General features: G+C 45.4%; 2 protein-coding genes across 5 annotated transcripts; one reads left to right on the top strand and one right to left on the bottom strand.

Moving 5' to 3' along the window:
* Window positions 1-24,728: 24,728 nt before the first annotated feature.
* syt14b (synaptotagmin XIVb) lies at window positions 24,729-39,168 on the top strand (the record flags this gene model as incomplete). The annotated part of the gene is made up of 8 exons (XM_084314316.1): window positions 24,729-25,616; window positions 27,736-27,781; window positions 28,671-28,799; window positions 32,426-32,679; window positions 33,306-33,743; window positions 36,337-36,517; window positions 37,464-37,523; window positions 38,852-39,168. The coding sequence occupies 8 exons, from the start codon at window positions 24,729-24,731 to the stop codon at window positions 39,166-39,168; spliced, it is 2,313 nt and encodes a 770-aa protein (XP_084170442.1).
* Window positions 39,169-44,448: 5,280 nt separating this feature from the next.
* extl3 (exostosin-like glycosyltransferase 3) lies at window positions 44,449-131,206 on the bottom strand. Of its 4 annotated transcripts, none has more exons than XM_084314948.1 (7): window positions 131,047-131,206; window positions 69,476-71,173; window positions 67,493-68,458; window positions 62,238-62,365; window positions 54,317-54,461; window positions 53,252-53,380; window positions 44,449-48,783 (listed from the first exon to the last, which is right to left on the bottom strand). In XM_084314948.1, exons 2-7 carry the CDS (start codon window positions 70,664-70,666, stop codon window positions 48,574-48,576), a joined length of 2,769 nt encoding a protein of 922 aa, XP_084171074.1. In that variant the 5' UTR covers window positions 70,667-71,173; window positions 131,047-131,206; the 3' UTR covers window positions 44,449-48,573. The 4 variants fall into 4 exon arrangements, with proteins under 4 accessions (XP_084171074.1, XP_084171075.1, XP_084171073.1 ...); XM_084314949.1 differs by having other exon boundaries at window positions 131,051-131,206; XM_084314947.1 differs by having other exon boundaries at window positions 131,059-131,206.
* Window positions 131,207-134,505: the final 3,299 nt, after the last annotated feature.

The raw sequence follows: 134,505 nt of genomic DNA, 5'->3' as shown, positions 1-134,505 counted from the left end.
CGCGCTGTCAGATCATCTATTTAACCCCTCGCAAGACCCTCCCCCCTCGCAGACCCTCCCCCTCGCAGACCCTCCCCCTCGCAGACCCTCTCCCGTCAAAAGAGCGTACGTAGCGCCAACAGTGTCGGCGTGATTATAATTAAACATTTGATCTGTCCTTTTTGCCTAGTTGATTCCAGCTAATTAGCTCGACATCTGCCATCTCTGTCTCCCTGTCTCTCTGTCTCTCTGTCTCTCTGTCTCCCTGTCTCCCTGTCTCCCTTTCTCTCTGTCTCTCTGTCTCCCTGTCTCTCTGTCTCCCTGTCTCCCTTTCTCTCTGTCTCTCTGTCTCTCTGTCTCCCTGTCTCCCTGTCTCCCTGTCTCTCTGTCTCTCTGTCTCCCTGTCTCCTCTGTCTCCCTGTCTCTCTGTCTCCCTGTCTCTCTGTCTCCCTGTCTCCCTGTAAACCCTGTCTCCCTGTCTCTTTGTCTCCCTTTCTCCTCTGTCTCTCTGTCTCCCTGTCTCCCTGTCTCCCTGTCTCCCTGTCTCTCTGTCTCCCTGTCTCTCTGTCTCCCTGTCTCCCTGTCTCCCTGTCTCCCTGTCTCTCTGTCTCCCTGTCTCTCTGTCTCCCTGTCTCTCTGTCTCCCTGTCTCCCTGTCTCTCTGTCTCCCTGTCTCTCTGTCTCCCTGTCTTCCTGTCTCTCTGTCTCCCTGTCTCTCTGTCTCCCTGTCTCTCTGTCTCCCTGTCTCTCTGTCTCCCTGTCTCTCTGTCTCTCTGTCTCCCTGTCAGCGCTGTCTCTCTGTCTCTCTGTCTCCCTGTCTCTCTGTCTCCCTGTCTCCCTGTCTCCCTGTCTCTCTGTCTCTCTGTCTCCCTGTCAGCGCTGTCTCTCTGTCTCTCTGTCTCCCTGTCTCTCTGTCTCCCTGTCTCCCTGTCTCCCTGTCTCTCTGTCTCCCTGTAAACCCTGTCTCCCTGTCTCCCTGTCTCCCTGTCTCCCTGTCTCTCTGTCTCCCTGTAAACCCTGTCTCCCTGTCTCTCTGTCTCCCTGTCTCCCTGTCTCCCTGTCTTTCTGTCTCCCTGTCTCCCTGTCTCCCTGTCTCTCTGTCTCCCTGTAAACCCTGTCTCCCTGTCTTTCTGTCTCCCTGTCTCCCTGTCTCCCTGTCTCTCTGTCTCCCTGTAAACCCTGTCTCCCTGTCTCTCTGTCTCCCTGTCTCTCTGTCTCCCTGTCTCCCTGTCTCCCTGTCTCTCTGTCTCCCTGTAAACCCTGTCTCCCTGTCTTTCTGTCTCCTTGTCTCCCTGTCTCCCTGTAAACCCTGTCTCCCTGTCTCCCTGTAAACCCTGTCTCCCTGTCTCCCTGTAAACCCTGTCTCCCTGTCTCCCTGTCTCTCTGTCTCTCAGTCTCCCTGTAAACCCTGTCTCCCTGTCTCCCTGTCACCCCCGGGACGGGGAGCATATGGCGCGCGTGGCCAGACAGAGCAATATTTTAACCTCTGACCTCAATATTTCATCTCTTCTCCTTAGGAGGGGGGAGGAGCTGTGGCGTGCATGAGCTCATCTGTGCCAGACGAGGTAAGGTCAGCGCTCTGCGTGTGTGTCTATGTGTGTGTGTGAGTGTGTGTATATGTGTGTGTGTGTGTGAGTGTGTGTATTTGTGTGTGTGTGTGTGTCACATTTCTATATCATTGTCTGCGTGACGATGATCTCCGAAGTAAAATCCGACCCCTCCGTCCTCGCGAGGACTTCGTTAAAGAAAGTGTTTCTATACTTCAAGTAATATACTTTAGACGTTTTTCAGTGTTTGTGTGTGTGTGTGTATTCGTGTGTGTGTGTGTGTGTGTGTTTGTGTGTGTGCGTCTGTCTGTGTGTCACATTTCTATATCATTGTCTGTGTGTGAACGATGACCCACGCAGCAAAATCCGACCCTCCGTCCTCACAAGGGCTTCGTTAAAGAAAGTGTTTTTTCTATTACTTCGAGTAATAGACTTTAGACATTTTTCAGTATAGATGTGCGTGTGTGTGAATTATGGATGGCATATCGAGTTTGAGCACTTCTTCGCCTCAAGAAGGCAGCTGTGTTGGTCATCACTTATTTACAGTCCAGTGTTGTGTTTCCTCTGAGTCAGAGTCCATGTGTAAGCAACGCACGGTTTTGTCTGCCTACATTTTAAATAAGCGTGCCCCAGAAACCATCGCTACACGCCGACGCAGATCAACGTGGAAAGGCTGAGAAAATGAATGGATACTATTATACGCATCTTCGGTGCCGTATGTCCACAGAGGAGAGGATTTACCACACTAACCGGCCACCACAAAACCAAGGCCAAACAAACTAAAGGCAATAGCCTTATCAAACAGAATCTAGGGGTGTATTACTTGTTATTTTATTGAATTATTGAATTGTTTCAAAATTCAAACCTGGACGAGCGCCCCAATAGGTTACGACCCTGGCTCAGAGGGAAGCAACACAAAGAGGACACAGACACCAAAGGTCAAGTTTTAACCAAAAGGATATATTTATTACAACTACTAGCACAAACACAGGGTTAATTGTGGTGGAAGGGGGTTAGACACTGCTCCCACAGCGTCTTCCAGCAGTAAGAGAGGGAGTGCGTGGGGCAAGGGAGGGCCTTTTGAGCGTGTGATCTGACAGCATCTTCAGCCCTTTCAGGCATGGGATCTATAACAGACGTAGTAGAATCTTGAGAACTGAACATTGAAATTACATTCAAGTCAAGTGTTCCTTTATTAATCCCCTTGGGGAAATTCAAGTGTCATAGCAGCATGGTGGGGCAGGTTAGGTTGTAATAACAGTAGTAGTAGTAGTAGTAGTAGTAGTAGTAGTAGTAGTAGTAGTAGTAGTAGTAGTAGTAGTAGTAGTAGTAGTAGTAGTAGTAGTAGTAGTAGTAGTAGTAGTAGTAGTAGTAGTAGTAGTAGTAGTAGTAGTAGTAGTAGTAGTAGTAGAACAGTAGTGGATGGCAGGGTTCAATCAGACAGTAATAGTGATGATGGTATACATGGTCCAAACCGTAGTAACACACTGTGCCAGAGTCCTAACAGTGTTTATTATTAAGAGTCAGACAGTCCTAACAGTGTTTATTATTAAGAGTCAGACAGTCCTAACAGTGTTTATTATTAAGAGTCAGACAGTCCTAACAGTGTTTATTATTAAGAGTCAGACAGTCCTAACAGTGTTTATTATTAAGAGTCAGATAGTCCTAACAGTGTTTATTATTAAGAGTCAGATAGTCCTAACACTGTTTATTATTAAGAGTCAGATAGTCTTAACAGTGTTTATTATTAAGAGTCAGACAGTCCTAACAGTGTTTATTATTAAGAGTCAGACAGTCCTAACAGTGTTTATTATTAAGAGTCAGACAGTCCTAACAGTGTTTATTATTAAGAGTCAGACAGTCCTAACAGTGTTTATTATTAAGAGTCAGATAGTCCTAACACTGTTTATTATTAAGAGTCAGATAGTCTTAACAGTGTTTATTATTAAGAGTCAGACAGTCCTAACAGTGTTTATTATTAAGATTCAGATAGTCCTAACAGTGTTTATTATTAAGAGTCAGACAGTCCTAACAGTGTTTATTATTAAGAGTCAGACAGTCCTAACAGTGTTTATTATTAAGATTCAGATAGTCCTAACAGTGTTTATTAGTAAGAGTCAGACAGTCAAGTTTCAAGTTCAAGTTCTGTTTTATTTGTCACGTATAAAGTACATTACAGTGAAATGCTTGGTTCTGTATGTGCTTCATACAGTAAAAAAAAGTAAAAAGAACAATAACACTATACAAATATATAAATAAAAAGCTAATTGCAAAAATGAGGTATGGATGTAGTGCAAATCTTTTTGTAATAAATAGATAAAATATGGTGTAGTGTTAAAAGTGTTTAAAGTGTCTAAAGTGAATGTTAAAGGTGTTTGTTTAAAGTGAGTGTGTGCATGTGGATGTGTGTGCATGTGGATGTAGATGGATGGGTTAATTAATGTTGCATAGAGTCATTGAGCATCCTGATGGCCTGGGGATAGAAGCTCCATTGGAGTCTCTCTGTACTGGCTCTGAGACTCCGGTATAGCGCTTGCCTGACCGCAGCAGTGCAAAGAGGCAGTTGTTTGGGTCCTAACAGTGTTTATTATTAAGAATAGAAGAACATTGAATAGAGTTCTAGAATTCTGAGAAAACATTCCCAAAAAACAGACCAAAAACAGGGTTAAAGGACGAGGATGAGGCTGGTGTCATTTTATTTTTCTCTGATTGTCAGCAGAGCCTAGTACTGAAGGATCAAAACCCACAATGCATCTCTTCTACTTGCGAGCATGGTCCCCCCCCCCCCAGCCAACAGCAGACCATAGCTCATATCCAGAAAGTCATAGAACTCCATTATTGTCCAAAATTGCCATACCGTTGACTTTAGTCAGTAATAATTCATCGTGTTAAAACAAGTCACAGAGCCGTACTGTTTGTTTTGGTCAGTAATAATTCAACACCGGCATGATTGTACCTTTTCCTGGAACTACTTCATGAAGTGACATCAATTGCTTCAGAAGTAGTTCTGGCTTAGGTATCACTGTTACCACGTAAAGTAGTTCCAGGAAAAAGTACAATGCCGGTGTTGAATTATTACTGACCAAAACAAACAGTAGCTACGGCTCCGTGACTTGTTTTAACAGTTACACAATTGACCATTTTCACACGGCGGCCATTTTGCTCTTATGTCATCCTCCGGTTCCACCCAAACGGGTGGAAAGGAACCCAACTTGAGCACATGACATAAGAGCAAAATGGCCTCCATTTGAATATGGTCAATGGAGTTCTAACACTTCTGTACTTCATTTTGTACTTTAGGTTGTACTTTCGTTTGTATATATTTTTTTGTATAGTGTTTGGACTTTATTCTTTTAACTTTTTTACTGTATGAAGCACAATCTCAGGGGGCTCATACAGAACCAAGCATTTCACTGTAATGTACATGTACTTTACACGTGACGAATAAAACAAAACTTGAAACTTGAGCTATAATCTGGTGTTGGCTAGATGGACCATACTAAGTAGAAGAGACGCATATCTTTTGATTTGTGACAAAAACGTGGAGTCATTTCAATCCGTCCGAAAACCACTTGCACCGGTGTTTTGTTTTTGTGCCATTTGTTAGCAATGCTAGTGGAAGTCAATGGTGAGCCAAACTATGTCTCTGAACACCCCCCCCCCCCTTTTTAAATACGGTAGTTTAGTTTATTGTGAAACAGAAGGCTACAAGCTCTTTCAGATATATGGTCCCTCAAGGCATTTGTTGTTATTATAAGACGGGTGCACATGAGTGACCCAACAAGGCGCGTATTAACCTTCTGTAGTGTCACAGTGAAAGGGTTAAGCCTTTGGTAGTGTGGTAGTGAAAGGGTTAAAGAACACATTGAATACCTTCTTGCCATGGAGTGATCATGTTTGTCTGTTTTCATTGAAATGTGAAGATATCTTTAAAAATATTCTTTAGTATTTGTGTTTGTTTTAATGTTCTGTATGCTGCCTCATGGCCAGAGCTCGCTTGAAAAAGAGGTGGAAATATCAATGTGATTACCCTGGTTAAATATAAATGTGATTACCCTGGTTAAATATCAATGTGATTAACCTGTTTAAATATCAATGTGATTAACCTGGTTAAATATAGATGTGATTACCCTGGTTAAATATCAATGTGATTAACCTGGTTAAATATCAATGTGATTAACCTGGTTAAATATCAATGTGATTACCCTGGTTAAATATCAATGTGATTACCCTGGTTAAATATAAATGTGATTACCCTGGTTAAATATAAATGTGATTAACCTGGTTAAATATAAATGTGATTAACCTGGTTAAATATCAATGTGATTACCCTGGTTAAATATCAATGTGATTAACCTGGTTAAATATAAATGTGATTAACCTGGTTAAATATCAATGTGATTACCCTGGTTAAATATCAATGTGATTACCCTGGTTAAATATCATGTATATACTGAACATTTTTGTCTACGTACTTGACTTCTATTTTATACTTGCTATACTTATTTTATACTTATCTTTTTTGCCTAGCACAGTCTCTGGAGCGTATAACAGAAAGAAGCATTTTGTATAAAAGTATTTTGTACTTCTGTATGACAACTAATAAAGAAACTTGAACTTGAACTGAACTCACACTCATGGTTGAAACACAAAGATAACTGTAACTGGGTTTAAACACACTATAACATAGAAAGAGACAATAAACCACACAATTATAACATTTGCAACATTTGATAAAACAACTAGAACCACACATTTAGCTGCAACCGCAAAGCATGCTGGGATGGAGGGAGTGGCCAATTGTCTGTAGTATTGCACTGTCTCTGTGCTAACCCTATGGTCAACTAATTGTCTGTAGTATTGCACTGTCTCTGTGCTAACCCTATGGTCAACTAATTGTCTGTAGTATTGCACTGTCTCTGTGCTGACCCTATGGTCAACTAATTGTCTGTAGTATTGCACTGTCTCTGTGCTAACCCTATGGTCAACTAATTGTCTATAGTATTGCACTGTCTCTGTGCTAACCCTATGGTCAACTAATTGTCTGTATGCACTGTCTCTGTGCTGACCCCCTGCAGTAGTCTCAATGGCAGCGTTTGAAGCCGTTATTGTTGCCCTCTGGTGGTAAACAGGTGTACTACACCAATGATTACATGAAAGCTGGAAATTAATTCCTCAGAAATACTTCCTGTTGCGAAACATATTCCCACACACTCATCCTTGTGCCTCTGTAACCTTCCGTGCCAAAGCACAGGCTGATTGGCCCTATAGTTTGTGAGATATTTCACGGATTCACACACACCCACACACACACTACATCACCAACAGACACTATCGAATGCATAATGTCGTTATAATGCATAATGACCTAAAAACATTAGATACAACATTAACCATTACATACAGAGACCTTTCAAAGGGAGACCAACCAATTTGTTCCCACTTCTTGCTTTGGTCGTCTTACTGGACCCCAGGAAGAATAGCACTGCTGTGGCTAATGGGGATCCATTCCAAATAAACTTAAACTTAAACCTCAGGAGACTAGAGTGGGCACAGGTTCCATCCTCCTACAGACCTTTGGGGACAGAGCCTTCAGCGTAAATAAATCCAAGTTAATATTATTATTATTATTATTATTATTATTATTATTTATTATTATTATTATTATTATTATTATTATTATTATTATTATTATTATTATTATTATTATTATTATTATTATTATTATTATTATTATTATTATTATTATTATTATTAATACTATTATTAATAATAATAACCTCTATGAGAGATGTAGAGGTGTTGACTGAATATGGCTATTCCTTTTTATTTTATCATAGAACCTGAGGTAAATATTTGACAGTCTCTTACAATGTGAAAGTGTTGTGAACATTCTGACTCTGAATTTAAATCTGTCTGACATCATCTTCCTTATATTCAGTATCAGTATTCATAATGTAAAGTACATTTGTGCTGCTTGACTTTGGAGATACTGTAGCATACAGCATTGCTACAGTAACTGATGCGAATGATGATTTCAGCTTCCAGTTTCTCAAAAGCCAAAACATGGGTGCAGGTGCTTTTTCCAAGCACTAAAATACATCCTGCTTTGTGGGAATTAATATAGGCCTCATAAAATGGATGATGTATCCATTTAACGAATATAAATCATTGCAACGAGGAAACATGAGATTAACAGTGTTCTGTGGAAATTAATTTAAATAAGTGCCCCTGCACCAGATGGAAACAGGATTACATTTAGAAAGCAATTTACTACAACGACAAATTAGTTTGAAAAACAAATCTGATATAACCAAAAATAAAACCATAAAAATCACATTAATTTATGGTTATTACCAAGTAGCTATTTTCAGATGAGTTGGTTGAATCTTAATTGTTTATATTGTGCTGTTTTATTCAAGACTTCCTGAGCAATTGTCATTATGAGTCCCTGGCCACCAATCTCACATTTACATTTGATACTTTAGTAATTTAGCAACTCACAACAAGTACAAGACTGATATTGACTAAAATAAAATAAGATAAGATATTCCTTTATTGATATCCCCTTGGTAGCAGCATGGGGGAGGGGGAGGTACAAGGTATGGGCAGGGTAATAGTAGAAAGACATAAATATAGGCAATACAATTAGAGCTGATTATAAGAAATATGAGAAAAATAAACATTGTACACAATAGAATTAACTCTGAATATAAGAAATATGAGAAGAATCAGGCGGTCAGGTGGAGTAGCGGAGATTGCGTTCGTCACCAACCCCGGAGACGCTGGATTTGCCTGTTCGAATCCAGCTCACAGCTCCGGCGTTGTGCTTGGCTGGCCGTTCACACTAATATAACTGGCAGTATTAGAGGGTGGGAGAAGCTGGCGGGGTGGGTCCGGGTCGTTGTAAACAGCGACTCCTACAGTTCGGTCGGGGCGCCTGCTAAGCGCGGATAGGATCTAAGGGCGGTAGTGTGATCCTTCCACACGTTACACCCTCTCAGTGAGAGTCCGCGCTGCCAGGTGAAAAGAAGCGGTTGATTGGCTGGACGTGTGTCGGAGGAAGCACGTGATAGCCTCCACTCTCCCAGATGATCTGACTGTGGGGGGTAAGTGCGCAGCGACCAGGAAGGGGATTGGGAATTGGCATAACGACTAACATTGGGATGGGAGAAAAATCGGAGGAAAAAGGAGGGGGAAAAAGATTAAAAAAAAATAAGAATAAACAGTGTGTAAACAAAGGTGCAGATGAGGGTCTGTATGTCCTATTGGTTATATTATACAGTTAGAATACATATAGGCAATAAAGAATTATAATCTGAATATATACTATGAGTAAGAGTAAAAGTAAACAAGGTACAGAATCAGAATCAGAATCAGAAAGGTCTTTATTGCCAAGTATAGTTTTCACATACAAGGAATTTGCTTTGGTCGTTTCTTTCGGTGCAACATTAGCGGACAGACAGACAGATAATACAATAAAGAGGTGGAGTAAGATAAAATGAAATAATTATGAACTAAGTTAAGCACAATAGAATATAATATAATTATGAAATAAAATAAAAATATAGGCCAGGGCTGTACAACTGCAAATAAAGAGGTAGAATAATATTAAATGGGATATAAACTAAATTAAATATAGCACAATAGAATATAGTACAATAAAAACTAAAATAGGAATAGGCCTAGGGCTGTGCAATTGGGCAGTTATGTGCAAGGTACCCTATAACTCCAGACCAGCATCACAGACAGAGTGAAAACAGGAGGGTGGATCAACAGTATAGCGCAGTAGCCCGTGGCTCGGACCTATACGGCACTCCCTCCCCGTGTCCCCTAATCCCCACAGCGAGCCCCGGGTGAGCGGGACCCTGGCTCTGAAAGGCCTGGCCCCCTGCCTCACTCGATTGGGGCCGACCGTGCTCTCTGTATTGTCAGAGTAGGATCGTCTTACAGCGGCCGTCTGAATTATTCAGGCGCCTGTTGACATGTACAGACCAGTGCTACTGTACGCTGTATGAAGTGTGGGCACAGTCAGTGGGGGGGACAAGGCCGCAAGCTGTTCACCTGGACGCCGGGGGCTGGCGATGATGGGCTTTAATAACGGGGGCCAATTAGAGGAGGCCGATTCAGTCAACGGAGTTGTCACCGGTGACAATGGAGGGACGAGCGGACAAAGTGCCGGAGTGCGTTAGGTAGGGATTTATTACATGTTGGATTACCGCCGCGCGAGTCGGGACACTTTTGTTTTTTTTTGTTGTTTCTCGTCGTAACGTTTTTGTCGTCGTGTTGTTGTTGCTGTGACATACTGTACGAGTGTTTTATGGGAACGACCGCCTGTGATGGATGTAGAGAAGGTAAGCTTTTACTGTCACCTTCGTGTGTGTATTCCTCTCTCTCTCTGTCTCTCTGTCTCTCTGTCTCTCTCTCTCTCTCTCTCTCTCTCTCTCTCTCTCTCTCTCTCTCTCTCTCTCTCTCTCTCTCTCTCTCTCTCTCTCTCGCTCACCTTGTCCTTCTTGTCAGCCTGCGGTGTATGGCTTTGGTCGTCCGCTGCAGACAGCGTTCCTTGTCGGACTCTGCCTGTTGCCATGGTGAGAACAGTCGGCTCACAAGAATAAGTTCATTCTAAATTCAGCCTGGACAGAAGGTCAGAGGAAGTGTTTTTTTCCCCCTTCTCCTTTCTCTCCGGAGGCCGTGTTGTGTGAGTTCTGTACTGCTGAGACTCCATGGGTAGAGATGTCCCGATCGAGTTCTCTTTGCCCCCGATCCTGCTCCGAGTCATTTAAAGGCCCCATGAAATCAAAATATATGTTTATGTTCTTTTATCACATTATGTCTTGCACTGGTTGTCACTTATACGCCAGTATCTGTTCTGACAATGACAAAAAAGTAGTTTTGTAGGTATTCTTAATGGTAGTTTATAATTTCCTGGAAAACGCTAAGAAAATGTTGATGAGTCATCCTGCACACAGGGGCGTATACTAATTTTGCGTCCAATGAAATGCTTTCTAGAATGACATTTACAGCACATTGTAACTAAGCTAGCACTCTGCCGCTTAAACTAAATTGAACAAATGTTCAATGTTAGCTTGCTAGATAACGTTACTATTGTTGCATAATGTTGCTAATGTACGTTGCTAACATTAGCTTGCTAGCTAATGGGTTGAGCGTAATGCACATTCAGCACTATTGGCTATACTGTAACAAATCAATATCCACGACAAGTCCCTCACCAGCTTCCTGTTTTTACAGGAAATGCATAAATATGTGGAATCAAATAGTAGGGGACTTTAAAGGGGTTATGCACTGCTATTCCTAGCACTATTTGGGCAACTTTACACACTTCCTGTGAGTCTATGTAACACATCTGTAATTTTTATTCCAAAAATAATCATTGTTTTATATTTCTAATCTTGTACTCAAAACCAGCATTTTTCAGCCTCATGAAAGCAGGCTATTATTGGCTTGGCTCCAACCATACTAGCAGAATGCTTTGAGTGACAGCCACCCACCAAATAGCTCCGCCCATCTCCCCGTCAGAGATTAGGTTTCAGGTTACATACAAATATGGTATGTCATAAATATAGAGATGTAGCAGTACTGTCTATCTATATATATGTTACCACTATTTGTAAAAGCCACAACCACGTTACCATATTTGTAATAATGTAAATCATTGTGTCGTTGTACATATTGTGTATACACCGTTAGAAGCTAACATAGCTTAGCTTGGTAGCTATTGTGCTAACAACATATCCCGACGTCCGGCTCGCTGGCCGGCATGCACGCCCGACACAAAATGGTTCTCTCCTCTCTGTACACCCCCGTCCCCACGGGTACCCTGCCGGGGAGCCCATGGACGCGACAACGGCGGCAGCCGTAGGGTGCTCGAGCCCGCCGTAACGCTAGTGGTACACAATAGCTATGAGCTAACTAACGCTACGGCCGCCGCTGTTGTCGCGTCCACAAGCTCCCCGGCAGGACACCCGCGAGAACGGGGGCACACAAGGAGGAGAGAACCACCCCAAATCGAGCACTCATGCCGGCCGACAAGCCGGACACCGCGGTTGTTGTTAGCACAATAGTAGCCCACTGTGATGCACCGAGTGGGCCACCATTGATCAACATGCAGCGATGTGTAGCTTGCATGATGCGTGTGCAGTGCTTTGCCACACAGGTCTGAGAAGAGGACCTGCACATGATAGCAACCGGAAGCGTCGCGGAGCATTCAGCCTGCTGGCTACCTAGATCCACTTCAACCAGCCGAGCGTCGGGAGCTCCAGCAGCTTGTCGATGTGCTAATAGCCTGGAGCCAGCTACCGTTAGCTTGCAGAGGATCCAGCACACAGACAAGCTGTTAGCTGTGTAGCCAGCTAACGTTAGCTTGCAGAGGCTATTAGCACATCGACAAGCTGTGTAGCCAGCAGGCTGAATGCTCCGCGACGCTGGTTGAAGTGGATCTAGGTAGCCAGCAGGCTGAATGCTCAACGACGCTCCCGGTTGCTAACGCCGGCCCCGGCTGGTGCTAAGTAGCTAGCGATCGCTCCCGAGTCCCGAGAGCTAACGCCGGTCTGTCTGTCGAAGACCGAGGGAACCGCATCAGGCTTCAGCTGATTAGTGATCTTCTGGACAAGCCTTCCACCCTGCAGGTAGCAAGAATGGAGGCGGGCATTACTAAAACCACATAGCCAATCACATCACCGTGCGCTATAAACAGCGCCCTGTGACGTGCACCAGGTCGTCAAATCAACATGACCTGATTTACTAGAGGCAAAGAGGGGATGGGCTGTAGCTGAGGAATTCGCCAATATAGTATTTAGGCCCAAAAACACATTGATACGAACTCCTATTACTATAATACAATGCTAGAGACTGAAAAATGACATTTATAATGCATAGCACCTTTAAAGTAAATTATCTGCTGATATTGAGTAAAAAAGTAGCCTACGGCACAGCTTTCCCTTAATAGCACATTTGAGCGAGAGCTCCAATTTAGAACTCCTTCAGCACTTTCTTGTGTAGGCTACAGAACATTTCCTACAGTCTACTTTATGTTTTACAAGTAGCCTTTTTCAGTGAGGGGGGTTTGGTCTTTTTAAAAATGGCATTCACACTTAATTGTCGTGGAACTTTTTGCTTATAGGAACATGCCAACATTATAGTATATGGGCAATTCAGAGTCAGACAAGAAGATATATACCCATTTCCTCTCTTTCTTTTTTTTTTAATTATGTTTTTGGTCGATTTTTATTGTTTTTCTCCGGGCAGTCCGGCAGAGAGAGAGAGAGGAAGTATGGGAGATAGAAGGGGAAGACATTCGGCAAAGGTAGCCGAGTCCGGGAGTCGAACCCGGGACGGCCTTGTTGCACCGCAGCGCTGTACGTGGTGCGCCACCCTGGCGCCCACCAACTTCCTCTCTGTGCGTTCAGTAGAAAAGCCATCCGGCTGCAAACTAGCCTAGCTTAGCACAAATGAATGGAAGCGGATGAGAAGCGGCTAGCCTAGGCGTTGGCCAACCGACACCTCTCCTTGAGGCGTGTAGCTTTTTTACAACGCATCCGCGTTTCCGGCGCTCTGATTGGCCAGGTCATGTGACATGTGCGCCCAATAGCGTGTTTGCCCATTTACCGCGTCGAACAGCCTGCAAACTACCTGGCGTTCTATCGCCACGCTCTAAGACAAACTCTAACCTTAACCAACTTCGAAGAGTGCCTAAGCTTAACCGGTGTAGAAACTTGCCGTCCCACGATTGGCGCTCATGTCACATGACCTGGCCAATCAGAGCGCAAAACGGGAACCCGGAAGCGTTGTAAAAAGGCTTCAAGCCTCCTGGAGTTTTAAGCTAGCTAGCCGCTTCTCATTCAACTCCATTCATTGTTGCTAAGCTATAGGCTAACGTGCAGCTCGGTAGCTTCCTACCTAACGCACACAGAGAACACCTGTATCTATCTTCTTGTCTGACTCTGGAGAAGATGATAAGTGCATTTCCCATAATGTTGGAGTGTTTTTTTAGATTATTATTATTCTGGGCCTGATTGTAGTTCGTCCTCCTGTCTGTTTTATAAAGTATACAGTAGTCTTATTTCTCGTCTCGTTGGCTTTATTGTCCCCCTACATCTGCATTTCAATGAGACACAGGTCCTCTGAGGCAGCCATAAAAATAGCCTACTGTACTTAGTTCTCAGAAGTACTCTTGGCCTATATACTGTAAACTCCTTCTCCTTCTTCCCTCACCGCCCCACCTGTTCCCTCCGGTCCTCCTCCACTGCCTCCCTCACTGTCCCGACATCCAAACTTAAGTGATCGGGCCTTCTCTCGTACTGCCCCCCCGACTCTGGAATTCCCTCCCTCAGTCCATCAGAGACTCCCCCCCCCCACACTCGCCACCTTCAAATCCTGCCTCAAAACCCACCTGTTCTCCCTAGCCTTCAACCCCCCCCCCCCCCCTCCAACCTGATTGATGTTTGCTACTGTCGCTCCATGTTTCTGTGTTATCTCATGCCGCTTTCCCCTGTTTCCCCCGTGGTCTTATGGTCCTTTTTTGTTTCTTTGTTTTACTATGTTACTCTGCATACTGTCAGCGACTTCGGATCCTTGAGAAGCACTATATAAATAAAATGAATTATTATTATTATTATTATTATTAGGGATGCTCGATATTGGCTTTTTTACCGAAACCGATATACCGATATTGTCCAACTCTTAATTTCCGATACCGATATCAACCGATACCGATATATGCAGGGTCCCCCCCCCCCCCCCAAAAAATGGAATAATTTCAGGTAATTAACATTACATATCTCTTGTTGTGGAATTAACACAACATTATGCATACTTTTGTACTTTTGACAATAAATAAAATCTGAATTTGTTCTTACTTGCTTGCCTGGTTAAATAAAGGTTATAGAAATGTAAAAAGAAAATTGAAAACCGATACCGATATTTTCCGATATCACATTTTAATGCCGATATCGGCCGATAATATCGGTAGGCCGATAATATCGGACATCCCTAATTATTATTATTAAACTAGATTGCAGCTGTTATGTCTTTGAAGTGGAACACGTGTTTTAATATCATACATTGAGTATACAAAACATTAGCAAAGCCTACTCTTTTCACAACAAGAGAAGAGGTTATTCTGTCCTCCCTTGTGCGGGAAGGAAGCCTGGTTTCTTCAACTTTTCAACAACTCATTATTTTATCATTATCATTATTTATGTTCTCATCATGGGAACCAGGTTCATTGAAACATATCACACACATGTTACCACTGTTGTCAGAAAAGTAAGAATATTTTAAGAAACCATGATGTAAATAGTTCTTTAACCCAGAAGAAGAAAGCCTCTGACCCATTTTGGGCCAAGAGACCCATCGTCTTAATAAACCAGGATGTGAAGGATTCTTTAGCACTGAGTTTGAAACGGTATATACATTAATAAACATGTATGGTTTTCATGAAATACACTGACTAGATGAAAATGACTATCTCTTATGCATGACCCCCCCCCCCCCCCCTCCCTCCGCATAATGGGCCGCGCTGTCGGCTGCCACTCTGTGTGAGGCGGTGGTACGCATACGTTTGTCTCAAGGCTAGTCCTGCATGTATCAACAATTGCGCATGTCTGTGATTTTATGTTCTTTGCCATTATTACTATCGAAAATGTAATAATTAGGGATGCCTGATATTGGCTTTTTTACCGATACCGATATACCGATATAGTCCAACTCTTAATTTCCGATACCGATATCAACCGATATCAACCGATACCGATATTGGGTTTCCCCCCCCCAAAAAACGGAATAATTTCAGGTAATTAACATTACATATCACTTGTTGTGGAATTAACACAACATTATGCATACTTTTGACAATAAATAAAATCAGAATTTGTTCTCACTTGCTTGCCTGGGTAAATAAAGGTTATAGAAATGTAAAAAAATAAAAAAAAATAAAAAATTGAAAACCGATACCGATATTTTCCGATATCACATTTTAATGACAATATCGGCCGATAATATCGGACATCCCTAGTAATAATTGTGGAATTTACTATAATGAGCTGTATGTGTATGAACCAAGCATCCTATGATCTCACACTCTTAGGAGCAAAACAGAAAAAAGCATTTAATGTAAAAGTATTCTGTATTTTTGTATGACAACTAATAAAGAGACTTGATGTGGCCTATTAAATCCACTTCAGTCATGAAGGGGAGATGTAGAAATGTTTGTGCCTCGAGACAGATTGTGTAAAAGGGTGTGTAATCCAATTAGCGTGTGGTAGTGAAAGGGTTAAACATTAGACAATATGTTGATACGCGAGAGGTGCAGAAATGGGATGTGGAGTCAGAGGAGACGCTACAGGCTGCGCTTGAATGCACAGACTGGAGTGTATTCCGTGACACAGATAACATTAATGACTACACGGAGACAGTGCTGGACTTTGTTCGTACTTTGGTGGAAGAAACAATCCCCACTACCATAATTAAAGTTTACCCAAATCAAAAGCCCTGGGTAGACAAATCCGTCCGTGAAGCTCTGAAAGCGCCCACCACAGCATACAACGCCGGCCTGGTGGCAGGCAACATGAATGACCACAAGGTGGCACGATACAACGTAAGGAGGACAGTAATAGAGGCAAAACGGCGCTACAGGGATAAAATTGAACTTCAGTTTGAACAGGCTGACTCCAGAGCTATGTGGCAGGGCCTCAAAACGATGACAGACTACAAAGGCACCTCCCTCAAACTGAACAGTGACATCTCCTTAGCAAATGATCTCAATACCTGTGTCTGACCCTGAGGCCACGCCTCCAGTACTGTGTCTAACCCCGAGGCCACGCCTCCAGCTCTGTGTCTAACCCCCCTGAGGCCACGCCTCCAGTACTGTGTCTAACCCCGAGGCCACGCCTCCAGCTCTGTGTCTAACCCTGAGGCCACGCCTCCAGCTCTGTGTCTAACCCTGTGGCCACGCCTCCAGCTCTGTGTCTAACCCCCCTGAGGCCACGCCTCCAGCTCTGTGTCTAACCCTGAGGCCACGCCTCCAGCTCTGTGTCTAACCCTGAGGCCACGCCTCCAGCTCTGTGTCTAACCCTGAGGCCACGCCTCCAGCTCTGTGTCTAACCCTGTGCCACGCCTCCAGTACTGTGTCTAACCCTGAGGCCACGCCTCCAGCTCTGTGTCTAACCCTGAGGCCACGCCTCCAGCTCTGTGTCTATAACCCTGAGGCCACGCCTCCAGCTCTGTGTCTAACCCCGAGGCCACGCCTCCAGCTCTGTGTCTAACCCCCCTGAGGCCACGCCTCCAGTACTGTGTCTAACCCCGAGGCCACGCCTCCAGCTCTGTGTCTAACCCTGAGGCCACGCCTCCAGCTCTGTGTCTAACCCTGTGGCCACGCCTCCAGCTCTGTGTCTAGCCCCCCTGAGGCCACGCCTCCAGCTCTGTGTCTATAACCCTGAGGCCACGCCTCCAGCTCTGTGTCTATAACCCTGAGGCCACGCCTCCAGCTCTGTGTCTAACCCTGAGGCCACGCCTCCAGCTCTGTGTCTAACCCTGAGGCCACGCCTCCAGCTCTGTGTCTAACCCTGTGGCCACGCCTCCAGCTCTGTGTCTAACCCTGAGGCCACGCCTCCAGCTCTGTGTCTAACCCCCCTGAGGCCACGCCTCCAGCTCTGTGTCTAACCCTGAGGCCACGCCTCCAGCTCTGTGTCTAACCCTGAGACCACGCCTCCAGCTCTGTGTCTAACCCCCCTGAGGCCACGCCTCCAGCTCTGTGTCTAACCCTGAGGCCACGCCTCCAGCTCTGTGTCTAACCCTGAGGCCACGCCTCCAGCTCTGTGTCTAACCCTGAGGCCACGCCTCCAGCTGTGTGTCTAACCCCCCTGAGGCCACGCCTCCAGCTCTGTGTCTAACCCTGAGGCCACGCCTCCAGCTCTGTGTCTAACCCTGAGGCCACACCTCCAGCTCTGTGTCTATAACCCTGAGGCCACGCCTCCAGCTCTGTGTCTAACCCTGAGGCCACGCCTCCAGCTCTGTGTCTATAACCCTGAGACCACGCCTCCAGCTCTGTGTCTAACCCTGAGGCCACGCCTCCAGCTCTGTGTCTAACCCTGTGGCCACGCCTCCAGCTCTGTGTCTAACCCCCCTGAGGCCACGCCTCCAGCTCTGTGTCTAACCCTGAGGCCACGCCTCCAGCTCTGTGTCTAACCCTGAGGCCACGCCTCCAGCTCTGTGTCTAACCCCGAGGCCACGCCTCCAGTACTGTGTCTAACCCTGAGGCCACGCCTCCAGCTCTGTGTCTAACCCCCCTGAGGCCACGCCTCCAGCTCTGTGTCTAACCCTGAGGCCACGCCTCCAGCTCTGTGTCTAACTCTGAGGCCACGCCTCCAGCTCTGTGTCTAACCCTGAGGCCACGCCTCCAGTACTGTGTCTAACCCTGAGGCCACGCCTCCAGCTCTGTGTCTAACCCTCTGGCCACGCCTCCAGCTCTGTGTCTAACCCTGAGGCCACGCCTCCAGCTCTGTGTCTAACCCCCCTGAGGCCACGCCTCCAGCTCTGTGTCTAACCCTGAGGCCACGCCTCCAGCTCTGTGTCTAACCCTGAGGCCACGCCTCCAGTACTGTGTCTAACCCTGAGGCCACGCCTCCAGCTCTGTGTCTAACCCTGAGGCCACGCCTCCAGCTCTGTGTCTAACCCTGAGGCCACGCCTCCAGTACTGTGTCTAACCCTGAGGCCACGCCTCCAGCTCTGTGTCTAACCCTGAGGCCACGCCTCCAGCTCTGTGTCTAACCCTGAGGCCACGCCTCCAGCTCTGTGTCTAACCCCCCTGAGGCCACGCCTCCAGCTCTGTGTCTAACCCTGAGGCCACGCCTCCAGTACTGTGTCTAACCCTGAGGCCACGCCTCCAGCTCTGTATCTAACCCCGAGGCCACGCCTCCAGCTCTGTGTCTAACCCTGAGGCCACGCCTCCAGCTCTGTGTCTAACCCTGAGGCCACGCCTCCAGCTCTGTGTCTAACCCCGAGGCCACGCCTCCAGCTCTGTGTCTAACCCTGAGGCCACACCTCCAGCTCTGTGTCTAACCCCCCTGAGGCCACGCCTCCAGCTCTGTGTCTAACCCTGAGGCCACGCCTCCAGCTCTGTGTCTAACCCCGAGGCCACGCCTCCAGCTCTGTGTCTAACCCTGAGGCCACGCCTCCAGCTCTGTGTGTCTAACCCTGTGGCCACGCCTCCAGCTCTGTGTCTAACCCTGAGGCCACGCCTCCAGCTCTGTGTCTAACCCTGATGCCACGCCTCCAGCTCTGTGTCTAACCCTGAGGCCACGCCTCCAGCTCTGTGTCTAACCCTGAGGCCACGCCTCCAGCTCTGTGTCTAACCCCCCTGAGGCCACGCCTCCAGCTCTGTGTCTAACCCTGAGGCCACGCCTCCAGCTCTGTGTCTAACCCCCCTGAGGCCACGCCTCCAGCTCTGTGTCTAACCCTGAGGCCACGCCTCCAGCTCTGTGTCTAACCCTGAGACCACGCCTCCAGCTCTGTGTCTAACCCCCCTGAGGCCACGCCTCCAGCTCTGTGTCTAACCCTGAGGCCACGCCTCCAGCTCTGTGTCTAACCCTGAGGCCACGCCTCCAGCTCTGTGTCTAACCCCCCTGAGGCCACGCCTCCAGCTCTGTGTCTAACCCTGAGGCCACGCCTCCAGCTCTGTGTCTATAACACTGAGGCCACGCCTCCAGCTCTGTGTCTGACCCTGAGGCCACGCCTCCAGCTCTGTGTCTAACCCTCTGGCCACGCCTCCAGCTCTGTGTCTAACCCTGAGGCCACGCCTCCAGCTCTGTGTCTGACCCTGAGGCCACGCCTCCAGCTCTGTGTCTAACCCTGAGGCCACGCCTCCAGCTCTGTGTCTAACCCTGAGGCCACGCCTCCAGCTCTGTGTCTAACCCTGAGGCCACGCCTCCAGCTCTGTGTCTAACCCCAAGGCCACGCCTCCAGCTCTGTGTCTAACCCTGAGGCCACGCCTCCAGTACTGTGTCTAACCCCGAGGCCACGCCTCCAGCTCTGTGTCTAACCCTGAGGCCACGCCTCCAGCTCTGTGTCTAACCCTGAGGCCACGCCTCCAGCTCTGTGTCTAACCCTGAGGCCACGCCTCCAGCTCTGTGTCTAACCCTGAGGCCACGCCTCCAGCTCTGTGTCTAACCCTGAGGCCACGCCTCCAGCTCTGTGTCTAACCCTGAGGCCACGCCTCCAGCTCTGTGTCTAACCCTCTGGCCACGCCTCCAGCTTTGTGTCTAACCCTGAGGCCACGCCTCCAGTACTGTGTCTAACCCTGAGGCCACACCTCCAGCTCTGTGTCTAACCCTGAGGCCACGCCTCCAGCTCTGTGTCTAACCCTGAGGCCACGCCTCCAGCTCTGTGTCTAACCCCGAGGCCACGCCTCCAGCGCTGTGTCTAACCCTGAGGCCACGCCTCCAGTACTGTGTCTAACCCCGAGGCCACGCCTCCAGCTCTGTGTCTAACCCTGAGGCCACGCCTCCAGCTCTGTGTCTAACCCTGAGGCCACGCCTCCAGCTCTGTGTCTAACCCTGAGGCCACGCCTCCAGCTCTGTGTCTAACCCTCTGGCCACGCCTCCAGCTCTGTGTCTAACCCTGAGGCCACGCCTCCAGTACTGTGTCTAACCCTGAGGCCACGCCTCCAGCTCTGTGTCTAACCCTGAGGCCACGCCTCCAGCTCTGTGTCTAACCCTGAGGCCACGCCTCCAGCTCTGTGTCTATAACCCTGAGGCCACGCCTCCAGCTCTGTGTCTAACCCTGAGGCCACGCCTCCAGCTCTGTGTCTAACCCCGAGGCCACGCCTCCAGCTCTGTGTCTAACCCCGAGGCCACGCCTCCAGCTCTGTGTCTAACCCTGAGGCCACGCCTCCAGTACTGTGTCTAACCCCGAGGCCACGCCTCCAGCTCTGTGTCTAACCCTGAGGCCACGCCTCCAGCTCTGTGTCTAACCCCCCTGAGGCCACGCCTCCAGCTCTGTGTCTAACCCTGAGGCCACGCCTCCAGCTCTGTGTCTAACCCTGAGGCCACGCCTCCAGCTCTGTGTCTAACCTTGTGGCCACGCCTCCAGCTCTGTGTCTAACCCCCCTGAGGCCACGCCTCCACAACTACGGTATTGTTCCCTGCCTATTTGTTCAGGGACAACATATTCACTGTCTCTTCTGTTTTTGTCTCCCTCTCTCCCCCTCACCTCTCTCTCTCTCTTTCTCTCTCTCTCCACCTCACCTCTCTCACCTCTCTCTCCACTCACTTCTCCCTCTCTCCCCCTCACCTCTCTCACCTCTCTCTCCCTCTCTCCCCCTCACCTCTCTCACCTCTCTCTCTCTCTCTCCCCCTCACCTCTCTCACCTCTCTCTCTCTCTCTCCCCCCCTCACCTCTCTCTCTCTCCCCCTCACCTCTCTCTCTCTACCCCCTCACCTCTCTCTCTCTACCCCTCACCTCTCTCTCTCCCCCTCACCTCTCTCTCTACCCCCTCACCTATCTCTCTCTCCCCCTCACCTATCTCTCTCCCCCTCACCTCTCTCTCTCTACCCCCTCACCTCTCTCTCTCTCCCCCTCACCTATCTCTCTCCCCCTCACCTCTCTCTCTCTCCCCCTCACCTCTCTCTCTCCCCTCACCTCTCTCTATCTACCCCCTCACCTCTCTCTCTCTACCCCTCACCTCTCTCTCTCTCTCTACCCCCTCACCTCTCTCTCTCTCTACCCCTCACCTCTCTCTCCACTTACCTCTCTCTCTACCCCCTCACCTCTCTCTCTCTCTCTCTCTCTCTCTCTCTCTCTCTCTCTCTCCACTCACCTCTCTCTCTCTACCCCCTCACCTCTCTCTCTCCCCCTCACCTCTCTCTCTCTCCCCCTCACCTCTCTCTCTCTCCCCCTCACCTCTCTCTCTCCCCTCACCTCTCTCACCTCTCTCTCCACTCACCTCTCTCTCTCTCCCCCTCACCTCTCTCTCTACCCCCTCACCTCTCTCTCTCTCACCCTCACCTCTCTCTCTACCCCCTCACCTCTCTCTCTCCCCCTCACCTCTCTCTCTACCCCCTCACCTCTCTCTCTCTCCCCCTCACCTCTCTCTCTACCCCCTCACCTCTCTCTCTCCCCCTCACCTCTCTCTCTCCCTCCCTCACCTCTCTCTCTCTCCCCCCTCACCTCTCTCTCTCTCCCCCTCACCTCTCTCTCTCTCTACCCCCTCACCTCTCTCTCTCTCTCCCCCTCACCTCTCTCTCTCTCCCCCCTCACCTCTCTCTCTCTCCCCCTCACCTCTCTCTCTCTCTACCCCCTCACCTCTCTCTCTCTCTCCCCCTCACCTCTCTCTCTCTCTACCCCTCACCTCTCTCTCTCCACCCCCACCTCTTTGTCTCTCGCTATGTCTCTCTCTCCTCAGTGTCTCCTGAGCTGCTCGGCCTCCTCTCCTCCATCGCTGCCTTCATGGCTTTGATGACTTTCTTCTTTCTGTACATCAGCAACAAGCTGTCAGTGGAGACGACAAGCAACCTGTCGCACTTTGATGACTATACCAAGGACCAGCCAGGTGAGCACTGTGTGTGTGTGTGTGTCGCACTTTGATGACTATACCAAGGACCAGCCAGGTGAGCACTGTGTGTGTGTGTGTGTCGCACTTTGATGACTATACCAAGGACCAGCCAGGTGAGCACTGTGTGTGTGTGTGTGTCGCACTTTGATGACTATACCAAGGACCAGCCAGGTGAGCACTGTGTGTGTGTGTGTCGCACTTTGATGACTATACCAAGGACCAGCCAGGTGAGCACTGTGTGTGTGTGTGTGTGTGTGTGTGCGTGTGTGTGCGTGCGTGCGTGCGTGTGTGTGTGTGTGTGTGTGACAGTGACTACATTCACACACAGACAATAAGAAAACCTTTGTCTTTGCTCTGATCATGACAATTATTATATTAAGCTGTTTACAACATTACCCTAAAACACATCACTACTAGATTACTACCATACACTATGGTAATAACAAAGTCATACTGGCCAGCAGCATAACTAGTAAGAGTAGGTAAGGGTACAGATATAGATATAGTATATACAGATATGTAAAAATAATTATATATAGGTATGTACAGACAGATATATATACACGGTACGAATATATATATATATACGGTATATATAGCATGGTTGTACATGCTGTTATATGGATTATGTGCAGGTGTATAAGTAGGTATATACAGAATAATTATATGCAGGTATATTCAGACTATACTAGTAGTTTTCATGCAGTCTTGTATACTGATTGAATGCACCAGTGGCCTTCTGCCCAATAGGCTACAAGCACTGTTGTCACACCAGTGGCCTTCTGCCCAATAGGCTACAAGCACTGTTGTCACACCAGTGGCCTTCTGCCCAATAGGCTACAAGCACTGTTGTCACACCAGTGGCCTTCTGCCCAATAGGCTACAAGCACTGTTGTCACACCAGTGGCCTTCTGCCCAATAGGCTACAAGCACTGTTGTCACACCAGTGGCCTTCTGCCCAATAGGCTACAAGCACTGTTGTCACACCAGTGGCCTTCTGCCCAATAGGCTACAAGCACTGTTGTCACACCAGTGGCCTTCTGCCCAATAGGCTACAAGCACTGTTGTCACGCCAGTGGCCTTCTGCCCAATAGGCTACAAGCACTGTCACTCCCTTCCTTCATGTCACACTGCAGACATCATTTCTGTTCAACATGTTGAGTGTATGTTGGCCCAAGTGTTTCACCTTAAAGGAACACGCCGACATTATGGGAAATACACTTACTGTCTTCTCCAAAGTCAGACAAGAATATAGATACCAATTTCCTCTCGGTGTCTTCAACTGTGAGTTTTAAGCTATAGGCTAGTGGTCCGTATCCGCTTCCGTTAATTTGTGCTAAGCTAGGCAAGCTTGCTGGATAGCTTTCTACTGAACGCACAGAGAGGAAATCGGTATCCATCTTGTTGTCCGACACTGGAGAAGACGGTGAATGCATTTCCAATAATGTTGGCGTGTTCCTTTAAATTTTTTTTAACCAGAATCGTTCTGTTGTTGTGAACTGCAGATGCTATTTCCTCAACTCTTTTCAGCCGTATAGGCTCAACTCAAGCAAAGTAAGAGGAAATACAGTAGTTGAGGAAATGCCCCATTAATCAGGCAGAATGCCCCTTTAATCATGCAGAATGCCCCTTTAATCAAAGTAACTGATTAATGGCATAAAGCTGCTTGCGTGGCCCATAATATAATGTGAATATTCTCCTAGTCACGCTGGTAGTATAGTGTGTCGGGGAGGTCGCGACCCTCTCTGCGCCGCCACCTATCTCCCTGTCTCCGGCTGTCCCTGAGCAATGACCGGAGTGTTGAACGTCCAGTGATTAAGACGGGGAGGACGTGACCCTCTTTGCGCCGCCCCTGTGCCTCAAATAGATTCGCTATCAGCTCTATCTTCAATCTTTCAAAATGTTCAGTTGCTATCGCTATCAGCTCTATCTTTAATCTTTCAAAATGTTCAGTTGCTATTGCATGCACTCATCTGTGTTTCACTTCACACTTGAGTGCATGCTTACCAACTGTCCGTCTGCAACACTACTATCACCGACATCTAAGAAGGGAGATCCCCCCTTGAACGGCCCTTCTAAGGTTTCTCTCCTCCACACTGCCTATGGTGCATTTTTCCCTATTGTTAGGTTTTAGTGAGTTTTTCCTTACCTTCGCGTGGGGTATGTCTGGGAGTGCTGGCATTCTTTCATTTATTTGCATTTATCTTAAATTTGTTGGACCTTATGGTGTTCTTGTTCTGTTCTTGACTTATTGTTATGTTTTCTTCTTGACTTGTTTAAAGAAGACCTGTACGGCCCATGGGGACATTAACGTGTGTTGTCGGGCCTTATAAATAAATTTGATTTGATTTGATTTGTAAGATATAATCTTACTCTACGGAAACACAACGCATTATAAAGATTGTCTGAGAGTGCCTGTGGTCTCGTTACGAAACGTCAAGTAGTGTTTTTCACACGTGTCATGTATGTGTTCCTGTGTCCACACCAACCAACCAACCCCCCCCCCCACAGTGACGTTGGCAGCGCAGCGCAGCCACACCGTGACCATATGTCTCGGCCGGCCTCGGTGACTCTGAGCTAATCAGGCCGCGAGCGCCGGGCGTTCAGCCACCTTCCTCCCAGAGGGCAGAGAGAGACATGTCCTTCTTCAAGAGCTTCCAGCTGAACCTTCCCCCCGTCGACCTCTCCTCCCTCCTGGACCAGGTCAGCAGCACGGTCAGCAGCCGTGTGGACGAGCTGGCCAACGCCGTGAGCGACGTGAAATACACCGTCAGCGACCAGTTCTCGGCAGAGCAGCAGGGGGGCGGTGGCGGGGAGGGGAGCCAGGGGTCGGCGGACCAGGACGGCAAGGCCACCCGCCGCGGGGGGAAGAGGCAGTCGGAGGCGGACGGCGTCGGCCAATCGGGCGACGGTGGCGCGGAGGCGGGCGGCACTGCCGCCCAGGGCCAATTGGAGTGGGAGTGGAGGGACGGCTGCTGGCGCGTGAAGAAGACAGAGGCGGAGCTGGAGGAGGAGGAGAAGAAGAAGAAGGCGGAGTTGGAGTGGGAGGAGAAGAGGGAGAGCAGGCGGAGGGAGAGGAAAGGCAAGCAGCTGGAGAGAGAGGCGAGGAGCGCGGAGGAGGAGACGACGCGGAGCCAGGAGCACGGCGTCCAGGAGGACCGCGGCAAGAAGGAGGAGGAGGAGGAGGAGGAGGAGGAGAGCCGCTCCGCTCCCAAGGGCGGTGACGGTAAACCGGTTGGCGGGGGGGAGAAGGACGACGGCAGCTGCGGCGGCGAAGCACCCGACCGCGACGAGCCCCTGCAGTCCTCCAGTCCTAAACTCGAAAAGGGGGGATCGAAAAAGAAGAAGAAGAAAAAGACGAAGACCGGGGAGAAGGAGCAGCAGGAGGAGGAGGCGAAGGAGAAACCTGATGAGGAGCAGCAGCGGCAGGAGGAGGAGATGCCCCTCAAGAGGAAGAAGTCGGACAAGAAGAAGAGCAAAGCCGCCAAGGAGGAGGCCAAGAAAGCGGAGAAGGCGGAGAAAGCGGCGGAGAAGGAGAAGAAGAAGGAGGAGAAGAAGAAGAGCAAGAAGAAAAAGAAGAAAGGAGCAAAAGGTTAGAGGACGAGCCGCCGCCTCTCTGTCCCCTGCTGACGTCTGTCTCTGGGTCTCTGTCCCCCTGCTGACGTCTGTCTCTGGGTCTCTGTCCCCCCCTGTGGACGTCTGTCTCTGGGTCTCTGTCCCCTGCTGACGTCTGTCTCTGGGTCTCTGTCCCCTGCTGACGTCTCTCTCTGGGTCTCTGTCCCCCCCTGTGGACGTCTCTCTCTGGGTCTCTGTCCCCTGCTGACGTCTGTCTCTGGGTCTCTGTCCCCTGCTGACGTCTGTCTCTGGGTCTCTGTCCCCTGCTGACGTCTGTCTCTGGGTCTCTGTCCCCTGCTGACGTCTGTCTCTGGGTCTCTGTCCCCTGCTGACGTCTGTCTCTGGGTCTCTGTCCCTTGCTGACGTCTGTCTCTGGGTCTCTGTCCCCTGCTGATGTCTCTCTGGGTCTCTGTCCCCTGCTGACGTCTGTCTCTGGGTCTCTGTCCCCTGCTGACGTCTGTCTCTGGGTCTCTGTCCCCTGCTGACGTCTCTCTCTGGGTCTCTGTCCCCTGCTGACGTCTCTCTCTGGGTCTCTGTCCCCTGCTGACGTCTCTCTCTGGGTCTCTGTCCCCTGCTGACGTCTCTCTCTGGGTCTCTGTCCCCTGCTGACGTCTCTCTGGGTCTCTGTCCCCTGCTGACGTCTCTCTCTGGGTCTCTGTCCCCCTGCTGACGTCTGTCTCTGGGTCTCTGTCCCCTGCTGACGTCTCTCTCTGGGTCTCTGTCCCCTGCTGACGTCTCTCTCTGGGTCTCTGTCCCCTGCTGACGTCTCTCTCTGGGTCTCTGTCCCCTGCTGACGTCTGTCTCTGGGTCTCTGTCCCCTGCTGACCTCTGTCTCTGGGTCTTGTTTCCTTCGCTTTCTATCCCAGCTTCTCTCCACTGCGTGACCTTAACTCCAGCTGACCTTTTCAACCTGGAGTTCTGGAGTTTCTTTGAAGACATGTCTTTTCACCGCGGGGGAAAAGGTCATCCGTTTGGAATTTCTGTCTTCAAATCTTCAACGACTTTTCCTGTTCCTCGTCTCCTCTCCTCTTCTTTTCCTGTTCCTCGTCTCCTCCTCTTCTTTTCCTGTTCCTCCTCTCCTCTCCTCTCCTCTCCTCTCCTCTCCTCTTCTTTTCCTGTTCCTCCTCTCCTCTCCTCTTCTTTTCCTGTTCCTCCTCTCCTCTCCTCTCCTCTTCTTTTCCTGTTCCTCGTCTCCTCTCCTCTTCTTTTCCTGTTCCTCCTCTCCTCTCCTCTCCTCTTCCTGTTCCTCGTCTCCTCTCCTCTCCTCCTCTTTTCCTGTTCCTCCTCTCCTCTCCTCTCCTCTTCTTTTCCTGTTCCTCCTCTCCTCTCCTCTTCTTTTCCTGTTCCTCCTCTCCTCTCCTCTCCTCTTCTTTTCCTGTTCCTCCTCTCCTCTCCTCTCCTCTTCTTTTCCTGTTCCTCCTCTCCTCTCCTCTCCTCTTCTTTTCCTGTTCCTCCTCTCGTCTCCTCTTCTTTTCCTGTTCCTCCTCTCCTCTCCTCTCCTCGTCCTGTTCCTCCTCTCCTCTCCTCTCCTCGTCCTGTTCCTCCTCTCCTCTCCTCTTCTTTTCCTGTTCCTCCTCTCCTCTTCTTTTCCTGTTCCTCCTCTCCTCTCCTCTTCTTTTCCTGTTCCTCCTCTCCTCTCCTCTTCTTATCCTGTTCCTCCTCTCCTCTCCTCTTCTTTTCCTGTTCCTCGTCTCCTCTCCTCTCCTCTTCCTGTTCCTCGTCTCCTCTCCTCTTCTTTTCCTATTCCTCCTCTCCTCTCCTCTCCTCTTCCTGTTCCTCCTCTCCTCTCCTCTTCTTTTCCTGTTCCTCGTCTCCTCTCCTCTCCTCTTCCTGTTCCTCGTCTCCTCTCCTCTTCTTTTCCTGTTCCTCGTCTCCTCTCCTCTCCTCTTCCTGTTCCTCGTCTCCTCTCCTCTTCTTTTCCTATTCCTCGTCTCCTCTCCTCTTCCTGTTCCTCGTCTCCTCTCCTCTTCTTGAAGGGATTGGTTTGGATGTTTGGGACATCAAGTTGTATGAAATCCTTTGCCCGTAGTGTAGTGGATACAAAGCGGATCAGCTGGCTTACCTTGAGACCCGTGGTCGGAGTTCTAGGTCGGGTTCCCCAACGAGCCGGGAAGCTTTAGACCAGGCTGCAAAACGGCAGAAACGGCCGTCGCGAAACCAAAATGTTTGAATCCACACAACATGCAAAGGAAACGGGTCACCCACCTCCAAAACAAAACCACTGCTCTCCAGAATTGTGAAACAGCTGATGATTCAGGCTACAGCACTTAGTAATACACCGGCTTCTTCCAAGAAACAAAATAGTGTCAAGTGATCACAAAATCCATAGTGGTGGAGGACGATGATGTCGTGTTAGAAACAGGAAACCCTTTTGCCTGCATGCCGTGGTGTGGATTAAAACTAAAGATGTCCGATATTATCGGCCTACCGCTTACCGGAGGCTGCAACATGCATACAAGTAAATAAAATAAAAAATTACAGTAGCAATAGTATACAAGGGAAATTACAATAAATAAGGGAGAGAGAAGCAAAGAATGAGCGGGAAAAAGAGAAAGGGAGAGTGAGAGCCAGATGGAGAGAGAGAAGAAAAGGGGAGATGCACAGATAATGTTTACATTTAGAATGCCTTGTTGAATGCAGCCAGTGAAATGAACACATCAATGCGTACTTTTATTGTCAAAAGTATGTATAATGTTGTGTTAATTCCACGACAAGAGATATGCAATGTTAGTTACCTGAAATTACCCTGCATATATCGGTATCGGTTGATATCGGCATCGGAAATTAAGAGTTGGACAATATCGGTATATCGGATATCGGTAACAAAAAAAAGACAATATCGAACATCCCTAATGAAAACCCTCATACAACTTAATGTCCAAACATCCAAACGATCCCTTTAGCACAGTAGATTGTAGGACTTGTAAGGTGAACGTTAATGTGAGCCGGTGTCTATGTGTCCAGAAGGGGGGTGCTCCGACAGCGAGGAGGAGAGGGGCGCGGAGGCCCAGCAGAACTCTGCCTCTGTGTGGGACAACAGAGAGAAGAGGGCCGATCAAGAGGGCTACAGCAGTGAGGCCTCCAACCCAAAGGGTGAGAGAGAGAACCCTTAGAGAACCCTTAGAGAACCCTTAGAGAACCCTGGGAACACTGGTATTTGTTCATTTTGAAGGCCCTTTGGTAAGCTACCTCCTTACACTACATCATTATTGGTAAGCTACCTCCTTATACTGCATCATTATTGGTAAGTTACCTCCTTATACTACATCATTATTGGTAAGATACCTCCTTATACTGCATCATTATTGGTAAGCTACCTCCTTATACTACATCATTATTGGTAAGCTACCTCCTTATACTACATCATTATTGGTAAACTACCTCCTTATACTACATCATTATTGGTAAACTACCTCCTTATACTACATCATTATTGGTAAACTACCTCCTTATACTACATCATTATTGGTAAGCTACCTCCTTACACTACATCATTATTGGTAAGCTACCTCCTTACACTACATCATTATTGGTAAGCTACCTCCTTACACTACATCATTATTGGTAAGCTACCTCCTTATACTACATCATTATTGGTAAGCTACCTCCTTATACTACATCATTATTGGTAAGCTACCTCCTTACACTACATCATTATTGGTAAGCTACCTCCTTATACTACATCATTATTGGTAAGCTACCTCCTTACACTACATCATTATTGGTAAGCTACCTCCTTATACTACATCATTATTGGTAAGCTACCTCCTTACACTACATCATTATTGGTAAGCTACCTCCTTATACTACATCATTATTGGTAAGCTACCTCCTTATACTACATCATTATTGGTAAGCTACCTCCTTATACTACATCATTATTGGTAAGCTACCTCCTTATACTACATCATTATTGGAATGAGGTCCAGTTTGCTCAGAACAGGGTAAATGTGCATTTAGCTACGATGCCCCTCTAGCTCGTGGAATGAACTCCAACAGTCCTTAAAGCTTGATGTTCTCCCCTCTGCAGAGTTTAAACCCTTGATTTCCAACCGTTGTCAATCAAGTTGTACGTGTTTTAATTGATTGCTATCCTTACTTGTCTTATTGTTGTGATTTTATAGGTTTTCTTTAGCTTAATAACTCTGTATGTACACTCGGCGTGACTGTAAATGAGGGAAACCTCAGTTGCCTTTCGAGTTAAAATAAAGGTGTGAAATGAACATTCCTGCACTTATTGTACATGCTATCATACAAAGGGCACACGTGGACATGTACACACAGACAGAGGAACACACACACATGGACATGTACACACAGACAGAGGAACAGACACACATGGACATGTACACACAGACAGAGGAACAGACACACACTAGACATGTACACACAGACAGAGGAACAGACACACATGGACATGTACACACAGACAGAGGAACAGACACACATGGACATGTACACACAGACAGAGGAACACACACACTAGACATGTACACACAGACAGAGGAACAGACACACATGGACATGTACACACAGACAGAGGAACAGACACACATGGACATGTACACACAGACAGAGGAACAGACACACATGGACATGTACACACAGACAGAGGAACAGACACACATGGACATGTACACACAGACAGAGGAACAGACACACATGGACATGTACACACAGACAGAGGAACAGACACACATGGACATGTACACACAGACAGAGGAACAGACACACATGGACATGTACACACAGACAGAGGAACACACACACATGGACATGTACACACAGACAGAGGAACACACACACACAGACATGTACACACAGACAGAGGAACAACAGACACACATGGACATGTACACACAGACAGAGGAACAACAGACACACGTGGACATGTACACACAGACAGAGGAACACACACACTAGACATGTACACACAGACAGAGGAACACACACACTAGACATGTACACACAGACAGAGGAACACACACACGTGGACATGTACACACAGATAGAGGAACAACAGACACACATGGACATGTACACACAGACAGAGGAACAACAGACACACGTGGACATGTACACACAGACAGAGGAACAGACACACATGGACATGTACACACAGATAGAGGAACAACAGACACACATGGACATGTACACACAGACAGAGGAACAACAGACACACATGGACATGTACACACAGATAGAGGAACAACAGACACACGTGGACATGTACACACAGACAGAGGAACACACACACTAGACATGTACACACAGACAGAGGAACACACACACTAGACATGTACACACAGACAGAGGAACACACACACGTGGACATGTACACACAGACAGAGGAACACACACACTAGACATGTACACACAGACAGAGGAACACACACACATGGACATGTACACACAGACAGAGGAACAGACACACATGGACATGTACACACAGACAGAGGAACAGACACACATGGACATGTACACACAGACAGAGGAACACACACACATGGACATGTACACACAGATAGAGGAACAGACAGACATGGACATGTACACACAGACAGAGGAACACACACACAGACATGTACACACAGATAGAGGAACAGACACACATGTACACACAGACAGAGGAACACACACACAGACATGTACACACAGATAGAGGAACAGACACACATGTACACACAGATAGAGGAACAGACACACATGTACACACAGACAGAGGAACAGACACACATCAGGGAACACACACACATACGCATCACTGTGATTTCGTGAAAAGAATGCCACTATTAATTACGTGCTCATTTTAACTAATGATGATGTGTAACGACCACCTTTAAGTAGAAAAGCCTAATTAGCTAATTATAGCCTTGGCTAGAAATCCTACATGAAAGGCATCTGTATGTATTTATTGTTATTGTAACTTGCTATGATGTTTTCTTACGCATTGTCCCTGACAAATAAATACAATTGGAAAATGAGGGCAACCTCAATGATTTTACAAGCATAAATAAAGCTTTGATGATGATGATGATGATGATGATGATGATGATCAGAATCAGAATCAGAAAGGTCTTTATTGCCAAGTATAGTTTTCACATACAAGGAATTTGCTTTGGACGTTATCGGTGCGACATTAGCGGACAGACATTAACAGACAGATAATACAATAAAGAGGTGGAGTAAAATAAAATGAAATATGAGCTAAGTTAAGCACAATAGAATAATATTAGGGATGTCCGATATTATCGGCCTATCGATATTATCGGCCGATATTGGCATTAAAATGTGATATCGGAGAATATCGGTATCGGTTTTCAAAAAAATAAATATATATTTTACATTTATTTAACCTTTATTTACCCAGGCAAGCAAGTAAGAACAGATTCTGATTTTATTTATTGTCAAAAGTATGCATAATGTTGTGTTAATTCCACGACAAAAGATATGTAATGTTAATTACCTGAAATTATTCCGTTTTTTGGGGGGGAACCCTGCATATATCGGTATCGGTTGATATCGGTATCGGAAATTAAGAGTTGGACAATATCGGTATCGGTAAAAAAGCCAATATCGAGCATCCCTAAATAATATAATTATGAAATAAAATATAGGTGACGATGATGATGACGACGACATCACAATGCACCACATTATTATTCCCAATGCTGTCATTACATCCCTTTGAAGCCCTCTCTCTCTCTGTCGTCCTGCAGGCAAAAGTATCCAGAGGATAAGGCGGGAGTCGCCCCTGAACGAGCTCCAGCCCCCGCCGTACCAGGACGAGGACACTAGGGCGGTCAGCGCGCCCCGCGTCCGCTCGGGGCGGCGGGCCAGGAGGACCTCGTCTCAGGAGGGGAGCCGCCATGGCTCCAGCGAGGCCAGTCTGGAGCAGGACACGGAGAGCTACCTCAACAAGGGCTACGACGAGGACGTGCCGAGTGACAGCACCGCCGTGCTCGGACCGGAGGTGAGGCGGGCGACGCCTCGCTCTCCACATTCTCCTCGCTCTCCTCATTCTCTCCACTCTCCTCTCTCTCCTCCCTCTCCCCACTCTTCTCTCTCCCCTCTCTTCTCTCTCCTCATTCTCTCCACTCTCTTCTCTCTCCTCTCTCTTCTCTATCCCCTCTCTTCTCTCTCCTTGCTCTCCTCTCTCTCCCCACTCTCTTCTCTCTCCTTGCTCTCCTCTCTCTCCCCGCTCTCCTCTCTCTCCCCGCTCTCCTCTCTCTCCCTGCTCTCCTCTCTCTCCCCGCTCTCCTCTCTCTCCTCATTCTCTCCACTCTCCTCTCTCTCCTCCCTCTCCCCACTCTTCTCTCTCCTTGCTCTCCTCTCTCTCCCCGCTCTCCTCACACTCCCCGCTCTCTTCTCTCTCATCCCTCTCCTCCCTCTCCCTACTCTTCTCTATCCTCTCTCCTCATTCTCTCCTCTCCCCACTCTCCTCTCTCTCCTCATTCTCTTCTCTCTCCTCACTCTCCTCTCTCCTCCCTCTCCTTGCTCTCCTTGCTCCCCTTGCTCCCCTTGCCTCTCCTCACCAGCATCCTGACAACTGTTCTGACAATCTCTCTCTCTCTCTCTCTCTCTCTCTGTCTCTCTCAGGACGGCTCGGCCCCTCACTTCCCCTCCGCCTACGAGCCCGAGCCGCTGGCCAAGTACGGCACGCTGGACGTGGCCTTCGAGTACGACTCCGGCGAGCAGTGGCTGGCCGTCACGGTCACCGCGGCGACGGACATCCCCGCCCTGAAGCAGACGGGCAACATCTCCTGGCAGGTGCACCTGGTGCTGCTGCCCACCAAGAAGCAGCGCGCCAAGACGGGCGTCCAGAAGGGCCCGTGTCCCGTCTTCACGGAGACCTTCAAGTTCTCGCGCGTGGAGCAGGAGGCGCTGACGGAATACGCCGTGCGCTTCCGCCTCTACAGCGTCCGGCGCATGAAGAAGGAGAAGGTGTTGGGTGAGAAGGTCTTCTACCTGACCAAGCTCAACCTGCAGGGCAAGATGGCTCTGCCCGTCACCCTGGAGCCCGGCACCGAACTCACGGTGAGGAGAACGGATCTCGGATCGGCCTTCACGTTTACACCCAAATGTATACACGTTCCCCCCTCTCTCTTGTTTCGGATTTCTGTCCGGATCACATTCGCACTTGGCCTCTGATATCGGATCACAATGTGAGCCAGACGACCTCTGGTCCTGCTGATCTGATCACATTCTGATCGCAATGCGTACCATGTGGGTAACCAGGGGTTTAAAAAGTACCCAGAAATTATACTTAAGTGAAAGTATGGGTACCGTCTCAAAATCGTACTCAAGTAAAAGTCAGAGTTTCTGGCTAAAAACGCACTTGAGTGTTTTCTTTCCTCTGAAATGTAATGGAGTAAAAGTACAAGTATACAAACCTAACAATACTCGAGTAAAGTACAAATCCCCCAAAACAGTACTTAAGTATTGTAACAAAGTACAATTACTCAAGTACTTTACACCCCTGGTGGTAACTGGTAAACGGTGCATTTATGTAGCAGCTTTTATCCAAAGCGCTTTACAATTTGTTCCTCACATTTGACCCGTTCACTCACACATTCACACCGAAGGCGGAGGCGACCATGCAAGGTGCCAACCTGCTCATCGGGAGCAGTTAGGGGTTAAGTGTCTTGTTGCTCAAGGACATCCCATTGTCTGCATTCTGTCCGGATTGCATTCGCACCTGGCCGACTGCCTGCACTCCGATCACAATGTGAGCCAGACGACCTCTGGTCCTGCTGATCCGATCACATTTTGATCGCAATGCGTAACCGTGCGCATTCACACCTTGCGTTAGTTCCCAATGCATTTTTCACTCTCCAGATACAGATCACATGTCAATACCACGTGTAAACGGGATCTCAGTAAGTATTCGGAGGAGCTGAAAATGATTTGACTTTATTGTCATTATACAATGTCATATGACAAGATGAGGGACTCGAACTTAAGGTGCTGGTTCACACACAAGTAATACAAAAAATAAACATAATATCACAATACTATACAATACAGAGAATATACAACAATCACATTGTCAAACAGTAGTGGTGGTCTGTATATTGCACAGGGTGGGAGGAGGGGGAGGTGTTGTTAGTGCACATCATCAGAGGTCAGGGTGGTGATGGCGGCTCTGAGGAAACAACTTACTGTCTCTGAGTCTAGATACGGGCAACGCCTCGTTCTCCTTTCTCTCCTCGTTCTCCTTTTTCTCCTTGTTCTCCACATTCTCCTTGTTCTCCCCTCTCCTCTCTCTCCTCCCTCTCCCCACTCTTCTCTCCTCCCTCTCCTCATTCTCTTCTCTCTCTTCGCTCTCCTCTCCACTCTTCTCTCTCCTCGCTCTCCTCTCTCCCCACCCATCTCTCTCCTCATTCTCTCTCCTCTCTCCCCACTCTTCTCTCTCATCTCTCCCCACTCTTCTCTCTCCTCACTCTCCTCTCTCCCCACCCTTCTCTCTCCTCATTCTCTCTCCTCTCTCCCCACTCTTCTCTCTCCTCGCTCTCCTCTCTCCCCACTATTCTCTCTCCCCACTCTCCTCATTCTCTTCTCTCCTCTCTCTCCCCACTCATTCTCTTCTCTCTCCTCTCTCCCCACTCTTCTCTCTCCTCATTCTCTTCTCTCTCCTCCCTCTCCCCACTCTTCTCTCTCCTCATTCTCTTCTCTCTCTTCTCTCTCCCCACTCTCCTCATTCTCTTCTCTCCTTGCTCTCCTCTCTCCCCACTCTTCTCTCTCCCCACTCTCCTCATTCTCTTCTCTCCTTGCTCTCCTCTCTCTCCCCACTCTCATTCTCTTCTCTCTCCTCTCTCCCCACTCTTCTATCTCCTCATTATCTTCTCTCTCCCCGCTCTCCTCTCTCCCCACTCTTCTCTCTCCTCCCGCTCTCCCCACTCTTCTCTAGATAGATAGATGGAGATCTTTATTGATAATGATGAAACATATATACAAATATACATATAGAGGCCCACCATTATCAAAAGGATAAAAACGCAAGAAAGCTTACAGCTCGTTTCCATTGCGGTCCTTCAGATGTCTGTGAGCAATATGTACTGGTGAGTGTCTGCCTGGATGTGTGTAGGTGTATGAGTGCATGATACAATATGCCCTCGTCAGAGTCTGTGGGTAAAGCGAGGGTGTGTGTGCCCACCATGCAGGGGGGAGGAAAACATAGGGAGATAAAATACAGTAAAAAATAAAATACAATCAAATAAAATACCTTCAAAATAAATAAAAACAACTAAGATAAATAAAATATAATTAAACCCATGTTCTGCTTCTCCTGATCCAGCGCTTTACTTTAAAAGAGGAATAGGGACTTTAATGTCTGCTGGTAGCCTATTCCAATCTACCGGAATGAGTTCTGCCCAATGCATCTTTTTACATTTCACTGGGACTAGATCTGTAGGGCTCCCTCTAGTGCCGTGGCCATGTACTGCACGTCACTGACCTCGGTGAAGTAGTTTGAGGTATTTCGGAACAACATTATTTACCATCCTATGTACCGTGCCGAGTTTAATTTGGGTACCGCGCAGAGGGGAGGAAAACATACAGTACGTTTCTTTAATAATGAGCAAGGAACAACAACCACTGACTGATGTTCTTCCCCGTTCCCCCTGGGCAGGGCTGTGGCTCCCTGGTGAGTGTGTCGCGCAGCGCGGGCGCTCTATCCTACCGCTCCACCGGAGAGTCGGCCACTCCGGAGATCCTCCTGGGGCTCATCTACAACTCTGCCACCGGGCGGCTGTCGGCCGAGGTCGTACAGGGGAGCCACTTCAAGAACACGGCCTCCGACAAGCCCACCAGTGAGTACCACCACGCTCCTCCTGTCCTCCTCGCTCTTTTTTTGCGTCGTGTTATTTTAACCCCTTTCGCTACCACACTACAGAAGGTAAACCCTTTCACTACCACACTACAGAAGGTAAACCCTTTCACTACCACCACACTACAGAAGGTTCACCCTTTCGCTACCACACTACAGACGGTTAACCCTTTCACTGCAAAAATACAGAAGTTCAACTCTTTTACTGCCACACGACAACGGGGGTAACCCTTTCACAACCACACTACAGAAGGTTAGTGTGTGGTAGTGAAAGGGTTAACCTTCTGTAGTGTGGTAGCGAAAGGGGTTTAACCCTTTGTCGTGTGGCAGTGAAAGGGTTAACCTTCTGTATTGTCACAGTGTGTGGTAGTTAAAGGGTTAAATGTGCTCTGGATAACTTTCAGCCACTAGGTGTCGCGCTAGAGCACCAGTGTGTCATTTATCCAACCAGGTGCGTGGGGGAAATAGGAAGTAGGGAGGGGGGGATAACACGTAAACAACATTATTCATTTTGGACCCATGAAAACATTAATCAAACATTTTATGGAGGAAAAGCAATACTTTTATTCTGCATCTTTCTAAAAGCTCTGTGGATGGATTTATTATTTAAATGAGTATTCTACATACATTGTTACCTATATAGCACCTTTAAAGCAGTGGTTGTCAACCTTTTTAGTTTGCCTTTTCGCAAAACCTGATCAAATCTTTTCACGACTCACCAAAATGATTACGCGACCCCAGAGGGGTCCTGACCCCCCAGGTTGAGAACCACTCTTATAAAAGGAAAAGGTGGATTTATTTTTCCATTCACTGTAATTCCCTCTAGTGACACCTCTCTACACTCTCGTTGATTCTTCACCTGACTGTCTTCTCTCTGCTCCTCTTCCTTCCTACTCTGCTTGGTGTGTGGTCTCTGCTCTATGTCCTAGATGCAGGAATGTTTTGCTGTGTAAAACACTTTATAGGAGGTCAGCTATATATCATGAGGGGTGAGTTGACTTTACCTGTCCAAGTGTCTTTGACGTAACCGTCCATGATATGTCCATTGAGGACATACGATCTGAATAGTTACATGCGATACCCTTTTTTTTTTATTTTTTAAGAAACATTTCCATGCATGCGTTTCTCTTAAAGGGATATTCCAACCGTTTTAGGAAGCCTATCCGATCGGCCACAAAGTGGGAGTGGCGCTTGTACCAGTGGTGTGACACATTCTCTGCAGTTAATGATTCTAGTGGAAGTCACCTGGGTTTTCTCCCATAAATCTTATGAAATAAAATCCATCACATAGCTTCTTTAAATGAAAGGAGTATTCCTTTATTAATCATACCAGCATTATGTTAAAGGTGCTGTAAGTGGTACTTTTTTTTTGTTGGTTAAAATATCTACATGTTAAAATAATAGCTCTACATTCCGACAGCCATCACTGATATGCAGGCATGCGTTGTTCATGGGACGGGGTAGCACGGTGTGCAACCTCACTCGCTATTTGCATAGCAATAGCTCCGGTCGTCAGGTGTGTTAAATACGTTCTCAGACACATTCACACCTAACCTTGTTGTGAAGACGTGTTACATTCCATTCGTAGAGGCAATTAGGCACTGTCTTTAGTCTGTGCCCAAGCGAGGGGACATTAAATGCGCATTCGCGGGAGCGCGCGCACGCGCCGGGAGCGCGCGTGCACGTGGTGCGTGTCACCCCAGATGATTTCAATAACGCACCACTGCTGATATGTTTGGTCAGACAAAAATAATAAATACTTTTAAGCCAATGTGTCCTTGAAACAAGGCTAGCCATATCACTGAAGAAGGACATAGTTCCAAAACATGTCTGTTTCCAATTCAGGCTGCCATTACTGCTTTTGTTATATTCAATTTTATGGGATTACAGCACCCAGTGTCAGACCTTGAGAGCGCGGTCTAATTTGACAATTCCTTGAAACAAGTAAAATAATCTGACAGTGCAGTAATCAAATTTGGCTTGGCAAGATAAAAAAAAAATAGTAAATCTATCTAGGGTTCTCTCTCCTGATTGGATAAAGTGGGAAGAGATACCAGAACATGTATTTTGTGTTTACTGCAGAGTGGAGGGACTGGGAGACACGTGTTACTGACCAGACACTCTATATCAGTGACGGCTGCCAGAATGTAGAGCTATTTAACACTTTCATTTTAACAAAATACCACTTACAGCACCTATATAACAGAGTAACACACAAGATATCCATTACCAAAAGATTCCACCATCTACTGCAGTTCCCATATACCTCCACTAGATGGCAGCCTCTCACCACCCTCCTCTCTCCATCCACACACAGACACCTACGTGAAGCTGACCATGCTCGACTCCAAGGGGAAGGAGATGTCCAAGTGCAAGACGGCGGTGTGCCGCGGCCAGCCCAACCCCAGCTACAAGGAGACCTTCGTGTTCCAGGTGGCGCTCTTCCAGCTGTCCGAGGTCTCGCTGGTGGTGTCCGTGTTCAGCCGCCGGAGCAGCATGAAGCCGCGCGAGAAGCTGGGCTGGGTCTCGCTGGGCCTGGACAGCAGTGGGGAGGACCAGCAGGCCCACTGGAGCCAGATGAAGGAGGCGGAGGGCCAGCAGGTCTGCCACTGGCACACGCTCACAGACTCATAGGAGGAGGAGGGACAGCAGGTCTGCCACTGGCACACGCTCACAGACTCATAGGAGGAGGAGGGACAGCAGGTCTGCCACTGGCACACGCTCACAGACTCATAGGAGGAGGTCTGCCACTGGCACATGCTCACAGACTCATAGGAGGAGGTCTGCCACTGGCACACGCTCACAGACTCATAGGAGGAGGGTGGGGTTGGAGGAAGATGTGGACAATGTTTCTTTTTTATATACCTTTTGATAATGGTGGGTTAACCCGTTCACTGCGACGATATACAGAAGGTTGACAGTGTGACCTTCTCTCTCGGGGTCAGGGATGCTGCGAGGACCACCTATAGTTTTGCTGGTGAACTACACTGATGAAAAGCCCTGCTCCTTAACCCGTTCACTGCGACGATATACAGAAGGTCGACCATTCTCACTGCCACACGACAATGGGGGTTAACCCTTTCACAACCACACTACAGGTTAACCCTTTCACTACCACACTAAACAGACAGTTAACAGTCCGTGTTTAGTGTGGTAGTGAAAGGGTTAACCTTCTGTAGTGTGGTAGTGAAAGGGTTAAAGCCTGGAGTTCCCCGGACCCTCACGAGATGAAGGCAGGGAGTAATGAATGCTTCCGCCCCCCTGGTCCGTGTGTGTCGTGTACACGAGGGCTTGGCACATTAAGGGTCTTCGTTCAGATACGACGTGGAGTCCCTTTAAGACGGCCATTTGACCAGAGGCCGACCGACTATACTTTTCAGGGGGAGGTCAAAGGTCATCGGAGCGCTCATCGCCGACGGAGAACGAACGAGGACGCTCTTCGTTCCGGGATCTCAAAAGAACTACAAAAATGGACACGACGGGAATAATATGGGATTTTCCAATAATTCTGCCCATAATAATATTGCATGTACTTGTTTACAGAAAACTAAAAGAGACTTCCGATATCGAATATGATTGAACCCTCTATGTTTTTCTGAATCCTGGACCAAAGACTCGAGGTCCACCATGAGCGGGACCCCCCCCCCCTGTACCTTCCACGGGGAGCGGGACCCCTTCCCTGTACCTTCCATGGGGAGCGGGACCCCCCCCCCCCCCTGTACCTTCCACGGGGTGCAGGACCCCCCCCCCCCCCCCCCCTGTACCTTCCACGGGGTGCAGGACCCCCCCCCCCTGTACCTTCCACGGGGTGCAGGACCCCCCCCCCCCTGTACCTTCCACGGGGTGCAGGACCACCACCCCCCCCCTGTACCTTCCACGGGGGTCCTGTGGACTTCAACTGGCACCACCAGCATATCGGACGGCTTCGCGATTCTTCCAGGTCACAGCCGTTGGCAATGAGGGTGCAATGACTTAACTAATTACAAAGGGCCTATAACATGCTGCAACAACTATGCTTTATATACAATTTGTTTACATGCACGAGACATTATGCAATAGCGATTCATTCAAGTCTTTTTAAGTTGTTGGTTTAACCAAATTACTATTTTATTTTATTATGTCTTTGTGGCGCATTATAATTTTTAAATGTTCTTACATAACCTAAAACACTATGCATTTGTTCCATTTAAAAAAACTACAGAGAGAGAAACATGTGTTTTGTGCTCACTGGCTTCCTCAGCTCTGCGACGCACATCGCCGCTTTATCGAAAAAATCCAGCCGCTTCCTCTCTCTCTCTCGCCTGCGTGTTACAGATCAAACCGTGTGTCTCTCACCACCATCCAGCCTTTTTCCCCCCGACGACTCAGCCTCAGTTCCTTCATCATGTAGTAGAAGCGACTGCGTTCCTTCCTGCCGAGAAGCGGCGCTCCGTAGAACAAAGGCCCGGCGCGGTCCTCTCATGTTGCTCCGAGGCTACGCCGATGACAGGGTTCTAAGTACGTGCGCCGCGCTCCACCGGGAAGTCAGCTGGATATTAGTGGCAAGAGTACAACGCTGCCACACCCACGCTCCGCTGTAACGAGACCCTCACCCCCTTCTCTCTCTCGCTCTCTGTATCCTGGATAATGGTGCATTCTCTCGCTCTCTCTCTCCTCCCTGTGATGTCAGTGTTTAGAGTTGAAAGTGTGACCTACTCTCTCTCTCTCTCTCTCGGGGTCGCTGCGACCACACACCCCCCCCCCCACCTAGAGTTCTGCTGGTGAGGAACTACACTGACGAAAAGCCCTGCTCCTTAACCCTTTCACTACCAAATAGTTAACCCTTTCCCTTTCACTGCAAAAATACAGGTTAAACCTTTCACTGCCACACGACAAAGGGGTAACACTTTCACAAACACACTACAGAAGGTTAACTCTTTCACTAACCTTCTGTATGTGGTAGTGAAAGGGCTAGAATGATTTTAAACCTTTAAAAAGAGTCGTAAAAACAAGGACACGAGTCTGGAAGCCAAGATGTTTTTAAACAACATTGAGATTTTAATTCCACGTCTGGCCTTTCAAACGGGTTTGTTTTGACCCTGTCGCCGTGTCCGTTCCGACCCAAGGGGGCGGCGTCGCAGGTGGCTGGGAAGAAGCCTCGTCCCCCGGAGGGAGGCCCAGGAGCACATAGTTTCACTTAGAGGAATGACCCCCCCCCCCCCCCCCCTCTCCCAGGGGCCCGTCACCCTCTTACCCCCCCCCACCCTCCCGGGGGGCTCCATCTCCCTCCGCTCAGAGCCACGGAAAACCAGCTGTGCCACAGTCACCGGAGGCAAGAGGATAGAGAGGAGGGGGGAGGGGGGCTGAGGTTAGTTAACCCTTTCACTGCCGCACTACCAAACGGTTGACCCTTTCACTGCAACAATACACAGGTTAACCCTTTCACTGCAACAATACACAGGTTAACCCTTTCACTGCCACACAACAGCAGGTTAACCCTTTCACTGCCACACTACAGAAGGTTAACCCTTTACTATCACACTACCGACGCTGTAGCGTGTGGCAGTGAAAAGGGTTAAGTTGCTTCCAAGATACCGCGGTGCGGTGACGCTCACACAGACACCCCGCTCCTGACCCCCCCCGGGCCGGGCGTAGACGGCAGCCGGGTAATTATGACGCATCTGTGAACGGCAATAAAAGCACTGGGATGTTAAGTGTTGGCGGCAGGAGGGGGGGGGGGGGGTTTATTGCATCTTGGAATCTTAGGTGTCAATAGTCTAATGAAGGACTTTGGGAGTTAAAAAAGGAATTGCAAGTCCCGTATTAAAAGGGGCAGTTGAAGGTGCTGTAAGTGGTTTGTTTGTCAAAATAATAGCTCTACATTCCGACAGCCATCACTGATATAGAGTGTCTGGTCAGTAACATGGGTCTCCCGGTCCCTCCACTCTGCAGTAAACAGCCATCACTGATATAGATAGTGTCTGGTCAGTAACATGGGTCTCCCAGTCCCTCCGCTCTGCAGTAAACAGCCATCACTGATATAGAGTGTCTGGTCAGTAACATGGGTCTCCCAGTCCCTCCACTCTGCAGTAAACAGCCATCACTGATATAGAGTGTCTGGTCAGTAACATGGGTCTCCCAGTCCCTCCACTCTGCAGTAAACAGTCATCACTGATACAGTGTCTGGTCAGTAACATGGGTCTCCCAGTCCCTCCACTCTGCAATAAACAGCCATCACTGATAGTGTGTCTGGTCAGTAACGTGGGTCTCCCGGTCCCTCCACTCTGCAGTAAACACAAAATACATTTCCTGGTATCCCGTTCTCACTTTATCCAAGGAGAGAGAATGCCACACTGCAAAAATAGTTAAAATTTTTGCAGAAATAAAAAGTAGTTTTAATAAGCAAAGGTGTCCTTGAAACAAGTGAAATAATCTACCAGTGCAGTAAGCTAATTTGGTTTGGCAAATTGTCTTGAAATAAGTGAAAATATCTAATATTCTCTCTCCTGATTGGATAAAGTGGGAAGGAAATGTATTCTGCGTTTACTGCAGAGCGGAGGGACTGGGAGACCCATGTTACTGACCAGACACTACATCAGTGATGACTGTTTACTGCAGAGCAGAGGGACTGGGAGACCCATGTTACTGACCAGACACTCTATATCAGTGATGACTGTTTACTGCAGAGTGGAGGGACTGGGAGACCCATGTTACTGACCAGACACTCTATATCAGTGATGACTGTTTACTGCAGAGTGGAGGGACTGGGAGACCCATGTTACTGACCAGACACTCTGTATCAGTGATGTCTGTTTAGTGCAGAGCGGAGGGACTGGGAGACCCATGTTACTGACCAGACACACTATATCAGTGATGGATGTTTACTGCAGAGTGGAGGGACTGGGAGACCCATGTTACTGACCAGACACTCTATATCAGTGATGACTGTTTACTGCAGAGTGGAGGGACTGGGAGACCCATGTTACTGACCAGACACTCTATATCAGTGATGGCTGTTTACTGCAGAGTGGAGGGACTGGGAGACCCATGTTACTGACCAGACACTCTATATCAGTGATGACTGTTTACTGCAGAGCAGAGGGACTGGGAGACCCATGTTACTGACCAGACACTCTATATCAGTGATGGCTGTTTACTGCAGAGTGGAGGGACTGGGAGACCCATGTTACTGACCAGACACTCTATCTACATCAGTGATAAATGTAGAGCTACGTAATTAACAACAAAAAATACCACTAAGTAAAAAGCACCTTTAACAAAAAAAACATTGCCGATTTACTTTGCACATAATCTCACATGCATCCAAATAGCTTTGCACACATTCATTTAGTTAGACCATTATTGAGTAAATTTGTTTGAATATGGCCACCATTAATTGGATCCTTGTGTTGTGTTGTGTCAATTAAATGATAAGGTAGCAGTCACTATAAAACAAGGTATTGCCATTTTCTTTAATCTACACCATTTCACAGAGCTGCTGTAATTAACACAACACAATGACTCAATGTCCCCGATGACCTCGCTGGTGGCCATATTAAAAACTAAACGAATTAGCGTTTTTTGGACGTGTGTTATTATGTACAAAATAAATCTTGCATTGTTTTTGTTTTGGTGAAGTCAAGTCTCATCTACAAAGAGTCTGCTCTTGAGAGCCCTGGTGGAGCTCGTCTCTCTAAGTGCTGATCCCAGGTCTGATCCCAGGTCGAGTGGTTCACCTCGAGGCGTCTGGTGGCACAGGCTGCTTCCAGGGAGAGTGGACCGAGGGGGAAGTCAGGACTCCGGTGTCCTTCCAGAGACTATGAACTAACCACATCTAGTTCATCTTTATTGCATGTTTCATGTTATCCATTCACCCCCCCCCCCCTCCAGAATAAAGCCCCAGGTCCGGAAACTTTTTTTTTCTTTTATAATATATTCAATAAATATACAGAGAAACCATGTTTTCTTTTTGTTTTGCCCCATAAGTTAAGAACCTCACAGAGAAAATCATAATATTGCTGATAACAGTGTTGTACTGAATCATAAAAAAAAAAAAAGACAAAAAGTAAAGATCATATTTTTTTTAAAGTTAATCCTCTAGTCAAATTAACAGAAGTGAATGTGAGTCGGGACCAGGTCACAGGGGGGTAACGTCTGGAGCTCGGTGTGTAGCGGCGTGGGGGCTACTCTGGACCGGTGCTGTGGATAGTAGTACCGTGCCGAATGGAACCGGGTGGTACCAGACTGCTTTGATGTTCACATTGTGTTCACATTGTGTTCACGTTGTTTGCACTTTGCAAATTGTGCTGCTGAGTCTGCAGACATCGTACCTATTATTTGGCAAAGAAAACATTCATCAAGCAATGTGTAAAAAAAATTATAATAATAAGGTGAAACAAAGAGCAAACACAGTAATGAGACGTTTCGGTTTGAACTTTGAACCCTCTGGAGGAACACCGCTCGGGCTAATCTGAATACTGCAGCGTCTGCAATTTCCATCATATCGACACCTTGGAATCTGCAGCTCGTTCGCTAAAGAAACCCAACGCCCCCAACCCCCTCCCCCCCCCCCCCCCGACCACGACGACTCGGGCGAACGTACGAGTGTCAGTATTACAGATTGGAACTAGCCACGCGGCTTGCGGGGACATCTCCAGCTTTCTAAGTGGATTTCAGGGCATTACTTTGTCAAAATGACATCATCCATCCTAGGGCCATATTTAAAGAGGAAATGACAACAGCAGCGAAGCGTTGAGCCAACAACACGTCAGCCGAGCCGTTACCCGCAGGGCCGGTGATGTCATCTTGATGTAACACGTCGGGGAAATCCAGAAACCTGAAATATCCACACGCTGCCATCGCCCTTTTCCAGCCGCTCCCGTCGGTCGCCTGAGGCTTCTGCTAAATGAGGCTTGTGTCGTTTTGTGGCATGTTGTGTCTTTTCCTTTAAGATTACATAGCAGTGTTGTAGTCGAGAGCACCCTAAACAGAGACCACCCTAAACGGAGACCACCCTAATCAGAGACAAGAGACATCAAGAGACATCAAGTTAGAATCAAGACTGAGACTTTGAGGGGGGGCGGGATCAAGTCACGACCGGACCAGTCCAACTCAAGATCATGGCTGTAATTAGGGGTGACCCTGAATCGTCGCCTATTCAGTGATTCAATGAAGGAGCTTTGCTTCAACTGCGAGTCTCAGTCGAATTGTCGCAGCGATAGGGAAGAGGTTATGAAACTAAAAGGAACATTCCATTTGGGCTATGGGGGTGCTGGATGTCGATAGGAACATTCCATTTGGGCTATGGGGGTGCTGGATGTCGATAGGAACATTCCATTTGGGCTATGGGGGTGCTGGATGTCGATAGGAACATTCCATTTGGGCTATGGGGGTGCTGGATGTCGATAGGAACATTCCATTTGGGCTATGGGGGTGCTGGATGTCGATAGGAACATTCCCATTTGGGCTATGGGGGTGCTGGATGTCGATAGGAACATTCCCATTTGGGCTATGGGGGTGCTGGATGTCGATAGGAACATTCCATTTGGGCTATGGGGGTGCTGGATGTCGATAGGAACATTCCATTTGGGCTATGGGGGTGCTGGATGTCGATAGGAACATTCCCATTTGGGCTATGGGGGTGCTGGATGTCTATAGGAACATTCCATTTGGGTTACGGGGGTGCTGCTGAATGTCAGATTTGACACAGAATTGCATGTATTGCTTCTCCAACTGTATCATGATGGGCCTATAGAGCTTATTTTGGTATAAATATCAGGCGATATTAATACTTTTAATAAAAAGCTGAAAATAACTCATGTGCTTTCGATCAATCGCCTTATTGTGTGGACACATTAAAGCCGGGCTTTAAATCCATTTGACGACTTAATGCCTTAATGCAAAAGTGTAGTCGAGACGTTAAGCGGAGGAAACGTGAGCCGATTCAGGAGAATCTGCACCAGAGTTGATTAAAGAAAGAGGCAGAAAATCCTCTCCGCTCCAGAGCGACCTGGTAAAGTGCTCCTACTCCCACGGGCTGCGGTGTGCGACTGCAGCTGAATAACGAGGGCTTTATGGATATCGTTCCAGTGAAAGATCAGCGCAGGGACTTCATTTACAAGCAGACCTGCAGATACAGTGTGTAAGTGCAAGTGCATTTATTTTAATAGCTATGTTATGTCATGTTATGCAAAGGTGCCCGTCCTCCTGAGCCAGCTGTACATTATACTGAGGGTTTGATGTGCATGGTTTGATGCGTATGGATAGATCTATTTTTATAATCAGTCACGTTAGCCCTCAGGTCTTTACAGTATGTGTATTTTATAATCCGTTACATTAGCCCCCTCAAGTCTTTAGTATGTGTATTTTATAATCCCATTAGCCCTCAAGTCTTTAGTATGTGTATTTTATAATTACGTTATTTTATAATTACGTTAGCCCTCAAGTCTTTAGTACGTGTATTACACAATCCAGTGTAAGCTAAAACCTCCTTGTAATCGCAATATGCCGTTTCAGGACCAAGGACAGCGGCGGACGTCTGTGGTAGCCTTGTTTGTTTATCCTGCGGGCCGGTCCTCCTGATGTAATGAATATGACTGAAGTGTGTTATGCAGCTGTCTTTTATTGATTCTAAATGCTCGAGAGAAGAAAAAAAAACGCAGTCGTGGTCTCGATGGGTCTTGGAATTAAAGTAAAACTGCAGTCGAGTCCCGAGACGAGACCAGTACCTTCCAAAGGTGGTCTTAAGACCAGGACCGGTCTGGAGAACTACAACACTGTTACACAGGGACACTGCAAGTGGTCATTCATCGGTCAATATCATTATGGTCATAAGGATACAGGGTTCCCGCGGGGTGTTAAAAGTCTTTCATTTAATAATCAGAATTTTAGGCCTTCAAAAGTTCTTAGATGTGATTTTGATAAGTCTTATACATTTATTGAATTAAGTCTCAACTCTTAACTTGTTGAAACCGGCAGGAACCCTGAGGATAACAAAGTCGTAACCAGTGAAACGCTACTTATTGTTTTTAATCCACATCCAGCATGAAAACACTGAACACTGAATGACTTTAAGTCGGCAGTTCCCTCCGTGAGCTTAAAGAGACGACGAGAAGATGGGTTAGAGTTCACGGTACTTTGTTTGTTTGTCGGTCACCGGGGCGACCCCCTCTGTGACCTCACTGACCTCACCGTCTGACCACTTCCTGTTTCTAATGAACGCATGGTCGGCTTCTACTGGTTTCCGTTCCGTCCGTCTAGTTATTATTAGGTCTAATTCTCAGGCAGACTAACGTGTCTGGGTCAAATCTCCCCCCACCCCCCTCCTCCTCCTCCTAAACTTCTCATTCCACGTTAAGAGACGTACACATTTTTTTAAAACACCAACAATTAAAAAAGTTTGTTCAATAAAATACTTCCGACCATCAGTGCTTCTTCTCTCGCTGGTTCATATACAATGGTTAAAGTACAGTTTATAAATGTAAAAGGAACTTAAAAAAAAACAATTGGATGAGTGCAATGACAACCGTGTGTCCTTGCCCCCCCCGTCTCTCTCTCGCTCTCTCTCCCAAAGATGAAAAAAAAAAACACAAGTCAGTTCAACCAGATCCCAGGCCTGGCGCCCGCTGTGTCGGTCAAATCCGTTAACTATCGTTTCTTTCAGTCAGTTTAAGGGTTAAGCCCTAGAGATGAAGTGTCCGGTCCTCCTCGCTTAGGTCCGTTAAGTGGTGCAAATGAGATCCGTAGTGGTTTCTGAATGGTGGACATGGTGGTCGTGAAGAACATGGGAAGAAAAAATGTAAACGTCATCATGTTTGCCGACGACACTCCCGTCTCCGTCAACGAACGGTGTGGCTCCGAGCTCCGGCCGGCGTTAAGAGTCCCGCCTCTCGTTCCTCGGCTCAGTGCCGACTCTCCTTCCTTCCTTCCTCCCATCTGTTTCATCAGGGAACCGCTCCTCCCTCCCTCCCTCGCTCTACATCCTGCCGGTCCAATTCCATCCACTCTCGCCCCGTTTGGCCCCTCGCTGCGGCCCGAAGGAGGAAGCCCCGGGGCTCGAGGCTAGATGAACTTGAAGCACTTGGTCTTGTCGTGGGGCAGGCGCGTCTTGAAGAGCACAGAGTCCACGCGGAACTGCGTGTAGAGCAGCGGCATGTAGCCGTACACCTTGACGAAGAAGTTGATGCACTTGTGGCGCTCGTGGAAGTGCGAGTCGTCGTGGGACAGCGCCTGCGGGCAGCCGGGGCAGCGGAAGGTCCAACGGGACGTCACCTGTGGAGCCGAGAGGCAGAGAGAGGTGGTCTTTATTAGGGATGTCCGATATTGGCATTAAAATGTAATATCGGAAATGATCGGTATCAAATATTTTTTTTGTATATATTTTTTTTACATTTATTTAACCTTTTTTACCCAGGCAAGCAAGTAAGAACAAATTCTTATTTTATGTATTGTCAAAAGTATGCATAATGTTGTGTTAATTCCACGACAAGAGATTATGTAATGTTATTAGATGGCGTTTTAACATTCGGCGAAATGCTTGATTGTGATTGGTCAATAGCGCTCGTCAGAAGTCCGTTATTACTCGATAACGGACCTCTGCCGAGTAATAATGACCGCTGTTCGCAGCTGTAGCAATCAAGCCCACTGACACACTGCATCAGTGCAATCAGACACACCTGCCGGCGAAGCTGCCGGCGACGACAGCGGAGCGACAGAACAGAACTGCGTCTGCATTTGATCTCGTCTTGTCGATGGTGTAAAATTAATTAGGTATATTGTTAGTAAGTTAGCCATGTAATAAGCGGGATAATGTATAGCTATACTCGGTCATTGTCGCAAAATAATTGACCTTCACTGATGTTTAAAACACCTCGGCGCTGCGCCTCTGTATTCTAAACTCTGTGTCGGTCAATTATTTTGCGACAATGACCTCGTAGCTATACATTATCCCTTACTTAATTACCTGAAATTATTCCGTTTTTTTGGGGGGGAAACCCTGCATATATCGGTATCGGTTGATATCAGTATCGGAAATTAAGAGTTGGACAATATCGGTATATCGGATATCGGTAAAAAAGCCAATATCCCTAGTCTTTATTGCCGAGTACTTTACACAGTGCATTTCCCATAATGTTGGCGTGTTCCTTTAAATTTTTTTAACCTGAATGTGTTCCGTTGTTGTGAACGGCAGACGCCATATCCTCAACTCTTTATAGCCGCAGGCTCAGTAGTCGAGGACATGCCCCTTTAATCGGGCAGAATGCCCCTTTAATCAAGGTAACATTGCGTAAAGCTGCTTGCGTGGCCCACAATATAATGTGAATATTCTCACGCTGGCAGTATAGGGAGGTGTAGTCTGACGTGGCTTTGGACCGCCCGCGAGGTCCACCCGTATAGGGATTTATCATTCTATCACTTCTATCACTAACATTATTGTTTAAGCATTTCTGGTTGAAATAAAATTCGGCGATTTTCTTTTACGATTAATTGCGAATATTTTCATGTTGAGCTATAGATTGTGGATGAATACGCACAGTCCATGCAAATGTTAACGCTTTATTCGTTTTAAACGAGATGATTTAGAAATGGTCAATGGGGAATTACATTGCGTTTTCAAGATGGTGGACCGGCCGGAAACAGCAATAACGTAAGTACTACACCTCCCTATAGTGTAAGATATTATTTTACATGATTCTAAAGGACCGAATCATGAAGAAGGTCTTGTGAGTGGCCATGGTCTCGGAATCAGGAAGGTCTTTGTGGCCTTGGGTTTCATGAAAGGCGCTATAGAAATTTGATCTATTATTATTATTTATTATTTATTATTTATTATTATTATTATTATTATTATTATTATTATTATTATTATTATTATTATTATTATTATTATTATTATTATTATTATTATTATTATTATTATTATTAAGTAGTTTTACACATACAAGGAATTTAATTTGGTCGTTTGGTGCGACATTAACGGACAGACAATTACGGTAGAATGAAATAAAAGGTAGAATAAGATAAAATGGAATATAAACTGAGGTAAAATAGAAGTACAATAGAATATAATATAATCATAAAATAAAATAGGCCAGGGCTGTGCAATTGTGCAGGTCGAGTATATACACTCATTCGAATAAAAAGGGTTGTGCAATTGAGCAGTAATGTATGCAAAAAGAATGAACAGTGAATGTATGAACAAGTATGAAGAGTGTACCGTACTTTTCGGACTATAAGCCGCGGCTTTTTCCCCCATTTTTCGACCCTGCGGCTTATATAACGGTGCGGCTTATATGTGGACCAAACCCTAAAATATTGCTTTTGTTACTGCATTGAAGTGTTATTTATCTGTTCCCTTATTTGCTAAACTTAATACAACTTGTAAATGAGTTAATTCTTGTTATTTGTCCGACAGTATTGTGACAATCCCCTCTGTGCACGAACCCTTACATATGGTAATTAAACATTAAAACACCTGCAGCTTATAGTCCAGTGCGGCTTATATATGTACACATCATTCAATTTAGCTGCTGCGGCTTATAGTCAGGTGCGGCTTATAGTGCGAAAAGTACGGTATATAGAATTATATAGTCCAGTACGGGTGTGTTAATGTAACACAGTGGGGGGTGTCAGGGGGGGGGGGGGGGGGTCCCGAGCCTCGTTGATCACTGCAGAGGAAGCGCTTCTGAATGACAATGTGTGGAGACTGGAGGAGCTGTAAGTGGTGTTTTCGGTTTGTTGAAATAATAGCTCTACAGCCCGACAGCCATTACTGATATAGAGTGTTTGGCTAGTAACGTGGGTCTCTCAGTCCCTCTGCAATAAACATAACATAATACATTTCCTGGTATCCTCCCCTCCAATCAGGGGAGAGAACTCCACACTGCAAGAATGGTCTGATGAAAATATTAAACAAAAACTAGTTTTAAACAAATGTGTCCTTGAAACAAGTCAAATAATCTACCAGTGGAGTAAGCCCATTTTGTCTTAGTAAAAATATCTAGAGTTCTCTCTCCTGATTGGATAAAGTGGGAAGGGATACCAGAAAATCTATTTTCTGTTTACCGCAGAGTGGAGGGACTGGGAGACCCATGTTACTGACCAAACACTTTATATCAGTGACGGTAGACTGTAGAGCGATTTAACACTCATTTGAACAAGAAAATACCACTTTTACAGCACAGAGTAGAGCTACCCTTCTTAGTGAATTCAATGGTGAGACTTTGTTAAGAGTTTTTTTTTCCTGAATAACAATAAGCACCCCTCAGTAAGCTCTAGATTTAAAGTGTATTTCACAGATTTGTCAATTAAATCACCTAATCCGTTTACCAGCCTAGTAAACAAAGACTTCCTTCAGTCGCGGACAGCCCTAGAGTAGGTGTGTATCTCTCGAAATAGACGTTTGAAATTAATTTACCAATAGGGGTGTGTGTGTAACATTTACTTTGAAAATCAAATCGACCAATATGCGATTGTGGTGGTGTGTGTGTGTGTGTGTGTGTGGTGCACGTGGTAGTAAAACACGTGGTAATAAAGCACGTGGTAATAAAGCGCAGTAACAGGAACCATAACATTAACTCTGCAACAAGCGCAGAGGCCCAGGGGACGTGCAATTGAAGAATACTGCCGATCATTAGGACCTGAGAGAAACATCCTGTGCTGCTAGTTAGCGGAGTTCACGGTCACAGTATACGCCAGCGTTACGTCCCACCGGGATCTCTGCGTTTGTTGCTGAGGTGTTACGGCGGGATCATTAGGACGGTGAGAAACTTCCCGTACTAGTTAGCGGAGTTCGCGTTCAAAACTCGCCCCCTCCTCCCCCCACATCCATTATTCACAAGGTTTACTCCCGACGCCAATAGGAGTCGACAAACACACTTCATCAAAGCCGTGCTTCATTCCCCCCTGGAGCACCTCGGAATAATAAAGATATGCAACCAACCAAGAGGACATAAAAGGAACACGCCAACATTTGAGGGAAATTAGCTTATCGTGTTCTCCAGAGAGAGACAAGATAGATAAGATACCGGTTTCCTCTCTGTGCGTTCAGTAGAAAGCTATCTGGCTGCACGTTAGCCTAGCTTAGCACAATGAATGGAAGCGGACATGACCGGTTAGCCTAGGCATTGTCCAACTAACACCTCTCCCGAAGGCTAACCGGCCATGTCCGCTTCCTTTCATTGTGCTAAGCTAGGCTAACGTGCAGCCAGATAGCTTTCTACTGAACGCACAGAGAGGAAACTGGTATCTATCTTCTCGTCTCTCTCTGGAGAAGACGGTAAGCTAATTTCCCAAAACGTTGGCGTGTTCCTTTAAGACTGCAACAGCATTTCCTTATTGCAACAACCCCCCCCCCCCCCCCCCCCCCCACGGCCTGGCTGTTATAATTATCCGTCTGAACAATAAACATGTTCTCTAGTAATGAAACAGCGTTTTATCTTCTTATTCCAACAGCTTCCCTCCCGCTTGATTGTTATAATTATCCGCCCCCGACCGTAAACACGTTCCCTGGTAATGAATGTTCTGATGAAAACCTTGTGAAAACCCCCCAAGAACGCCAATTCGATCTCGTGTTTTGATTTATAATTTGCAAATAATATTGGACATGTCGGGTTGAGTAATGGCGAGGCTAAGTGAGCAGAAATATAAACAGGGCCTGGGCCTCTGGGGGAGCGTCGACGCGCGGGCTTTACAGCGAGCGATACTGCAGTGCGGGGGGGGTGGAGACCGCCAGACTGACCTTGATGGGCGGCTTGCGAGTAATATGAGACACCAGGAAGTTCATGGCGATGTCTTCGCAGTTGATGTACTCGTCCACCATGTCCCGGATGGCCTGGGGCATCACGTAGGAGTACAGGTAGGCGTAGTACTGTAAACAAGAGAAACACGAGCCATGAGGAGGTGAACAACACAGTACTGTAAACAAGAGAAACACGAGCCGTGAGGAGGTGAACAACACAGTACTGTAAACAAGAGAAACACGAGGAGGTCCATGAGGAGGGGAACAACACAGGGTTCCCACGGACATTACAAAATAAAATTCAAGGACTTTCAAGTACTTTTCTAAGCACTATTTTCCATCTTAAAAGGGCATTTAAAAGGATACAATTCACTTTTAAATGCTGTTTTTATAGAAATAAAATGGCTTAAAAAAACAATTTCAGACAATTAGTTACACTTTAAACAAAAAAAATGTATATCTTGATTCAGAACAATTTTATCATGGATGAACAAAACCTTCAATGAGACTGGTCGATTAGAATGTCAAGGACTTTTTAAGCACCTTGTTGGGACCATGAGGATGTGAACAGGACTAAACACACAGAGACCATGAGGATGAGATAAAGGATTATGAACTAGGTAGGAGGGCTGATCAAAATATTGATGCATACATATGTGATATGAAAGAATGCAATATCCGTGGTGTGACTACTGTAAATAGTGGTTAAAATACACACAATAAACGAGGGGATAATGTGCCGGAGGAGAGTCCGTCAGGCATGATTCACTCACACCCACATTTATTAGGTCCACGGAACACAAGGAGATCGATGATCCAATCATTTGTACTTATTCTTAATTATACCGACAATAAACGGCAGGTGAATATAATCCCACAATATACTAGAGTTTTAAATTGAAAAAGGAAATCCTATTGAAAGGTTCTGCCATTTCTGCCGAAATGATCCCAATATGATATTCTGTCCCATTTAATTCAGCCATGCCTAGACCTAGGGTGGGTGTGTTATGCAAGAAGCGTTTTCAATTTCAACACCGAATTGAATGGGGTCTCGGAGGGTCTGACCTTGTGGAAGAAGGCGGCTCCCGTCAGGACCATGGAGAGCTCACAGGAGTAGTTGGAGTTGTAGAGCCAGGACTGGTGGTTGACGTCCCAGGCGTGGAACCTGCCGGGGAAACCCACGATACGGTCCCTGGCCTCACGCCACACCCTGGAGCCCAGTGAGAGGGGGAGAGAGGAGGGAGGGAGGGAGAGGGGGAGAGAGAGAGGGAGGGAGGGAGAGGGGGAGAGAGACGGTGAGCACAATATATTCACCACAGTACCTGAGAAGCACCCAGGTCCACAGCCTAGTTACTGATAAAGAGACGGATAGATAGAGAGACAGATACAGAGATAGATAGAACTTTAAAACCCTTTCACTACCACACTACAGACGGTTAACCTTTCACTACCACACTACAGGAGGTTAACCTTTCACTACCACACTACAGGAGGTTAACGTTTCACTACCACACTACAGACGGTTAACCTTTCACTACCACACTACAGACGGTTAACCTTTCACTACCACACTACAGACGGTTAACCTTTCACTACCACACTACAGACGGTTAACAGTCTGTAGTGTGGTATAACCGTCTGGAGTGTGGTAGTGAAAGGGTTAACCTTATGTAGTGTGGTAGTGAAATGGTTAACATTCTGTAGTGTGGTAGCGAAAGGGTTAACCATTTGGTAGTGTGGTAGCGAAAGGGTTAATTAAAATATCACAGCGTCACAAAGAAATGGCCAACAAACAATAGCAGAATAGACACATCCAAGTGAATAATAGCAAATAAGAACAAGTAGAAAACAATAGAGCAAATGTAGAGTGCATTAATACTAGAAGTACAAGTTACATACTGTATGAAAATACATTGTATGCATAAACAATGTCTACAGCCTAATTGCGTTTGAGGCCTGTAACAGCTTACACCCCACTACCCCCCCCCCCCCCAAGCTGGCTCAGGTCCAGGGTGTAGATAACCAGGAGGATGTGTTAATAGGCCCCGCTCTGGCCCGGCATTAAGATCCGATCTGGGCGGTCCGATCACAAGTGGCCATCTCCCAGTGAGTCTGTTCACACCTGGCATCAGAATGTGTCTCCCTCCACGCGCATCTCAAGTCACCACTTAGGACCGGATCTCACTTCCCCCGCTCCAACAAGCAAATAAACACTTGGGCCGATGCCTACAGGCTACTAAAGACACACGCAATTAGATATTATAGATGCGTGCAGTGTTTCCATTACAATTCAACTGTGAAATCCCTTTCATTTAGAGACCGCACACAACTTTTCAAATTCATTCTCCCTCTCTCCCTTCAAATCAACAAGGAGGCGAGATGCACAACAGTGCCATTTATGCAGCAAATATGAGTAGTTACTAGCAATACTAGTTATTCTCCTTCCACTGGGGAGGCAAGATGGCTCTAGAGGTAAAGACGCCGGCCAGTAACCGAAAGGTCACTGGTTCGATCCCCTGCCCCGACAGGAGGGTGTATTTCAGCCGTGAGCTGGTGACTGAAGGGTGGCTGGTATCACATCCACAGTGCCCACCATCCTGCCTAAGTGCCCTTGAGCAAGGCACTAGACCCCAAAACTGCTCCAGGGGCGCTGCACTCATTGTGGATATTAGCAGACACATCCAAATGACCCGAAATGCAGGACGATATTGGAAACGCATTGCAGATAATAAAACCACTCTCCAGGCGATACCAGATAATAAAACCACTCTCCAGGCGATACCAGGTAATAGAACCATTATCCAGGTGATACCAGATAATAAAACCACTCTCCAGGTGATACCAGGTAATAAAACCATTATCCAGGTGATACCAGATAATAAAACCACTCTCCAGGTGATACCAGATAATAAAACCACTCTCCAGGCGATACCAGGTAATAGAACCATTATCCAGGTGATACCAGATAATAAAACCACTCTCCAGGTGATACCAGGTAATAAAACCATTATCCAGGTGATACCAGATAATAGAACCATTATCCAGGTGATACCAGATAATAGAACCACTCTCCAGGTGATACCAGGTAATAAAACCATTATCCAGGTGATACCAGGTAATAAAACCATTATCCAGGTGATACCAGATAATAGAACCACTCTCCAGGTGATACCAGGTAATAAAACCATTATCCAGGCGATACCAGGTAATAAAACCATTATCCAGGTGATACCAGGTAATAAAACCATTATCCAGGTGATACCAGATAATAAAACCACTCTCCAGGTGATACCAGGTAATAGAACCATTATCCAGGCGATACCAGGTAATAAAACCACTCTCCAGGTGATACCAGATAATAGAACCATTATCCAGGCGATACCAGATAATAGAACCATTATCCAGGCGATACCAGGTAATAGTTTCAAGTTCAAGTTTCATTATTAGTCGTCATATAGAAATACAGGATACTTTTATATGAAATGCTTCTTTCCGTTTTGCTCCAACAGAATAAAAGATCAAATAACCATTATCCAGGCGATACTGATACAGAACGTCAAATGATCAGAGATGGTAGAACGATGACCAGTGAGCGTCTCTCTCCAGCGATGACAAGACGTCTACAAAAGCTGACAGGTCCCATCTCATGAATCACAAAGCACTTCCCTCGCATATTCATTCCATACTAGATTCATTTTGTTCCCGGAAAATGAGACGTTTTCTGTCCTGGGAGTAGAAGCACACCGTCGCAGGGGAAATGTACTTGGTTTTAAGGCATCACTTCAGCTACCAGTCAGACCGCAATGGTCCTTATTCAGTAAGCAGCTGCAAGACTAAAGGTTCTCAACCTGACGGCTTTATTTGGTGTTATATTAATAATAATTATGCAAAAGGACAAATTTTTTTTATCCACTTTTTCTCCTTATTTTCTATTTTTCTACCATCCCAATTTCGTGTATCCAATTCTCCCCTCCCCTGTCTTGAACGTTGCTCGACTATGCCCCCCACTGGTCGGTCGTAGAGAGGATAGAAGCCTTGCATCACGTGTTCCCTCCGGCACATGAGGAGGCAGCCTGTCGCATCTTTTCGCCTGCCAGCGCGGACTCTCATTGGCGAGGTGTAACGCATGGGAGGCTCACACTACCCTCGCCACTTCCTGTCTCTGCTGTGCAGGCGTCTGCCAACCGACCTGTAGGGGTCGCTGTCCACAACGTCCAATCCCCACCCATCGATTTCCACCCGCTGACTCTGCCAAATGAGCCAGTACGATGGCCTGCAATTTATACAGTATATCTCATACACGATGAGGCATGAAAACAATCCATAAGGGGTGGGTTTTGGGGGGAAAGGATGGATGGGACACTGGGATATTACTCCCAGTCGGGAACTGGGTTCCCACTCTCTGAGAAATAATTTTCCAGGACATTTCCAGTAATTTTTCATTGAGGACAGCAATTACTCACCAACGGTCATATAACCGGTAGTATCGACACATTTAACCCCGGTTTTATTCCTCCCTTTTTTTAACGATGCACGGTTCATGATGAAGTGTCTCATTACAGGTGACTGTTACACCATCACTGATAACTGTCTCATTACAGGTGACTGTTACACCATCACTGATAACTGTCTCATTACAGGTGACTGTTACACCATCACTGATAACTGTCTCATTACAGGTGACTGTTACACCATCACTGATAACTGTCTCATTACAGGTGACTGTTACACCATCACTGATAACTGTCTCATTACAGGTGACCGTTACACCATCACTGATAACTGTCTCATTACAGGTGACTGTTACACCATCACTGATAACTGTCTCATTACAGGTGACTGTTACACCATCACTGATAACTGTCTCATTACAGGTGACTGTTACACCATCACTGATAACTGTCTCATTACAGGTGACTGTTACACCATCACTGATAACTGTCTCATTACAGGTGACTGTTACACCATCACTGATAACTGTCTCATTACAGGTGACTGTTACACCATCACTGATAACTGTCTCATTACAGGTGACTGTTACACCATCACTGATAACTGTCTCATTACAGGTGACCGTTACACCATCACTGATAACTGTCTCAGGTTCATTACAGGTGACTGTTACACCATCACTGATAACTGTCTCAGGTTCATTACAGGTGACCGTTACACCATCACTGATAACTGTCTCAGGTTCATTACAGGTGACTGTTACACCATCACTGATAACTGTCTCAGGTTCATTACAGGTGACCGTTACACCATCACTGATAACTGTCTCAGGTTCATTACAGGTGACTGTTACACCATCACTGATAACTGTCTCAGGTTCATTACAGGTGACCGTTACACCATCACTGATAACTGTCTCAGGTTCATTACAGGTGACTGTTACACCATCACTGATAACTGTCTCAGGTTCATTACAGGTGACTGTTACACCATCACTGATAACTGTCTCAGGTTCATTACAGGTGACTGTTACACCATCACTGATAACTGTCTCAGGTTCATTACAGGTGACTGTTACACCATCACTGATAACTGTCTCAGGTTCATTACAGGTGACTGTTACACCATCACTGATAACTGTCTCAGGTTCATTACAGGTGACTGTTACACCATCACTGATAACTGTCTCAGGTTCATTACAGGTGACTGTTACACCATCACTGATAACTGTCTCAGGTTCATTACAGGTGACCGTTACACCATCACTGGTAACTGTCTCAGGTTCATTACAGGTGACTGTTACACCATCACTGTCTCAGGTTCATTACAGGTGACTGTTACACCATCACTGATAACTGTCTCATTACAGGTGACCGTTACACCATCACTGATAACTGTCTCAGGTTCATTACAGGTGACTGTTACACCATCACTGATAACTGTCTCAGGTTCATTACAGGTGACCGTTACACCATCACTGATAACTGTCTCAGGTTCATTACAGGTGACTGTTACACCATCACTGATAACTGTCTCAGGTTCATTACAGGTGACCGTTACACCATCACTGATAACTGTCTCAGGTTCATTACAGGTGACCGTTACACCATCACTGGTAACTGTCTCAGGTTCATTACAGGTGACTGTTACACCATCACTGATAACTGTCTCAGGTTCATTACAGGTGACTGTTACACCATCACTGATAACTGTCTCAGGTTCATTACAGGTGACTGTTACACCATCACTGATAACTGTCTCAGGTTCATTACAGGTGACTGTTACACCATCACTGATAACTGTCTCAGGTTCATTACAGGTGACTGTTACACCATCACTGATAACTGTCTCAGGTTCATTACAGGTGACTGTTACACCATCACTGATAACTGTCTCAGGTTCATTACAGGTGACTGTTACACCATCACTGATAACTGTCTCAGGTTCATTACAGGTGACCGTTACACCATCACTGGTAACTGTCTCAGGTTCATTACAGGTGACTGTTACACCATCACTGTCTCAGGTTCATTACAGGTGACTGTTACACCATCACTGATAACTGTCTCATTACAGGTGACTGTTACACCATCACTGATAACTGTCTCAGGTTCATTACAGGTGACTGTTACACCATCACTGATAACTGTCTCAGGTTCATTACAGGTGACCGTTACACCATCACTGATAACTGTCTCAGGTTCATTACAGGTGACTGTTACACCATCACTGATAACTGTCTCCGGTTCATTACAGGTGACCGTTACACCATCACTGGTAACTGTCTCAGGTTCATTACAGGTGACTGTTACACCATCACTGGTAACTGTCTCATTACAGGTGACTGTTACACCATCACTGATAACTGTCTCAGGTTCATTACAGGTGACTGTTACACCATCACTGATAACTGTCTCAGGTTCATTACAGGTGACTGTTACACCATCACTGATAACTGTCTCAGGTTCATTACAGGTGACTGTTACACCATCACTGATAACGGTCTCATTACAGGTGACTGTTACACCATCACTGATAACGGTCTCATTACAGGTGACTGTTACACCATCACTGATAACGGTCTCATTACAGGTGACTGTTACACCATCACTGATAACGGTCTCATTACAGGTGACTGTTACACCATCACTGATAACGGTCTCATTACAGGTGACTGTTACACCATCACTGATAACGGTCTCATTACAGGTGACTGTTACACCATCACTGATAACGGTCTCATTACAGGTGACTGTTACACCATCACTGATAACGGTCTCATTACAGGTGACTGTTACACCATCACTGATAACGGTCTCATTACAGGTGACTGTTACACCACCACTGATAACTGTCTCATTACAGGTGACTGTTACACCATCACTGATAACTGTCTCATTACAGGTGACTGTTACACCATCACTGATAACTGTCTCAGGTTCATTACAGGTGACCGTTACACCATCACTGATAACTGTCTCAGGTTCATTACAGGTGACTGCTGCACCCAAGTTGTCATTGCGGTTAGGATTTTACAGCATTATAAAAACCTCTAAGAACAGAATGGCTGCACTGCATCAAATCTACGTCAGACACATTCCCTTTTAGTCTATGAATAGCAGCTGTAAGTGGAAACAATACTCATCAGGTCTACATTGCAAAAAACAACATTCAAAAATGAATTTAACTGTACAAAGAAAAACTGATTATTGCATTTTTGTGGAATTGCCAAATACAGAATCGCAATCATCACATAACACAAGACGCTGTGCTACATTCCCCTCTGTGGAGAGAGAGAGCAGAGCGAGAGCAGAGGGGGCATTCCTAAGCATTTCTGAAGGGGGGGGGGGGTTGAGGATAATTCATGACAAATGACCCCGGCCACATGCAGCAGTATTTGGCCTGTCCAGGCACGCTCCAACAGTGGCAGATCTCAGACAGCTTAAGATAGGGAGAGAGAGGGAGGGAGAGGGAGAGGGAGGAGGGGGGTACACAAAACATATTTGTACTTAAAATAAGGCTTTCCTCACACAGGTAGAATTTAAATACTGGATGTCTACAGTAACTCACCTTTACCATCTGTGGGGTTCAATCTGCATGAGTTGGACAGAACAGATGTTGTTGTTTTTGTTGTTTTACAATAATACTGTCAGATGCTGTGGCCTTCTGCTCTTTGTTGGCTAGACGCCTTATCTTGCTTAACTGGAAGACAGCCAGTTCGCTGGGTCCAAGATGTGATGGCACACCTAAAACTTGAGACCTAAAATATTCCACCAGGGGCTCTACCCAGACATTTTTCAAGGTCTGGCAGCCATTTTTTTGATAATTTTTCGCGGCTGAGGATGTTTAGGCATAGGACGGTGATTTATTAGATAGGCAATTTCTGTATGGCAAGTGACAACCTGTATAAGAATGATGCAATTTTCTTTATTATAATTTTTCTTTTTCTCCCTTTGTTTACTGTATTTTTCATAAATGTTAGGTATTGTGTGGTTATATGTAGTCATGTAGTGTATGTCTGTTTGTATGTATATAATGTTGTTGTTGAACCTTAAAAAAAAATATCAATAAAAAATTATTTAAATAGAATAAATACAATAACACCGTTGACTGTACAGTGGAGACCTTTTGGAACGGGGAAGAGAAGAGTGTTCCTCGTTAACAAAGGATTGTTACACAACGCATTATACTCGTGTCCGCTGCGTTAGGGGGCCTATAGAAATGGTCAAATCGACTGCATTTATATAGCGCTTTAAATGGTAAATGGCTGCATTTATATAGCGCTTTACAATTTGTTCCTCACATTTTTTACACATTCACACACCGATGGCGGAGGCGACCGTGCAAGGTGCCTGAACCTGCTCACCGGGAGAAGTTAGGGGGGTTAAGTGTCTCGCTCAAGGACACTTCGACATGCTGCCCGGGAGGAGTGGGAATCGAACCGGGAAAAACCGTTCCGATTACCAGACGACCTCCCAAGCCCCGCCCCCTATACGATATACAACATGAACTAATGTCTGGTCCAAACACTGACCTGAACCCGAACATGATCTCGTCGTGGCGGAGGTGGGCGTCGTCATCGATGGACAGGATGGCCTCCGTCTCCACGGCGTCCCACGGCAGGAAGCGGTTGTTGAGGCTGTTCTTCTCCGTGTGGACCACCTGCGGGGGGGGGGGGGGGACAACCAGAGGCTGAGCCTGGGGTCCAGGAGACTGGGCTAGGCAGAGCTCCGCTGTAGCACCACTGGCACCCTTTCACTGCCACACGACAGCCGGTTAACCCTTTCACTGCGACAATACAGAAGGTTAGCCCTTTACTATCACACAACCGACGGCGATGGTCCATTATTAGCATCATTAGCTCCGCGGATGCGGAGCTAATGATGCTAATGATGGAGCATCGGCGTCGGTTGTGTGATAGTAAAGGGCTAACCTTCTGCCGTGTGGCAGTGAAAGAGTTAACATGCAGCGGCCCATGTCTGGGCCCTCTTTAGGACGACGTGCCCACCGGCTAGCGGCTCGAGTGTGCATTCTTTATAAAAACGTATAATATAATATATAGAATTAAAGCCCTGTTTGTTGCCGTTCGAATGCCACCTCCTCACCCGACCAAATCCGTTCAGCGTTTTTTTCTTTTGGATATATTGCAACTACTACAGAAAAAAACTTGAGTACACACAAGTACAACTCAAGTTCAGCCCTATGTTACTCTATTTCCTTAGCACTAAAAGTGATTTTTTTTCTTTATTGTGTAAGAAACTTCAGAATGTTATCTTTTCAAAAGAGACCAGTAATATGATGTGCTATAAGTATAAAGATAAGCTTTGCAAAAAAAAAGTATGCAGTCCTCAAGTTCAAGTAAAGAAATGGTCGCTTTTTGGTAAATTATCTTATTTGCCATCTAGTACCCTGGAGTTAGACAAGCAGATGCATACCCTTTTCTTCTCTGTGCATGCATTAGGGAACAGCCGCACCGTTAGCCTAGCTTAGCGTCATTCACTGGAAGTAGGTGTGCCAGTGTAGCCTAGTTCCCAACAGTCACGAAATACACTCAAAATACAACTCCTGTTGTGACCTGTGTATTTACCACATGGAGAAATGAGTTTACATTTTATTTTTATAAAAAAAATAAAATAAAAAGTCTCCCCATTTTTTCTATTTTTCTCCCATCCCAATTTCGTATTTCCAATTCTCCCCTCCCAGCCCCCCACTGGTCGGTTGTAGTGAGGACAGAAGCCTTGCATCACGTGTCCCCTCCGGTACACAAGGAGGCAGCCTGTCGCATCTTTTCACCGCAGCAGCTCGAACTGCTTCCGTCGCACCGGCGTCACCAAACCGGCCTGTAGGAGTCGCTGTCCACAACGTCAAATCCCCACCCACCGGCTTTCCCACCCTCTAACACTTGCCAATTGTGTTAGTCTGAACGACCGGCCAAGCCGGTAGCAACGCCGAGAGCTGGGCTCAAACCCAGCGTCTCCTGCGTTAGAGCCAGGCGAGCGCCTTGCCCACTCCGCCAATCAGCCGCCCTACATTTTCGTTTTCTAATACTCCGAAATGTTTTTTTGCCGAACCACTGCTGCCTGGGCGCAGTGATTTCATCACCTCAAAAGCCCAGTTTTTCAAAAAGCAAAACATCTGTATATATCTGCTTAGAAAACAAGAATGTCAAATTATTATAATTTTTATTTATTTATTATTTCTCCACGTGGTAAATACACAGGTCACAACATGTTTACAGGAACGTTTTGGAGTTGTATTTGGAGTGTATTTCGTGACTGTTGGGAACTAGGCTACACTGGCACACCTACTTCCAGTGAATGACGCTAAGCTAGGCTAACGGTGCGGCTGTTCCCTAGATTTGTGAATACAATACACAGTGTATATAATATCTATACAAAGTCAAACTATAATTATAAACTAAATAAGCTATAAATAAAATATAAGCTAAACATAATACAAACTATACCATCTATATAAATAGACTATAAACTAAAACTATAAACTAAACATAATGCAGTAACACAACGTATATTTCTATCTATACAAACTAAGCAATACAAGGTATATGTTAGCAGCAGTCTGCATGTGTAGTAAGTGTGCTTGTGTGTTAAGTCACTTAAGCCGCTTTTGTGTGTACGATGCCCAGTCTTATCCGTCAGTCGTCCGTTTGCCCGGTGGAAGTAGCCGTTCAGTGTTCAGTTTGAGCTTGAGTCGTCTCGCGGTGACGATGACGATGATGTCCGTCACTTAATTTCCTGTCGCTGACCTGATTCTCCACTTATTCTATTCTATAATGATCTTCTGTTCTGGCTTCTTCTGGCTATTCTGAGAACAGGGTGGTTTTAATGAGAGGCTGTCTGTCACAGCGGGTGAGATCTCCGCGGCTCGGATCAACCGACCTACGTATCTCTGGTACTTGGCACAAGAGGGATGAATGCTGCTATGCGATCTGTCTGTCACGGTTTGATATTCATTCCTTGCGTGCAACTGTTGTCCGGTTTGGGGGGGGGGGGGGGGGGGCTGTACTTTGTAAAGAGACTCAGTGTTAAGAGCGATGCACTGCTCTGTTGTTCTAGTGTTATGAGCCATGCTCTGATGTAAAAAATAAAATATGTCATTTTTATTGAACTATTTTATCACACTTTTTACCGTTCTATTTTATTGTTGCCTATTTTTAAACTGAATCAAACCGCACTTTTTTACTCTGTCTATTCTATTATTTTTTATTACTGAAAGAAACCGTAAAAAGAGACGAGGCCTATTGGGATGGTAGTTCCTAATGTGAAAAACTGATTTACCTTACCTTGCTACTTCTCTATAATTTTTATGCTAGCTTATGCCTGTATTTTTTTTAATTTAAATTTTTTTTTACTGCTGTGAAGCACTTTGAACTGTAATTTCTGTATGAAAAGTGCTATACAAATAAAGTTATTATTATTATTATTATAACTATCTCGAAATCTTTCAGTTCTTCTCACAGTCGCTTTCCTGTCTGACTGTGAATTCGGCCGACTTGGGATAGTCTAATTTTTATTTTATTTTCACAGGTACTGTACTCTAGGGTTGGGTACCGTTCACATTTGAACCGATACCGGTACCTGTGAATCGATACCTTTTTTTGGTACTTTAGTCTCTAAAAATGTAATCTACCCACCTCAGTTGTAAAAAAAATTGTCCAAACTTCAAATGATTTATTATCATTATTATTTATTTAGAACAAGTTGTTAATATATATATAATATATAATATTGCAGCGAGCGTTGTCTGCATCTAGCTTTGTAAAGTGTAACCACACTACTTGCGACCGTTTTCGGCTTGCCATCGCCCCGACTGCTTTGTTGTTGAATCAAGTCAAATCCTAGGTAAACTGTATTGTGCGCGTGAGCGTTGACGTGAGGCACACTTCATCGTTTTTTTCTTCTTCTTTTCGCATTACCGAAGTGTGACACCGGCGGATCTCACGTGAATCGGTACTCTGTAGTACTACCGACGTGATTTGTGATAAAAGTACCGGATTCGGTACCCATCCCTACTGTACGCTTTGTAGACCGTTACAGGTTTCATCCCCCCTTTCATGCAGCATTAATATTATGGCTGGACCTGGACGTGCTGCAAAGTTGTACGAGGAGAAGCCTCAAAGACTTGAAAACAGCTGATTCAACCTGAAGGTAATGATTATGGTAAGCAGCGGATTCATGCAGCGTCTCAGAGAGAGAGCGGCAGACCCCAGGTGACTCTGTGTCAGGGGTGTGGAAAACATCAATACGGCATAGTATTGCGATATTTTGGTGGTAATATATTGTAGGGTATTGATTAGTCTTTTTGGCTGCAATAAAAATGATTGGAGTGAGATGAATGGACCGAATTTTCTCATGAGATAAAACAGATTGTATATAATATATATATTATGTGTGTATATATATGGGGACATTGCAGTTGAAAAACAGGTAATACATTACAATACTCCAGTGATTCCCACCCCCACTATATATACACTCTAGAAAGGGATATAGGGTAAACTGGATATTGAAGATTTTAGGGACACACCAAATGCTGGTAATGTTTTTTTTTTATCCACTTTTTCTCCCATTTTCTATATTTTTTCTCACATCAAAATTTCGTATCATCCAATTCAACCCTCCCCTGTCACGAACGCTGTTTCTTGCCTCCCACAAGCCGGCTGCAATGTGGACTAAGTCATACATAGCACAAGTCCCCTCCGGTACTTGAGGTAACAGCAGTCGCATCTTTTCACCTGCGCAGCTCGATCTCAGTGGCGAGGAGTAACGCGTGGGAGGCTCACGCTGCCCCCGACACTTCCTGATTCTACTGCGCAGGCGCACCAACCGACCTGTAGGAGTCGCTGTCCACAACGCCCGATCCCCACCCATCAGTTTCCCACCCCCTAATACGGCCAATGTGTATTAGTACGGACGACCAGCTAAACTGAAAGCAATGTGGAGCGCTGGGCTCGAACAGGCAAGCCCAGCGTCTCCGTCATTCGTGGCGAGCGCCTTGCCCACTACGCCACGTAGCCGCCTAAATGCTGGTAATGTTATCAGATATCGGGGGCTGGCACCAGGCTAAAAAGAGTCCTCAAATGTCAAATGTCTTCAAAACAAAAAATTAGGGATGTCCGATATTATCGGCCTAAGTACCGATATTATCGTCCGATATTGGCATAAAAATGTAATATCGAAAATTAACGGTAGGTATCGGGTTAAAAAAAAGAAAAAAATAAAAATGTAACCTTTATTTACCCAGGCAAGCAAGTAAGAACAAATTCTTATTTAATTTATTGTCAAAAGTATGCATAATGTTGTGTTAATTCCACGATAAGAGATATGTAATGTTAATTACCTGAAATTATTCCGTTTTGGGGGGGGGGGGGGGACCCTGCATATATCGGTATCGGAAATTACGAGTTGGTAAAAAAGCCAATATCGAACATCCCTACTAAAAACTGACACCATGAGCCACGTCTGGAATCAAAGCAAAGCGATTTTCTACATTTCTGACACAGAAAAATGTTAGGTCTCTTTAATGTTGAAAAATGTCCTCAATTATTTTTGTCCAATTACCCTTAACTAATGGTCTAAATCCATATTGTTTCGTTAAAAGTAATGGGTCGAATCAGTACTTTTTTAAGTCGGTGCTTACATTCCCCAGGACTCGAGAATCGATAGCGGTTCAGTGGAAAAAAAGCCTCGTTGACGCATCCCTCACTCCAGCACTTGATCATAACGTGTTCCAGCCTAACCAGCGTGGAGCAGCGGCAGCAGCACTTACCACTATGGGGAGGCCGATGTCTGGCCACAGGAGGTCGTCTGAAGGGGGCTTGGGAGAGTTCCACACCACCACCACCTTGTTGAGGTACGGCAGCCCGTTGAGCCTCTCCAGGGAGTTCATCAGCACCTCCTCCCGCTCGTACGTCAGCATGACCACGGTGAACTGCTCCCGGGGCACGTTCCCGCCCAGCGCCGCCTGGAACTCCTTCCCGGAGCCTCCCGTGCCCCCGCCGATGGGCCTGAAGCCCGTGCCCGAGCCCAGGAACTTGGCCTCGGAGGGCAGCACGGGGTCCAGCGGGGTGTGGGGGAACAAGTGGAACGGTCCCGGGGCGCGGTTCCACGCCCGGTAGGTGTCCGCGGCCGTGTAGGTGAAGTTGCGGAGGAAGCGCGGCGAGGCATACGGGGGCTCCGTCTCCACGGGGCCCAGGTCCAGGTCGCCGTTGTCGGCCAAGTTGGCGTCCGTTCCCGCCAACTTCCCGGCCTTGTGGGGGATCTCCTGGGCCGGTTCCTCCCGGATGGGCGCCGCGGGCACCTGGATGCTCGTTCTGACGCTCGCCAGGATGGTGCTGAGGACGTTTTCGGCGGTGGAGAAGTAGGTCTCCCATAAAAAGCGCCCTTGTCTCCTCATGGCCAGCAGATCGTTGTCCGACAGGCTGCGCAGCAGGAAGTGGAGCTCGGTGATGCGTGGCTTGGGCACCATGATGGTGGCCTCGCTCCAGCGGATGAGCTGGTGGTAGGGCAGCCTCGAGTGGTCCCCCAGCACCACGGGGATGGCGCCCACCTCCAGGGCCTCGACCAGCCTCATGCCGCAGCCAGCCGAGGCCACGAGCCGCCCGTCCCCCGGGGCGATCACCAGGGCGAAGGTGGAGGCCTTGAGGACCTCCAGTCGGTCCTCGCGCTCCCCGCACAGGGCCCACTCCGTGGGCAGGCTGGGCCGGGGGCTCTTGCAGGTGAACTCCACCAGCACCTGTGAACACAACAGGAAGACGGGTCAAATGTCATTTAGATAATAGAGGTGCAGTGGAGTGGAACGAACTACCATCAGTATCAAGGAAACCCAGAGTGCTGCGGTGTTCGAGGATAAGGGAGCAGCTGTTTAGCAACCTGCCACTGTAACGTTGGTGCGATGGTATTGTGTATGTATTATATATTGTGTATGTATTATATATTGTATATGTATTATATATTGTGTATGTATTATATATTGTGTATGTATTATATATTGTATATGTATTATATATTGTATATGCGTTGAACCTTTGGTGAACGATGAGTAATGTCTCTATGCACTTTGTTGATGAAAATAAAAAATTTAAATTATTTTTTTTTATTATTATATTTATTATTTTATTTGTATTATTATTATTTATTATTATTATTATTTTAATTTTATTATTATTCTTATATGCACTCGATATGCTCGATGCACTTCAGATGCCATGATAATGCCACTTGAAACCAGTAACAACAGGGACAACGATGGAAATAATAAAGTCCTGGACTTTTCGTTTGATCCCTGACAAGGCAAATACAAATGTTGATCCGTCAATGTTGTTATGTTTGTTGTTGTCAACAGTAGTGGGCAGCTTGAATTGCCAGGTCCTAGAACCAGCGCTTTGGGGAGATCTTTTATTTTTAGAGCATTAACTCTGTGGAATGGCCTGCCTCGGAACCTCTGCTGCATTTTACAGTAGATTCACTTTTTAAAATAATCTTAAATCGTTTTAAAATTGTTTTTAACACTGTAAAGTAATTTTTTGTTTATGTTTTACACTAATGTAATTGTTACAGTAGTTTCATTATGCATTGTGTGTACTGACTTTTAATAATTTTGTTTTTGCAATAGTACTTGTTTTTGTATGTTTTTTTTGTGTGTGGACCCCAGGAAGACTAGCTGGTTGCTATCGCACCAGCTAATGGGGATCCCTAATAAAATAAAATAAAATCAAATCAAATAAATCAAAAAAAATAATTAAAATAATACCTGGTCCAGGCGGCTGTCCTGCACGGCCTTCAGGGTGCCGATGATGCGGTCGTCGTAGTCGGCCGGCGGGTCTCCCTCCATCTCCTCCTCGAAGGACTGCGGCGGCGCCTCCTGCAGGCTGCTCCGCAGCGACTCCACCCGCTCCCCCTGGAAGGTGAACAGGTACCTGCGCTTCACGGGCACCTGGGGAGGCACCTCCAGGAAGTTGGGCTCCGAGAGGGCGTGCACCAGCGGCGACACCACCAGGTCGAAGCCCTCGCGGTACTGCCGCTCCGTGAAGGTGGACTGGGCCACGGCGGCCCGCGCCGTGCTCACGTTGTACAGGAAGTTCTGCGTCACGGACTTGCGGGAGAGGTGCACGAGCAGGTGGTTGTGTCCGTCGGACCGCCAGTGGGGCAGCGCCCGCAGCTGCCTCTCCAGCTCCGAGGGGGGCGGGAGCGGCGTCAAGGGGGACGACTCCTGCAGCTCGCCGACCAGCACCACGTACAGGCAGGCCACGCCGGGGTCGTCGGTCACGTACAGGTTGCTCTTCACCGCCGCCGCGAAGGCCTGCCTGACCAGCGGGTCGAGGCTCTCGCCCCAGGGGTACGACGCCGTGTCGTAGACGTAGACGGGGAAGCCCGACGTCAGCGGGCAGCGGGCGTAGTCGAAGCAGGAGCGCAGGCGGCAGGCGCGCGCCGACTTGGGCGGCGGCGGGAACGAGCCCGCCGGGCCGTCCTCCTCCGGCAGCAGCCGGACGGGCAGCGAGAGCTTGGGCTGGTTCTGCGCCATCAGCTCCTTGTACGAGTGCTCCGTCTGGCTGATGACGTTCTTCAGCTGCAGCAGGTCCTGCTTGGCGCCGTCGATGCTGCGCTTGCACGCCTCGATGCGCAGGTTGAGCCGGGCGATCTCGCCGTTCAGCTCCTGCCGCTTGGCCTCCAGCTGCAGCAGCTCCTCGCTGACCGACTCGCGGATGCGGCAGAGGTCCTGCACGTGCTTGGCCTCGCACAGCTCGCCGCCGGGCCGCGGGCCGAAGATGCGCTTGTCGCCGGGCCCGCCCGCCTCGTCGATGGTGGTGAGGTAGTAGTGGGCGATCAGCGGGAAGAAGACCAGGATGAAGAAGAGCATGAAGCTGAGCCAGGTGAGGCGCACGCGGCGCAGCACCCACGGCTGGCCGCCTCCCGGCCCGGCCCCGCCACCGTTACGCTGCATCGTCGGGGGGGGGGGGGGACTCAGTCCGTTCGTTGGCGCGCTGGGAAACTGTCGCCGGAGGGGGGATCAACAGCAGCCATGGCGCCTCCTCGTCGGCATGGTGGTGGAAAGGCTACGTTAAATCCCCAAACCTGGCGTCTTTGCTCCGTTCTCTCTGTGGCGCTGTGTGCGTTGTGTGTTCACTCTTGGCGCTGAGGACTCGGCTCACCTGTGTTGTAGCGGCGTGGCGGCAGCATTGTTTAAACAAGCAAATTCCATCCTCCCTACGGCGTGACTCCGCTAAACTCTAGGCAAACGTAACACATTCCAGCGGAGGTCGAGAGGGAGCCCTCGGGGGGCGGGTCCAGAGAGGGCATGGCCGAATCACGGGGCGGTACTAGGACGGCACGACGACGGGCCGCTCGCTTCTTCTTCAGTCTGGCCTGGCTGTGCCCATCCTCCGGGCAGCCGCTGTCCACAGGGGGTCGACTCGAGGCCTTCCCGAAATCCGCCTTCCAATATAGGAACCTAAACACAAGAGAAACGGTAGAAGAACAAAAATGAGTAAACAACACAATGATTAAAATTAAGAAACTTGTGCAAAAAGATGTACTTGGCATTCTTGTAAATTGTAGTATACTTATTCGATTATCAAACCGCCGTTCCTAAATTTAAATCCCCACCAGTCTTCCATGGCCGTAAAATATCCACATTTGTGAGATTTCTGAAATATTGTGCGGCGAGCCATACAATTAACTAAAAATGGCTTTTTAAGTCGATCCATCTTCTTCTATAAATCTCCTCGTCCGACTCTGGAGAAGACGGTAAGCACACGTCCCATAACGTTGGCTCGTTGTTTCCTTTACATAAATTGAGTGACACGAGCCCTTTTCACCAGGTGAGCACGAGGAGCGGAGGTGTGCGTTGTGCATAAGAGGAGGTGAGGAGGACACGCCTCTATAAGAGAGACAGGTCACCGCTGCAGTTTTTATCTAACGCCTACGAGACTCTGTAGCTCATCTCATTATTCACTAACGGGCCGATATTCATGCGGGCGATGCCCCGTTCTGTGAAACATTCGGTGATCAATGAAGCGCATAATACTAGGTGGTGAATTATTATAAAAAAAAAAGGGAACTTATTAAATCTTTTCTAATAGAAAGAGCGCAGCGGCGTCTCTTGACTGCTGACTCAGAAACTGCTGATCCACGCGGAGCGCAGCCGGCACCGTGCGCTCCTCCCCGACACCCTCGTGAGACGCGTAACGAGCTTATCTTCCTCATTTACCATTTCAGTGAAAGACTTAGTAAGAAAGGTCTTCATCATTAGCCCCGTTTTATACACGTGTGGAATTCTATGGTTTTTTTCAAATGATATTCCCCTCAAACAGCCTTTGCTTTTTGGACAGGCTGCTTTTGTGTATAAGAATTTGTTCTTAATTGCTTGCCTGGGTAAATATAAAGGTTAAATAAATAAATAAATTCAAAAAGAGAGAGAAAGACGAGTGGGGAATGCGTTTCCACGTCTGAACAGATGGTCACGTCGACACGGCATTCGACGGGGGAGAAAGACAAAGCGGAGCGTGCAGAGCAGAGGGGAAAAAACACCCAAAAGCTCTTCAGGAAGTCAGCTATCCTCTCAGCAGAGAAAAAGCTAACGTCTGTACAAATCTATCTGAATTAAAAAGTGCACAAAAGAAATGTCCAATTGTAATGACATCACCAGACGACAGGCAGGATGATTGCTTTCTGAAGACCACAATGAAGTTATCACAGCCTGCAACAACACATTGGCATTGACGGATAGGCCAAGTGCCCAACAGGCCTTCATCAAACACACGCATCGAATCCACGACACTGAGTGGCGTTCACGGCAGAGTGCAGACTCACCGCGCCGGAGACAATGTGGGAGCTGTTTACCTTGGCAACGGACGGGCTTCCTCGACGAGCCAGAAAGTCCCTGTTTTGACGAACAGCATCGTTCGCAGGGCTACCGGTGAAACGCAGCTGTGAGGTCACAACATGTCCTGGCAGGACACCAGATCCACTCCAAAAACACAACACACACTAGAAAGGAGCGCTCAGTAGATCGCAAATCTCCACCAGGCAGCAGACTCGTTTTTTTTCACACGTCTGGTTTCTAAATAAGCAAATTAGAACGTTAGTTACAGTGACCAATTTCTAGGGCTGTCTTAAATACTTCGAAGCTTCGTTCGATGGGCATGGGATTCGAATATGAAAATGTAATTCGATTATAAAAAAATAAAAATAAATAAAAAGAAATTGTAAAATAAACTCTGCCTCTCTGTTAATTACAACAAGCAATGCTGTTTGTTATTTAAGACGAGGTCGGACTCGGCACTGACAGATTTGTGTTCATTGTGCTGCTTTTATAAAGCCTCAAATGACGGCTTCATGAAAGCAAAGTGTTTTGTTTGTCTAAGATTTAAAAAGGTTTAAACTTTACAGCACTGACAAAGTTGAACAAAGTGCTGTACAAGTCACACAACATATATATATTTTTTTTATAATAAAAAAAATGATACTTTTTTTTTTTTTATCTCGAAGCTTCGAATTAAAATCGAATCTCGGCCCTGAAGCTTCGAATTCAAAAAAATTATTCTAAAGTCAGCCCTACCAATTTCCTGACCTGCACTTGCAATTACATGTGTATTGTGAGGAACAAATAGGTATTGTGTGAGTTATATGTGTAGTATGGAGTGAGTTATATGTGTAGTATGTAGTGAATGATGTGTGTGTAGTATGTAGTGAGTGATGTGTGTAGTATGTAGTGAGTGATGTGTGTAGTATGTAGTGAGTGATGTGTGTAGTATGTAGTGAGTGATGTGTGTAGTATGTAGTGAGTGATGTGTGTAGTATGTAGTGAGTGATATGTGTAGTATGGAGTGAGTGATATGTGTAGTATGGAGTGAGTGATATGTGTAGTATGTAGTGAGTGATATGTGTAGTATGTAGTGAGTTATATGTGTAGTATGGGATGAATATGGGCATGAATATGTATCCGCTTGCTTTTAACTGCACTGATCAGGAGTAATACTCATAATTTCATTGTATTACAATGACAAAGCTTTATATTCTATTCAGACAGACACACAACTGAATGCATAACCCCCCCCCAAGCTACCGTCTGGTGGAGATATATATAAAACAATCTTTCACTTGTTCCATGGCAGGAAGAACATCCCCCCTGTTGTCTCTAATGGCTGGGCTTCTGCTCCGTGCAGAGATTACTGGAAGCCTTATGGCGATTTGGACACTAACATTCAAAGTGAGTGGGCACTGCAGAGATGTTGTTGTCCTCTTAGTGGTGCATCGAGTAGCATGGCACCTGCCTTCCTACACAGAGAGGCTGGGAGACGAGGTTTTGTCCAGAACATCGGCTACCGACTCAATTAGTCAAATACTCTTAGTAACTCTCAACTAAAGTCTCTGTAGACAGACATATTGGTTTGCCAATATATTGGGCCTACTACTATATATTGGCCCTTTTTATTTCTCTCTTTATTTTATAAATGCTTATTATTGTTATTTTTTCAATAAACAATTCAATATCGTCCTGCTGGCATTACTGTCTTTCCCGTATCAAGCAGGCTAAATTTGAATGCTAGAGCGATAATTATCACATGAAACCAGAGATCGCTAGATAATATAGGTCGATATTAATCACTTAATGTACTAGCTCACACGGAAAAGGGGCTCCAAATTCAGATGTAAAAAAAATACTGCAATATTTTACATCCAATTTCATAGTACAATTGTAATCTTAGCAACTGCAAACCTAGCTGTCCTCAACCAGCTAAGCAAACTAGCTAATTATATATATATATAAGATTAGTGAATTTTGTGTTTCATTTGGTATTATCAAATTGTTGTATTTTATTAGATGGAAAACATGGAAACTCATTATATTGGCGATCGGGGTCCTGACCTCTAAACATCAGCGTCAGCCTTTGAAAAACCCATTTGCCCGACCACTACTAAAGTCTACGCCCGTTAACAAGACAGTCCCCTCATTGGCTATAAATGTAGAGGACATACCCGATTGGCTATAAACCCACACGCAACAACAATGTAAACGGTTAGACTGCACGAGACATGTGGTGTCATTTGACCTCAGGTGACCCTGCTGTGTGTCATTTAGGTTCAGCATTATTCATCATCGAGCAGCACTAGGCCCGACAAGGTCAGATGACAGCTCCTAGAAAAGAGTCCCTCGACACGTCTTGACCCTTGACCCCAACAGCAAGCCAGCGGAGGCCTTCTTGCTGACCATCCAAGCCACCTGATTAAAGGTGGAACTGCACCCAATTTAAGAATGCATACATGTCATTCCTCTGGTCTATGACAGTCCAAAGATATTAGTGAGAACAAACAACTCTCTCCTTAATCGTAAAACTAGAGTGCTAAAACTCAAACGTGTGATGTCATCAAGATGTCATCTGGAGCTGCTCCATAGACAATGAATTGGGTAAGATGGTGAAGGAGATACTGAGAGCAGCCTGAAGTGGGTAAGATGGTGAAGGAGATACTGAGAGCAGCCTGAAGTGGGTAAGATGGTGAAGGAGATACTGAGAGAGCAGCCTGAAGTGGGTAAGATGGTGAATAGGGATGGGTACCTTTCACATTTGAACCGATACCGGTACCTGTGAATCGATACCGGTACCCAACGGTACCTCTTTTCGGTACTTTAGTCTCAAGAAATTTAATTTACCTACCTCAGCCGTAAAAAAAAAAATCCAAACTTCAAATAACTACAATTTCGACAGTTTTCGGCTTGTCATTGCTCCGACTGCTTTGTTGTTGAATCAAGTCAAATCCTAGGTAAGCATATATTGTGCGTGTGAACGTTGACATGAAAAGAAAAAAGTTAAAAAAAAACAAAAAAAAGTTAAAAAAACAAAATTACTTTATTTTTTTTTACGGTTTCTCACTTGATTCGATACTCGGTAGTACCGACGTGTTTCGGTTCGGTACCTCAAAAGTACCGAATTCGGTACCCATCCCTAATGGTGAAGGAGATACTGAGAGCAGCCTGAAGTGGGTAAGATGGTGAAGGAGATACTGAGAGCAGCCTAAAGTGGGTAAGATGGTGAAGGAGATACTGAGAGCAGCCTGAAGTGGGTAAGATGGTGAAGGAGATACTGAGAGCAGCCTGAATTGGGTAAGATGGTGAAGGAGATACTGAGAGCAGCCTGAATTGGGTAAGATGGTGAAGGAGATACTGAGAGCAGCCTGAAGTGGGTAAGATGGTGAAGGAGATACTGAGAGCAGCCTGAATTGGGTAAGATGGTGAAGGAGATACTGAAAGCAGCCTGAAGTGGGTAAGATGGTGAAGGAGATACTGAGAGCAGCCTGAATTGGGTAAGATGGTGAAGGAGATACTGAGCGCATGCAGGGGGATGTTCTGTGTATACGGATACATTTTCTGTTTCAGAACTGAGAACCCTACCATAGGATAAAGCTCAGAGTATAAAAACGCAAACAAACATTCTGACTGTGGGTCCACAAAATCAGTCTCCCATTCATTGTAAATGGCTGCATTTATATAGCAGCTTTTATCCAGAGCGCTTTACAATTTGTTCCTCACATTTTACTCACTCATTCACACACCGATGGCGGAGGCAACCATGCAAGGTGCCAACCTGCTCATCGGGAGAAGTTAGGGGTTAAGTGTCTTGCTCAAGGACACTTCGACACGCTGCCTGGGAAGAGCGGTAATCGAAACCGGGAACCTCCGGATTACCAGACGACTGCTCTACCTCCCGAGCCACCGTGAGGTATAATCTGGAGCAGGGATGTGCAACGAACGGCATCCGGTAATCCAGTCGTTTTAAATTAAACAGATTTGTATATTTGTTTGTATTCATTTTATAGGGTGAATGTGTAAACATTTTTAATAAAGTGAACACACGAGACATTCTCTACGTTTAGACTAGTGATGCACCGATGTGAAAATTGTGGCCGATACCGATAACCGATATTAATATTGCTGTTCTGGCCGATACCGATATTTACCGATGTCGATATCTCTGTATAGAAAAAACTTTTTTATGATAATCAAATAAAGAGCTATTTTCCAAAATGCATAATATTTTTACTTTTGTAACTTATTTTCAGAAATTACTGATATTTTTAAACTATTTAAGGCCAAAACATGTAAAAAGAAGAAAAAAAATATAAAAAAAAAAAACATTTTTTTTTTTTTTTTTAATATCGGTCCTATCTTGATATCGGTCCGATACCGATGTGTAAAAAAACGGCCATATCGGCCGATATTATATCGGCGGCCGATATTATATCGGCGGCCGATATATCGTGCATCACTAGTTTAGACTTGTACGTCTTAAGATTTAGAGTGGAGTAAATTATTTCCTTCTAAACAAACATTTTTATCGCTGCTCCAGAAAACACTACACCCATGGGGAAGATTAATTCAGTACACATGAAGTAACGTTAGCCTACTGTAAACTGTGTGAACAGTAACGTTAGCCTACTGTAAACTGTGTGAACAGTAACGTTAGCCTACTGTAAACTGTGTGAACAGTAACGTTAGCCTACTGTAAAAAGATGCATTGAGCTTTTCAAACAAGTCATTTGCAGGCAAAAAATCTGGAGAATCAACAGGCTGGCGATCGTCAAAGGACTGGCTGATCTATGGATCGTCAAAGGACTGGCTGATCTATGGATCATCAAAGGACTGGCTGGTCTATGGATCATCAAAGGACTGGCTGGTCTATGGATCATCAAAGGACTGGCTGGTCTATGGATCATCAAAGGACTGGCTGATCTATGGATCATCAAAGGACTGGCTGGTCTATGGATCATCAAAGGACTGGCTGGTCTATGGATCATCAAAGGACTGGCTGGTCTATGGATCATCAAAGGACGTACAATACTGAGTACTGACCAAGAAAGACCCTGGGAATAAGTAATGTTATGAAGCAGAACGAGACCGATGGCTCCATGGCTGTTTTGTGGACTGTTTCAGACAAATTAACTAAATGATATGGACGCTTTTTTATTGCCATTCTCTGAGTGGTGTTGATGATCAATAAGGATGATTTACGACGAGCATCACTGTAAGCCCCACCGCTAGTGGGCGTTCGTTTGTGCCGTGTGTGGTGCAATGAGTTTGGTCAATTATAAGTCCCATCGTTGTGGGCATATATAGTGTTTACTTGGCTCCATTGTCATGTCAGAAGATGTGCAACAATGTTTTCAGCTTTATTTTCAATAATGACAGCGGATAGCCGGCTATCAAAAGCTCATCCGAGTACAGGATGAACACTCAAAACAAAGCACAGTCACGATATCCTTCTTGGATATTGGAGGACCAACCAAGGCCGCTTTCCAGAGCTGCCACAGATGGCAGGTACTTGTCTGCCCACAAGCACAGACGGTGACTTCATTTATTTATACATTTTGTGGTATAACTGTTGATGTCTGGTGGAAAGCACAATGTTCAATAAACTAAGACAGATTTTTTTCATCACCTTGTGTTTTGTAATAAAATGATGTCATTGAAAAGCATAAATCAAAAGCACATTTTATTTAAATTCATGCAATGGTACACAAAATGCGGGTCTCCCATTAGGGATGTCTTAAATACTTCAAAGCTTCGTTCGATGGGCATGGGCTTTGAATATGAAAATAAAATTCGATTTAAAAAAAATAATAATGATAATGTGATTTTCTATTTTTTTGCTAAATCAACTCTGCCTCTCTTTGTTAACTACAACAACAATGCTGTTTGTTATTTAAGATGAGGTCGGACTCGGCACTGACAGATTTGTGTTCATTGTGCTGCTTTTATAAAGCCTCAAATGACGGCTTACAATATTTCATGGAAGCAAAGTGTTTTGTTTGTCAAAGGTTTAAACTTTACAGCACTGACAAAGTTGAACAAAGTGCCAGAACATTACAAAATATATATATATTTTTTAAATTCTTTTTATTTCGAAGCTTCGAATTAAAATCGAATCTCGGCCCCGAAGTTTTGAATTCCAAAAAAAAATCGAAGGCCAGCCTATCTCCCATTCATCGTCTATGGAGCAGCTCCAGACTTCATGACTGATGACATCACTGATGACACACCGTTATGCAAGTCTGTCCGAGAGACATAATCTGGAGACATAAACAACGGTTTGGCCGCATCGACATGGAGAAACAGAACAAAACAACGTAGACACACACACACTAAGGTTGGGTACCAAACTCTGTACTTTTAAGGGTACCGATTCACATTTTGCATTATATCCAAAGCGCTTTACAATTTGTTCCTCACATTTTACACATTCACACACCGACGGCGGAGGCAGCCATGCAAGGTGCAAACCTGCACATCGGGAGCAATTAGGGGTTAAGTGTCTTGCTCAAGGACACATCGACATGCTGCCCGGGAGGAGCGGGAATCGAACCGGGAACCTCCTGATTACCAGACGACTGCTCTACCTCCCGAGCCACTGTCGCCCCTACCAAAGCCCCCCTTACTAAACAAGAGGGATGTGTATTACAAATTTGGATTACAGAGAGAGTTAAGTACTGAAAAAGGTACCGTTGGGTACCGATACCGAATTCCAGGAACTGGTACTGGTGCCAATATCGGTAAAAATGTGAACGGTACCCAACCCTAACAAACACACAACCTGATTCCAATTGGCAGTGGATCCCTCCAGCTGCATGTTGCAGAGAACGTGTGAGCGAGTGGGAGGGCCGGGTCGAGAGGAGAGGAGAGAGCGTTGAGAGGAGAGGAGGGGAGAGAGTGAGGAGAGGAGAGGAGAGAGTGTTGAGAGGAGAGGAGGGGAGAGGAGAGAGCGTTGAGAGGAGAGGAGAGAGTGAGGAGAGGAGAGGGTTGAGAGGAGGAGAGGAGGGGAGAGGAGAGAGCGTTGAGGAGAGGAGAGGAGGGGAGTGTTGAGAAGAGAGGAGAGGAGTGTTGAGAAGAGAGGAGGGGAGGGGAGTGTTGAGAAGAGAGGAGAGGAGTGTTGAGAAGAGAGGAGAGGAGTGTTGAGAAGAGAGGAGGGGAGGGGAGTGTTGAGAAGAGAGGAGAGGAGTGTTGAGAAGAGAGGAGAGGAGTGTTGAGAAGAGAGGAGGGGAGGGGAGTGTTGAGAAGAGAGGAGAGGAGAGGAGTGTTGAGAAGAGAGGAGAGGAGAGAGCGTTGAGAGGAGAGGAGAGAGTGTTGAGAGGAGAGGAGAGGAGAGGAAGAGGAGTGTTGAGAGGAGAGGAGAGGAGAGGAGAGGAGAGGAGAGGAGAGGAGAGGAGAGGAGAGGAGAGATGCTAATACTGGCACAGCTCTATGGAAGATGCAGGGGTTATGCATTTGAACGCAATCAAACTCTATGGATAAACAAACGGTATCGTCTCATGATCCTATGTCTCGTTTGAAAATACATCAATATCCCATTAAAAGTCTATACAGGGCTGAGCCCCGGGCTGTAGACCCACTGCATTACACACAGAGAGAGAGAGAGAGAGAGAGAGAGAGAGAGAGAGAGAGAGAGAGAGAGAGAGAGAGAGAGAGAGAGGGAGAGGGAGAGGGAGAGGGAGAGGGAGAGGCATTAAGACGCTCGTCCTTGTGTTCACCTCAAAACCGGCTGCATCAACAATATTCTCCGCGTGAGGTGATGCCAGCTTGAGCCATCTCTGTATCAGAGGGCAGAATACTGCAACGTGGACAAAGCAGGAGGAGGAGGCCTTCGCTCTTCTCGGGGGGGGAAGTGGAAAAGCAGGAGGCAGGGAGCCGGCACCGCCTGATGATGATGATGATGATGACCCAGATGAAAAGACGATTCTTCACGACACGGTGAACAGGCCGCCGTGCGTTAGCCGCCGGTCCTACCTGGGAAGACAAAGCAGCCGGGCTAGTCGGAGTTCATTTGATTTGGGAGCCACGGTACGGGCCGGATAGACCGGCGCTACGGACCTACGGTGCAAGGAAACAGCCACCGAGACGATATATAATGAATATAAATGTATATATCTCGGGAGGTAGAGCGGTCGTCTGGTAATCGGGAAGGTTCCCTGGTTCGATTTCCCACTCCTCCCGGGCAGTGTGTCCTTGAGCAAGACACTTAACCCCCCTAACTGCTCCCGGTGAGTGGGTTGCCTTCGCCGTCGGTGTGCGAGTGTGTGAGTGAATGGGTGAATGTGAGGAACAAAATTGTAAAGCGTTTTGGATAAAAACGCTTTATAAAACGCACCATTAATATTATGGCCAATGAAAGAGACCAGTGAAGAACATGCTTGGACGAACGAGGAGGACTAATGACATTATTATGTCAACGTTGGACTCTTCCTCCTATTGCTACGCCGAGTGCATTACTGCTCGGAAGCACTAATAGTGCTCATTATACAAGTGTAATCGATCATTATTATGTAGTAATACTGTTGCCACACTAATAAAAGACATTATCAGTGTTTTTCCTTCCCATTATAAGACTCGGGCACACAGAGTTTGCACAGCGAGAGTTTTTGTACAGTGACTAGGAATTTTTACACAATGACTAGGAGTTTTTGCACAGCGACTAGGAGTTTACACAGCGACTAGGGGTTTTTGCACAGCGACTAGGAGTTTTTGCACAGCGACTAGGGGGTTTTGCACTGAGGAAAGCTCTCTGCTGAACGTCTCCCGTCGCACCACAGAAAGCATCCTGACTAACTGCCTCACAGGCCGCTCCGGCAGCTGCTCTGCCTCGGACTGCAAACACTGCAGAGGGCGAATTGTTTTTTTCCCCATTTATTGGCCAATTTGTACCATTGCATGAATTTAAATTAAATTTGCTTCTGATTTATGCTTTTCAATGACAATTTCATTACAAAACTTGTATTAGTCTATTGAACATTGTGCTTTCCACCAGATATCAACAGTTACCAGAACGCATCGTGCTCACAGAACAGCACGGGTTGAACCACGGTCCGAGTAGGAGGAGCTTGACGCAGGGTTCCCACAGGATACAATTAACCTTTAAATGCTATTTTTTATTTTGATTTTTTTTAATCTGATCCAATATTTATGGCTTAAAACCAATTTCCGACAATTAGTTACACTTTAAATTTCAATGATTTTTTTAAGCACCTTGTTAAAAAATTGTCTGTTTAAGGAATTCCAGGCCTTGACTTTTTTCTGTCACAAATCAAGCACTTTAAGCACTTCAAGGACCTGTTATATGCTATAGGGAATGTGACGGGGAAGCACGACGCAGATCACTAGTGACGGGTGCAGTGACGCTCGTTAAGTATCATGAATGAGACTACCTCTGAAATACTGGAGATTAACGGCTGAATGGAAGCACGGCAAGAGAAAGGGTTAGTAGTAGTATTCGGCCCTGCAGAACGAAGCTAACCGCAGTTTAGCTTTTTGTTTAAAAATGTTGTTATAAGTGACATTTTACTTCTCGATATCCGTTTTGTCTTGTGACAAAGTTCAATCGTGCTCCGTTTTAGAGAAAAAAAGGTTTACAAAAAATTGCAGTAACTACAAAATCTACAAAAATAAACTTTAAAGCCATTTTCCTCAGTTTGCGTAGTTACTGCGGTTAGCTACCGCAGGGCCGTATTGTGAACATCAAAACGCTGCTAGATCCACAGTGTACTCCTTACGCCACGGCCCGCCTCGTGCTCGCTCTACCCAGGAGGACGTGAGAGTGGGTTCATATGAGAGAGAACACGTCCGTCACGGAGCATCACCTGCTGTGTGCGGCATCATGTGCAGTTCCCACACTCCTCCGAAAAAACACCGGAGGGCGAGTGACTCTGCAAATGTTTGAAGAGCCCCCTCTCTGCACACTGGCATAATTCTGAGAGTCCTACTGCACTGCCGAGAGGAGGAAGCAGCCCAAAGTCAGGACGACATGTTCCAAACAGAGGAGATTAGGTTGGATTGGGAGGGTACTACTTACTTACTAGGAAGTGAAATCGGATGAACCGCCATTTTTCTTTTTACTGCCAAATGCCAATAATGAGTCCAGTGTCGGTCAAGTGAAAAATACCAATCTGATCCATTCCTTTTACAGAGCAGCACAGAATCAAGACTTTGGGGGAATTTGGACACAATTGGTTGAGATAGAGACCATCTAAAATGAGGGTGTAGAACAACCACATGCCTCCTCCGATACATGTGGAGTCGCCAGCGGCTTCTTCTCACCCGACAGCTAGGAGTTCCACTGGGAGAGTGAGTGTATGGAGGTTCACGCCATCTGCCAACCAACCCATGCAGAACAGTGCCTACACTGCCATGCCGATTGTAGGCAGCGCTCTGGCCTCTGGGGTAGGTACCACCATCACGCTATCCATGTTGCGATTCCATACAGCAGCTGATTGGCGATTTCACAACACGTGGTCCCGCGCCGGTCAATGGAAAAGCGTCATCCGATACCCTTTTAGCACCGTATCGGCCCAGTGTCCAATACCATCCATAACAGAAACATCCCAGTGCTACCGTTTAGTCACATTCTACAACCATTGCCTGTTTTCTATTTAAATGATAGTCACATTCATTTCTCAAGTCAAAGTCTATTTTTTATTTTGTGAACAAAAAAGTATAAAAGTGCACTAAATACAGAGTGTAGATATTTTATATATATTTAAGATAACAATTGTATAGGCCTACCGATTTAAAGCTCTATAATAATAGAATCTCACTCATGCTACATAAACCCAATAGCAAACAACTTGAACTTGCTTAGAAAACCACATTTTAATACATAACACAGTGGTGGCAGACAGAGAGAGGTTTCAGTAGGTGGCACCAGCGCTGCAGCAGCGAGTGGAGACAGAGAGAGGTTTCAGTAGGTGGCACCAGCGCTGCAGCAGCGAGTGGAGACAGAGAGAGGTTTCAGTTGGTGGCACCAGCGCTGCAGCAGCGAGTGGAGACAGAGAGAGGTTTCAGTAGGTGGCACCAGCGCTGCAGCAGTGAGTGGAGACAGAGAGAGGTTTCAGTAGGTGGCACCAGCGCTGCAGCAGCGAGTGGAGACAGAGAGAGGTTTCAGTAGGTGGCAGCAGTGAGTGGAGACAGAGAGAGGTTTCAGTAGGTGGCACCAGCGCTGCAGTGAGTGGAGACAGAGAGAGGTTTCAGTAGGTGGCACCAGCGCTGCAGCAGTGAGTGGAGACAGAGAGAGGGTTCAGTAGGTGGCACCAGCGCTGCAGCGAGTGAGTGGAGACAGAGAGAGGTTTCAGTAGGTGGCACCAGCGCTGCAGCGAGTGAGTGGAGACAGAGAGAGGTTTCAGTAGGTGGCACCAGCGCTGCAGCGAGTGAGTGGAGACAGAGAGAGGTTTCAGTAGGTGGCACCAGCGCTGCAGCAGTGAGTGGAGACAGAGAGAGGTTTCAGTAGGTGGCACCAGCGCTGCAGCAGTGAGTGGAGACAGAGAGAGGTTTCAGTAGGTGGCACCAGCGCTGCAGCAGTGAGTGGAGACAGAGAGAGGTTTCAGTAGGTGGCACCAGCGCTGCAGTGAGTGAGTGGAGACAGAGAGGTTTCAGTAGGTGGCAGCAGCGAGTGGAGACAGAGAGAGGTTTCAGTAGGTGGCACCAGCGCTGCAGCAGTGAGTGGAGACAAGAGAGAGGTTTCAGTAGGTGGCACCAGCGTCAGTAGGTGGCACCAGCGCTGCTGCAGCGAGTGGAGACAGAGAGAGGTGGGTGCAGAGGCCCTGCATCCTCCTGCAACACGGCTCACAGCGAGCGAGCGGGCGAGGCTACGGGCCGCAGGGCGTCGTCTCAATGAGCTTTTGACAGAAAGTGAGACAGACAGAGGGATTTGGGGGCAGACAGAGGGAGATCACACAGCCTGTATTTTTAATAAGGCCCAGAATAGCAGTTGCTCCAGTGAGGTACTAAAGACCACCGAACGGACTGAAATATTCAGAGAATGGCCCTTAGGTTAGTTTAGTCGCAAAGCTTAAAAAAAAAATAAAAAAAAGAAAATGGAACACTAAAAGCTAACGGACTTGCTGTTCCTGACAGGGGTTCGAGGAGCACTAGTCTCAAAAGGTATACAGGCAATACAGCAATGATACCTCCATCTTTTTTTTTATTAAATCAAGGAAAAACTAAAAACTGCACATTGCAGCATTATTATCTAAACCAATTTGAATGAGAGGAGATCAAAATTATTACCGCAAAAAGGACACACCACAAAACGTAAAACTTGTTTGCAAAATAAGTGCAGAATATCGTTACCCTGTCGAAAAATAAAGCAAATGCGTTAGTGATACGATACTTGGCCGCTCATCGTTCTCCCAAAGCCCCGACTCTAGAGCGAACGCGCCGCTATAAATAGAACAAAAAGACACAAGAGGTGGAAATACAAATTCACACTATTCTAGCGAGATGCCTGCTGATGCAGCAACTAGGCCAGACCTCTGGAGGTGAGGAGGTTCAGCAGATGAGACCAAACCACATGCTGCCCCTACTGTCGGAGTTGAGATAGAGACCATCTGAAATGCTTCTTTGTGCCAAAATTGCAATTTTCCTGGCCAACTCTTGATTGTGGACGATTCTGCTTTTTTTTTTGCATTGCTCATTTGCTGCCATCCCTCAATTTCATCGTGACAATTCCCTTCCTGGTCGTTGCGCTGCCCTACTGTCGGTCTGGGGAGGGCGTAGACTACCACATGCTGCCTGCCCTACTGTCGATCTGGAGAGGGTGTAGACTACTACATGCTGCATGCCCTACTGTCGATCTGGAGAGGGTGTAGACTACCACATGCTGCCCTACTGTTGATCTGGAGAGGGTGTAGACTACCACATGCTGCCCTACTGTCGGTCTGGGGAGGGTGTAGACTACCACATGCTGCCCTACTGTCGGTCGGGGGAGGGTGTAGACTACCACATGCTGCCCTACTGTTGGTCTGGGGAGGGTGTAGACTACCACATGCTGCCCTACTCTCGGTCTGGGGAGGGTGTAGACTACCACATGCTGCCCTACTGTTGGTCTGGGGAGGGTGTAGACTACCACATGCTGCCCTACTGTCAGTCTGGGGAGGGTGTAGACTACCACATGCTGCCCTACGTCAGTCTGGGGAGGGTGTAGACTACCACATGCTGCCCTACTGTCAGTCTGGGGAGGGTGTAGCCTACCACATGCTGCCCTACTGTCAGTCTGGGGAAGGTGTAGACTACAACATGCTGCCCTACTGTTGGTCTGGGGAGGGTGTAGACTACCACATGCTGCCCTACTGTCGGTCTGGGGAGGGTGTAGACTACCACATGCTGCCCTACTGTCGGTCTGGGGAGGGTGTAGACTACCACATGCTGCCCTACTGTCAGTCTGGGGAGGGTGTAGACTACAACATGCTGCCCTACTGTCAGTCTGGGGAGGGTGTAGACTACCACATGCTGCCCTACTGTCAGTCTGGGGAGGGTGTAGACTACCACATGCTGCCCTACTGTTGGTCTGGGGAGGGTGTAGACTACCACATGCTGCCCTACTGTCGGTCTGGGGAGGGTGTAGACTACCACATGCTGCCCTACTGTTGGTCTGGGGAGGGTGTAGACTACCACATGCTGCCCTACTGTCAGTCTGGGGAGGGTGTAGACTACCACATGCTGCCCTACTGTCAGTCTGGGGAGGGTGTAGACTACCACATGCTGCCCTACTGTCGGTCTGGGGAGGGTGTAGACTATCACATGCTGCCCTACTGTCGGTCTGGGGAGGGTGTAGACTACCACATGCTGCCCTACTGTCGGTCTGGGGAGGGTGTAGACTACCACATGCTGCCCTACTGTTGGTCTGGGGAGGGTGTAGACTACCACATGCTGCCCTACTGTCAGTCTGGGGAGGGTGTAGACTACCACATGCTGCCCTACCGTCAGTCTGGGGAGGGGGTAGACCAGATTCCCTCCCCACTGAACAGGCACTCCGACCGACCAGTAGGAGTTGCTGTTCCAACGACCAGTTGATTTGACCCGTTCGTTGATTTTGACTCGATTTTATGTTCCGAAGTAAAAAATAGAACATGAGAAATATTTTGTTGTCATTTAACATGTAAACTGACAACTAACAAATGTCAAAACTGAACACAATGCTTGACCTGGACCTAAGGAATGAATGAATAAAATAAATTACCTAGTATTAAACCGACCACAGCCCTTTCCAGTTCTGTATCCGAAACATGACGTCTGAGTCCAGAAGACACACGTTCCAAAGCATTATTCAGCAAAAGCGGACTTATTTAACAAATTATGACCACTTAATAATAATTTCATACGGACAAAAACACTTGAGTGCACTGCAGTCTTGTTCTTGGCGCGTGTTGTCACGCCGTGTCTGGAACATATTGGGCACATCTCGCAAATTCGCTCTAATCTTGATGAGACTAAAGTGCTACACGTTCATTTAACCACCGGCGGGAAAAGGCCATCTGTACACAACATTGTGGTGTTTGGAACTCTGTTCATCCATTTTAATTAATACGCCCGTCGCCCACTCGCTTGCGAGTGAGAGATCAGAGCCTGTTGAGATTTAGATTTTAAGTAGCCAAATGTTCCACTATAAAAACTTCATTAGCTGAAATATGCTAAAACCATTAAGTCTGCTATAAGCCATTATCCCTCTGTGAGTGAGTGAGTGAGTGAGTGAGTGAGTGACTGCAAGTGTGAAATATGCATATTACCGTCTCATCTCTTGGGTCTTTGGGACATTGATACTTTATTACTTTATTACTATATTACTATTATTATTGACATTATTATTTTGCACATGTTATATCTTATGTTGTATGCCAGTGGTGATGTTCCTAACAAATTTCGTTGTACCAACAATGACAAATAAAGATCTATTCTATTCTATTCTATTTAGAAAGACCAGATGAGGTCAGAGGAGTTTGATAGTATTTACTGAGGATAGCAAAATAATGTTGATATTTAAAACCTTAAAAAAAAATATATATATATATATATATATATATACACACATATACACAGAATAAAAGTAAAAAATAAATGTTAGTTGTAGGAACAGTTTGGGAGAGGAGAGGGAGGTAGGGGAGGGGTTTTACGTTTATGTTACAACAATAAATAACAAAATGTTCTAAATAAATAATGTTGAAATTGAGATGTTTGGACTTTTTACAACCGAAGGACATTTGTGCTATTACTGAGAGTAAAGTACTGAAAACAGATACTGTTGGGTACCTACCAGTATCGATTCCCAGGTACCGCGGTGGCAGGGCGAGTGCTCACACCTCTCTCTACACTAGCCAGCCCGCACCACTGTGCTACACTTCTGACATTGATGCATGATACTGCTAGCTGGGATTCTGAGTGGCTGGCTGGCTGGCTGGCTGTCTGACCCCCCCCCCCCCCCCCCCACCACCACACACCCTGAACTGGACTCTGGCCTGGTGGTGTGTTTGACAATGATCTACAAATCCCCCCGGAGGGCAGAGCATTTCTCTACTTGAGGGCGATGAGGCGGAGAGCAGCTGCTGAGCAAAAAGAAGGCAGAGAGAGGCCCTGTGTGAAGGAAGAGCTCCAGGCATGTTTGACTACGGACTACAAACCCCATGGTTCAGTGTAGGGATGGGTATCGTTAGGATTTTATCGATACTACTACTCTTATCGATACTGCTTAACGGTTCGGTACTTTATCGATACTCTTATCGGTTCTTTTAGATTATTATTATTAAAAAAAAAATTATACATTTATTATTTGAACGGCTTATGGCTATATCTGTACTTGATGTTTGTTTGTTTGTTGCATATTTGAAATAAACGTCAATCAAATCAAATCAAACCCCCCTCTTAAAAACAAAAACCTGTGTTTAACCTGGCCATCTATAAAACATCATGCTAAAACTGTGAAACAAATGTCCTACTCCCCTAAAGAAAGAAATACATAGCACACATGACTCAGTTATCCAATAGTGCTGCTGCTTTTTATTTTGTTAAAATCTTTTAGTTAATAAGACTAAAAGACTACATTATGACTACAACGATTTCATGACGGCTTCCTGTCCTCGCGTTTCCATTTCCAGTTTAACGTTAAATTTTCAACAACAGATTGCTGCTAATTACACTTCATGTAAACGGAGTAACGTTACCGTTATGTCGAGTTCATACGTGTAGTGTAGTATGAACTCGACATACCGTTAACTTTACGCCGTTTCAAGTGTTGCTGCCACCGTTGCGTCGCAGATGGATGGTGAATGAATGAATGAATGAATGAATGAATGAGAACTTTATTAACAGATTGCAGAATGGGTACAATACAGTACGGCTCAATGTACACAATTGTTAAGGGGATGCAGACCAGAGAAAGACTTTCGTCTTGTTTTAGGGATGCCCCAATCGATCGGCCAAAAACGATCGATATCGGATCGGTATCGGCCGATATGGCTCAAGACGATCGGTGATCGGTATCTGTGGCAAAAAACTTGATCGGGGCATCCCCATCTTGTTTACATCAGGGTCCCCCAATTTCAATTCATAGTGGTACATTCTGTTAGCTCCGTAGCTAATCCGCTCCTACACTACCGATAGCAGTACCGATAACGTCGGAGCCAGGGACCGAAACTAAAGCCCGCCGCCCGCCAGGGGCGGGCTGTTTTTACCTTTGGCGCATGAGGGCTGCCCGCCGTGTGGCGTGTAGACGTGTAGTTCATAACTTCATAACGATACTCTTGTGCGAGTACAGATTATAGCCGCTCGTCTTTTTTTTCTCCGCCGCGAGATCGTTAAAAAACTACAAGTCCCACATCGCACTCATGTCAACGGTCCAATCACAGTAGAGTGACGTAACTGGTTTCATGAGAAAAAAAGCAAATGACCAATCGGAAGCTATCATTTGGCTTGTTTACTTCCATCTGCTCTAGTCTATATCGGACCTCCAAGAGCTAACGTTACTGTTTAAACAATGACCCAGTCAACTATTCACTTTTAGTTTAATACATGACGAGGCATTGTCTAACGGTATCTAGCTGGCTAGCTACTGATAGCTGCTCTGATATCAACAAATGCTCCAGCAATAGTCTACTCGAGTGCATAATACCTCCGGTCCCTCGTTAGCTAGCTTAGCTAGCTCACGTTAGATCCATCTGTCCCAGTAAACTAAATTGTCTTAACGTTATCTACCGGGCTAGCAGTAGCTACAGATAGCTCCTGATATCAATGTCTTATAACATTGATTGAATGCATATTCTAGCTGAGGGCATGTTGAATGTGATTTGACAAAAGAACGGTAACGTTATAAATAGGTCCAGCTGCATCGCCGGAGAATCCTTGCATGCTGAATGTAGGGTCTAGCTGCAGGGCCGGAGAATCCTTGCTGGAGCTGGAGGCTACTCAAGTATACACACAGACAGTGGAGCTGTTTGCAGATAGCAAGCATTTTGACTTATTGCGTGGTGGCGATGTCTCGCAGATAATACAACTACAAGTATGATTATATAATATATATTTTATTTAAAAAAAAAATTTATATAAAATATATATATATTTTTTTTTAATCAAAAAAATGTTGGCAGGTAAGAAATATGCTTGGCGGGTAGACTCTTCCCATCTACCCGCCACTGGCCGGTGAGTCAAAAAGTTAATTTCGCTCCCTGGTCGGAGCTTATCAATACTCGTTTTTTTTTTTCTAATTTAGTACCGGTTCCCGTTTAGAACCGGGTTTCGGGGGGCATCCCTAGTTCAGTGTGACCTCCAGCGCACAGGGCCTGTGTGAAGGAAGAGCTTCAGGCATGTTTGACTATGGACTCAAACCCCATGGTTCAGTGTGACCTCCAGGTGCGTGGGGGATTCTCTGTGGGGCTGATGGAGGGTGGGGTGGGGGGGGCAAGGAGACTGCAGAGCAAGGCAGCGCTACTATGACAAAATGCCAGTGCCACCATGTGCTTACAATTATAAATAACTTTTTTTGCAGTGAAAGATTAGAGCCAGCTTGGAAACAGACGCATCATTGTCTAATATGTGATCGCTTTGTCCTCTGTTCCGCTGTGTGTGTGTGTGTGTGTTTTAACTCGCAGGAAATGACAGCAAATGGCTTTTATTGCAAATGTTTTTGCCTCCTGGGCGCCAGTGGGCGGAGGGGCATATAGCCCCCCCCCCTACTTGCGACACAGCCCCATCTTGTTTGAAGACCTCGGGGAAAGCCCTGCAGTGCGTGCACACACACACACATGCACACGAACTCCGTGCCAAATCTCAACCTCCTCAGGGGTGAAAGCGGTGCCTGCTGCTAGCTAGGCGACGCTCGCATCGCAGCTCATAATATATTCTGTAGACACAAGTTAGTGAAAGAAAGTTGTTCCTTGCAGCGGTATTTAAGAAGTAAAAAGGAGATTTTAAATGAACCCTTTCACTGCCACACAACAGACGGTTAACCCTTTACTATCACACGACCGACGGCGATGCTCCATCATTAGCATCATTAGCTCCGTGGATTGTCACAGTGAAAGGGTTAACCGGCTGTCGTGTGGCAGTGAAAGGGTTAAGCGGCACCGTGAGCACTAGCCTTAGCGGTGACTAGGGGTGGGACGATACATTGATCCAGATCGATATATCGATCTATTATCAATGATGAAATAGGATGGATGCAACGTAAAAAGATCGATTCATATTGCGATACTCTTATTTTGAAGGCAGGCATGCTCCCTTTCTCTGTGTGTGTGTGTGCATTTGGAAAGACCAGATGAAGTATACCGGTAGTATATTTATAGTAAATGTACTGAGGATGGACAGATAATGTTGATATTTAAACATAAAAAATACAAAACGTGGCACTTTACAGTGAACAGGAGGTCTATTTGTATTAAAAACAATAGATTGTTTTTCATTTAAATGTCTGGAAGAGCTCAAAAATAAAAATGTCAAATGATATTTCCATTGCCTTTTTTTTGTTGATCTAAATGTTACTGATTGTGTTAAATGGGCATATAATATCGTCTCATATCGATCGCAGGCACCTGAATCGAATCGTATCGTATCGTTGCAGACTTTGTGATATCGGAAAATATCGTATCGTTGTCCAAAGAATCGATATCGTATCGTATCGTGATGAAACTGGTGATTCCCACCCCTAGCGGTGACTATGTGGAGGTAGGTAGGGTTCTCCTCTGGGGGGGCAGCTGGAGAGGCACAGGGCTGTGTGACTAGGAGGTAGGTAGGTTCTCCTCTGGGGGGGCAGCTGGAGAGGCACAGGGCTGTGTGACTAGGAGGTAGGTAGGTTCTCCTCTGGGGGGGCAGCTGGAGAGGCACAGGGCTGTGTGACTAGGAGGTAGGTAGGTTCTCCTCTGGGGGGGCAGCTGGAGAGGCACAGGGCTGTGTGACTAGGAGGTAGGTAGGTTCTCCTCTGGGGGGGCAGCTGGAGGGACGCAGGGCTGTGTGACTAGGAGGTAGGTAGGGTTCTCCTCTGGGGGGGCAGCTGGAGGGACGCAGGGCAGTGTGACTAGGAGGTAGGTAGGTTCTCCTCTGGGGGGGCAGCTGGAGGGACGCAGGGCTGTGTGACTAGGAGGTAGGTAGGGTTCTCCTCTGGGGGGGCAGCTGGAGAGGCACAGGGCTGTGTGACTGGGAGGTAGGTAGGTTCTCCTCTGGGGGGGCAGCTGGAGGGACGCAGGGCTGTGTGACTAGGAGGTAGGTAGGTTCTCCTCTGGGGGGGCAGCTGGAGAGGCACAGGGCTGTGTGACTGGGAGGTAGGTGGGTTCTCCTCTGGGGGGGCAGCTGGAGAGGCACAGGGCTGTGTGACTAGGAGGTAGGTAGGTTCTCCTCTGGGGGGGGGCAGCTGGAGAGGCACAGGGCTGTGTGACTAGGAGGTAGGTAGGTTCTCCTCTGGGGGGGGGCAGCTGGAGGGACGCAGGGCTGTGTGACTAGGAGGTAGGTGGGTTCTCCTCTGGGGGGGGCAGCTGGAGGGACGCAGGGCTGTGTGAGGAGAGGGGAGCAGCTGTTTCAACCATGGATCATTGGCCCATGTGCTGCCAGCTGACTACACTGCCCCAAGGGCCTATCCGTGTTAGTGTTAGTGTGTGTGTGTGCGTGTGTGTGTGTGTGTGTGTGTGTGTGCGTGAGAGAGAGTTGTAGTGAGTCTACTGCTCCACATTAAAGCCCCAATCAGTCATTTATTGTATTTTTGGCCATATAAATGTGGGGTATAGTCACACACATCATTAAGGGTATATAGAACATAGGCTATTTGGAAATCTCTTATATATATATATATATATATATGTCTGTTTTACTGCAAACATTATCTATAGCCTCAAAATACAGCACAATTAAAAAAAGGTACTTCTTAAGGAATTAATTAAAAAAGGTACTTAATCTAGTGTTAAGTCTTTGTATGGAAGAGCCAGTCAATCAACTACTAGACTAGAGGATGAAAACACTATTGTCCCATTTGTTTACATTTGGATCACTGATTGGGTCTTTTTAATTTGTTTACGTTTGGATCACTGATTGGGTCTTTTTAATAGCAGATAACACAGGGTTGTTGTCGACGATTACAACGGTCGTCATAGTGACTCGGAGCTACGCACCCAGGACGGCCACCTCCTGCTCAGGGTACATCGTGTGTCTGTCAGGGTTGGGTACCGTACCGTTCACATTTGAACCGAATTCGGTATCGATAACTGACGGTACCTTTTTTTTCCGGTACTTAACTCTCTCTGTAATAACAAAAAAATATATTTCAGTTGTAAGAAATAAGTACAAACCTCTCAATTTCAACAGTCTTTTTTATTTAGAACATTGTTATTTATTGTTTTAAGTAACACACCACACAAAATAGATTTTCTATTTTTCTCTCATCCCAATTTTGCTGTGCCAATTCTCCCCTCTCCCGTCTTGTACGTTGCTCGCATATGCCCCCCACTGGCCGGTTGTAGGGAGGATAGAAGCCTTGCATCACGTGTCCCCTCCGATACATGTGGAGGCAGCCTGTCACACGGACGGTCTGGCAAGAGCACTTGTTGCCTCGGTGTTCTGTCACCACTAAAGATGAAAACATGGCTGGCTGGCTGGCATGCCCACTATGCCTGCAGGGAGTGGGTGTGGAAGTACTGGGCACGCACACACACACCAGCTGTGTCATCGACGCAACTCGTAGCAAATACGGCTCTTAAAACACAGTCCTTCTTAAAGTACTGGTATTAATAAAATGGGGGAATAGTATGAGGGTGAGTGAGTGAGTGAGTGAGTGAGTGTGAGAGTGAGAGTGAGAGTGAGAGTGAGAGTGAGAGTGAGTGTGAGTGTGAGTGTGAGTGTGAGTGTGAGTGTGAGAGTGAGAGTGAGTGAGTGAGTGTGAGTGTGAGTGTGAGTGTGAGTGAGTGAGTGAGTGAGTGAGTGAGTGAGTGAGTGAGTGAGTGAGTGAGTGAGTGAGTGAGTGAGTGAGTGAGTGAGTGAGTGAGAGAGTGAGAGAGAGAGAGATAGAGAGAGAGAGAGCCCATACTGCCTGGCTGCCGCTCCGTGCTCCACATGTTTACAGGAGAGCACTTTATCAGGTGACAGTGTCCTTGTGGGGCTGCCTGTGCCACTTTGCCTATTGATGCAAACCAAACAAACAACCCCACGGTAACGCTGTCAACTCCCAGGTGTACTGTTGTAGGCCATAGAGCAGGGGTGTCAAACTCATTTTCACAGAGGGCCACATCAGCATTATGGTTGCCCTCAAAGTGCCAAAGACCGTATAAATGTTAATGTAATGTAAAATAAATGTAGCTACTCATTTACATATTTCTGTATTTATTACTTATTCAAGTTATACATATTGCATATGCATTTGCATAGATGTAAAAATATATGTTAGCTTACGTTATTTTAACAAATAATTTTAGTTTATCAGAACCCCATATTACTCCCTTAATCAATGATCAAACCATTCAAGTAAATAACAAAGAAGAAGATCATCAAATACAAGCTATGACATTAAGTTTGTTCAAAACCTTTTTGTCACAGTCAAGAGGGGCAGAACTAACAACTGAGCTGCAAAGAACACGTGGGACAGATGTAGCAGATGTTACAAAAACAAATGGCTGCACACAACCTTGCAGAGGCCATACATCCAACTAATGGAAGATAGTTTAATTAACTTTAATTAACAGATTGCAGAATGGGTACAGTACAGTACAGCTCAATACACACAATTGTTAAGGGGATGCAGACCAGAGAAAGACTTTACATCAGGGTCCACCATTTTCAATTCGTAATGAAATTGCTATTATGTGTCTGCATGAACACACAACTGTAACTGTACTCAAAAATAACAAAATAAGGGTTGTCTCAGTTCACAACTATATTGGTCAAGTTTTGGGTGGGACTTGTTTGCGTCCCTACAGCTTCTTATTCAATTGAGCGAGATGCTCGGTTATGTCACACAGCCAGTTTGCATCGGACAGTTCAGACAATATTTCTTCAACCCTTTGTTACCTATTCCGCCTGGATCTTTTTTGTATTTTGGGCTGTAAAATTGTCAAAGAATGTCTGAGGAGTAAGTGCTTTTGGCTTTTTTCCTTTGTTACTTCATCAATACCTCAGATGTTCAACATACATGTATGTGTAAGAATGTGTAATAACTAAGGCTGTCAAAGTTAAAGCTTTATTAACGCATTAACCCACAATTATTTTAACGCCGCTATTTTTTAAACCAAAGATTAATGTTTATAATTTTTTTTTTTTTTTTTACCAGAGCTCTTGGGGGGGCCACATCAAATGACGTGGCGGGCCACATTTTGTCCGCGGGCCATGAGTTTGACACCTATGCCATAGAGCAAGGAATGTAGTCCCGAGTACAATAATGCAAGAACAAGAATGTATATTCTTACCGTGTACATATCTATCCACAATCTGTCTTTACAAACCTGCATATAATCCTTTTTACATATCTGTATATACTATATCTATATCTTATCTACTATATCTATATCTGTACATATTATAACATCCCTTACTAGGGCTGGGCGATATAACGATAACGATAAATATCGCGATATATTTTAATAATCGATATCGAATATCGAAATAAAAAAAAATCGAAAATTTTTTTTTTTTTTTTTTTTTTTTTTTTTTTTTTTTACCTGCAACAGGGCAGTTTTAAAACCAGAGACAGTGGACAGACTTGTCTTTCTTGCCTGCAACTTAAAGTAATGGCTTTGCTTGTCCAAATGACAATACTGACCAAATTCAGATTTCTTTTTCTCTTGTCCATTTATTTTGTTTGCTTTCTAATTTAAAATACATTTTGAAACCGTCTGTACACAGTAGGCTATGTGTGCTAGCAGAACTAGACTCCAGTCACGAGTCACAGTGCACATGTGCGGTGGTTTGTCCACCAAAAAAGCGCCAAAAGATCGAAAATAAACTAGCAGAGCCAGAACTGTTTAACTCCTCTGGAGCCACAGCCAGCAGAGAAGCCGGTTTACTTTAGCTTTTAAACCAGCTGCAGCCTGAGAACTGGAGTGTGAGGGGATGTAACACTAAAGATGGCGGCAATGACAAAGAATTGCTGCAAAATAAACATACATCTGTTGTTAAAAAAAAAAAAAAAAAATGTTTTTTTTTTTTTTTTTTTATACTTATAACAATTCGATAATTATCGATATCGAGAAATAAAATAAAATTATCATATCGTTATCGCGATATGATTTTTTTCCATATCGCCCAGCCCTATCCCTTACCTTCTCTTACTAGTTACGCTCAATTTCCAGTATGGCCAGTATGACTTACTACTACCATAGTGTCTTTATACCTGTATCACTTTACATATTAACAGTAAAACTCTGTACTGTACAAGACTAAACACTAAACTCAGTACAGTACTAATTCATATATTTTATACCCAGTTTAATCACCTGTACAACATTGTATATTACTATATTGCACTTTAGTGCTACATTTGCACTCTGGCTGGATGCCAATCTTCTTTTGGTTGTACGGTGCTGCTGTACAATAACAATAAATGTGAATCTAATCTAGTGATCGAGTGCTACGGGTTGGGCAATCATTCAATATCATCGTATTATACCGGTCTTTCAATAGGATCATGACAGTCAGACGATAGGTGCGATAGTATGCACAAAAGCATCTGGTAGTGATGGCAGCAGGCGCAGCTAGAGCTGCCGCGGTATCGGTATTACCGCGGTATCGCTGTTACATCATGCCCACCGCAGCGTTGGGCTGAATACCGGCATCACCGCTGTTTTTTATTATATTATTATTATTATTACGCTCTCGTTGGGCTTGCGGCTCTGCAGATATACCCTACTTCTCTGTCGAGATTCCAAGCGACCCTATTGGGTACCAGAAAAGTCACATGAAACATTGCAGACCACTGATTGGTCAGAAGAGAGACGCTTCACACGTTGGATCGTCTTGCAGTGCTTTTACTTCCTGAATCTCAGCCATTGATCAGAGCTCAGTCACAACACGGCTAATATACGTTAGCTCCCACCGGAGACCGGAGTGTATTACCGACGTACCGTCGCTCCTCAGGGAACGAGGCATAATGATTTTACTGCAACGAAATGTTATAATAAAAGCCCTTCGTTCTATACACTTGTCTGATTGAAAACTTTATTAACAGACCGCAGAATGGGTACAACTCGGCACGCTCTGAGCAAAGAAAGGAACTTAGATATTAATTGAGTAACGCTTGCCTTGCTATGTGGTCCGGTAAATACGAACGTGTAACTATACTAACGTTAATGCCACAAATCGAATGCCTTTGTAATCATAAGTAGTAACGTTATAATAATAAGAAGAAGAAAGGGTCGGGGGGGTAACCGGCGGGCGCGACACCGAGGGGAGACTTCGAATCAGTGTTTCACTTTTAATAACGAATGCGTGCATGCCGAATCCCAAACAATATTCATGCTGCAAAGTCATCCTCTAAAGATAGACATTTAGACTAGAGGCAGGCTATATGCTATATAAAGAGTAGACTACAAAAAAAATGCATTCAAACTTTTTTTTTTGTGTGTGTGCGGTAATACCGCGGCGGTAGGAAATATTTGGCAAATGTGTGCGGTAAGGAAAACATCAATACCGCGGCAGCTCTAGGCGCAGCCGCATGTCAATTGAAATATTTAAGGGAACGTCATGTGAAGTCTATGTAGATGTGTTTTTGAGATCTCCTCTTACATTATTTAGGTCTATATACTGGGAGGGAGGATGGCCTAGAGAGGTAAAGTGGCTGGCCAGTAACCGAAATGTCGCTGGTTCTCTCCCCATCTCAGACAGGAGAGTGTATTCCAGCTGCGATTCCAGCTGTGTGTATGTGTAACTAGGAGGGATATGAGGACTGTGTGTGTGTAACTAGGAGGGATATGAGGATTGTGTGTGTGTAACTAGGGGGGATATGAGGATTGTGTGTGTGTAATTAGGGGGGATATGAGGATTGTGTGTCTACATGTGTAACTACTAGGGGGGATATTAGGGCTGGGCGATATGGCCAAAAATTATATCACTCGATATCTATAATTATCGATATTGTTATAAGTATACAATAAAAATAAAAATAAATATTTAACAACAGATGTATGTTTATTTTGCAGCAATTATTTGTCGTTGCCGCCATCTTTAGTGTTACAGCCCCTCACACTCCAGTTCTCAGGCTGCAGCTGGTTTGAAAGCGAAAGTACCAAAAAAAGTGGCTGTGGCTCCAGGGGAGTTGAACAGTTCTGGCTCTGCTAGTTTCTTTTCTATCTTTTGGTGCTTTTTTGGTGCACGTGCACCGTGACTGGAGTCTAGCTCTGCTAGCACACATAACCTACTGTGTACAGACGGTTTCAAACTGTATTTTTAATTAGAAAGCAAACAAAATAAATGGACAAGAGAAAAAGAAATCTCAATTTGGTCAGTATTGTCATTTGGACAAGCAAAGCCATTACTTTAAGTTGCAGGCAAGACAGACAAGTCTGTCCACTGTCTCTGGTTTTAAAACTGCCCTGTTGCAGGTCACACAAAAGAAATAAAAATTATTGATATTTCTTTATTATCAATCGATATCGATTATTAAAATATATCGCGATAATTATCGTTATATCGCCCAGCCCTAGGGGATATGCAGAAAGACTCATTTCAATGGCCTTGTGTACGCTGACGATAGTTCTCTTCTATATGCAGTCCGATGACAGTGACCGAAATCAGTGATTCTGAACTAATGATTTTGCACCTGGGAAGCAGGCTATGGTGATCTAGGCTGTATCAATAACATGTTGAGAATTCCTTTGCGATTATTATCATCATTCATCATCCTGATATATTAATATCTTCCATCCCCGCCCCAGCGTTGACTAACCAGTGTGGTATTCGGCATCTGGCAGTGAAGTGGCGACAACACTGAATCTGTTGTCTCTGTCTACATGGGCAGCGGCAGCCCTGTTTGGAGGCCGGGTGATAAACACAATCTGTTTTGGCTGCATGACAGTGTCAAGGCCGTGGTCAGGCTCAGTGTGGCCACAGGGGCTACTGGGGAGGGAGGGAGGGAGGGAGAGGGAGAGAGAGAGAGAGAGAGAGAGAGAGAGAGAGACAGACAGAGTGAGAGAGCCGCCTCCCCCTTTCCACAATGGAGACGGTGCCAGCCAATTACAGGGCGGATGCAGATAGACAAGACGAGATATTCTCTCTCTCTCTCTCCCTCTCTCTCCCTCTCCCCCCCCCCCCCTCTCTCTCCCCCCCTCTCTCTCTCTCCCCCCCCCTCTCTCTCTCTCAATTCAATTCAATTCAAATGGGCTTTATTGACATGGGAAACATATGTTTACATTGCCAAAGCCAAACAAAACAAAACAATCAAACAGAGAAAACAAAAGAAATCAGTACATTACAGACGGAATTTCTTTTACAGTCTTTATGGTGGTTGCATTCCGCTGGATGTCCTTTTCTTGTCACAGCAGCTCACAAATCTTGCTGCTGTGTTTGCACATTCTTATATTTCTCCCAGTAGGTATGGGAGTTTTGAGTTATTGTCCATGTTTTCAAAGTCTCTTTGGGTGTTTGCAATTTGTGGGAAGTATATGTCTCTGATGTCTTGGTATAGGGGGCAGGTTGTTAGGAAGTGGAGCTCGGTTTCCACCTCATCTTGTGTGCAGTGGGTGCATAGTCTGTCTTCGCTTGGGAGCCAGGTCTGCCTATGGCGGCCTTTCTCGATGGCTAGGCTGTGCTCGCTGAGTCTGTACCTAGTCAAGGATCTTCTTAGTTTTGAGTCATGCAGAGGTTACACCTTTCGTATCATCTTCGTATTGTTTTCTTATGCGTATCGCCGCGACGTCGTGCGCCTGAGTCACACTTTCGTTTTTTTTCCGTTTTTGTCAGCCAAGCACACTGATGTAGTACACTGCCAAAGCAGTAGGTGGCAGTAGGTGGCAAACATGAAGGCAATTTCAACCAATCAGAACGAATGTGCCAATAGACTTCCTGGTGGAAGCTCCAGCAAAGAAATGTCAATAAGGCAGGCGCCTATGCCGCGCCACCATCTTGCTTGCTCACTCAATGCAGCAATTCTTTTTTCAGCAAAGCCTAATAAAAGTGCAATAAACAAAACGGATACATTCACTGTGTTCTGCCTGTCATTTGTTGATGAAACAAAACTAACATCAACACAAGTGACCACCAAGAGCAGATAGTTTAGTCTAAAAACGATCGGTAGCATTGTTAGCTGCATGCTAACGTCAATGGAGTATGCCATTATAACAATATAGCATTGTGGCTAGAAGCTAACGTTAGCTCACGCTACTTAGCCAGCACGAAACTGATGATATCGCGAGCTATCAGTAGTTAGATAACATTAGAGACAACGCTGTGTGTATTAAACAAAGGTGAATAGATGACTGGGCCATTTTGTTTAATGCTTGTTAAGTTGAAAGAGGAACTCTGAGCTAACAGGGTCTGAATCCTGATAGCTCACGTTAGCCAGCTCATGCAATCGGTAATGCTAGCAGAATGAATGGATGTAAACTTTATTTAACATATTGCACATGGGTACAATACAATACGGCTCAATACAAACAATTGTTAAGGGAATGCAGACTGTTGTAGCTTGGACTGGGGTCCTTATAACAATAACTTGACAACACATGGTAGCTGAAGCTATTTGGGACACGGAGCTCTGTCCCAAACACACACACTGTACACAGGAAGGGCACGCAGATGGTATCTACTGCGCATGGGCGTTTTCGCAACAACTGCTCCGTGCTGACTACACGCTGTATTCCTGGCGTTTTTTTTGCGTATCTCCAAACGCAAACACAATTTTGCGTTTCAGCCGTATCCACAAAAAAACGCCAAAAAACGCGTTTCTGTGTAGATAGGACATGATACGTCGTCAAAAACGTATAAAAAAACGCCAGGAATACACTAGTCTAACCTCAGCCTCAGTCACAGTGCTCAGGTATTCTGCCACTGTGTACTCTCTGTTTAGGGCCAAATAGCATTTCAATTTGCTCTGTTTTTGGGTTGTTTCTTTCCAATGTGTCAGATAGTTTTCTTTTTGTTTTCTTATAATTTGATTTAGTCCAGTGTGGTTTCTGTCTGGTGGCTCTGCTTGTGTTTGTGAGCAGAGTCCCAGAACCATCTGGCTGAGTGGGCATCTATCGAGGGTCTCTCTGTGGGTGAGGGCTATGTTGTGGAGTGTGTCTGGGTCGCTTTCTTTTAGGTGATTGTGGAATTTGAATGCTCTTTTTTAATTTTGATGATTAGTGGGTATCTTCCTAGTTCTGCTCTGCATGCATTATTTGGCGTTTTCCGTTGGGTGCGGAGAATGGATTTGCAAAATTCTGCATGCAGAGTCTCAATTGGGTGTTTGTCCCATTTGGTGAAGTCTTGGTTTGCAAGTGGGCCCCAGACTTCACAACCATTTGATTCCCCCCCCCTCTCTCTCTCCCCCCCCTCTCTCCCCCCCCTCACGCTGCCGGGAGGAGCGGGAATCAAACCGGGGCGCCGGCAACCTTCCGATTACCAGATGACTAATCTACCTCCTGAGCAAGCGGAACTAAATTCTCAAAGTATGTCCGTGTTCACTGTGATGCACTGGCTGTGTACAGTCAGTCAGTGTTCACCGGGGATTCCAAAGATCTGGTCGATAGCTGGACCGATATCGGACCCTTTAATGACCAAAATCTAATTACAGGCTGCCAGCCACACGGTACTCATCAGACCCGAGTTCTAAAGTGATTGTGCCAACGAGAGAGAGAGGAGAGGATGGGGGGGAAGACTGTGAAAGGATGTATTGGCTGAGGCTCCATATACGTTCTATAGCCTACCACCGGCGATGCCTACATGAAGCTTGCAAGGTGCCAACCTGCTCATCGGGAGCACGTGGGGGTTAAGTGTCTTGCTCAAGGACACGCTGTCCCGGGAGGAGTGAGAATCGAAACCAGATGGCTTCTCTCTACCTCCTGAGCCACTGTCGCCCCCCCCCCCCCATTTATCCGTGTCAGGAGCTCGGTCGGAGCGTTCCATTATTGATACTAGTCATTAACTGCATTACAAACACGGACCAAATCAAAGAAAGACTGGCCGAGGAAGTCTGAGAATATAATAGCGTACAGTAGTATTTGTACAGCACAGCCACCAGCTCCAGACTTTACACTGCTGCCAGGCTACTCACTAGGTCTAAAGAATCACGCCACACATCACCCCCATCCTTGCTTCCTCCCTGCACTGGCTCCCGGTAAACTCCAGGATCAATTTCAAGGTCCTGGTGTTCGCCTACAGAGCCCTCCATGGGCAACCCCCCCCCATTAACGAGCTCATCCATCCACTCTCCTCCAGCCGGTCACTGTGGTCTTCCCATCAGGAGCTCCTGGTGGTGCCCAGGACCAGACTCGAGACAGAAGGGGACCGAGCCTTTGCAGTGACTGCCCCCAAGGCTCTGGAACGCCCTCCCTTTAGCCCTGAAAACTGGTCCCTCAGAGATCATCTTTCCGGCAGCTAAAAACGTACTTCTACAGGCAGCCTTTTTTAAAACACCCATAGCCGTTTATGTCTTTGTTTTTGTTGTCTAAGCATTTTCATGTTTTATTTCTTGTATTTTTTTACTGACGTTTTAAAATGCTGTGAAGCACTCTGTGCTGAGAAGGGAGCTATGAACATAAAGTTTTACTTACTTTACTTTTACCGATGACATCACATTTACATTAGTCATTTAGCCGACGCTCTTACATCTCTGGCAGCTAGGGGCACTGTTTGTCAAATAGTGTTGAACTTGAGTGTTACATTGTAGCAGTGTTGTCACGATACTGGAATTTCGAACTTCGATACGATACCTTGAAAAGTATCGATATTCCACAGGGAAAAAGGTTCAATCTTAAAATGTAAAAAAAAAGAAATAAATATAAATTCTGCTTTTGTTGCTGGTTGATTCTCCTCAGCTTCTCTCTGGTACTATAAGAGACGATAAATATAACACTTTTAAAACCCTTTGTTTATCTTTAGATCACACATTTAAAAATAACTAAATGATATAATCTTAGAAATTAAGTAAACACTGTAATCTGTGTTGCATGTACCTGACTGAACTGTTTGTATTACAGTCATATTCCAACTTAACACTTTGATTGCCTAAGGCTAAATTCATGATATACCATCCGTTGCCAGCTCTATTTAACATGGAGAAGTTCCCCTTCTTTGCAGGGCTATAACTTTTTAAATTCTATATCTAGATTGCCATTATTAGGGCCAATTCAAGGTCCTATATGTATTGTTCATGGTGTAGCAATGTTAAACTTTTTCATTCACATATTCATACTAAAATATGGTCTAAAGTATAAGTATGTTTTCATCTCTTTCTGCAGCTTTCTCCAGAACGTGATTTATAGCCCCAAATGCATTATATTGATGATGAAATACAGTTTGATAGCAATCAGCGCGATATAAAAAATTCCAACTGGACGTACTTCTGGAAGTTACTACAAGTCATCTGATGTTGACCGGATGGGCGAGGGGGCGTTTATAATTCCGTGGGCAGCGTTATACCATTCATCTAATGTGGGTCATATGTTCATCAGATCAGTTAGTATCGAACACGGAAATATTACACGCTAAAACTCACCCCAGTCTCCTCGGGCCGTTGGGCGATCAGCGTGGGGTAGACAGTTTTCCATTATGGGATGTCAAAATACCCGGTCCATTTCCAGGTTGTATAATAGTATATACGTCCAAATCATGTTGTTTATCGAGTTATTGGCAACGGATCGCTATGTATTGTGTCGCGCTCGAGTCCCGGGACCTATAGCGAGTGCCCGGAAGTAATATGGGTGATCACCACTTCATCCACATGACTTCCTGTTTGGCGCTTCTGCCGATCGGCCACCAGATGGCGCTCGTGAACCGCTAGAGGATTGAGAGGAGCTCAGAACTGTGTGTGAAGGCTGCAGAGGGGAAATATGATTCCGATCACAGATTTTTTAAATATTGATATCAAAGACGAGTTACGGCGTCCTCTGCAACTTGAGCATGGCTAGGAAAGACGCCTAAACACGTTTTCGGCACTTAAAGTGTTAACTGAATGCACATGTGTGTGTGTGTGTGTGTGTGGACTACTGTACTATTACAGGTATTGAAATAAACAATACAACTTCCTTATACAAAAAAAAATAAAAAATTATGAATAATTAAATATCGATATTGCGGGAAATGACTTGAGTATTGAAACGGTTTTAAATATTCAGAATCGATATCGAAAAATCGATATTTTTGACAACACTACATTGAGTGCATAGTAGTAAAAGGGTTAAGGTAAGTAGTAGTATAAGTACAGTAGCATAGTAGTATAGAAATAATAGTAAAAGGGTTAAGGTAAGTAGTAGTATAAGTACAGTAGCATAGTAGTAGGGTACATAATAGTAAACGTTTTTTTTTCACAAGTCTGAGTCTTACTTTTCTGGTTTCTGAAGAGTGGTTCATAGTTCTGGTTTCGATTTTGATTTGATGTTTTTTATTTTCGTGTCTTACATACAGGTATGCCCAGCCCATATGGGCTTACAAGACACATAACAATGAGTATATAATAATATACTTGACCAATTACTTGACAAATGACATATCGACCAAGATGGCCACAAGAATAAGAAAATACAAGAAAATACAATAAAACGTAATATAACTCAAGCTGTACGCAATGTAAAGAAACAAAGAAACAAGAGGAATTCAAATACAATTATATAGGATATAGTGTGTTTTGTCTCAAGTGCCATGCTTTCTCCAAAAATCCTGCAAAACTGAAGATGTCCTCCACAAAAAACAACTCAACATACAACTCTCAGACTGCCCAAACAAATCCGGATTTACAATTTCAATTTTCTCAAATAAAGCCCTCCTCAAAGCGGTGTACAAAGGGCAATAAAAAACAAAATGATATTCATCCTCCACCACTCCCAGATCACACAGAACACACAACTGCTCCTCCTCAGGTTTACCTTGGAATCTACCCACTTCCACAGCCAATGGCAGGGTGCCAGACCTCAACTGGGCACACAGAGACCTCCGTCTTCTCTTTAAGTTTAACATTACATAAGGTTCAGTAAAATACTCACTTTTAATTGCCACATATTTTCTAAGTTTAGGTTTTTTCCAAATCTCCACCTTCCACTTATCCTGATGGATTGTTGATAATTGTGTTTTAATTATGTGAACCTTACACTGCATTGTTCATAAAAATCATACTTAAGTCAGTAGAAGAAAAAATCATGGACATCTCTGTTGACCAGGGATGATCGTGTGCTCTGTCCCAATTAAAAATCTTTTTTGTCACCCTGCCATTTGGCAGCTGGACCAGGCGGTTCCATAACCTCACCATTTCACCTTTTTGCTTGACCAAGCAAGAGTCCCACCCCATGTCCCCTTCTATAGCCCCTTTTGGTGTGTATTTATGGACTCCTAAAAAGTATCTCATGGCCCGGTTCTGGATAGCATTATATTCAGGTGCATCATCAAAACCCCATACTCCAGCTGCATAAAATAAAACAGAACCCACCATTGAATCAAATAATTGTGTAAATGTTGAAAACCCAAGGTCAGTGCACACTTTCATTTTACTCTACACACCCCCTAGCGCCCTTCCTTTCAGGAGAGAGTGGCTCATAGTTCACAGTTATTGATTGAACTTCCCCTGGCTGTGGAAATAACATTGGAATTGTTAAAACTGGGTGGCGCTCCCCTTTAAAGATGTGAGGTGAACAACGACAGCTCGCCTCAGACCCTGCTCCAAGTCCATTTCACTAAAATATTTACGACATGAAAAAACTGCAAACACAGCCTCACTTTTCTATTTTTAATAAAAACCCCACCTGCTTCATGCCCGGTTTACCTACGAGCTCCATTAAAAATGATACTGAATCATCACAGACATCCAATTTCAGAAGGAGGCTTAAGACGTGAAAATGGCCAAGGCAATGAACATGATTCAAAGCCTGAAATGCAACGCTCCTCCTCACCTTGCAGCCCTGTTCCAAATCACAGACCTCGCCTCCTTTATAGATCCCCGCCTCAAGGTATTTTTTTGTTTGTTAAAGTAAGTGGTCTACATGTTCAAATAATAGCTCTACACTGACAGCCATCAGTGATATAGAGTGTCTGGTCAGCAGTGTTGTGCTAGTTACTAAAAAATAGTAACTCAGTTACTTTACTAGTTACTTCATTTCAAAGTAACTTCGTTACTGTACTAGTTACTTACACCCAAAAGTAATGAGTTACTGTGAAAAGTAACTATTTAGTTATTTAAAAAAATAAATAAAAAAAAAAGATTGCTCCCGAGTCCCATGCCCCAGATAGTATTCAAAATCGGTTGATCAACTTGACAGTTTCCATTCACATCACCGAACTCTGCTAAGCAATGTGGTCTAGATACAAACACAAATCTGACACAAACAAATGTTGTCCCGAGTCGATATAATAAGAAGTGCGGCGGTTGAAGGAACAGCCTTGATGTCGCCGGAGCGTTTCATTATAACCATTATAATTCAAGGGTACTTGAACTGTACTGCTGTACTGTACTGTACCCATTCTGCAATCTGTTAATAAAGTTTTCATTCATTCATTCATTCATACTACGACTATGCTTGCACCTCATGGTACCAAAGCACCTCAAAGGCGCTTAAAACAAAATTACAAACATCACAAAACAAACTGGTCAGACTACTACTTGACCTGAACCCACCTCACCCCTGCCCACTTTGACAACCTAGGATGGCTTAGAGTAGACGACAGAGTACAGCAACTTGCAATGGGCCTGGTCTACAAGATACACTATACGACCGGGGTACCCATGTACATGTCAAAATACTTCCCAAAGGTCAGTGAATACCACAACCACTACACCAGAGGGAGCTCCACAAATCATGTAAAACCCAGATTCGGCTCAAACAAGGGACTAAACACGTTTCGCAATTATGCCACAACAATGTGGAACGCCCTACGGGTAACAGTACTGTATATTTGAATACCGTTTATGTCACAAATGTATCAGTACTAAATACCTATATGTCCCTATGCCATAAATGTCATGTATGTCATAAATGTCTATATGAATTGAAAATGGGGGACCCTGATGGAAACAAGACAAACGTCTTTCTCAGGTCTGCATCCCCTTAACAATTGTATGTATTGAGCCGTACTGTATTGTACCCATTCTGCAATCTGTTAAATAAAGTGTTCATTCATTCATTCATTCATTCATTCACCATCTTGCAAGTTGCAACGTTGTTTAAGATATCAATCAAAGCATTGCAACGTTAGAATAGTTAGGATATCAATTGTGCATGAAAGGACTATTTATATTGTTTGATTAGTATTATGAGATTCCCTGGCAGATTTCGTACAGTCAAAATCCGTTGATCAACTTGAGTTTCAGTTGCACTCACCAAAGTCTGCGGTGGTCGAGATGTAGTAACGTTACGTTAGTCGACTCCAGCAGCGCCTCAAACATGTTCTTTATCTCGTTTCCATGTTGTATATTAATTATCTCTCCAAGTAGTTGCTAAATGGTTTGTTAGTTTGTTACTGCGTTCTTTTTATGTGGATTCACATAGCGAGCGTTTGTTTTGTTTACAATAGAGAGGGTCTATTTCTTTCCGTAGCCGCATCTGGTTTTCGCACTTCTGATTGGCCAGTGGCCAGACTCGCCTCGTATCATTCTACGCGGGTGGGGATGAGGATAATAATAATCACTACCGCTCGCTATCAATCTACGCCGTATATAACGCAAATAACGCAGTGACGAACCATTCAGTAACGTAAGTAGCGTTACTGAATTTCAAAAGTAATGCGTTAGAGTACTAGTTGCGGCAAAAAGTAACTTCGTTTCTGTAACGCGTTACTTTGTAACGCGTTAGTCCCAACACTGCTGGTCAGTAACATGGGTCTCCCAGTCCCTCCACTCTGCAGTAAACAGTCATCACTGATATAGAGTGTCTGGTCAGTAACATGGATCTCTCAGTCCCTCCACTCTGCAGTAAACAGTCATCACTGATATAGAGTGTCTGGTCAGTAACATGGGTCTCCCAGTCCCTCCACTCTAAAGTAAAGATAAAATATATTTCCTGGTATCCCAGTAAAAGAATCTACAAGTACACTAAGCTAATTTAGGCGGCTGGGTGGCGCAGCGGACATTGTGCTCGTCACCAACGCAAGATACATCGGGTTCGACTCCGGCTGTCGGGCGTTGCCTCCGGCTTGGGCCAGTCGTCATACTAACTCAATTGGCAGAGTTAGCGGGTGGAAGTCGATGGGTGGTAATCTGGAGCGCACCCTTCCTTCACAACGGTGCACTCCAGCCCTCAAGGCCAAACAGTAGTTTCAAGTCAACAAGTGTTAATAACCGTGATTTCAATATCAATTAAAGTAATCGTAAAATAATCAAGCAGCCCTAATGTACCGTCTAATTGCGCCTCCATTAGTCGTTTGTTTTGCATCTCGACAAAACAAGGAGAGACTCTCGCGTCATCTTCTGGTCACACATGACTCACTTTATTATTATTTGTTCATTCATGGTTGTGTAATATGGGTGTGCGTGTGCATTATTGTTTTAGAAAGAACAATAGATCTCCAGCTATTTTGTCAATTACCAAGAGAAAACAATAAACCAAGATGATTTTGGCTAACGTTGAAAAACATTCCGCCACTGATTTTTGCCTGTTGCAAATCAAATAACAACTCAACTGAAATGAGCTACTTTATCTTCCATGAGGAACTTCCATTTGTGCAGTGGCCAAACAAAAACACAAATACCACAATCACAAGGCAAATTACACTCCGGGCCAACGTGATTAATAATGAATGGCCGTTTGCAACCGCGGTACATTATGAATCAAAATGCATCAAATAACAAGTCACCGCTCAGCAGTGCAACATTTTAATGCATTCCCTCCATTAATCAGGAGCTTGGGACGCTTCACGAGGGTTCACTTCAGTTGCAGTTTAATGTCCTGGGCGGATTTAATTAGTCAGCTGAACCGTAATCACTGCATTAGGCCGTCAGTGGCAAAGTGAACGCAGCCGCTACCTACTACAACCACGAGCCCTTCAACCACTTAGTGTTCTCAGCCTTCCAGCCGCAGAGAGGAAGGAGGAGCAAAACTACGAGTAATTTTGTATCCAACAACATGGAGGCTTGTTTCAGTGATTCAATACACGTCAAAACTCCCTGTAGCGGAAGCTGTGGTATGTCAGAGGATCGGTCTCCCCATCTCACTCTCACTCTCACCCTCTCTCCAAGATAGAGTCAAGTGTTACCACCTCAGGGCAAGAGACCTGAAAGGACATCATGGCTGTCTATACTCATTTACAGACACAGCAGACGGAGCACGAGCACCACAGGCCAGCATAGACCACCATAGACAGCATAGACAGTTAACCAACATAGACAGCTAGCCAACATAAACTAACCAACAATAGACAACATGTCATAAAATAAATCAACATTTCATCTCATTTGTTCCAAAATCCTAAAATGAATCCAATAAGCATGCTAGTATCAATGTGAACATAACCTGCAAATTCCAACTGTAGAAGACTTCAAAATAAAGGCGTCCGTGGACAGACCGCAAACCTTTATTTATTACTTGTTAATAACGTCTTTCTGTCTGTCTAACAGTCATACATACAACTCTAGTAGTGTACACTACTCAGTGCAATGATGGTCATCCAGAACGCAGCCGCCCGTTTGATCTCCAACCTACCGAAGTCAGCCCATGTTCCCCCACTTCTCAGGGACCTGCACTGGCTCCCCATCGCCGCATGAATCCGCTTCAAGGCCCTCGACCTGGCATACGATTAATTCGAATTCATGATTTAGGAAGATTTTTTTTATTAAATTACATTTTCAAATATTTTTTTATTTGAATTAAATTGTCACCTTTTATTTTACAAAAAGTGATGTTTGGTGAAAGTTAGATTTGCACTTTATTAATCCCAATAGTGAAATCCATTCTTGTTTGATGATCAAGAGGCACCTTTTATTTGTTTGAAGTGAAGTTTGATGAAAAAGCAAGTTATTGCACTATTAATCCCAATAGGGACATTCATCTTTGTTTGATCAAGAGTAACCTTTTATATATATTTATAATATATATTTATATATATTTTTTTTTAAACTGAAGATTGGTGAAAGTTAGGCTTGCACTCCAATCCCAATAGGGAAATTCATCTTGGTTTGAATATTTTTTTTGTCAAATAAAAACAAAGCTTATTTGAATGATTTCCTTGGCGTTTCTAGTTTTTAAGAGAAACAATCTATTAAAATGGTAAATCAGATGTGGAGATTTTATTTTTAGGCCATATCTCCCAGCCCTAGCTGAAACACAACCAATCTTTCGCTGTCGACTAAAAACACACTTCAATCAATATCTGAAATGAATACAAATAAATAATAATAAAAGCACTAACCAATCTTATTGTCCTACACTACGATGCACTCCTCCTACTACTAATATGTCTTATGTCTATATGCACTCAATACTGCAGCACCCAAGTTTCAGCACTGTTTGATCATTGTTACTCAGCTGAAATAGTTGTACCCTTCCTGCTGACTTGTCGTATAGAACCTATAAGTCGCTTTGGATAAAAGGGTCAGCTAAATGTAAATGTACAACACCTTAGATCAGCGGTTCCCAAACTTTTTTGGCCGTGCACCCCCTGTCACCTCCCGACCTAGCTGACGCACCCCCCAATGGGTTTCTGTTAGAAAAAATTGTTGCTAGTCTCCGTGCACAGATTTTATTTTTTATTTTATCTCTTCCCAAGGCGACTATGGATAGGGAATTTCTTTATTTAATTAAAATGTTCACGACAACATGGATGCATGTACTCTGCCAGCATGTTTAATATCCATAATACTAAAGGTTTGACTAAGATTTTTATGAATTTTTATTGTAAATTTTTTATTTTATTTTTATTTTGTTTTTTATACCACCATTAGCCTTTTCATGTCACGCACCACCTAGAGGGCGCTCGCGCACCACAAGAGGTGCGCGCACCAGAGTTTGGGAATCACTGCCTTTAGATGAAACCTATACTGTAGGTAGGACTCTTGATTATAGAGGTCGACAGATTTTTAAAAGGATACTGTTAAACTGAACAATCTGTTGTTTTAATGTGCAAAATAAAGCTTCAACAGCTTCTGTGTGTTTTAGACTTGTGCCGAATCGTTCTTTTATTTTGGAAACCCCAGACCTGAAGTTGCCTTGGCAGCGTGTCGTGTTTTGTTTGTAACACGTTACTCACAGAGAGGCTGCACAAACATGTTATGTTGGCTGTCGTCTCACGCCGGTGATCAGTCACCATGGAAACTGCAGATCAGATCTAGGCTACCTGACGTCTGCCTGATATCAAGACACGCGATCAGGAAACGTGTGCTTTTAGTGGATTATATGGTGGGAATAATAATGTGTTCTCAACGGGGGACGGGGATTACTTCTGTTGCACAGACCTGCGTTAACGTTACACACATTGTTAAATGCCACTCTTACAAACCATTAGATTCGATTAAAATGTACTGTCTGTCATCATACAGCACAAGTACAGTACGACGAAAAGAAGTTTGGCATCCAACCAGAGTGCAAATGTAACAGTAAAGCGCAACAGCAATATAGAATGTACATGTGGTTAAACAGTAGGGCTGTCTTAAATACTTCGAAGCTTCGTTCGATGGGCATGGGATTCGAATATGAAAATAAAATTCGGTTATGTAAAAAAAAATATATATGCGATTTTTTTATTTTTTTTTGCTAAATCAACTCTGCCTCTCTTTGTTAACTACAACAAGCAATGCTGTTTGTTATTTAAGACGAGGTCGGACTCGGCACTGACAGATTTGTGTTCATTGTGCTGCTTTTATAAAGCCTCAAATGACGGCTTATATATTGAAATTCTTTATTCGGAATAACCCCTGTAGCATCTCGTTTTCGAGGGGCTCCTAATTACAATATTTCATGAAAGCAAAGTGTTTTGTTCGTCTAAGATTTAAAAAGGTTTAAACTTTACAGCACTGACAAAGTTGAACAAAGTGCTGTACAAGTCCCACAACATAAGAAAAAAATAATTATTTTATTTCGAAGCTTCGAATTAAAATCGAATCTCGGCCCCGAAGCTTCGAATTCCAAAAAATAAATCTGGGTACAAAATATACTAATTAGTACTAGTACTGAGTGGAGTGCTATTGAGATGTGTACAGAGTTGTAGTATAATAAATAAAGACAGTATGACGTAGTAAGAGTCGAATATGTACAGATAGTAAGTAGGGCTGTACCGAATGTAATTTTCTAACATTCGAAGCTTCTATTGAAGTATTCGAACGAAGCTTTGAATGTCTGTCGTCATATTTGATGACGTAATCAAAAGGAAATTTGTAAAAATAAAAAATATAAAAATGTATATATACATATCCTCAAACTAAATCCTCAATTTGAATGAAGTGATTCATCTGATTAAATTAAGTCTTTTGTTTAATTAAATCAACTTTCTTTAACTCGTCAGTTTCGTCAACATAAATAATCCAATAAGGGCACGGTTGGTACGAAAGTGATGGTGACGTCTTGATGGAGCGCCGAGCGGATGCAGATAGGCTACATCATTTATGATGTTTTATTAAAATTTTGATGATGAGTCATATACTATAATACTATAATATTAGTGTAGCCTAATCTTTATCTGCAACTGTGAAGAAAAACCCCATTGGTTTAAACAGAATTAATACACATAAGAATGTATATATATAGATATATAAAAACATTTGATTCAAATGTTAATTTATAATTTGAATGTCAACATTATGAACGAAGCTTCAAACTATTCGGTACAGCCCTAACAGATGGATATAGAACATTACTATGTGCAGTTAAGTACAGACAGGATAGGTATAAATAAAATACAAGATATGTACAGCATGTTAATTAATGTTGGTGATGGTGGATACTGGATATTCCCGGAGCCTAAAGTGTGCGATTTAATTTCATGAATGGATAGTTACGTTTTACATGGCTGGATTATTTGGAAGAGAGAACGCCAAACTGGCAAGTACAAACAAACAAGGAATAATAATATTCATATTTTATGTTTTCCATATCACCAGTTTCCAAATATCACGGATCGCCTGGTTTGAGTAAATATGAATAACTAGTCCAATTGCCTCAAAATAGAAAACCGCCAGTTGGATATAGTAGATAAAACACAAGGGATCTGAAATGCAGAGGACTTGTCCTTAGAACAGAACAGGGTATATTCAACATCAACAGAGCTCTGTGTTGGCGAGCTTCAAACAGCGTTGGTTGTGCCTGGTGGTCAAACCGGGCCGTCCCGGCAGGAAACAAGCGGGTACCGCGGTCACACTAACAACACGCACCACAAACACGGTCACACTAACAACACGCACCACAAACACGGTCACACTAACACATGAATCCTCCTGTTATCTCACCACAGCAGTGGTGGCAGCCCCACTCCTCTCTCTCTCTCTTTATCCCTCTCCCCCCTCCCTCTATCCCTCCATCTATCTCTCTCCCCCTCCCCCTCTCTCTCCCCCCTCTCTCTATCCGTCCATCTATCTCTCTCCCCCTCTCTTCTCTCCCCCTCCTCTCTCTCCCCCCTCTCTCTCTCTCTCCCCCCCGCTCTCTCTCTCCCCCCCATCTCTTTCTCTCCCCCCTCTCTCCATCTCTCTCCCCCCCGCTCTCTCTCTCTCCCTCTGGCCCCTCTCTCTCTCCCCATTTCTCTCTCCCCCGCCTCTCCCTCTCTCTCCCCCCCGCCTCTCGCTCCCTCTCTCCCTCCCCCCCGCCTCTCCCTCTGCTTGCTAGTCAGCCTGGACCATCCAGAGATGTGAGTGACTCTGGCCCCGTCAACAGCTGCCAGCCCCTGGCACGGCGCGGCCCTCCGACACTGATGGATTGTGGGAGAAGAGCCAGAGTGATTAGTCCCGACTGCAGGAGTCTTACTGCTGCACATTCAGCCTGGCAGAGACGGTACCTGAGTCTTACTGCTGCACCATCAGCCTGGCAGAGACGGTACCTGAGTCTTACACCGACACGCTAAATCACAGGCCCGCCGCTCAACGCACTCTACATGGGCAGAGCGGGCCGTCATGTGAAGCGCCCGTCAACAGGAGCGAGCGGAGGCATTGTGTGGAGGAGGCCATCCATCGCCGCTACGCTACGTCCACCACGTCTACTGCCGTCCGGGACGGTAGAGGGGGGGGGGGAGAGAGAGAGAGAGAGAGAGAGAGAGAGAGAGAGAGAGAGAGAGAGAGAGAGAGAGAGAGAGAGAGAGAGAGAGAGAGAGAGAGAGAGAGAGAGAGAGTCGGGGAGAGAGAGTCGGGGAGAGAGAGAGAGTCGGGGAGAGAGAGAGAGAGAGAGAGAGAGAGAGAGAGAGAGAGAGAGAGAGAGAGAGAGAGAGTCGGGGAGAGAGAATCGGGGAGAGAGAGAGAGTCGGGGGAGGAGAGAGAGAGAGTCGGAGAGAGAGAGAGAGTCGGGGGAGAGAGAGAGAGAGAGACAGAGAGAGAGAGAGAGAGAGAGAGAGACAAAGAGAGCGAGAGTCGGGGAGAGAGAGAGAGTCGGGGAGAGAGAGAGAGACAGAGAGAGTCGGGGAGAGAGAGAGAGTCGGGGGAGAGAGAGAGAGTCGGGGAGAGAGAGAGAGAGAGACAGACAGAGAGAGAGGAGTCCGGGGAGAGAGAGAGAGAGAGAGAGAGAGAGTCGGGGAGAGAGTCGGGGAGAGAGAGAGAGAGAGTCGGGGAGAGAGAGTCGGGGGAGAGAGAGTCGGGGAGAGAGAGAGAGAGAGTCGGGGAGAGAGAGAGAGAGAGAGTCGGGGAGAGAGAGAGTCGGGGGAGGAGAGAGAGAGAGTCGGGGGAGAGAGAGTCGGGGAGAGAGAGAGAGAGACAGAGAGAGAGAGAGAGTCGGGGAGAGAGAGAGAGTCGGGGAGAGAGATAGAGAGAGAGAGAGACAGAGAGAGCGAGAGAGAGCGAGAGAGAGACAGAGAGAGCGAGAGAGAGACAGAGAGAGAGACAGAGACAGAGAGAGCAAGAGAGAGACAGAGAGAGAGAGAGACAGCAAGAGTGAGACAGAGAGGGAGAGAGAGACAGAGAGAGAGACAGAGAGAGATAGAGGGGGAGAGAGAGAGACAGAGAGAGATAGAGAGAGACAGAGAGAGATAGAGGGGGGGAGAGAGAGAGACAGAGAGAGATAGAGGGGGAGAGAGAGAGACAGAGAGAGATAGAGGGGGAGAGAGAGAGACAGAGAGAGATAGAGGGGAAGAGAGAGATACAGAGAGAGATAGAGGGGGGAGAGAGAGAGACAGAGAGTCCCGCTTGATGACCCGCCTTTAAAGGGGGGGGGGGGGGGGGGGGGGGGGGAGACGCCGCGTTCCACTCTGGCGTTGCTTTTTTAACACGACAACAGAACGGGCCGGCGTTCAAATATGTACCCCGGGCTTGATGGTAACGAGATGTTTACTCTCTTTTCATCTTAACGACACATGTGCTCACATCGTGTTCGGCGATGGCGGCGGGACCGAGTCGGTAGAACAACCTTCCGAGAAACGTCGCCGCCTGGCGGGGGGAATTAGTGGGGGGGGGGGGGGTCCGTGCAGCCGTTAGGAGTCTGCCCCCCCCTGCCAGATGTAGAGTGACTAGTGACTAATGTTCCAATCGCTCGCCCAACAACTCTTTCCCAGCGTTCCTTCTCGCACGCTGTGCATCTGCTTAATCCGTCTCGTATTAGAACCATGCAATCCCTCTAACGCTCAGGGCCTCTATAGTGTAACCAGAAAGAAGGGGGGGGGGGGGGGGGGGGACTAATGTTATTCAAAAACTATATATGCAGAACAAACTGTCCTCAGGTTCTATTGTAGAGCCGACTTTTTCCTGTCAGACACAACAGATGTTCATTAGTGATGAGAGTGAAACTGAACCGGGAACAGTCGTGCAGCAGAAGAGCCAGAACACAACAAGTCAAACCTCTGGACTGACGGGAGAGACTAGTGTTGTCAACACGCAGGCTGACGTCTTAGGGATAGGGGATGGGCAGATAGGTTCCTGAATAAATACAGTTGAGTTACTGATTTGTTTAGTTAGTATTGTTACTAGTTTAGTTAGTTAGTTTAGTTAGTATTGTATTTGTGGTTGGAGCCTTTGTGTGTTTTTTTTGTGTGAGATGTGCTTAGGCTAATGTTTGTTTTTATTGTTTTTTTTTGTTACTGTAATGTTGTAGGTTGTGTGTTAGGACCCCAGGATGAATAGTCTTACTTTCACCCATGATGGGTGTAGACTAATGGGGGACCCATAAATAAACAAATAAACAAACCAGAAGATAAGATTGTTACTTTAGGCAGCAGTTGTTATTGGTTATGGTTCACGTGGCTAACTGACAAACAACCATGTGATCAGCCTTTTATTGGACATCACTTTAATCGATGGGAAAAAGTTATACAAACGGGAAAGAAATTACTCAAGTAAATGTACCGTTACTTTTGATTACATTTTATTTAAGTAAAAGTAAAATTGCTGTTGTGAAAATCGACCTAAGTAAAAAGATAAATAGTTGTAAATGTACTCCGGAGTAAAAGTGTTACTTTTGTTTATGGTTGGTGGGTGGGGGGTGGCGTGGCAGAGGGGTATATATATATATATAGTTTAAACTTTAAATACACCTTTACAAAATAAAGTGCATGAGAACAAAGTACAGCGATCCAACGCCACCACGGAGGGAGACATCAACACCAGCTCCGGTGTCGACCGTCCCACAAAAAAAACACTTTAATTTTGATCACCGAAAAATGTCAACAGTCATTCACCGAGTGGATGATTATAATCAGCCCGTACGCGTGTCCAACAGTGGGGGGGATGCTGAGGATGGAAAAAGCCGACTCTCTCCAGAGTGAGCAGCAGATTACAGGCTTCCATTGTTGACGACAAACTGGAAGGCTTCTTGTGAGCATGTGGCAGGAGGAGACGTGAAGCCGAGTGTGATGAGCCTGCTGCTGTGGTGCGCACGGTCGCTGCAGGGCGAGCGAGCTCCACGGAACAGCTCTCTCTCTCTCTCTCCCTCTTAGGGCTGAGCCCAAATGTTCGAACTTTTTTTAATATATATTTTTTATGCGTCTATTCATTCTGTTTAAACCAATGGGGTTTTTCTTCACAGTTGCAGATAAAGATTAGGCTACAATAATATTATAGTATTAAAAACTGATGAGTTATATTCATTAAAGAAAGTTGATTTCATTTTTTTTTTAAATACTCATATAAATCAGACGAATCACTTTATTCAAATTGAGGATATAGTTTGAGGATATTTATTACAAAAATAATAATAAAAACTATTTTGAATCTTTTTTTTAAGATTATTATTTTTTAATTAAAAATGAAGGTTCCAACATCCGTTCGAAAAACCCTGATGAAGTTCGAATCCCAAAAACAGGCTTTCGGGACAGCCTTACTCCCTCTCCATCTCGCTCTCCATCTCGCTCTCCCTCTCTCAAGAATGCAGATGCAGTTAAATGAATTGCAAGTGTGCTGTAGCCAAAGCGAAAGTGCCGGCTTGAGAACAGACTGACGAGACTAGTGGAGCCACATCAAAAGGAGGTGTGCGTTGTTAAAGGCCATGTGTCGTGCCACGGAGAGCCCTGGAGCCTTGGATCTGCGTCATGGACGACGTCTATTAGCGTTTTATGCTCCGTGAAACTCCGTTGGTGTTGGGACAAGAGTAGGGATTGGATGGGTACCGTTCACATTTGAACCGATACTGTACCGGTACCTGTGAATCGCTACCGGTACCCAACGGTACCTTTTTTCGGTACGGTTAGTCTATAAAAATGTAATCTACCTACCTCAGTCGTGAAAAAAATTATCCAAACTTAAAATAACCACACTTTCGACCGTTTTCGGCTTGCCATTGCCCCGACTGCTTTGTTGTTGAATCAAGACAAATCCTAGGTAAGCGTATATTGTGCGTGTGAACGTTGACATGAAAAGAAAAAAGGTTAAAACACGTTTTTTTTAAAGTGTAAAAAAATATATATAATATTTTTTATTTTTTTATTTTTTTATCTCACATGAATCGATACTCGGTAGTACAGACGTGTTTCGGTAAGTACCGAATTCGGTACCCATCCCTAGACAAGAGTGCCTTTATAGCACACGTCGGGCCTCCTAAAAATAGACCAGGTTACGGTTCATTCTTCGATTTGACTGAGATTCGTGTTATTTGATCTGAGGGGGGTAAAAAATAACTGTTATTCAATAACGCTCCGAGCTCACTATCTGGTAGATTAGCAAACAGATTCATTACAGGGCTTTCAAACAAGACTGTGCAACTAGGGGGTGGAGGCTAAATAAATTGCAATAAAGAAAGCAAGTAAGTTACTGCAACTTAAAAAGGCATTAAGTAGTTTAACGCTGAACACTAAACACACAGGCAGTGGAAGAGAGGAACAGAGGACAGAGCAATCATGTATTAAGACAATGATACATCCGTTTCTAAGATGGCCCCAAGCTTTCACTGCAAATTTTAACAAGCATCTAGCAAAATAATAAAACGTTTTTTAAGACCACATGATGGTGGCGCTCGGCTGGTGTGGAGGGAAAGCCCTGCTCCATTACAGCTCAGCGAGCTGGCGAGACACGACCCCCATCGCTGGGATGGATGAGAGATTTGGAGCTAATGTTAGCTCATATATTTGAGTAATCTAGAATCCATACTCGGCGCCCTCGGAGTTGATGGGACGTCAGTAGGATCTCGGTCTGCTGCCTCGCTCTCGTCCGTCACCATCTCTTTACATTGATTTAGCACCAGCCTGCTCTCCTCCTCACTGCTAATTGAACGCTTGACTGGTGCAAAGCTTATGGAAAGCCGGTTACCTTTTTCTTCTTTTACATTTTTTATTTGTATTATTATTATTATTATTATTATTTAAAAAAATAATAATTATATATATATATATTATTATTATATTTTTTTTAAACTTTTTTTTACAATTACTTTTACTTTTTACTAATGTGACCAATTACAATACTTCAAACTAAATATACTTAAGTAAAAGTAAAATGACTGATTTTCCAAACTACTCAAAAGTAGTACAATTACAAAATAAAAATCTACTAAATGACAGTAACGAGAATACATGTTAATTATGAGTTACTTTCCCCCCTTGATCCTAATGAAATGACGTGAACACAAAAGAATATCGACATCTCCCACTTGGGCTTTGCACAAATGTCATAGAATACAATTAATGTTTTCCAATTGACCGCCTGTGATTAATGACTAGGCTATAAGCAGCACCGCTGTCTTCCATCAGCTGAATTATGCACGTGAGGAAACGTCGGCCTGTTTGTTTAGCGTTACAACATCGATTGGCTTATTTTCGAACAACTAGAAGAAGGCGAAAATAATAACTTTGCACACAGCGAACACTATCCTTCCAGCCTCATCTTCCCGCTTCTGGTCCGACCACTCGCTCGCCTCAGACGACCCGCTCCAGGGTTCACTGGACGGGGAAGCAGATGGATCCGTTTGTTTGGTTACCGAGGGGAGTAAATGCTCCACTGCAGGGGTTGTGTTAAAGGAACACGCCAACATTTGGGGAAATTGGCTTACCGTCTTCTCCAGAGAGACAAGAAGATAGATACCAGTTCCTCTCTGTGCGTTCAGTAGAAATATAACCATCTCAAATAACCAACAATAATAATAAGTTCTCATTCACACCTAGCCTGTCCCTCCATGGATACAAGTTACAACCCTGTGTACTAGCCATCGCTCCGTCTCGCACGAACAACACGTACTCCGAGAAGGCATCACTAATCTATGATAAAAAAAACGTAAACAAAGTAGTAGCGCGGCTTTCCCCAGAAATTTCGGGTGCTGAGTCGAAACCAGGCAGTATTTTCTGCAACTTATAAACATAATTTCAATAAAATAGCAAAAGTACAGTGTGCAAGGTATAAGCTGGCCCTGTAAAATCTTAAAAATAAGTAAATAAAAACGCATGGAGGCGCTGCGCCCCTATACAGTGCAGGGAAATCCCAGAGTAGCTAGTGCTGGCAGATAGGTACACACACAGCAGATATGTAATAAGAAAACTGTCACAACTAACCTTGAGGGTCAATAAAGATGGTTGAAACGTTGCGTTACTTCCATGACAACCAGAGATTAAACCTCTGAGCAGCTATTTGATGTGGCTCATTGAGCAGAGGGCTCCGTGTCTTGGGGGGGATAATATAGCCCCCGTTCAGTGACATCATCTACGATTTAAAAAAAAAAAGAGAAAACATCCCAACATACATTCCCCAGTAACTCATTGGTGTGTACAAGAGTAGCGTTTGCATGCGTCAACCCAAATGACAGATTTGAATCACCTACGCTGCTGAATTAGGCGCGGTATTTTGATCCGCGGCCATAAATACTTCAGTCAAATTGAAACAGCGAGCTTGTACAGAGAGAGCGAGTGTTGTGGGAAAAGTTGCACATGTGTACGATATGTACGATAAACAAATACCATTGCCGTGGCGGGAGCGCTCAATATATCGTGAAATGTAGGCCGTATCGACCCTTTACCCAGAATCCCCTGGCTCACCTGAACATGGTTTTGATTGGTTGAGACCGGTGGGAAAGGAAGGCCTGCATCTGCATTATATTTTGTGATGGATTGCTTTTAGAACCAAGTAGTTGAATGGGGTCAATGAGGTCACTGCAGAGAGGCGTTTACGTATCCACTGTATTCGATTAGGCTACGCCGTCACTGCCGACAGCTTGATGGGCAGACGACAGGTGATTGTAGCCTGTGGCTAATGAGCTCCGTTGATGGCGTGTGACAAGCTACAGTCTCTAGAATGTTGCACCGCTGTGACGAAAATAATAATCGCTTGATCAAGTCAAGTCATTTATTTATAAAGCACGTTTAAGAACTCAAGAGGCAACCAAAGTGCTGTACAATCAAAGCCTAAAATGTCATAATACAAATTACAGAAATACAAAATAAATATAGTTATTGTGATTACGATTATTAATGGAATGACATACCTGCCAACATTAAAAAACGCACACTGGCTAGGTTCCTAGGCCTGTGTACTACTGGGACACATTGTTGTGGCTTCCGTTCCTAGGCTGGTCTTGTTTATCACAGCAGAAATACCAACAACATCTTTAGAACCCATCTGTGAAAACAACTAACAAACGGCAGATGCTCACTTTCAGGCAGTCTGGTGTCACAGTAAAAACCTTCCTCTAGTAGACGGAGTCTTGGTGATTCTACTACTTTTTACAGCGTATTTATCCAAATAATGATGGAATTAGACCCGTTATTTACCTGTGAATATTCATTAAATAGGCCCATTATTTTAGTCCACATCGTTCCTGGTATATTTCAATAGGAATGTGTGAAGGAACATCAGTGATGCAGCTCATGGCAAAGACGCTCGTTAGTTACCTGAAATGTGGGAGATTAATGGGAGAGGTGGCAGGGGACCATTATAGGCTAAAGTGGAGTGTTGGCAGGTACTGGATTAGACTGAATATCTTACCTCCGTGGTGTGGGAGGAGTCAGTGTTGGCCGCGCTCTTAACACCTTCATTGCACAAAAGATTATTCCAAATGATGGTTTTAAAAAACATTGGGTCATGTATATAACCCCCGTTCCCTGAAGGAAGGGAATGAGATACGACGACACAGATATGGTGACATACAAGTTTCTAGTTCTCTGCCTTTATGCCTCTCCTCTGCTCCTCACACGTTTTGCAAAGCGGCGGAGGCGTCACACTCGGGTCAGGGAGGAAGGCTCTCACTCTGCTCAGGGAGGAAGGCTCTCACTCTGCTCAGGGAGGAAGACTCAGGGAGGAAGGCTCTCACTCTGCTCAGGGAGGAAGACTCAGGGAGGAAGGCTCTCACTCTGCTCAGGGAAGAAGACTCTCACTCTGCTCAGGGAGGAAGACTCAGGGAGGAAGGCTCTCACTCTGCTCAGGGAGGAAGACTCTCACTCTGCTCAGGGAGGAAGACTCAGGGAGGAAGGCTCTCACTCTGCTCAGGGAGGAAGACTCTCACTCTGCTCAGGGAGGAAGACTCAGGGAGGAAGGCTCTCACTCTGCTCAGGGAGGAAGACTCAGGGAGGAAGGCTCTCACTCTGCTCAGGGAGGAAGACTCTCACTCTGCTCAGGGAGGAAGGCTCTCACTCTGCTCAGGGAGGAAGACTCTCACTCTGCTCAGGGAGGAAGACTCTCACTCTGCTCAGGGAGGCAGACTCAGGGAGGAAGACTCTCACTCTGCTCAGGGAGGAAGACTCAGGGAGGAAGGCTCTCACTCTGCTCAGGGAGGAAGACTCAGGGAGGAAGACTCTCACTCTGCTCAGGGAGGAAGGCTCTCACTCTGCTCAGGGAGGAAGACTCAGGGAGGAAGGCTCTCACTCTGCTCAGGGAGGAAGACTCAGGGAGGAAGGATCTCACTCCGGTCTGGGACTGGTGTCTCACTTACGAGCCTCGGGCCTCAGGGTAAATCACCAGGAGAGAGCGCTCGGCATTCCCGCGGGGAAAATCACTTTTCTGGGATTAGTGCTCGACTCTCTGGACGATCCTAAAACACATTCTTGGGAAACGTCAAGGAGGGAGGGCTATGTGTGCATCTTGTTTTTTAAGTTCCAAATGATTGGAATTCTACAAGTAAAAGAACACATGGCCTGCCCAGCTGTTCTAGAGGGGCCTCAGTAGGTGGTGTAGTGTCATCACGTCAGGATTAGGGCTGCGCGATTAATCGAAATAAAATCGCGATCTCGATTCATAGACCTATGCAATCTCATTTCTAAATAATTTTTTTTTATTAAACATTTTTATTTTTATTTTTTTACTTTTTACTTAACTTTTTTAAATGACGATTCTGACTTGAGTCATTTTGTATGTTACAAGAGACTTAGTTAAGTTTAAGTCAAGCACTTTCATATATGTTATGTTTAAGTCAAGCACTTTGATATGTTATGTTGTCTGTTTAAGAAAGAGTGGAATAAATGATTTTATTGAAAAAATAAGAATCGTGTGAGAGAATCGTGATCTCAATTCTTAGAGAAAAATCGTGATTCACATTTGAGCAAGACTCGCCCAGCCCTAGTCACGATACCAAGATATTGACTTCGATACCGATACCAGCCTAAGTATCACGATACTGGTTCTAAAGCGATACCACGACAAAAACCTAAAATATCAGGAAAAGTTATGGAATATAATATTAATATTAGATGACAGAACATGGAACACTGTTTATAAACACTGACAACACTCTTGACACACACCCACTATGCAAAGCGTGCACTCTCTCTCTCTCTCTCTCTCTCACACGCACTGCTCCAGTCACGCATCCACTCAACTCATAGAAAATACAGCATCAGGCTATTATTCTAAAAGTATTGATAGTAATAAAAGACCAAAAGTATTGGACTGTTTTTAACAGCCATGTATCGCAATACTTTTCTAGTATCAGTGTGTCGTGCAACCCTAAGGTGATGCCTGTGCTGCCTTCACCGTTCTGGGCGTGGCCTTCACCGCTCTGGGCGTGGCCTTCACCGTTCTGGGCGTGGCCTTCACCGTTCTGGGCGTGGCCTTCACAGTTCTGGGCGTGGCCTTCACAGTTCTGGGCGTGGCCTTCACAGACAAGAGGTCTCTCAAGGCCCCGGTTCAACACAAGTGCACCTGGCTGACGACCTATTAAGAGTCCGACGTTCAGAATCGTCACCGCCTTTTTTCGCGGTTCTACAGAAGGTTGGCGCTGGTCAAGCGGGGGCGGAGAAATGAACCGGATATAAGTCTGGGATGTAGCCATGATGAGTCCCAAACGGATCAGAACACAGCTGTGTTTATTCTTCACTAAAACAAGACGACAGAGGGATATGGCTGAGGAAGGCTTGTTCAACAATGTGCCTCCAGAAGATCCACCTCATCACCAGAGGACTGTGAAGAAGAGCGGAGCTAGAGCTGTTATTATCCCACGGGGTAAACAGAGGGGACGGTCAGTCAGTCACTGAGCCAGAAGAGTTCAGGAGGAGGGAGAGACAACAGACCGGTCGCCCCACAGACCTGTACAGTCAGGTCCAGGAATATTTGGACATTGACTGACACAATTTTGGCTCTGCACACCCGACACACAATGGACTTGAAATGCACATGTAGAAACCGTTGTAATTCCTACACCGTTCACCCGATTTGGATGTAAATACCCTCAAATTAAATCAAACGAGTCCGCACTTACTTAAGGCACATCTTGATCGGCACATTTCAAGTCCGTTGTGGTGGCGTACAGAGCCAGAAGGATGACAATTGTGTTTATGGACCCACCAGACTACAGTATATACACGGGTTGCACAGATGAGGAAAGGCATGTCCAAAGTATTTCCAAATGTCCGTTGAGCAATTTGATGATGCCATGCATCAAATGTGCCATATATCTCTTTCGGAGAGTGACTTTTCAAACCAGCATAAAAATACCTTCAGTGGAACTCCTCTTATCCAGTCTGAATAGTGCTACAACTCGAGGTAAGTGGATGTTGTTGGGGTTCTTGAGGCTCTACCCGACGTCTGTTCTGTATTTTGAATGTATGTTTTACCGTTTTTACTGGTATCCTCCACAAAAGGTTATTGAAGTTATTATAATTATTTTATTTTATTTTTTCAAATTCAAATGTCTCCGTTCACGTTCGAATCTCGTGTCATGTAAATTCAAAATTAAATTAGAAAATAACGTGACAGCCCTAGTCCCGTGCCCATGTGTTGTATTGAGGGAAACTTTGGGTTATGTATCCAATGAAAGAAGGGAACGAGAGATATGACACACAGAGGGATGATGAAGAGCGGCTTTAGAATGAGTTGCTTGGTCTAAAGCGGTGGCATTTGAAAGGTTAACCTTCTGTAGTGTGGTAGTGAAAGATTAACCTTCTGTGTGGTAGTGAAAGAGTTAACCTTCTGTAGTGTGGTAGTGAAAGATTAACCTTCTGTAGTGTGGTAGTGAAAGAGTTAACCTTCTGTAGTGTGGTAGTGAAAGATTAACCTTCTGTAGTGTGGTAGTGAAAGATTAACCTTCTGTAGTGTGGTAGTGAAAGGTTAACCTTCTGTAGTGTGGTAGTGAAAGATTAACCTTCTGTAGTGTGGTAGTGAAAGGTTAACCTTCTGTAGTGTGGTAGTGAAAGGTTAACCTTCTGTAGTGTGGTAGTGAAAGGTTAACCTTCTGTGTGGTAGTGAAAGATTAACCTTCTGTGTGGTAGTGAAAGAGTTAACCTTCTGTAGTGTGGTAGTGAAAGGGTTAACCTTCTGTAGTGTGGTAGTGAAAGATTAACCTTCTGTAGTGTGGTAGTGAAAGATTAACCTTCTGTAGTGTGGTAGTGAAAGATTAACCTTCTGTAGTGTGGTAGTGAAAGGGTTAACCTTCTGTAGTGTGGTAGTGAAAGATTAACCTTCTGTAGTGTGGTAGTGAAAGATTAACCTTCTGTAGTGTGGTAGTGAAAGGGTTAACCTTCTGTAGTGTGGTAGTGAAAGATTAACCTTCTGTAGTGTGGTAGTGAAAGATTAACCTCCTGTAGTGTGGTAGTGAAATATTAACCTTCTGTAGTGTGGTAGTGAAAGGGTTAACCTTCTGTAGTGTGGTAGTGAAAGGGTTAACCTTCTGTAGTGTGGTAGTGAAAGATTAACCTTCTGTAGTGTGGTAGTGAAAGATTAACCTTCTGTTGTGTGGAGTGTGGTAGTGAAAGATTAACCTTCTGTAGTGTGGTAGTGAAATGTTAACCTTCTGTAGTGTGATAGTGAACGATTAACCTTCTGTAGTGTGGTAGTGAAAGGGTTAACCTTCTGTAGTGTGGTAGTGAACGATTAACCTTCTGTAGTGTGGTAGTGAAAGGGTTAACCTTCTGTAGTGTGGTAGTGAAAGGGTTAACCTTCTGTAGTGCGGTAGTGAAAGATTAACCTTCTGTAGTGTGGTAATGAAAGATTAACCTTCTGTAGTGTGGTAGTGAAAGAGTAACCTTCTGTAGTGTGGTAGTGAAACGGTTAATGAGGGCAGTATAACCGTATCATGTACGGAAATGCTGACTGTGTCAATATTACACAGCAGTGGCCTATTATTTGGTGACCGCAGATGCACTTGCACACTAGGGGTGGGAATCACCAGTTTCATCATGATACGATACGATATCGATTCTTTGGACAACGATACGATATTTGCCGATATCACAAAGTCTCTCACGATACAATATGATACGATTAGATTCAGGTGCCTGCGATCGATATGAGATGATATCATATGCCCATTTAACACAATCAGTAACATTTAGATCAACAAAAAAAAGGTAATGAAAATATCATTTGACATTTGTATTTTTGAGCTCTTCCAGACATTTAAAGGAAAATCAATCTATTGTTTTTAATACAAATAGACCTCCTGTTCACTGTAAAGTGCCACGTTTTTATATATTGAGCTTTAAACTTTAAGCTAAATTTTTTGGAACTCAAAACTCACAACCTCCCTCTCCCAAACCGTTCCTACAACAATTTGTTGATGTTGCATGATCATGTATAGGCCTACATTTATTATGTATTATATTGTTTATGTTTAAATAACATTTAAACATCAAACTCCTCTGACCTCATCTGGTCTTTCCAAAGACGCGCGCACACACACACACACAGAAAGGGAGAATGCTATGCTGTAACATCTACACACACGGAGCTACTGCTGTTGTTCTTGGGCGGATATGAGACTCGCCACAGGATTGATATGAATCGATCTTATTACATTGCATCAATCCGATTCGATTGTTGATAATTACATCGATGTATCGATCTGGATCGATGTATCGTCCCACCCCTATTGCACACACAGACAGACTCACACACACATTCAAAGACCCTATTGCAGTATACACACGCAGTACACACACACACACACACACACACACACACACACACACACACGCAGTACACACACACACACAAACACTCACTGTCAAGCTCCGGTGAAAAGGACCAATATTCCCGTCCACAGTTAAAGGTAGAATCTGTAACGCCACAAAAAAAGAGGCCAGCTTGGTATTGCTACGTTGTTTACATTTATTTCTTTGTTTTGTGTTTAATGTGTGTGGGTTGGAGTTGAGAGTAACTTATTAAAGTGTGAATTTCTCCAGAACTCTCTTGGCAGAGCCTGATGTGTGGCCAGCAGAAAGCAAGGACCCTCCCGGACCCTCGCCCTCTCTCTCAAACGTAAGACCAAAACAAAAAGATTTAAACAAAGTGCAATACCAAGTGGGGCCTCTTTTGCCTGGAGTTCACCGTTTGACTGCCTTACAGATTCTACCTTTAAAGACCTTGTCCTATGATGAGGCCCATATTTAATGCCTGCAGCTGAGGTAAAGATCTAACCATGTGAAACAATTACATCGCTAGCGGCCCAGGCCACGCTCCTCTGCTGGCTGGTTAGCGCTGACTAGGGGGGGAATAATTGATGTAGCCTGCCTAATCGAACAACCCAGCAGCCTGTGACTGACCACCATACTGACCGATGACCACTGGACACATTTTGTCACACAGTTAAGAAAACGATCTGGAATCATGGATTCAAAGAAATATCAGTCAAGTAGTCAAATGAGATCGACATCAGACAGCAGTCCACACAGCTAATAAACAAAAAACGTAATCAAACACTCCAAAATGGAAGAAATATGACCGGCAGTCGAGAAAACTGAAAAATTGCTAATCACCCCAATCTGACAGATGTTTAACAAGAGCCTTTAGATTCACAGTATCTCAAACTAAAAGGTGCTGTAAGTGGTATTTTCTTTGTTAAAATAGGTGGTCTACATTCCAACGGTCATCACTACTGATATATAGATAGAGTGTCTGGTTGGTAACGTGGGTCTCCCAGTCCCTCCGCTCTGCAGTCTGCAGTAAACAGAAAATACATTTTCTGGTATCCCGTTCCCACTTTATCCAATGAGGAGAGAGAACTCCACACTGCAAGAATGGTCTGCCTAAAAATAAGAAATAAGAACTAAAATAAAAATATGTGCTTGAAACAAGTCAAATAATCTACCGACAAATTTGACTTGGCAGGATTTCTAAATATTTTTATTTTATTTTATCATCTACATATAGGGTTCTCTCTCCTGATTGGATATGGGAACAGGATACCAAGTGGGAACAGGATACCAGAAAATGTATTTTGTGTTTACTGCAGAGCGGAGGGACTGGGAGACCCATGTTACTGACCAGACTCTCTATATCAGTGATGGCTGTTTACTGCAGAGCGGAGGGACTGGGAGACCCATGTTACTGACCAGACACTCTATATCAGTGATGGCTGTTTACTGCAGAGCGGAGGGACTGGGAGACCCATGTTACTGACCAGACACTCTATATCAGTGATGGCTGTTTACTGCAGAGCGGACTCAGCGGAGGGACTGGGAGACCCATGTTACTGACCAGACACTCTATATCAGTGATGGCTGTTTACTGCAGAGTGGAGGGACTGGGAGACCCATGTTACTGACCAGACACTCTATATCAGTGATGACTGTTTACTGCAGAGTGGAGGGACTGGGAGACCCATGTTACTGACCAGACACTCTATATCAGTGATGGCTGTTTACTGCAGAGCGGAGGGACTGGGAGACCCATGTTACTGACCAGACACTCTATATCAGTGATGGCTGTTGGAATGTAGAGCTATTTAACACTTATTTTTAACAAAGAAATACAACGTACAAAATAGCTGTCCCAGTATATTTTTGCAACAGTCCCCTCCCGTCCTCGTGCCCAGGGTCCGTCTCAGACGCCCTCACAGCAGCCTCTCACACATCCCCTTAAACCTCCTCTATTGTCGTCCATCAAGGGGATCCAAATATGAGCAAGGAGCCAAAGTTCATGTTCCTATTAGCAGCCTTTCGCTATTTTTATTCTTATATTAAAACCCACGAGGGGGAAATTATTACTAGTCATGGCTGCATTTGACCCATCTTGACTTATTTAGGAAGTCTGCACTGCAGTTATTAAATGCTGCACTCCGGGACCAACCTTGGTCAAGGGACCAACTCCAGTTGTGTAATAACTGTATCTTGGTCAAGGGCAACGGCAGGAGGGGGGGGGGGGGGGGGGGGGGGGGGGGGGGGGAGTAAATATACATGCAGAAATGGGGAGAACATGCAAAGATATCATGCCAGTTACGAATCCACCTTGTGTATACTGCACCTTTACTCATAGTATATATTCCGATTCAAAATCTTTCATTTATTGTAATGTATAATATAACCGATAGGGCATACATTACAGACCCTCTCATCTGCACCTTTCTTTACACCGTTTACTTTTATATTCCGATTTTTAATGCCTATAGTTATGTCTTTGTATTATTACCCTGCCCATACCTGTACGTCCCTTCCCCCATGATGCTGCTATGACACCTGAATTATTTCCCCAAGGGGATCAATAAAGGAATATCTTTATTCCTTTATTTCATCTGATCTTAAACTCCACACAGAAAGCCCCGCTGCTGGGGGTTTGAAACCCAGGACATTGCTGCTGTGAGATGCAGGCCTGCGCCACCATTACTTTACACTAGTACTACACACTATTACACTTTACACCGTTACACTAAAAGAAATGTTTAACCGTGAAACTGTTTGTTGACCAGAGAGTGAACTGTGGCCTAGACTCTCTCACGTGGACGCCAGCTGGACCAGGCCGGCCCGACGCATGCAGACTTGAGCACAGCCTAAAGGAACTCATATTAGGTACTAAGGGTCAAACTTGGATTTTTTAAATGCAGCAGAATCTGGCAGATGAACAGAGGCCACGTTCTGATCATGCAGTACGTCAACGCAGTTAAACAGGCCAGATTGCCAAATGACAGTTTAACAAAAATGACAGTTTTGAGGAGAAATGGAAAGAAAGGTCTGATATGATGTGTCTAAGTGAAAGGTGAACGTTGCCTATTTCTGAGTCATCGGAGATGTGTTTCGTCTCGGTGAGCTGCACACCGTTCAAGCTTTCTGGATAATGAGGCGTATTCTCTACCTCGCTCTCTAGTCAACCCTCGACTGTCTCTTGGCTTGATTCATGTGTTTTCCTTTGCTGGTTTGTTTTGTTTTGCTTGTATCTTCTTGCAATATTTAAAAGATCAGTTCACAAAATATACTATTTTCTAGTATCCCTAGTATCCAATCAGGAAAGGGAACTCCATGCTGCAAAAATTGTCTGACAAAAAAATAAGAAATAAGAACTAGTTTTAAACAAATAATGCATGGGCTTGAAAAAAGTCAAATGATCTACAACAAGTGCAGTAAGAAAATCTGGCTTGGTAATATTTCTTGAAATCGGAGGGGTGGTTTATAATATAATTAACCCTACCAAAAAACGGTTAACCCTTTCACTGCGACAAATCACAGAAAGTTAAACCCTTTCACTGCCACACAACAGCCGGTTTAAACCCTTTCAGTGAAAGGGTTAAGGGGTGGGTGGGTTGACAACCACGGCTGGGTCAGAGAGGGCCCCCCCCCTCCGCCCCTCCTGGTGGGCTGCCCCTGGCTGCAGCAGCAGCCTCAAACTTAACAGACCACAGAGAGGGCCCCCCCCCGCCCCCCGGGGCCCCCCCGGCCGCCCCTCCTGGTGGGCCGCCCCTGGCTGCAGCAGCCACACTCACTACGTGTCGTCACGTGCCAGAAAGAGATCAAAGAGAAATGATGCTCGCGACATTCTGTACCTTGTGAAGAAGAAGAACAACACAGCAGGTCTCAGTCTCGGGCTAAAAAAAAAACTAGCTAGCTTTAATGTTTTGCAAAAGCTTGAAATCCCTGCATTGTAATAGTCATATTTACCAGAGGAAAATGCATGCGTTCTGGATATACAGAAATAGAAACAGACAGAAAAAAGGCAACAAAAAAAAGGGGGCCATAATAATATGTCTCATCTGGCCAATTAGCTCGCCTGCTAGCCAGCCCAGTAAAACAGCAACAGACTGAATGTTAGCTTCGATGGCTCTACTCACTCACTCACTCACCGCCCCCCAGTATCCAACTCCGGAGCGTCCCAGGATGAAGCCGCGGATGTCTTGTTGTTGCTAGCTGTGTCCAAATTGTAAACACTGCAACGTTATGCCGTGGTTTTAATGTCGCACGTCTACAACACTGTGCTGCTGTCTGTGTACCGACCCCACTCACTGGACGCACGGCGGCTCAGAGCTGCACTGCTGGAGACCCGGAGCATTCTGGGAGGAGGAGGTGTTGATTAACCGTGCGATCAAAACTGGGGAAATGTTGGGAAAGGGCCCCATCTGGTGGTCGGGATGGGTACTACTTGATTTGTGCATAATAGTGTGTGTAGCTATACTTTTAGATTATTAGATGATTGATTGATTGATTGATTGATTGATTGAAATTTTTATTAACAGATTGCAGGATGGGTACAATACAGTACAGCTCAATACACACAATTGTTAAGGGGATGCAAACCAGAGAAAGACTTTCGTCTTGTTTACATCAGGGTCCCCCATTTTCAATTCATCATAACATGTATGACATACACGACATACAGGTAGACAGACAGTACTGTTACATTTAGACATTTATGACATACCAGAGTACAAAAAGAGTCTAAAAAGAGAGACAGTACAACAGTACAACCAGGGACATGCACAGGACTTTAGAGGGGCAGGTGCTCAAAGGCTGAAGAGGGCACTATACCTGTGTGTGTTCTATCTAACCGAGCGCTCGAAGCGTGCAAGCCCGGTTTTTAAGGGCCCTTTTCGGGTGGGGGGGGGGGCCCCCTTTTTATGGTTTTCGGGACGTTTTGGTGATCAAATATTGAATATTGAACTATAATAATCAGTGCAGGAGCTCACTTATCCTTGAAAGACACTTTTATCACTGACTTAAAAGGCCCATACATCTCCATAAATGTTCAGGGGGGAGGGAATAAGTGCTTACCCTACAGACCCAAGAAGTGCTGTATATTCTGTATTGTTTAATATAAATGCATTTTTTATTCCAATCACGATTTGTATTTGAGATTCACAAATCCCATCGGACTTGACTTCTTCGTGTCCCTCAATGAGTGTAATACCAGCATTCAACTGTATGGGCCACAGCGGTTTCTATCATCATCATCATCACCCACGCTATGCATAAAATATATAGGTCCGCGGAGAGGCATGCTGAGGAGGCCGTGCAAACTGCAATGGAATATGGGGCATCTCTCTCTCTTACCTAATATTTTTATTCTAAAAAATTCCTGACATTTTTCAGTTGGAAGGGCAGTCTATATGCCCTCAACCTAGCATACCGTGCGGCAAAGGGAACCGCTCCCGCCTACCTCCGGTCAATGGTCTCTAACTACACACCCTCAAGACCCCTACGCTCTGCATCTTCTGGCCGCCTCAGACCTACTCCTATCCAAGCTCCGGGAGGGTCATCAAAGAGAAGTCGCCTATTCTCAGTCCTTGCCCCACAATGGTGGAATGAACTACCCACCCCAGTTAGGACAGCCGAATCACGTCCAATCTTTCGCCGTCGACTAAAGACGCACTTCTTCAACCATTATCTGAAAAAAAAAAAAACTATAAAAAAAAGAAAATCTAACCCTAACTAACCGTACTGTCATGCACTTGTCCTAATAAACTAACCTACACTGTAGCACTCAACACTTTGATGAACATTGTTGCTCAGCTGATAGAGTTGTGCCCTTCCTGATGGCTTGTCGTACAGAACTTGTAAGTCGCTTTGGATAAAAGCGTCAGCTAAATGACTAAATGTAAATGTAAATGTATATGCGTAACGGTAAACAAATACAATTTTTTTTTTTTTTTTTTAATGGCACTTTTTTATGAGGCTCAAAAGGGCAGGTGCTCAAGCACCCCTTGGGCTCTATGTGTGCATGTGCCTTACAACGAAAATACGTTTGGCATCCCACACCAGAGTGCAAATGTAACAGTAAAGTGCAATAGTAATATACAATGTACAGGTGATTAAACTGGGTATAAAATATATGAAATAGTACTACTGAGTAATAGTGCTTGATTGATTAGAGGAGTAAGGTCAAGCAGTAGTCTGACCAGTTTGTTTTGTGATGTTGGTAATTTTGTTTTTAGCGCCTTTGAGGTGCTTTAGTACCATGAGGTGCACGCATAGTCGTAGTACCCTTGAATGAGTGCTCCTGCCAGAGTCTTCAGGGTATTCTTGTTTACCAGAGAGGAGATCCGGAACAAGAATCTAGTTTGTTGGTTGACTTTTTTATTACATTGGATGCCATTTTGCCACAGGAAAGATTTGCCTGAGTGCTAATCAGGTACATATGTACAGAGTTGTAGTATTAATATGTACAGTAATACAGGTATAAAGACAGTATGGTAGTAGTCATACTGGCCAGCAGCGTAACTAGTAAGAGTAGGTAAGGGATATTATAATATGTACAGATATAATAGATATAGTAGAGCGGCCGGGTAGCGCAGCGGACTAAGCGCCTGTCTACCACCGCAGAGACACTGGTATCGAATCCAGCTGTCAGCGGTGCCTCCGGCTTGGCCGGTCGTCATACTGACACAATTGGCAGTGTCAGCGGGAGGGAAGCCGGTGGGTGGTAATCTGGTCGTTGTAAACAGCTACTCCTACAGGTCGGTCAGGGCGCCTGCACAGCGAGGAAAGGATCTGGGTGAGGTAGTGTGACCTCCCATGCGTTACACGCACCCAATGAGAGTCCTCGCTGCCAGGTGAAAATAGGCTGCTGGCTGTCTCCTATGTATCGGAGGAAGCATGTGATAGACTTCAGGGCTCCTAGACCGGCAAGTAGGGGGCAAATGCGCACAACGGCCAGGAAGGGGGGGATTGGCATAACGACTAAATTGGGATGGGAGGAAAATACAAGAAAAATAGGAGGAGAAAAAGTGGATAAAAAAAAAAGATATAGATATAGTATACACTATACAGATATGTAAAATCATTATTTGCAGGTATGTACAGACAGATGTGGAAATTGTGGATATATATATATACAAGTAATCTTAAAGGGAAATTATTGCTAAATGCTTACAGGGGATCTTTTCTTATTTTATTAATTTGCTAGGTTTGGGCAAGATGTCGATTTTTTCTTTAGCAAATCCTTTGCCTGCAGGGAAACATTTATGTTTATGTTTTATTAGGATCCCCATTAGCTGTCAAATGAATGGCCACAGAACACACATACTGTACAGAATGTAATTAGTAATACAATTAAAATAATAAGAAAAAAACTGAAAGCATAAAGGAAATACAAAATTAATACTCAACAATGAAGATACAATGAAAGATTTAAAGCCTAACACATTTCCCCCATAACCATAACCCTAGCTCCATTGATAAAAACATAAAATAAAAACATAAAATAGTCAATCGAACGGAGTTTCTTCGTATTCTGGGTCATATTGTAAATTACTTTCTCAACTGTTATCTTCACTACTGCAGGAAAGACAGCGATA

This window comes from Notolepis coatsorum (assembly GCF_963971535.1).
Source record: "Notolepis coatsorum genome assembly, chromosome: 5".
In the NCBI taxonomy this organism is placed as follows: Eukaryota; Metazoa; Chordata; class Actinopteri; order Aulopiformes; family Paralepididae; genus Notolepis; species Notolepis coatsorum.
Note: the sequence above shows the minus strand (reverse complement) of the source record. Positions and strands in the feature narration are given on the sequence as shown.

Excerpts from the sequence above, each read along its gene's own strand:
- extl3 (XM_084314948.1), bottom strand. The coding sequence starts at position 70,666 with ATGCAGCGTAACGGTGGCGGGGCCGGGCCGGGAGGCGGCCAGCCGTGG. Across the intron at positions 62,366-67,492 it reads ACATCGGCCTCCCCATAGTG|GTGGTCCACACGGAGAAGAA; the intron begins GTAAGTGCTGCT and ends CCCCCCCCGCAG. Across the intron at positions 48,784-53,251 it reads CTCGCAAGCCGCCCATCAAG|GTGACGTCCCGTTGGACCTT; the intron begins GTCAGTCTGGCG and ends TCGGCTCCACAG.